At 39.9% G+C, this 139413-nt stretch overlaps 2 protein-coding genes and 1 long non-coding RNA gene across 4 annotated transcripts; 1 reads left to right on the top strand and 2 right to left on the bottom strand.

Annotated features, from left to right (window-relative positions):
- Window positions 1–39534: 39534 nt before the first annotated feature.
- LRRK2 (leucine rich repeat kinase 2) lies at window positions 39535–105435 on the top strand. Of its 2 annotated transcripts, none has more exons than XM_069883245.1 (51): window positions 39535–39713; window positions 39788–39873; window positions 44852–44958; window positions 46807–46895; window positions 48833–48967; window positions 49958–50092; window positions 53465–53596; window positions 56354–56473; window positions 57476–57597; window positions 58112–58191; window positions 58959–59065; window positions 60718–60847; window positions 62663–62787; window positions 64458–64588; window positions 66181–66325; window positions 66631–66770; window positions 68092–68220; window positions 68307–68477; window positions 68678–68933; window positions 69158–69346; window positions 69891–70012; window positions 70801–70870; window positions 71330–71550; window positions 72056–72306; window positions 73119–73267; window positions 75066–75159; window positions 77005–77191; window positions 77580–77761; window positions 78285–78514; window positions 79550–79677; window positions 80936–81154; window positions 83321–83522; window positions 84054–84142; window positions 84989–85176; window positions 86031–86185; window positions 87170–87316; window positions 87469–87660; window positions 88392–88538; window positions 88870–88970; window positions 89144–89334; window positions 90008–90168; window positions 90507–90677; window positions 93975–94075; window positions 94707–94901; window positions 95909–96102; window positions 96396–96468; window positions 97269–97453; window positions 99137–99289; window positions 100029–100237; window positions 103356–103430; window positions 104587–105435. In XM_069883245.1, exons 1-51 carry the CDS (start codon window positions 39560–39562, stop codon window positions 104706–104708), a joined length of 7587 nt encoding a protein of 2528 aa, XP_069739346.1. In that variant the 5' UTR covers window positions 39535–39559; the 3' UTR covers window positions 104709–105435. The 2 variants fall into 2 exon arrangements, with proteins under 2 accessions (XP_069739346.1, XP_069739337.1); XM_069883236.1 differs by having other exon boundaries at window positions 49958–50096; window positions 53469–53596.
- A 958-nt stretch (window positions 105436–106393) lies between these two features.
- Window positions 106394–108351, bottom strand: LOC138735331 (uncharacterized). The gene is made up of 3 exons (XR_011339710.1): window positions 108166–108351; window positions 107319–107360; window positions 106394–106646 (listed from the first exon to the last, which is right to left on the bottom strand). It is a non-coding gene; the product is annotated as an uncharacterized lncRNA (long non-coding RNA).
- Window positions 108352–115996: 7645 nt separating this feature from the next.
- On the bottom strand, window positions 115997–138864 carry ERGIC2 (ERGIC and golgi 2). Its single transcript, XM_069883222.1, has 14 exons — window positions 138773–138864; window positions 136315–136460; window positions 133374–133482; window positions 131363–131409; window positions 130261–130331; window positions 128595–128635; window positions 127785–127886; window positions 126254–126349; window positions 123754–123809; window positions 122694–122792; window positions 121397–121494; window positions 120196–120358; window positions 119271–119350; window positions 115997–118079 (listed from the first exon to the last, which is right to left on the bottom strand). The coding sequence occupies exons 2-14, from the start codon at window positions 136418–136420 to the stop codon at window positions 118014–118016; spliced, it is 1134 nt and encodes a 377-aa protein (XP_069739323.1). The 5' UTR covers window positions 136421–136460; window positions 138773–138864; the 3' UTR covers window positions 115997–118013.
- Window positions 138865–139413: the final 549 nt, after the last annotated feature.

Raw genomic sequence — 139413 nt, 5'->3', positions numbered from 1 at the left:
CTTACTTTCATAACTACGCCAGCCATTTTTCTACCAGTTCTCTATCTACTACAGAACAGATGCAATTCATGAAGAGAATAAAGGCTGGATGACACCTGTTAAGATGGAAGAAAAGACCGTAAGAGAGATGCTTGCAAGGCTGTAAATCACAGGGCTTTGAAATGTACTGTACAAGTCATATAAAAATATGCTAGAAAACATCTGCATAGGAAATGAAAGAGGAGAAAGAAAGGAAGGAAAGAAATAGAACCTAAATTTCAGTGGTCTCAATTACTTTCCTCTTGTGTGTCCAGTAAGAAATACTTTGTCATACTTGAACAGGACGCTAAATATGGGTAGTTTAATGTCTGCAATAAGAGGATGACCATAGGAATATTGACTAACTGGATCACTCAAGATAACCTGCACATCAGCAAAAGCAATTGTGTGTGATTAATCCAAGTCTGAGGAATTCCAGCTGCCACACTCTGAGCTCTAATAGTACGTTTCGTTTAGCAGATTTACAGTCTGTTGATAACACCTGAACCTAACAGCAACAACCAAAAATCAATGTGACTATTAATGATTTGAATTTGACTGGGCAGGAATAGTATTTACATAGCAATTCCAAGACACTATTGGTTGAGTCATGAAATAAAAAAATTGCCTGAAAGAAATCTGTATTTCAGAATACATTGTGTTAATGTATCATAAACACCTCATCGTTCTCTGACCAAGAAGTCCCATGCAAAATTATGAGCTTCGCTATCTGAGATCTTGTATGGTAGACCCCAACAGTGTATATACTTTGAAAATCCCTGAACCAAACTTAAACTGATAGTAAAACACCTCAAACAGAAAAGTGTAGCTTTCCTTTTAAAACGTAACTCATCATTCCACACACGACATGTGTAACATATCCACAAGTACTAGAGTCTTTCACAACAGAAGGCTGATTTTTAATTTATTTCCATTCACTTAATCAACACTCACACCTGAAAACTGATTCACCAGAAGCTTTTCAAGTGGCAGTAATCAGAAAGCTTGATAAACAGATAAAGGAAACAGATAAAGCCCTGAACAAATGGAAACAGGGGTGAGTGAATTAGATACTCAAATTTAAGAATTTTGTAATTATACCTGCTTCGAAGTGGTTGCTTTTACAATGGTCAGCATTGAACCACAGTTCTAACAGAAAGGCTGTAAAAATATTTAGAATAGCGACAGCTTCAGAAATTCAATGTCTGAGATTTATGGTTCCAATTTGAACTGTGACTGTTGATGCAGATAAGACTATTGCAAGCCAAATGACATGTTACAAAAATTATGACCGCTTCACTTTCCCAAACTGAACGATGCAAACAGTGGGATTGGTAATGATGAAAATGCTTTGTTTAGGTCATTGCCAGGGTAGTAGACTTCCTGTGCTCTGCATCAGATTAAAATTTGCTTTTTAACCCTAATAGGATAAATGAGGCTTGGCTAGTAGGTAATTTCACAACTAGCAAAGGGCAAATTCATTTAAGGAACCACAGATTAAAAATTACCACCTGGAATTCTCTTAGTTTTGTGCTGGTACAAATTACGTGGATACATAATAGGACTTGACATGTCTACTTTTGATTGAATGACATTAAAGAGCTTCTGTTACAAACTGAGAGCTTCATTACATTAATGGGACAGTAGGGAGGAAGCTGACAATATATCCTGCAATGCCCAGTATAGACAAGCTGCAGAATTAGTGTTATTCTAACCCCCTCAACACCAGAACACCCTGCATGAAAGCATGTCTGGGTGGGAGTCCCTGGAAATCTGTATGCACTGTGGTTCAACCCATTCTGCAGTGCAATTCATGTGCCAGTTCTTGCAATAAGCACCTTTGCAACAGGTCAGAAAGACTTTTGCTTTCAGTTCTCTTTTTTCCTTTTTTAAAAAAAGCTGGAAAATACAGAACTACTTTCCAAAACAGAAAATCTCTTACCCTTCCTCAGAAAAAGTAATTACAGTTGATCTGAAAATACTGTAAATCAAAACATTAAGAAGAATCTTTTCTTATTCTTAAGTTCTCCTTTCTGTGCTGGTGAAGTCAGCTTAAGAAACAAAACCACTTTCCTATCAGGCAGTCAGCTTTTCTGTCCATGATAAATTTGTTTTTTCAGAACACATAAGTTTGGAAAACAAAGGAATTTACTTTGGCATACCTGGCCCTGAACACTGCCACCAGACAACCACTTACATCTCTGAGGCAAACACTTTAAACATGCCACCCCTCAAGTAACTTACAAAGTAGATGTTTTGTCTTCTCACTGAGTTTTGTTCCAGGATTTTGTAATTCTGGCCAACTTTAGGCAGCTTTCAAAGGTTAGGAGGGACTCAATGACTCTTGAGGGGAGAAGAGATGTCATTCAAAAGTTAAGGCACAAATTCCCACTCTTTTTCTCCCTATGTAAGCAATGTTTTATCATGGCAACCTAAAATGCTTCTACATAGGTGCAGCACTTCCTCAGCAGCAAGAAAGATAACGGGGTCTGTAAACAGGTTGCCTGCTTTAGTGGCATAAGCAAGGTCCTTGCAAAGCAGAAACCATCCATGCGGTCTCTGAGACCAATTTTGTAATGAGCTGAAATATGACTAAAGACAATCATCTTCCCACACACACCTCCAGCACCAGGTACTGCATCACTTGACAGCTGGTACCCCACTCATTAGTGTGATCTGCTATTGTCCTAATGAGTCTACTGGCTTGTCAAGAGCCCAGATTCTCTGTTGTCTCAAGGATTAAATGACTGCATGCTTTTTAAAACTGCTCTCACAAGAATACAGGAAAGTAGAAAAGTGTGGCTCAAGATGAGGAATTCACAGTGAAAATGTTTGAGCAGTATATTTAATTACCTAGACATTCTCAATTTGCACCTACAAGGAGAAAAAACCACAGTCAACACTTTCAAGTAATGAAATATTTTTCAAGTTTTTTTCCTCCTTTCGGTTGATTTCAATTGCCAAAACATCCCAGTTTCCCAAAGCTGGATAGTTCTAGCACACTGTCAGTTTAAGTACCCAAAGCAACGTCAATTTTTTTGATCATAGTTCAGCTGAAAACCACCAAGATTTTAACCAGCTTTAAGCGCACAATCTTACTTCACTAAAACATGATTTTGCATCAAATCAAAAGCAATTTATGGTTTTAACATGAGAAAAGTCAGTAATAACATATACCCTAGTTTCAGAAGGAATACATGGAACTTTCCAAACTGAACTCGCTATTATGCTTCAACTATGTCACACAAAATTTTAATATACTTTTATTTAAAAAGATTATTGTAAATATTAATGCAGTGCTATTAAAAAAGTATTACAGAGCATTTATAAGTCTTCACTATAAAATTTTACTTTGCCAAGCAATTCAGAGTCTAGGAAGAATGACTAATATAAAATAAAGTTCGTTAGAAAAATTCCCTGTCATTTATTATGAAGCTTAGGCTCTAACTACAATTCATTGGCTAGTATCCTTAACGCTTGTTTTGAAAACATAGCATAAAAAGAAACTAATTATACATGCTGACGGGTAATTTTAAACAGTTCCATCATGAAAATGCACAGGTTTTTGCAGCTCTCCTAGTTGTCTTTGTCTGAGTCTAATAAAGCAAAGATGCAACTGTTTGCCCAGGCAGTGGGTTCACAAACAAGTACTCTAAAACCTGTTTACGTAATAGAGAGAGAGAAAAAAAAGAAAAAAGAAATAGTTCTTAAGGGAAAGCTTTTCAATCCTTTTTGAATTAAAATCCTAGCCCTGAAACAGTTTTGAACTTGGATAATGAGAACACTAAGGTAAGCTGTTAATTACTTTTTATATCTGTGAAAATTGCAAGATATTTTGAGACTAATTGGTACAGCTCTTCTACAGTATTTCTGCAAAAGCACTAGGAGGAGCTCTAATTGTTCCCCTAAAGAGACTAATTATTGCCTGATAGCTGTTAAAGTAAGGCTCAGTTTACTGGATTTCTTTGGTAAATGCAGATTTTTACATAAAAAGTATAAAATACATCCATACCACAGAAACATAAGGTTGTTGCTAGAGATAGAAAAGACCTCCTACAGAGCAAATTTTATTGATGTTTCTTATTACTGTGGTCTCTCTCTCTCTATGTACACAGTTTTTTTATTTATCTGCCAATATATCTGTTCACGCTGTTCATCCAATGCACGTACATTATGTGTCTACATCAGAAGTAGAATGGTGATGGCTACAGGTCAGTTGGGCTCCCAGGTCAGTAACACATGCCTGAGTGGATATATAATGATGTACATATTTTACATACTAACTTTTTTGGTTTGGAAGAGCACTATGCTGACCAGAGGTAAGAGGAACACTTTGTAGAAACCTGGTTTAAGACAGATTTTCTTTACACGTGGCTTTTAACAATGTCTTCAACTCATTAGACACAGATATTTAAGGTACCAAAAACTGCATTACGGTTACCTTAGGTTATACCTGCATGACCACAAACATCTCTGGAAAGCAGTTTCCTTCTTCCAGCCCAAACAGCACAATACAGACTACAATTACTCTATTACATCCATACTGCACTCTCAGTGCTCAATATCCATTCTAAAATCTTAGGTGCCATCCTCTCACCTGCATACTTCCTTAATACAACACATGCACTGTGTCCAGCATTTGTCTGTTCGTATCACAGAAACAGATGCTTTAAAGAGGGCTCCTACCTTGTTCAGCACTCTTTGCAATGACATCTGCACACATTGGTCTTGATACCTCTTTATCTGCTGCATTTGCTCCTTGTAGCCCTGCAAGAAAGCCTCTGACATCTCTGCCCAGTTCGTGGGCCTGGCTTTTTCTTGCAGATGGCATCACAAGAATTGCTCCACAGATCCTAGGTTTTACTCCAGGTTAAGGACCTGAGCTACCCGTTCAGGTACATGGTACTGCCATGGCAGGCCAGCTGCTGAAATGTTTCACGGACTTCAGAGCCACAACTGTGACTTGTGAGGAAAATGTACTCCCATAACTGAACTGCTAAGTGACCTGACCAGAAGCCAGGTCTGTTCATATGAAACAATCTGGGAAGTTCAAGGGCCAACAAGAAGATCATGAATCACCAGACTACAGATATTCCTCAGTTTTAGTCTTCACTTTGTCCTGCATGCAACGGGACAACAGTGTAGGAGAAGCAAGTGCTGTGCTCACGTTGCAGTGATCCATCAACAAGCAGGGATCACTGGCCTTTGCCAACCAGGGCAAACCCCAGTGGTGAGACTGGATCACTCACATCTTGGAGTTAATTGCCTTAAAACAGACACTTTCAAAAATGTTGAGAGGTTATATCTATGATGTCAACCTGAGGTGCCAACAAAAAACATTTCTGTGATGAAAAATGTGGTGAAAAGATGGGCACCCAGTGAGTTACAGGCTGAGTGTTCTCTACCAGCCTAGAAAACCCGATCATAAGGATGGTGATGCTCAAGTTCAACATCCAAAGGCCCCAGGCACTGTGGATACCTTAGCAAACTGGGAAGCATCTAGATGATATGATAGTCTACATGCATGTTAGCAAGTTAGCAGAACTCTGATCCTGAAGTGTGCCATTAGTTTCTCTCAATCAGATTGAACAGGTGGTATGCAATCTATTTTAGAAACTGATTTGCTAATAAGACAATGAAGCAGACTGATGCTAATCAATGGGGCCCTGCAGTGGATATTTATAACTCTGTAATGGAACTGCAAAAAAAATCAGTACTATTCAGGAAATAAAAAGAAACTAATATTAGGACTATGAATCATGACTTTGGTAACTGAAGGAACTTTAAAACGTATTGGGCAAATAGAGCAATAGGTTCTAGTTACATAAATTTTTACTAGCAGCAACTCTTCGGAGCTGCCATGCATTGATTTACCTTCTAGAAAGGCAGACACAAGTAACTCTGGAAACATCCTAGTAACTACAGATCATGACACTTAATATTAATCATTAACAACTTGAAACCAGAAAGTTGAAATAGATGCCTGAGGGTTACAAATCAAATTTTCTGCAGTGTCCATGCTTAGAGGCATTCCAATAGTGGCAGAAGTCACCTCCTCAGAGAGCAGCTTGAAGTGACAAAGGATTGAGAAGTCAAGGATCATTTCAATGCTCACAGCGTAACCCATGATCTCAGCAAGATTCTGTTAATTGTGTTGAGAAATTAATGCCCAGGGGCAAAGCAAACTGGAGCCCATATATTGCAGTTTGGTGCTTGAGTAGAATGTCAGCCAGGAATAATGTGCCTGAAGTCAGGACCACCTTCTGATACTTGGTTGAGAAACAAACAGCACTAAAGAAAATCCAAGTGGTGGGGCTCAGTGGTGAGTGTCTAAGACTCGGTTGCTTCAGTCATAAGAAGTCCTTCGTTCTTCATCCAGCTTTTGAACAGCATTATTAATTTTTTTACCTTGGGATTACCTTAGAAACTTAATCACTTATGTAAACTTGGAACCTGGACATCTCATCCGAGTTTGTGACAACCTTTCAATAAAGATCCTAAAAGTTTCAAACTGTATGCAATGTGGAGAGAACGTGCTTTAAACAGGCATGTTTGTTACCACTGCTGCTTTGCAGAGAACCACACATCTGGGCACTGCTCCATCTGTACACAGCTCAAGTCTCATAACTTTTAGAGAGCACTGCCAATTGCACTGTCTATAGAACAACTGGCAGAGAGAGATCAGTAAAGTCAACAGCCCATGCAGCTTGAAGAGGGCAGCCCAGTCAATAACTCTAATTCTGAAAAAAGAATCTCATCTCCAGCTATTACATTACCCATTTGGGGAATTTGCAGGTCCAACCACCTCTACGAGTGCAACTAATTGCCAGCATCAGTGCCCACCATGGCTGCATCATTCTCTGTTTATCCATTCAAAGCCCAAGATAAAAACATTTATTTTCCTCAGTCCAGCTGATGATCACCAAATGCTATGCCCACAACAGTGTAGTTTTCCTGCGTTCTACCTACCTTCATCTTGGCACTAGGTATCTCCCTTTAGTATCTAGAAAGAATCTTCACATGCTTAAGTAATTCAAATGTCTTGCTCAGTTCTCTATGTGTGTTTTCTAATCTGCTTCTTCTGTGGCTAGATAAGGCTGCAGAATGATCATGACTTCTGCTACTACTCAGCTCGAGCATCTTGATCAAGCTCAACATTCCTCCAAAAGGGGAAAAATAAAGCTGTAAATCTGCACCTTGTCTGGCATCAAGGCAACATCCTCCTCTGCTAGGAGTCCTTGAAGTAGGTGATCTGACGAACATCTACAAATTCAAGCTTAACTATATTCAGTAGACACTTTCCCAAGCTATGAGTACAGTCTTCCAATAATCCTGAAAATATCTGCCGAGGACGAGTTAGCCCTCTAAGGCAAATAAGCTCTTCTTTGCATACCCTGAAGTCAGTAGATATACTCTACAATTCTTGAGGCCTAACAATTTCAAACTTGTAAATCTAGTTTTGCAGCATTTGGGAGAACATGGCCATTCTCAGAAGTCAGGACTTAACACATGTCAGTGGGTGATGCACATTTTTGTTTTGTCTGCTGAACTGTCATCTGTGGTAGCACACAATAGAGCAGAGGAAGCAGGGAAATGGTACTTCTCTAAAGAAAGATTTCAGATGTATTGGATGCTTGTGACACTGAGAAGAAGCTGGAGAAAAGGAATTAGAATCACTTTGAGGCTTCAGACCTGTCACAGAAAACTGAATTTTAGGCAGGGGAATTTAAGAGTGGGAAAGATAACGTGAACTGTTTGTAGGCAGGTCAAAGGATAACACTCAGACCATCAGCAGTACAAAACTCTATAAAATGACAGTTTCTGTCTCCATCTGTCCAAACAGATTTCTGTGTTGAGTTTGGTTTTGGCAGGAAATAAAGATTAAAGAGCTTAGACAGGGACTCCAGTATTAAAATCTTTTCTGTAAGTCCAGAGCTGCACTTAAAGTCTGCTGATGAGCAGAAGAGAAAAGCATCTCCTGCCAAAGTGACATTCCGCTGTCCTTTGAAGCCAAAACTTGCTGCAGCTGGCAGTACAATTCACGCATACAAATCTAACTAAAAAGCCCAGTTGTATGAGTTTTCTATGTTGACTACCCATATATTCAGTAACAACCAGAAACTCTACCTGCTGAACTGCTGATGGGTTTGATACTGTTTCTCGACTTCAATAGCAGTTTCAGCATTATCATCACACTTACTCACTCCAATTACCCACTCAGGGCCGATACGACTTGTCACGTGTCAGTTATACTCAACCACTATCAATAATCTCACACTTCTTAGGCTGTGCTTCAGGGCTGCTTGTTTCTTGCTTCAGCTGCCAAGACAGACCTGCTTCTAGACTTTCATTTCATTCATTGACTGGCCCAGACATCATGGCTTCAGTTACTAAAAGCTAATTCCATACCATCATCACTGCGTCGAAACTGACATGTGGTGTGCAGTACAGCACAAAGATGGCAGCATAAATCTGTCTGAAATTCTGCAGCATCACAGCAGGTTTACAGGAGTACTACAAGAGTACAAATCACATGAAACATCATTTTAACAACAGTATAAAAGACAAAGTCTTTAAGATAGCCAACACAGCCTTGTAGATGTTCCATCCTTGCTTCTCATCAACAATTTCCTGCATCATTAAGTTCAGTTTATGTAATGCCATAATTTTTATTTATTTTTGTTACATCTTCAGGGAAAAAAAATGAAGATTTTGGGAGCATTTCACTTTTTGCATTAAGTAGCTGCTGAATTTTGACATCGACTGGATCACGACCGTAGTCAGTCCTACACACAGCAGCCACAATTCCCACATCTTTCAAACCATACTTGCTGAAAAATTACATAATTAGATTCTGTTCAGTCATTGCTAGGACTCTGGATATCTTCACATCAAGTTTTTATTTTGTACAATAGGTGAAAATAGTAAATAATTTTAAACTAGTGCCTGACCATTTATTTATATAAAACCTTTTTTTTTCTTTTTTTTTTCTTTTTCCAACTTTGGTGCCCTCCTTCACATCAGAAGCTATTTCCATTTTGCCTTGGAATCTCCATAATAATAATTGTTCTATGCTGACACTAATACAAATATTTTCTAGGTTGGGAAGGAAGAATTCTGTGAGTTAACAAAATATAGATAGAGACTGGGGTTTGCAGGTGAACAAAGCATGTGCAAGCAAAGCAGGACAGAAAAAAAAGGAACCTTTTCAAAATTCTATCTTCAGTAAGAGGTAGTGTCCACCCATCACTGCCCAAGATCTCTAGGCCCTCTAGGATCTGACTCTTAGATATGCATAAAATTAATTCCTTCTCCGGTGAGGCTGGATATACCATAGCTGCCTCCGCTAAAATTTATGTCCGAGATCTACCTGAATCATGCAATGCAGCTGCCTCAGTTTTGTATCTAACCTCATATGCTTATGAGCTGAGATAGTCTTTCACAGGCTGGATGTCAAGCAGTCCTTACTCCTTTACCTCCAGAGGAACAAGACTCTAACATTAGCAAACTACAAAGCTACCACATACCATTTATACTATTTGTGCATAGACAGGAAATTGGCCTCACTAGTAGAAATGCTGAAAGTTTTCTATAAATAACACTGATTCTTTAGGAAGCAGGGATCAGAAAGCAGCTGTAAGTGCTGAAATGCCTTTTCTGAATTCAACCACAAATACATTTCACTTTATCAGAGATGGAAGCCTCTGTATTGTGAGTACAAACATCAGCCTTTTGTACTGAAACAATTTTACACCCAATTGTACCCCAGTACATCGGTATCATTGCCATTATTGGCATTTCAGATCAAAATGGTGTTTTAGGCTTCACCAGCTATGCTCTAAATATCACCTCACCCTTTCAGAGTGTACAAGACCGGGGAGCAACAGAGTCAACAAGCAAAGGGCATAGGGTGATATGAAAGGAAGGGATCACAAAATCAACAATATGAGGCTTAGGTAGGGTCACATCCAGCATTTACAGGTAAAGCAAGGAAGTGCCTATAAGGCATCCTTGTGGAGAAATTCCCCAACCCAGTTTTTAGTAAGTCAACACGCTTGAGTGCCTCACTGAGGTGCCTCTATGCTAATGCACACAGTGAGGGGAATAAATGTGATGAGTTACAAACCAACGCGCCATTGCAGAGCTACGATCTCACTGGGATCACAGAGATGTGGTGGGATGGCTCCCATAACTTGACTGCTGCGATAGAGGAATACAGGAAGGATGGGTTGGGAAGACAAGGGAAAGGAGTTGTTGCTTACATGACAAGACAGCTGGAGAGCGTGGATTTTTGTCTGGGGATGGATGATGAACATGAGGGACCTGGCTGATGTCACTGTAAGATTGCTCTATAATCTTCGATTGACCACAGCGATTGGGAGAGATACATGAACACTAGAGGAAAGCAAACGTTATGCCTGTCTTCAAGAAGTAGGACCCAGGGAACTACAAGCCAGTTAGAATCAACCTGATACCCTGGAAGGTGAGGGAGCATCTAATCCTGCAAATCATCATCAGGGACAGTCAGCATGGATTCACCAAGGGCAAGTCATGCTTGATAAACTTTATAACTTTTTACGATGAAATGACAGGCCGGGTAGATGATGGGAGAGCAGTTGATATGGTCTACCTAGACTTTTGCGAGGCTTTTAACATTGTCTGCCACAAGATTCTCATAGAGAATCTGTTGTGGGCTGGATGAGCAGATGGGAAGGTGGATTGAAAATTGGCTGAATGGCCAGGTCAAGAGGGTGGTGATCAGTGACACAAAGACTAGCTCGAAGCCAATAACCAGCAATGTGCCCAAGGGGTCAATACGGGGTCCAGCCGTGTTAATTACCTCCATTAACGATGTAGCCGGTGGTGGTGCAGAGCGCACCCACAGGAAGTTTAGAGATGACACAAAACTGAGAGCTGTGGCTAATAAGCCCGAGGATGGTGCTGCCACCTAGAGGGACCTTGACAGGCTGGAGAAATGGGCTGAGAGGAACCTCATTAAGTTCAACAAGTGCAAAGGCCCCCATGGAGAGGAACAATCCCATGCACCAGTACATGTCAAGGGCCACCTAGCTGGAAAGCAGCTTTCAGAAAATTACCTGAAGGCAATATGTAAAGGGGAAGGAGCCAGACTTTTCTTAGCTGTACCTAGTGATAGGACTAGAGACAAAGAGCACAAACTGAAACACATATGATGTTGTTTGGACATCAGGAAACACTCTTACACTGCTAAGGTGACTGAGTATTTTCACATGCTGCCTAGAGATGTAGGAGAATCTCCCTCCTTTTGGAGATACACAAAAGTTTGGTCCTGGGCAATCAGCTCTATGTGGCCCTGCTTGAGCAGGGGATGTGGACCTGATGACCTCCAGAGGTCCCTTCCAACCTCAACCATTTTGTGATACCATATTTATCGGTTCCCACATGGCTTCCTTCTCAGCTTCACTGAGCCATCAGGGCTTTTTTACATTGTGGTGATACCTCCCATTTCCTCAGCTGCACAGACATTTCAGGACAAATTTCTCCTCAGCATTTACACAGTAAAGCCCCGAGTGTTCAATTATAGCACCACACAAGTGAGTAAAAACAGACCTGCCAGATCTGAACAGTCCAAGCTTCAGCACTTCTTTCAGGAATTATCATCTCCAGGACTTCCTGAGTCAGAAGTGATTCTTTGTATTTAATAGTCATCAATATATGTTTCTTCTATGAATTAATTCAATCATTTTTTGGAACACATGTAAACGTTTAGCACCCACAATGTCCTGTGATTAGCAGTTCCACAGCTGAGTAGCATGTTATGATGGATTATATCTCGCATTTCTTTTGAACTTATCACATGCTAGGTGGCTTTGGCACCCACTAACTCTTGCATAGAATGAGGATGGAGTTTGTGCCATTCACAACTTTATATATGCATAACACATATCAGTTTTCTCTTTGAAACCAAAGAGCCCAGATGAAGATTCAGCAACTGTTCCTCATGCAGGAATCACTCCATTCCTTGATCAGAAAAATCAGCTATCTATTACACAGACTTCTTGTTGAGATAAGAGGACCAATTATAAAATGTTCAAGATGTCAATATATCATAGATTCATACAGTAACACATCCACTTAGTGATGAACAGTTCAAGACAGAAAAGAGCACAAAGGATATTGCTGAGAGGATGATGGTAATTGCATCTAAGCCTCACAATGGAGCATGATGGCTGTGAATAAGCCTGGGAAATGCAACATTTCTGCACAAGGGAGTGAAAAGTACTCTTGTGATAGAAACAGCATCTGCAGAGAGGAACAAGTAGCATGCACAGAATTTGTTTTAACTATTCATGAGATAAATCACAGCCACAGTGTTGATGTGCAGGACCATGGAAACAAAAATTACAGCAGTGTTCAATGACTTTTCCATCCTATGTACAATAAAATATGAACATGAAAAAAGAGAATGCCTTTCTGGTTCTCCATGCAGAAAACAAAACACATTATAATCCTTTTTCATCAGCAGGTATTCCAAACAAGACCAAGAAACTGTTTCTCATTTACTTGTTTTCATAAACAAGAAGGCAAAAAACATACAGATTTTTAGGAAGACATTCAGAAAACATCCTTGCTTATAGCACAGCACCCAGACATGTGCCATTTACAAAAAAGCTGGCTACTCTGGTCGGCAGCAGTATTAACTTTGCTTAAAATTTGGCAGCCATTCAATATTTGCTTATTCTGACTCCATAAGAAAGGCTCTCCTCATAGAATTTGCATATTTCTTGGATTTTCAAACTGCTACCTTCATCAGTTTTATGCTTTCACTGTTTGCCAGAGCAATTCAAGCCTGACAAATAGCATGTTAGAATGGAATAGCAGCAGTCACTAAATCTTCCTGGTAACTATCTCCAAAACAAGTTCATATTATTCAAAGATTAATTCATCTGCAGGAAATGCGGACCTGACAGAAAATATATGGTGCATGAAGCTCTTCCAAACAAACAATGATTTTAATTTGCTAAAGATAGCTCAACAAATTATGTCAATATCAGGAAGCAATACCCACACTGATCATTTTCAGCAACGTATGTAAGCAATGTGCACACTGAGCATTTTTGCCTTAATGAACACTTTCAGGTCTAATGCAAGAAGTAGAATAGAAATTAAGTACTCAAAAAAGAACCATTCTTGAAACAAAATGTCAGGTTCACTTCAGATGTTTACAGAAGAAGTGAAAAAACAATGCAAGACTGAACAGTAAGTACAAAGCTAAATACAGTGATTATTGTGGCCCACGTATTAAGGCTGATGAATGAGGAACAATTACATCAACTTTTTTGTTCTCTCTCTCTGCACTAACAGGATAATATGGATATGATAGCATGGTACATTTAAGTTTCATCTGTGAATTTTTCAATTAGCTAATAAAAAAAGAAGGAAAAATAATAATTTTGCTATCAAAAGGAGTCTTCAGGTATTTTTTAAATTCCAAACAGAAGTAATCTGACAGAAAGAATGATAATGGCAAGTTACTGTCATCATAAATATTCCATTAAACTCTTCCTGCAGCCCTATCCTTTTAAAGACTTACATTTGAATTCTGAATTATGCTTTTTTTTTTCTTTTTGTCTATGACTGAATATACTAGGTATGTTATTTATACATAGCTTTGGACAATCTAGACTAGTTGTGCAAACAACTGGTGCTCTGCTAGCTAAATTTTGCTTATGGCAACAAAGAGATCTGTCACATTGTTTTAACCTTAACAAGTTAAGGCATATTTGTTTTCTGAGATTTCTGGCTTCACAAAAGGCAAAACATGCCCAACTAACACGGTGGCCTTTTGTGACGGAGTCACTGAATCAGTGGACAAGGGAAGAGCAACTTCTGCATCTACCTTGACTTCTGCAAGGCCTTTGACACTGTCCCATACAAAATCCTTGTCTCTAAATTGGAGGTATGGACTTCTCTATGGATCAGGAATTGGCTGGATGGCCACGTTCAGAATTGCAGTCAATAGCTCAATGTCCAAATGGAGATGAGTAAAAAGTGATATCCCACAGGGGCCTGTGTTGGGACCAGTACTGTTCAATATCTTCATTAATGACACAGAGAGCTGGACAGTCAGGTTGGGTGCACTCTTGGCAAGTCTGTAGATGACACCAACCTGAGCAGTGCAGTTGATGCGCTGGAGGGAAGAGATGCCATCCAGAAGGGGGCTTTGATTGGCTTGGGGAGTGGGCCCATGTGACCCTCATGAGGTTCAAAAAGGCCAACTGCAAGGCCCTGTACCTGGGTCGAGACAATCACTGGCATCAATACAGGTCTGGCAAAGAATGTTGAACTTCATGAGGTTTCCACAGGTCCACCTCTCATGCCTGTAAGGGTCCCTCTGGATGGTATCACTTCCCTCCAATGTGCTGACCACACCACACAGCTTGGTGTCTTCAGCAAACTTGCTGAGGGTGCCCTCTATCCCACTGTCCATGCCTCTGACAAACATGTCAAACAACACCAGTCCCAATACCAACCCCTGAGGAACACCTCTCATCACTAGATTCCACTTGGACATTGAGCTGTTGACCACAACTCTTTGAGTGCAATCATCCAGCCAACTCCTTATCCATCAAAACTGCATCTGTCCAATTTAGACATAAGCTTATCATGCGCGATAGTGTCAAATGCAGAATTCCAGGTAGATGCTGTCAGTTACTCTTCCCCCCTTATCCAGCAATGCTGTAGCCCCATTGTAGAAGGCAACCAAATCAGTCAGGCTTGATTTGCCCTTAGTGATGCCATATTGGCTGTCATCTATCACCTCTTTATTTTCCACGTGCCTCAGCAGAGTTTCCAGGAGGATCTGATCCATGAACTTGCTGGGCATAAGGTGAGACCGACCAGCTTGTAGTTCCCCAAATTTTTTTTCCTTTTTAAAAATTGGGAGCTGTATTTCCCCTTTTCCAGTCAGTGGGAACATCACCAGATGTTCTGCCGTAACTTGCCACCAGGCTAAGTGATGCAGCTGCCACACTGGAAGGATGGGATGTCATCCAGAGGGACCTGGACAAACTGCAGAAGTGGGCCTGTGTGGTTTACCTCGTGAGGTTCAACAAGACCAAGTGCAAGGTCTTACACCTGGGTCATGTACTGAATACTGAAGGCCTGAATCAGAGACAGACTTCATGAAGCAGTGAACATCTCACTGCTGCAGAAATATATCCTCTGGGCACTGAGCAGCTGATTAGGTTAGGTCTCTCTATGGGTCTGCCCATCTATCAGAAGGTCATTTCTTAACTAAAGAGCATAAAAAAGTGCATTCAGTCATGGGCTGGTCAAGCAGAGAGATTCCTGGAAGGGAGGCCATGCTCTGCATATCATACCTAGTGGTAGTGTCAAATGCTTGCCCTCAGAGCAGATCTGACAACGACTGAGTCTTGAGCTATTTTCGAGCTAGATCTGGACTGGCCTTTGAAAAGCTCAGCTTTGGGACAAAGTGAGGTGAGCTCCTTGATCCTGCAAGACAAAGTCTCCTTCATTTTGCCTAAGTGCTCACTAGCTGACCAAATAATTTCAGAATCCCTTTCCACAGGGACAAAGGTTGGAACTCACATGTGGATGACTGGACGTGATTCATCTCAGGATGGGCATAAGTGTGCATACAACGTTGCTGTAAATATCTGTAGAATTACAAATAAAAGTCATGAAGTGCTATTCAAATCTGATTACTTCAGTATTTTTGTCATCCTTTGGCCAGTGTCAGGGTAAATCACTGCCTGCAGTTTTAGATTATCACATACCTGAAAGGAAGTAAATTCCAACCAGCAAGGTTTTTATGTAGTTTGTTTGTGATCAGTCCTATAACATCAAGCTAAATTCTAAGTCACTTAAGACTTTGACAAGAAAATGGGCAAGATTTGTATGTGCCATGATCCAGATCCAGATCTATCTGTAGCCTATGTTCCACTACTAATATTCTGTCCTATATAGTTGTCAAAAAAATCCATTTAGGCCGGAACAATGAAAATGATAGCAATTACAGTTGCTTAAATTAAACTAGCTCTGTAACAGACATTTCGGAGGAGCTGGGTACATTGTAAAATGCTTCACAATCTCCCTTTATGACTCCATCCAAAGCCAAAATCTGATTAATTGTGCAGTAAAAACCTTGAACAGTCTCCAGACAAACAGAAAATAGAATGAGCCAAAATTGGTTGCATCCAAAAATCTTCCAGTGCACACATTTCAAAATAGCTCAAAGCATAATTTTTTAGCAATAAAAAGACTAAATCAAAGCATAATTGATCAAATAAGAACAAGACATATCTACAGCCTTTTCCAACCAATGTGATCAAAGGCAGAAAAGGAAAGCTATAATAGCGATGCAGCGAATTTTAACTTTATTTCAGTAGGGCAAGTAATACAGTCACATGAAGAAATATTTTTCTAATGAAATAGGAGTGAAATATTTCCAGCTAGTGAGTATTAAAATTAACTCTCTGCTTCAAAGTCTTCTGAGTCACGGCCAATCCATTGACATACTACATTCTATCCACCATTTTGTGGGAAAAGATTGGAAAAATAAAACTGCAGGAAGCTGCACAAAACAAGGCTTTCATTTGATGCATGACCAAAAAAAATGAGCAAAACTGTCTTCCCATCAACAATGATTAACTTAAAGAGAGTGCAATATGCTTGGAAAGCTCTGACAGCCTGAAAAGCAAAGCCACTCAGCAAGACTGGACCAAGAACTTGTTGCCTGGCTGCTGACCCCAAAATTTAGATGACCATCACAGAACTACCCAGAACTGAGAAGCAATACTAAAACTTTGAGGGTAATGTAAGTAGAGATTAAGACTTACTGAAGTTTGTTATCTGTTAACACAGTGTAAAAAGGGCACTTTTTCTGTTCAGTGAATTTCATCAATATTTTAATAGCTTATAGATCTTCAGCTATTTCTGCTTCACCAATACTTCAAAGACTTCTGACAATAATAATTTCTATCTATCGTCTACATTCAAAATCTTCGGTCATGTTCATTTTGTGCCAGTTTTTGTCATGAAACAAAAGAATCCAAAAGCTCATGGGCTGGACGTGAACCCTGTTGTGCAGGAATGCTGAGAGAACAGACATTAAATACAAATAATTAATGGAAGTCCAAGACTTTTAAATCTGCTACTAAGGGATGAGATTATCCAACTGTGAGGCTGGGCCTGACTTCCTTTAATAGAATGGATATATTTGAGATTCGGGATTTGTAAATGAGCCATAACTGAGGAAAGAATTTTTTTTTGCTGTGAGATGAGAGGAATATGGTGATGTGGCTGCTGTACATGGAATCCTCCCCAGCACTGTTTTTTGTTGGAACTAAAATATTCTGGGAGGGAAAAACAAAGTGTTTTCTGAGAGTATCTATGAAGGTTTATTTTACAGAAAGTACAGCTGCTGGCCTACATATTGACAACACAAACTTCTGGAATACTCTTAGAGTCCCCAAATATTAATTTCTGTCACTATACCCCAAATCATGCATCTAAATATGAACTCATTTTAACTTGTTAATAGACATGCGGGGAGAGTATTCATCAAAAGCTTGAGGCCATACATCAACAAGAATAAGTTCCACTTCACTGATGACAAAAATCTAAAAAAGAAATTAGAAGTCTTATTGTAGAGTATCTTTGTATGAACCAAATCTCACTTTTTACCATAGAGAAAGGAGGATGTCAGACCTCCTGAAAGTGTTAAATGTGAGTGCTATCATGAAGCACATGCAAGAGAACCGGGTGATCAGGCCCAGTCAACATGGGTTCACAAAAGGCAGGTCTTGCCAGACTAACCTGATCGCCTTCTATGACAAAGTGACTCGGCTGCTGGATGAGGGAAAGGCTGTGGATGTGGTCTTCCTGGACTTCAGCAAAGCCTTTGACACAGTTTCTCACAGCGTTCTGCTTGAGAAACTGTCAGCCTCTGGCCTGGACAGGCGCACACTCTCCTGGGTGGAAAACTGGTTGGATGGCCGGGCCCAGAGAGTGGTGGGAAATGGTGTGAAATCCAGCTGGAGGCCAGTGACAAGTGGGGTTCCCCAGGGCTCAGTGCTGGGTCCAGCCCTGTTTAATGTCTTCATCAATGATCTGGATGAAGGCATCGAGTGCACCCTGAGCAACTTTGCGGACGACACTAAGCTGGGTGGAAGTGTCGATCTGCTGGAGGGTCGGGAGGCTCTGCAAAGGGATCTGAACAGGCTGGACCGCTGGGCAGAGTCCAATGGCATGAGGTTTAACAAGGCCAAATGCCGGGTCCTGCACTTGGGGCACAACAACCCTATGCAGTGCTACAGACTAGGAGAAGTCTGTCTAGAAAGCTGCCTGGAGGAGAGGGACCTCAGGGTGTTGGTTGACAGCTGACTGAATATGAGCCAGCAGTGTGCCCAGGTGGCCAAGAAGGCCAATGGCATCTTGGCTTGTATCAGAAACGGTGTGACCAGCAGGTCCAGGGAGGTTATTCTCCCTCTGTACTCGGCACTGGTGAGACCGCTCCTCGAATCCTGTGTTCAGTTCTGGGCCCCTCACCACAAGAAGGATGTTGAGGCTCTGGAGAGAGTCCAGAGAAGAGCAACAAAGCTGGTGAAAGGGCTGGAGAACAGGCCTTATGAGGAGCGGCTGAGAGAGCTGGGGTTGTTTAGCCTGGAGAAGAGAAGGCTGAGGGGAGACCTCATTGCTCTCTATAACTACCTGAAAGGACGTTGTAGAGAGGAGGGTGCTGGCCTCTTCTCCCAAGTGACAGGGGATAGGACAAGAGGGAATGGCCTCAAGCTCCGCCAGGGGAGGTTTAGGCTAGACGTTAGGAAAAAATTCTTTACAGAAAGGGTCATTGGGCACTGGAACAGGCTGCCCAGGGAGGTGGTTGAGTCACCTTCCCTGGAGGTGTTTAAGGCACGGGTGGATGAGGTGCTGAGGGATATGGTTTAGTGTTTGATGGGAATGGTTGGACTCAATGATCCGGTGGGTCTCTTCCAACCTGGTTATTCTGTGATTCTGTGATTCTGTATTGAATAACTAACTGCAAACTCTCCAGGGAAATCACCATGTTTTGAATAGTAACAGAAGTCCATGAGTCTTGCATATTAGACTCTCTTACACTTGAACAGCAGGCACAAACAGCTTAAATAATACTCTTGATCAATATTTCTGACTGAAAAATGAAGTGCTGCAGTTTGTATTGTGTGGGACTACTGGCTGACTGTCCAAGAGAAAGCAGTGCAGTATTCTTCTGTACCACACGCCTTCTATAGCCAGTGGTGTTTGAGACACTGGCTGCATCAAAAGCAATGGCTGATTATTCAAGCAAGTTCAAAGAAACTTTCCAGGCAGCCTACAGATGGACTTTACCACCTAGTCTAGAAAAAAAAAAAAAAGATGAAATTCAGGCTTGCTATTTCTCTGTGGGGTGAAGAATATTTTTGCTTTCCTCCTACGCTTTAGGGGGAGAAAAGAAAAATAACTGCAAGGTACGTTGTCACTCATAGCCTTATTCACAATGAGTCAGATACATGAAATTCTCACATGAACAACTGCAAACTTTCTGAACCAGCAGCAGTGAGTGTAGCGTTCTGTACGATTGCAAGACTTGGGACGTACCACCAACTGATCTAACCATTCTAACTCAGGAAACATCAAGAAGTCCTTGTAGGCTGTGTCCATGCTATAAAATAACCCCAAGAAGCAAGCCTGGGACTAGCCAGTCTCCTCATCCACAATACCCCAATGATATGAGCAACTCAGATTAGAATGAAACCTCACAGTGATTGGGGTAAGATGATAGCAGGGACTGCTGTTTGGAGTTTGTATGGAGACAACTTTGGTAATATTGCATCAACTGACTTGCCACGGTCTGCTGCTTTCCTCTGCCAATAGACGTGAGGTTTTTGGAGCTCAGACACATCTTGACACCATACTCAAAGGCGTCCCATGTTCCACTTCCCATCTGGCTGTATAAAACACTAACCTAACAAACTGCAAAGTGGCCTTACCCATTATTTTGGGGCAGAACCTGTCTCTGCAAGTATAGTAGGGGAATACAAGAGCCCAGTGCTGCAGTCCAGACCAGCATCACATATAAGAAAATGAAAAGTGAGATACTCGCACACCAGGGAGGACAGTCAGATGCCTTTCCCTGCTATGATGAGCTGCTTCAACTGCAAGCACATGTGCCAGCACTTGGTTGCGTGTGACCACTGGTCTAAGACCAGGTTTCTACCAAAGCTCAGGACCAGGAAGGGTGACATGACATGGTCTCTATGTCATACCCTCATTTGACCATGCTTCAGCCCTCTGAATGGAATCCCACCCTCCTAGTCAGGCTTGCCACCATCTCCTGTATGCAAAGCCTCTCACTTTCCACACTGACAAACTTCCTTGTGCCTCACATTGATTTGCTGGCCATCCCCACATATCACGTGGGCCAGGACTTGTGCAGTGGCTTGGGAACACTCCTTCCTGAGGCTTCACAGTGCTCAGGCAGACAGGGCAAAGACCAACCCATATGAAGGCTTCATTTTCTTTCTTTTAAATCAAACATCTGGCTAAATTTGTTTCACCTTTAAACTCACAGCTACAAAAGGGCCACATGAGCATTCCAAATAACTGCTCTGTTCCACTGGTCTTGCAGAGCCCATGGCACATTTCCGCTTCTAGCAGGTCCTGCTGTGATTCAGCAGACAGGCCCACTACTGCTGTGGGTAACCAGCCCCTGATACGACATAGAGTGTTATTCAGTGACTGAAGTGAATGCCAAATCAAGTCTGAGACTTAATTACACTGGCAATACAGAGTAAAACAATAAGGACCTTGTACACAGCACTCTTGTTAACAGGGTTCAAGGGAAAGAAGTAAAATTGTACCCTTTCATTCCCAGAGTTGGAATATCATCCACTGATGTCGTAGGAAGCCTGCCAGAAAGCCAAGGACTGCCAGTATTGATAACACCAAGATAAATGCACATTACATCAGGCAGCTGCGCTACTGGAAGCATTGAGTATTCCACCCTTGGTGCCAAAGGCTCTGTTGTCTTCTCATGAGCTCTTTGATACAAAAACCCTCCTAGGAAAGCAGCAAAAGCATGCAGAATTTGGCCCACTTGTGATGAACATTAACCAAGATATTTGACTGACTTTCTTGTGGTTCGCGGTTTTTATCTTACTGCTAAGATAAGATCAGCCTCCCAGTGTAAAGAGACTTTCATATTACCACTACAAGCAGTATAGGAACTACATAAGTGTGCTACATTTACATACTCAGTATCAGTGACGGCACATCGAGTATCACATTTTATACTGCTCACGTAGCAATGAAGTGATTCAAGTAGATTTCTGGTAACAGCAATGTATTTTCAACACTGTAATCCGTTATGCACAGTAGCTGGAAGTGTAACATTAGGAAGATTATATACCATAATGTTTTTCAAATCAGTTTAATAATGCTCTAGCACAGTGTTTGACAGTGCCGTTATGATTTTTTTTTTAATATTTTAAATTGTTTTTATCAGCATTGTGGAAGACCCAGGACAACTATTACTGGGAGCAGCAAAAGGGATGGCAGGTATCTACCCAAGCTGGAAAAGGGAGGAGACTGATGCTGCAGCTGGAGGTGACAGCAGGGGAAGAACCTCTTGCAACATGGGCCCCCAGCACAAGTCCTGTCGTGGGGGAGGCACCACTCTGCTTCCAGCAGTCTAGTGAAGGACCTCAGGAAACAAACATGCCAAATGCAAGCTAGAGATGCTTTGGGCAGTAAGAAGATTTCTCTGAGGGATAAGAACAGAAGCTGGGAACAAAGACTGGAGAACATCCCATCATACTGATGGATTATTGGTCTAATCCAAATTACATAGTGTGCCGAGTTGGTGACTTCTAGACTTGGTGCAGCACAACTCTCATCTCCAGCAACTTTTGCAGCTTATGGAGCATTAGCTTACTTTGAAGTCAGCCCATATGATGCGTATGACAGATCGCACATTCCTTGAATATATTTATTTCATTCACTAATGAAAGAAAATTTTGCTACTGGTAAATAAGAACTCTCATATCGCTGTGTTGCTCAGATTATTTCTGAGATTAACTATATACCTCAGACTCCCCCTTATTGCCTTCTGGCACGTCCAGAAGTTGAGAAGTTGTATTCAAGGTAAAGTATTTTAGAATTTGATTGTAACCACCAAAAAAAAAAAACCACACAGAAAAAGAAAAAAAGCTAATTTATGCTTTGAAAATTATGGGCTGTGGTTAAACCTGATGCCTATTCATTCCCACTTCTCTTATGTGCTTCCTTTGATTTGTTACTGCTGATTAAAATTAAGAATTATTATTAAATCAGAATAACATGATTAAAATACTGCTTCATTCTAGCAGCCTACTGTTACACAAAACTTTCCAAAAAATAATTAATGTATTTGATACATTAGGTAATTAGTAGAAATATTCATACAGTAAAATTTATCTGGGCTAAAGCTGTTACAATGATCAAGACAGAAAATACAGATCAGCAGACATTACTGGTGACTATAGACTAGCTTGAAGCACTTAAATACTCAGTTTCCCAAGAAAATTAATGATGATAACACTATTCCTACTATCTTAGTTTAGAAAATAAAGATGCTAGGCCTTACCAATGTCACTGCTGACAAAAGGCCAATCCAATTTCAATGAATATTTTAATAAAAATACTTGGCTAATTAAGAGCATTACCAACTAGTATGCCTTGATTTTACTTTGAGATTATTCACAGGCTGAAAACTTTTTTCCAGTCTGAAAAAGTCAATAAATAGATAAACAACTATTTTAGAGAGATGTCTTCTTGGTAAATGGAATGGGAAGTTTTATACTATTTCAGTGGTAAGTTAGGACCCGCTGCATAACAGCTTAGCCATTACCTTTCAGTTACTTGGTAAGTACTAGAATGTTTGGAGAGACACAGGAAGTCTGGTTGTTTAATTGTCCATCTTTTTAGCCACTTGCAAATATGGTAAGTGCTTCTTAGAACAGTATTTATTTAAACCAATGAAATAGGCTCGTGTAAAGAAAAGGCTTTTAATTTATGAGTAGTGAAAAATTATGTATTGGACAATGATGTATTCTCTGGAAGAACTAAAACCAAATCTACTAACCTTAAAAAGATTTGTAGAAAGTGGAAAGTTTAGGGTTTATAATCATTGGCAGACCCAAAATTTATCTAGCATAAATACTGAAGCCATATGAATAACTACATCTGTAAAAGCCAAGAACCTTCTTCCTTACTAAAAACAGTGTAGATCAATTTATTAATAGATGAACAGGCAGAGAGGAAAAATTACGTCAATAGATTCTGACTTACCCTGGTGCCACATTCTTAAATTCTGCTTCAGGGATTTACCCTCATTTGCATCCCTGTCTTTATTTGTACATGTTATGAAAGTTGACGATAGATACACATTATAGCACAATTAAAGAGACACATAACAATTAAATTGGAAAAGACAGACACAGCTCTAGACAGAGGCAAAATGCATTAAACCTGGCCTTATGAATTCACTGGTGCTGTATAGTATTTGATCCACTTATTAAGAAAACACTTCAAGTAAGAAGCAAAATAATCCTAAAATGAGCAGTGTTACCCAGCTCAGACACAGTGCTGGTCTCTGGCTGCTAAGAAAAAGACATTTTTGTACACATTGAAATGTCACTGGGATGGTCTAAGCTGTAGGAAAGTAGCATAAGGAAAGGTAGTACCTTCTAGTAGACCAAACATTATGAAGTAAACCATATTAAGTAAGCTGATGGCCCACGTTTCCTATTTTATCAGGGTCCATCTATTTCAGCCACTCAAGGCACTGATTCATCCTGGCTCTTGTTTTCAAGCACTCAGTGCTATTTAATCCTCAGCTGAGTGAACATCCTTTTAAAGCCTACATCCCCTTGCAAGTCCATCTCAGCCAGGTGCTACATCCCCACATATGGGCTGCTGTCTCTGGATCAGCTGGCCCTTAACCCTCCTCCTCACAGCTCTCTACAAGATAACCTTGAAGCCAGTGCCCAGGAATTTAAGCCTTTTGTTGCAGCTTCTTAGAAACCAGCCACAAGTCCCACTTATTAATTGTTCAGTTGGGTTTCTTTCCATAAAGGTCTGATCAAGTGAAAGCTTTGCCTCTTTAACAGAAGCTGTTTAATCAGCTGGATACTGGCAGAAAACACCCTAAACATCTCCTTCCATTTCTAATTTAGATACACAAGTGCATCATCAGCTCTTCAGCAGGAAAGAGCAGGAAAATATATTTAGGCTTTGTAGTACAACAGTGATCTTATCTCTTCTGTTAACATATGGACCTAGTGGTATATGGCAAAGCAGTGCACCCCAAAGGATGCTGAGAAGGAAAAGCAGACAGGAGGAAGACAAGAATTTCAGGAAAGGTAGAGGGCAGGAACTCGAGGGACAGCCCTTCTTTTGAGCAAATCCAAGTCTTCCCTGTCCTCTCCTGAGGAGAGCATAGTTTCAAGCAGCCTTAGTTTAACCTGGGGGACAGACAGGAACAAAGGAACCCTAGACTCCGTGTTACTGTACTAGAAGTATACCCACCACTAGATGTCAGCACAATTTAAGATATTACATGTACAAATTTCTTCAAATAAAATCTCACATTAAACTTTTCTAACTATATAATTATATAGTTATATATAGTGTGTATATATATATAAAACTATAATGTATACATACATGTATAGCACTCAAGCTGACTTTAAGGAACACACCCAATGACACTTGCAGAAAAGCATACTGCCAAATAACTAGCATCTTTTTGAAAATCAAAACATCTGCTTTCGCAAAGGTATGTTTCATAGAATCATAGAGTCCTTTAGGTTGGAAAAGACCTTTAAGATCATCGAGTCCAGACATAAACCTAATTCTGCCAACTCCACCACCAAACCATGCTCCCAAGTGTTATATTCATATGTCTTCTAAACACCTCCAGGGATGGTGACTCAACCACTTCCCCAGGGCAGCCTGATTCAGTGCTTGACAACCCTTTCAAATGAAGAGTTTTTTCCTAATGTCCAATCTAAACCTCTTCTGGTAAAACTTGAGGCCATTTCCTCTGGTCTTATTGCTTGTTACCTGGGAGGAAAGACCAACACCCGCCTTACTACATCCAACTTTCAGGCAGTTGTAGAGGGTGATAAGGTGTCCTCTCAGCCTCATTTTCTCCACACCAAACAGCCTCAATTCCCTCAGCCACCCTTCCCTCATAAGACCTGTGCTCCAGCTCCTTCACCACCTTTGTTACTTTCCTCTAGACACACTCCAGCAGTTCAGTGTCTTTCTTGTAGCGAGGGGCCCAAAACTGAACAAAGTATTTGAGGTGCAGCCTCACCAAAGTACAGGGAACAATCACTTCCCTGCTTCTGATGGCTTCACCGTTTCTGATACAACACAGGATGCTATTGGCTTTCTTGGCCACCTGGGCACAATGTTGGGTCACGTTCAAGCCAACTGTCCTTTTCCACTGGGCACCTTTCCAGCCACTCTTCCCCAAGCCTGTAGCGTTGCATGGGGTTGTTGAGACTGAAGTGCAGGACCCAGTACTTGGCCTTGTTGAACCTCATACAAGTGGCATCTGTGGGCATAGAAGATTCCACTGTTGTGCTCATTCAAGGCAAGCGGCTGATGCTTTGGCATACCTGCAGTATCAGCAGCAAGCACAGAGCAAGCAGCCGATGCTCTCATGGTAGCTAGCTTGAGACCTTGGCAAGACCCATGGGATAGTAAGAAAAGAATGCACTAGACGAACAGGCAAAGAAGGAAAACATGAAGACAAGGGGCACATCGGTAGCAAGTAGTCATTGGACTTTATCTCTGTAGCTGTGGGATTTTTAGAAGTGGAAATTCACTGGGGTAGCTGCTAGCTGGGTAGAGAAACACTATACAAGGCTTTGCCTCTACCCAATAAAGTGATTTTGCTTTGACCTTGGCAGAGTCCTTGCCTCAATTGCTACAGGCACCAGTCCATCAGTCCAGCTTGTCCAGGTCCCTCTGTAGAGCCTTCCTACCCTCAAGCAGATCAACACTCCCACACAACTCGGTTTCATCTGCAAACTTACTGAGGGAGCACTCCATTCCCTCATCCAGATCACGGATAAAGACATTAAACAGAACTGGCTCCAACACTGAGCCCTGGAGAACACTACTTGTACCCAGCTGTCAACTGGATTTAACTCCATTCACCAAAACTCTTTGGGCTTGGCCATCCAGCCAGTTTTTTCACTCAGCAAAGAGTACACCCATCCAAGCTTACCAGTTTGTAGGCTGTGGAGATGTCAGCAAAGAGTACACCCATCCAAGCTTACCAGGTTGTAGGCTGTGGAGATGTAATTTATGTACAGAGAGCAGGCCCCATGGACAGTACTTCCATCTTTTTAAAATTCAAAGCCTCACGTTTAAAAGGTCAAGGTAGAATACCTGTCTGCCACGGTTTTCTGAAGCAATGAATCCATTAACATCACAAAGCTCCTGCTGGCTACGAGATAAAAGCAGATGGATCATTTATCAGCATTTTGTCCAGGAGATAATCAAATAACTGACATATCATTTCTAAACAGGCCCTGCTTGAACACTTTCTGCCATTCAGATTAACACCAACACTTTTCCAACTGCAGGGCTTAAACCACACAGAACAGGGATATAACACAGGGAAAAAAATATTTTTTTCAGAATATTATGCTTTGGTAATAAATACACTTGGCTTTTCAAAGCAGAGTTCAAAACAAAACCCCCCAAAAAAAACAAAAACAAAAAAAGGCAGTTATGAAGTCTCCTGTAATTAAATTTTCATTCCCCTCTCTAGGGGGAGTATGATGAGACAAAACTGAATGTGGAAAAATGGACCTGACTGACATTACACTTGCTCAGAAAGAACTTGCAGAGGAGAGTACCCAGGCAATATCTAACAAAGCCTCTGCAGGCTCACCTGTGATGTAATGCACTACAAATAAAATAATGGGAAAGCAGGAAGGGAAAACAAAACAAACTATCAACCAGAACTAGCAATGGTCCAGGGAAAAGAACTGTTCCAAAAGATCATGTCCCTTTCCAGCAATGCAGAAAAAAAACAACCTACAGTCTTTCCTTGCACACAGCCTCCCTCTCCTGTTAAAAAGATGAATCTTCAGTTCTGAAATATGCTTACATCACACTGCAACATACACTCCTTTCACAACTGACTCAGCCTCTCTGCGTTTCCTGATCTGCCACTCTACAAGCATCATAGAACACCCAAATCGGTGTCAACGCCAAAGCTGGGAAGGATGAAGAAATGAGAGAACTGCTACGCAACTGATGGCAAAAGCCAGTCTGAGATGGCTGATATCAAGGGCAGACTGAATTAAAACTTGAATTTGAAGGGCCAAAAGGAGGATCCGGGGAACTACAGGCCTGTCAGCCTGACCTCAGTACTAGGGAAGATTATGGAATGGATCATTTTCAGTGCCATTATGTGGCACCTGCAGGACAGCCAGGGGATCAGGCCCAGCCAGCACAGGTTCATGAAAGGCAGGTTCTGCTTGACTGACCTCATTTCCTATGACCAGGTGACATGCCTAGTGGATGAGGGAAAGTCTGTGGATGTTATTTACCTGGACTTCAGTAAAGCCTTTGACACTGTCTCCCACAGCATTCTCCTAGACATGCTTGTGGCCCATGGTTTAGACATGTGCAGTCTTCACTGGGTAAAAAACTGGCTGGATGGCAAAGCTCAGAGTAGTGGTGAACAGAGCTAAATGCAGTTGGCAGCCAGTCACAAGTGGTGTTCCTCTGGGATCAGTGTTGAAGTCAGCCTTCTTTAATATCCTTATGCATGAACTGGGTGAGGAGATCTGGTGCACCTCCAGTAAGTATGCAGATGACACGAAATTGGGAGGGAGTGTTGACATGCTTAAAGGCAGGAAGGCTCTGCCTTTGCACAAACCTTTCTCATGTTCAATTCTTCTGTTAGAATGCACCAAACAATTCACTTGTCCAAATGAACTTTCTCAGCTACTGTTCAAACACCTAGCTGTCTGTCTTTTAGAATCACATCTCACACTTTTTCAATGTTGTCCTCGGAAACTGCTGTGTGTGGATGGCCTATGTGAAAAAGCATCACAGGCATAAAGGCTGGAAGTATGCAACATGCTATAAGCAGTTCCTAATCAAAAACCCAGCAACCACTACTTCGCATCTGTGATCAGAAGCTGATAAGGAAAGTAGGGGCTGTGTTTTCAATGACAGAATGCATGCTGAAATGCATGGTGCATACCCAATTACATTTTTGCCACACAGTACTGGAAGCACAAGACTATGAAGAGGAAGAGAGGAAAGCAGATGATTAAGGGATAAGTGTCTTGTGGACTTTATTCAGTTGCTTATAAACAAAAAGTAGAGGCTTTTCTAGAGTAGAAAATATATTATCATAGTATTTAAGAAAGTGGTTGCAATTACATTTACTCCTAGTATTCATTAACTCCTACTCCTCCCTACTCAGAAGGAATAAAGACAAAGATGCCTCAGATATTTAAATGCAAATATTGAAACTGAAAGTAGAATAACTGAATTAAAAATGTATAAGATTGGAACAAAGTGTGAAAGGTGGAAGAGATATGCATGCAAAAAATATTAGGGCCTGTAATGAGAAACCTCAATATGAAAAGGCTCATGGGCATCTTATCAATGATAGATAATTTCTGATGGAGGAAAGTAAAAACAATAGAGCAGGGCTCTGCTCAGTGGTGCCCAGCGGCAGGATAAGCAGCAGTAGCACAAAGTAAAATACAGGAAATGCCATTTAAGCACAAAAAAACCCTACTGGGAGGATGGTCAATCACTGCAATAGGCTGCCCAAGAAGCCTTTAGTCCATGGAGAGACTCAAAACCCAGTTGAACATGGGCCTGAGCAACATGCTTTATGTGACCAGGCTCAGTGCAGGAAGAGTTGGATTAGTCAGTTTCCAGGAGTCCCTGCCAGCCACAGCTCTTCTGTGATTCTGAGGTTAATTACTGTTGCATGTTGACTTGGCAATGGGATAACAATGCTCAAGTCTGAAATAAGTGCATAAAATTCAAAGGAGTTTCCAGGTCCATTTTACATACAAATAAAACAATCTCAGTGACAAATCAAAAGTCACAATGCCACATTGTCTGGTTAGGTGTACGGGAATTAGTTGTCACAACTGGAAAAATACCAATACAATATCAGAGAAAATCTAGTAAAAACATACAACCTTCATAACACTCTTTTTTTTAATGTAAAAAAGGTCAGGACCAGGTTACGTAAACTTAAAAAACAGAAGTAAAAGTAACAGTTCATCTGTCACAAGAGATCAGGTCACATAGTTCTGTTGAACAAAACATGTTGATATGGGTGATTGCCTTTACTTTGCTGACTGTCCCCTAGATTCACAAAGCAAATCAAATACAAAATGAAGATTAGCAACAGACATGCAGTTTGGTTTTCCCCCTGCCCACCTCCCAGTCCTGTCTGGACAAAGGCAAAAGCAACCTGCGCTAACAAGTGCGCCCAGGAGAAGGTCCTGTATATTCCAAGACAACATGAAACAAGATGGAAATCTTGCCATCACAAGCTGGTTTCAGAAAGACATTCTGATTAGGAATTTTGCCCAGCCACTAGTCAGAGAGTAGATTTTACTGTAGATTTTACTACCATTTATTCATGAGAAAAGCAAAGCTGCCTATAATAAAATATTCTGCTAGCGATTAAGAAGCTCTGTGCCATCTAACCTAACTGCAATGACAGATGTCTAGAATTTCAGTACATTTCATTAAGAAGTCCAACTTCGATGAAGCGCCAGCTTATCATCTCTGGTCTGCTACTGCACAGAAAAGAAAATATAACATCATAGGGCAATTCAGATTGAAAGGGACATCTGTAAGTCTCCAGTCTAAGTTCCCGCTCCAAGCAATCAGCTCTGATGTTAGGCCAGGTTTGTCAGGGCTTTATCCAGTCAGGTTTTCAAAGCACCCAAAGACACAGACCTAGCAACCTCGCCAAGCAACATGCTGTACTGCTTGACTCATCTTATGGTGAAACAGTTTTTCCTTATAGCCAGTCTGAACCTTTTTAGCTTATGCCTGCTGTCCTTCATCCTCCTACCATGCACCACCAAAGAGCCTGGCTCCATCTCCACTTACGTGGAGTACTGTGTTCACTTTCAATATGGTTCAAAGCATCCTCCATTCATGCACAACATTACACCGATCCTGAGAAAACATAACGATGTTCATGATAAATTGTATAAGGCTGTGGAAATCATTACATCAAATCAGAAGACTGGCAGATCTGAAGTGATAGCCTGTGGCCAACAATAAATGCTTCAGAGAAAAGAGCAAAAAGCCTTCAGTGAGACTTCGGAAAAATTGACTTAAGATCTATCCCACAAAACACAAATCTTATTACTCCAAATGAAGCTTAACCTCTTTAGCCCTGGGAAATCTGAGGAATATCCTCTGCTCCTTTAATTCTGCTACACATTTGTGCTATAAGGCAATGAGTCCTACAGCCCCACCAGGATATTGTGAAGCAACTATTTCCTTTTCATTCATATCGCATATCTTGCCTTTCAGTGTAGGGCTAGAGTAATGGCTGTCCTTAAGCAAATGAAAACAGGTCACATGCAGAGAAATAGGAGAGTGTCCTGCGGGAGCCGTTGTGTGGCAACAGCACATGCCACACTGTTGGGAAAAGTGACAGGAAATCAGAAAGAGAATTAGGGTGATTGTGGGTCACTGTGCATAGGTACTGAGCTACACAAACTTATGCAAAGAAAACAATAGTTCAATGTTCACAATTGGGTAACAGCGAATATCATTACAGTCTTGAAGAATATATACATTTTTGCTTAGAAGATTCAAGACTTATTGCAAAAATCTTTCTATATCTTTATCTTTGCTAGAATTCATGGAGGTTTTTTTTCTCTACGCTTTGACTGCTCTGTCACAGGACTCTGCCCAAGAGTATGAATCCAATAAACATTCCATCATAGTAAGAAAATGCCTTACTGCTTTGGTAATGCAGATGCTATGTTGCTATTCATGATGCTGACACCGTCACACCCCAGACTGCACTGACTCAGTAAGCAAAACGCACAGATTATCCTAGCCACCATTTTACGTTCGATTTAGATGTTTATATTATTATTTGGGTATCAGACTGCCCTTAGGAAATACATTATCCTCTAAAGGGGAATTCGTCTCCAGTTCCTTGGGTACCTCTACCAGGTTACTGCACACCAGTTCCCCAGAATGCCTACTTGGGGCATGTTTATCAGTCCCCTGTGAAAGGAAGCAGCTCCGAGGATGAGATTATGCATGCAGGTCACAGCCCAAACAAGCACTTTGAATGCAACCACATCAGAGATGCAGCCACACTATAGCTTGCTCTGGTCTTCCAAAAGGATCATGGGTTTACTCAAGTCTCACCACACCTTCCTGACACATCATTGTGGCCAGGCACTACACATTTGCCCACAGAACTGCAAGACATTAGTGCTTGGATGAAACAGCAGACAGAAATCATCTGCAGGAACCATAACTTCATGTCCCTCTGTGTAGACAATGACCCATGTAGACTCTGGAGATTCATGATTGATGGACAAGTTAGAGTATTCTCAAAGGTGATTTCAATGTGGCTATCCTTTTTCTGGGAAAAAGTTGAACTAATTAAGGACATCAGCATTTCCTGAGCAACAAGTCAGATTGAAACCTTGTCATTTGCCTACACCCTCATAAAATAGTTTAAGTAGATTAAGATTTGGTTGTGGGTTTTGGTTTTTTTTCTTTTTTAAACACTGCATAAAATTCAAGTCACACTAAAGCATAATTGTTAAAGTAACAGAAACTACTAGGGTAATTGTTTGAAGCTCGTAAGTCTCACACCAACTATATCACAAAAACTGCAACAAAATACTCAGGCATTAAGTGGCAAAGCTCTTCAGCTACAAGTGTCCCTGGCTGTGTAGTAAAGTCTCAGAGTGCACTTATTTATTCAAGAAAAAGTACGTTTTAGATGAGACTTCTTTTTTAAGTATATACTTAAGTGTGATTTTACACTCAAATAAAAGCTGGCTTTGCTAGTCTTCGTCCAGAGTTCATCTGCTATATTTGTAGTACTACTTCCACAAGCTTTACACATCAGCTTGATGGAGGGAAAGTACTATTACATTCCACACCAGAGAGACAATTCCCATTTTAGGGAAACTGTTATATGGCCCTAGTGATATCCAAAGCAGGCTAAATAAAAATTATGTTATGTTCTCCTGGTATACCCTCTACTGATCTTCCCCTTTATGGATTCTGCAAGATGCTTCTCAAATTCATTCAGTTGTCAACTCCACCTCTCAAGACTTAAGATACACAGCTGCTATCACTGCTTTCCTATGTGAAATATAAGATCCAGGAAATCATAAGGTTTCACATTCTTGAAATGATCTTTTTTTTCCTAAAATTAAGATTACTGTCTGAATGCTACTTAGTAGAAGGAGCTTTTAGTATCGTCACAGGGAATGTGAGTGGAGCATTATTCTGAAACTACAGGGTAATTCCTGTCAAAAGGGATTTCAGGACATTGCTAGCCCAATCTCTTTCTCAAAGCAGAGTCCAATATATAATGAGAAATAGTTGCTTAGGACTATATCCTGTTGGGTCTTGAAAAGCTCTAAGGATGGAGAGGTTTTTCTGGTCTTTGAGCTGCTGCAATGAGGTGTATTGACTAGTCAGGCTACAATGAAAACCAATACACAGCGCAAAGGCTACACAATGCTCTGCATACACGGGCCCATAGCTTCTGGGAGGCTACATGACGAAGTCAAGCAGTTGTAACCATCACCACACACAGTGGAAGACAAGTTACAGCAAGTACAAATAACACTTCCTGATGCTCCTATTCCCCATAGTCCTCTCTCAGAGGAGGGGGGACTAGCAACAAGGACAGAGGCTGCCAAATCAAATATATAAGGATGGCTAAAATCGGCTATTTAACATATGTATGTGGTGCCTCTTTGTTCAACACAGGGGACAGATGCTTCACTGCTAAGTGACACAGGCTGCTCTGGCTGACGACGAAGCAGAGCAGCAAGCTCTTATAAGATACAGATAGGATGTAGCATAGCATGGCACACAGGCTGATGTCATGGCCAAAGAACAGGATCAGAGGAACACAGGACAAGCCCTGCAGAGAGACAAGACTTACCAGAAGTGGGCTGACACTTCTCGAGCCTGGGTCAGTGGCTAGTGCTCAGGACCAAATCTTTCCTGTCATGCAGATGAGGAAGAAAGAGAAACCAGAGTAGTACTTCCTCATGTTATATATGGAACATCTTAGACCTAAGCAGTCTAAAAGTACGAACCCAATGTGAACAGTTACAGTTTGGTCCATGACAGTCCATTTTACAAGAAAAATTAAGTTCAAGCTTATCTGCAAAACAAGCATCTCCACCAATCTGGTCTTTCCTGACCATTTCAGTTCTGCCTTTATCTACAAAAAGAATAGGGAAATGACTACTTGCTTCTTACAGGAAATTACCCATCCAACAAAGAAGAGACAACAAATATTTCTTGGTTTCTTCTGCTATATTTAGAAGGATTTACATCTGCAGTGGTTACACGGTTTTCAACAACTGGACAGCTGCACCTCAGGCATCCTGTTACATGGCCCCCAGTTCAAATTCCAGGTTAGCCTTTCAGCCACGCATTGCCAAGAAGAGGGGAACCTGCCTGACAAATGCCTGGATTCCACATGAACAAGCTCTCACTAGATGCATTACCAATGCACTTATTCCCATCCCTGAAGAGTCCCAGATTCCCAGAGCCAGAGGCAATCAGTCCAAAAGGCAGAGTAGGTCACCTAGTACAATGAGAGCTGTGGTGAGTCAGAGTAGAAAGAGTGGGATTCAAACCCACCAGCTGAGAAACGCAGTCCCACAGTCTGAGACAGATTTGCTGAGCGTGGCTGTGCCCAAGAACTTGACCTGATAACCCTGTCAGCTTCCAGGATGGACTCAGCCTGGCAATTCAAGAAGCTATAAAAGGGAAAAGGCCACCAAAACTTGTCTTGCTGCACATACAGTCAAAACTTCAGGAAACCTATCAGCCCCAAGAAGGTGAAAGTCATCAAGAATCTTTTGGCCCAGCCAGCCAAGCTCTTCAGACTGGTATAAAAGCAACCATGTGCACAAACACACCTGAGTGTCTTCCCCCTGAATGCTGTATCTTTTTCTCTTCTACATCAATCAGCTCAACTGATCACAGATTGCACCTGATGGGTCACTACTTTCGGTGTGAACACTATTAAATGTCAAAAAGGCCATGTAAGTGCAGCTGATCACTCCAACAATGGTCTGCAGGGGGACAGCCTGCCTCACCATGGTCTTCACCACAGGCTGCAGGGGTATCTCTGCTCTGGCACCTGCAGCACCTCCTCCAGCTCCTTCACTGACCTTGTTGCATACAGAGTTGTTTCCCTCACATATTCTCACTTCTCCCTCTGAGTGCTGTTGCTGCTGTACAGGTTTTTTTCCCTTCTTAAATATGTTATCCTAGAGGTACTACCACAGTCACTGATAGGTTCAGCCTTGGCCAGTGGCAGGTCAGTCTTGGAGCTGTCTAGTATTGGCTCTCTTGGACATAGAGGGAACTTCTAGAAGCTTTTCACAGAAGCTGCCCCCGTAATTCCATATGCTACAAAATCTTGCCACACAAATCCAATACAACTGATCATAGTGTTTTATTTACAGGACAGTCTAAGCTCACGAGTTAGTATACTTTGCTTTCCTTGTGCCTTCCATAGGGACACCTGTCATGTCCTTGTAAAAAACCAAAATATGTCATCTTGGTATTGACTACCAGCCAAAAAAAAAAACAAACCAAAACCCAAAAAACCCATCAACTGAGGAATTCTGAAATAGTAAGTAGATTTGACTGCTCAATTTCTGTATTGCATAACAGTGCCAAAACCCCATTACATACATATGTGATGAAACCAAATGTAAAGCAGAAGTGATTCCACCAAGTACATGTGGTCAGACATCAACATTCATACAGTCATTACAATAAACTAGTGAATTCTAACGATGTTCTGAACATTAACATTCTTTTTTTAAAAAGTGTGTTCAATAATAGCCTCACTCCAAGTTCCGCACAAGAAAAATACTCATCGGTGTGATCATGCTGCTATTTTTCACTGAAAATAGATGTGTCAAAATTACAACAAGCAAGGCAAAGCTCAAACATTCACATTGTTCTATATTCTCTCTGCAGGTCTTCAAGTTACATTTGATATTCCACATAGCTCCACATTACATCAATGTGCTCATAAGCCACAGCAGGAAAGAAAAAGCAGCATTGCATAAAGTAGCTGGAATCCCATTGATAATGCCACCACCAAGCAGTAAGTACCCAGTGCATTTGAACAAGTGTGTCGTAACTCCAGGAACCTCTGATGTCATGCAGTTTTCCAGTTGTGATAGACAAATGCAAAAGCTGGAGTTAGGCATCTGTTCTTAAATATTAAGGACAGAACAATTTATTAGTTTCTGCTATGTTAGTATGTCATGTTATGTCTTCATACCTATCTAGATAGTTACACATCAGAGATTAAGCATCACCTAATGTGTATTAGTAGTCCCATCTGAGCCTAAGAGGATAAACACAGAACAGCCCAAATGGGGCAGTTAGCTACCAATCTCATTAAAAACAAAAAGGGGAAATAACTCTTCTACACCCAAAGCACTCAGCCTCAAGAATGAGCCACCTGGTACATAAAGCTGGCAGATTTAATAAAAAACATGAAAAGGAAACCTCAAGAGTACGCAAGTGCTTAGAAGTGAAAGTCTTCTGGAATTTAACGAGCAACAGGGGAAGGGAAGTGACAACAAGAACCCCTTAATGCCCAACTAGGACACAATGAAAAAATTGCAGCTGAGTTCCCTTAAGAGACTGAAAAGAAATCTTTTAAAGTATAAATGAAGGTTACATTTTAGCTCTAATTTTTGTTTTCTTTTTCCACTTACCTGTCTAATACCTTGGTCCTCAGTTTTCTAAGCAGCTGACAGTTGTTTGGGACAGAGCTGACCAGAAAAGGACTAACACAGGCTCTAAAAGCAGCAAAAGATAAACTACCATAAATGCATAATCCCAAGTGGCCTCCACCCAGCATGGTTAGAAAGCACAACATATTTCAGGAGAAAAGCCTGGCTCCCAATTTTCCTTAAAGACATGCACAACTTTTTCACTTACATTCACTGAAGCTCTAATACATAACTTGCATTTGTACATTCTAATGTGAAACATTATGCAAGGAAGAGCAGAGAAGCAGTAGAGCTGCTGTGCTAAATGCAGAAAACAACCACAAATTCATTTTAAGATCAGGATTTGAAAGGCGTATTAGTATGACTTTATCAAATATCACTAGTTGTAACTCATAACTGCCATTTCTGATTTGTGTGAACTATGAAGATTGAACTTTAAAAATCTTTTGCTGAAGTATAATAATGGCTACAGATTTGCAGACACTGGAGAAAGCCAATTACTGATACAACTTGAAAGACTATAGTTGCATTCATACCATTTGCAGGATAAAAGAATCTTGTCAAAACTCCAGGAAGCCAGCAATGAGGCTTTACATCTAGAAAATATTTTTTTAAGTTTTTCTTTGTCCTTGAATTACTGCTTCTGCAGAAAGGAAAAAAATATCTTTATATATTTCAAGTGAAACACATCTCAGACTGTTCCATAAAGCTGTCTCACATTCATATATGTTCTTCTGTGCTTCAAAGAGGAATAAACTAGCTCATCATTTAACAAGTGCAGTCTTAGTTAACAGGCTATAATTGGAATGCCAAGACAATAGTTTCTTTGTGCACAAACCCCTAAGAAATAATGAATGATGTTGACAGCAACATACAATCTGACCAGCAGATCAGACAGTTTATCCAGGACCACATGGCTTCAGAGGCATTACTAAATACCGTTTTTCAAAGTTTATTTTGAGAAATAAATAAGCAACTTGCAAGTCAGCTACTGAATTCGCATTATGCACTTCTATCCACAAAACTGTGCAATCTAAGCAAAAGCTTCAAGTAAGTCCTTACTCCCACCATGATCCCCCAAAGATAAGACCTTTGTCTCACAGTCCAGTTCAGCTGAAGAGTTTACTTCCTTAATGAGTACTTTTGATTTAAGAAGTTATGTAATATATTCCACTGATACTACCTTTCTAATCAACAATTATTTTTCAAAAAAGTTATTTCTAGCCTCCCGTCCACACTTCACTACTTCAGAAGGGCATCAGATGTACCAGAGTTATTGCCAGACCTCAGGAAGATTGCATCAACCACAAATGAAGCAATGCATGCACACAGTGAGAGAACCTTCTTATCTCCAAACAGCAATCTCACACTGCAAGGCCTAGACGGAAATTTGTCTGTCAAGTAGAACAACAGGGTTTGTTTTTTTTAAACAAACCCACAGCCCTGAACCCACAAGGCCAAAGCGTTCAGGAGTGCAGAGCAGGTGCCTCACTGAGGTGAAGTTAAACACAGCCTCACCTCAGCAGCTTCAGGAGCACAGCTCTCCCTTCACCTTCCCAGACCCATCACATCATGAAAGGATGAAAACCACAAACACCACATGAGGCAAGGAGGCACCTCCCCAGCTTACGACCCAATCCCTACCAAGGGAGATACATATTAGACACACACATTGCCTACTGTCTTTTCCCTTCTCCTTCTGATATCAAAAATGGTGGCAAATGAAACCCTCTCTAAGGCTTGTTTTGGAGATTTAGAAAGCAAGAATCCTTTATTAGGCTTAAGCAAAATGAGGGAGTGATCTCTACCAATCATGCACAACAAGACAAGAGATGGTTATAGAATATATTTCCTACTCACATGCATATGGATAAATTTTCCCAGAAATCTTATGGATATTCTATTACTTTCCAAGGACTCATTTTAATGTTATCATTATCAACATGTGTGCTGTTCAGCACTGACCATACCCCATGCAAGACCTTATGATTGTCAAAGAATGAACAGTGTCTGGAAAAAAACAGTCTGAAAGAAAACATTTTGTCAGAGCAACAGTCTGTCTAACACTCAAAGAACACAATTACCTAGATGAAACTTAATTTGACTTTAGCTTAAATCAAAACCATTCCACTTCTTGTTATAAGTACTTCTTGTGTCACCTCCCTACCCAGGAGAGTGCTCTACACGTACACATACAGGCATACAAAGAAGCTGGGGAGGGACTGTTTACAAAGGCTTGCAGTGACAGGACTAGGGGCAATGGCTGTAAATCTGAGAGGGGCAGATTTAGGCTAGACATAAGGAAGAATTTCTTCACCATTGGCACAGGTTGTCCGGGGAAGTTGTGGCTGCCCCATCCCTGGAGGTGTTCAAGGCCAGGTTGGATGGGGCCTTGGGCAGCCTGGTCTGGTGGGAGATGTCCCTGCCCACGGCAGGGGATTGGAACTTGATGGGCTTTAAGGTCCCTTCCAACCCAAACTATTCTATGATTAAATATAACAAATACATAGCTTCTTTGCTTCTCCTGCCCCCTTTTCTTCCCCCTTTTTTAAATCCAGACTACTGCTTCAGTGTCTGACCCCCAGACAACAGTCACACAGACAGATTGCTAAATGCCCAGGAAAGTCAACCAAGGAGCAATACCTACAGCAGGCACAGGACTTCAGATGAGGATTTGCTGTATGAAGAGGAATCATAGAGTCACTAGGCTGGAAAGGACCCACTGGATCACCAAGTCCAACCATTCCCATCAATCACTAAACCATTCCCCTCAGCACCTCATCCACCCGTCTTTTAAACACTCCCAGGGAAGGTGACTCAACCACCTCCCTGGGCAGCCTGTTCCAGTGCCCAACGACACTTTCTGCGAAATTTTTTTTTTTCTGTCCTCCCCTGGCAGAGCTTGATGCCATTCCCTCTTGTCCTGTCCCCTGTCACTTGGGAGAAGAAGCCAGCTCCCTCCTCTCCACAACCTCCTTTCAGGTAGTTGTAAAGCGCAATAAAGCCTCCCCTCAGCCTCCTCCTCTCCAGGCTAAACACCCCCAGCTCTCTCGGCTGCTCCTCATAAGACTTGTTCTTCAATCCCCTCACCAGCTTTGTTGCTCTTCTCTGGACTCGCTCTAGAGCCTCAGAGGAGGAACAGGAAAGGGCCATGGCAGGGGAATTGGAACTGGATGAGCTCTTAGGAAGGGAGCTCTTGTGAAGGTGGGGTTAGAACTCAAACGACCGACCAGGTCAGCTCCCCCTTTTCGCGCCTCGCGCCTCAGTGCCGGCAGCCGCGCCGCGGGCCCTTTTATAGCGGGTGGGCGGAGCCAGAGCCAGAGCTGTGATTCTATTGGATATCCGCGCTGTCAATCTGCAGGCCCGGCGGGGCCGCGCGCGCCCCCTGGCGGCGATGGCGGCCGCGCGCCGGGGCGGGAGGGGCGGCGCAGCCCCGCTCCCCTGGGCCGGCGGCCGCGGCCATGGCCAGCGCCGGCGCCGAGGAGGCCGAGGCGAGGGAGGAACGGGCGCTGAACAAGCTACTCGTCCGGCTGCAGAATTTCCAGGAGAGGAAGCGGCTGGAGACGCTGGTGCAGACGCTGACCGACCTGCTGGAGCTGGCGGCGCGGCAGAGCGGTGAGGGCGGGGGGGCCCGGCCCGGCCCGGCCCCGCTCCGCCCGCGCTAACGGCGCCTCTCTCTGTGTCCGCAGCTCCGCGGCTCTTCGGCGGCAAGAATGTGCACGTGCCCCTGCTGCTGGTGCTCGACCTGTACCCGCGAGCCGCCGCCGTGCAGCAGGTAAGCGCGCCCCGACACGGGATCCCCCCCGCCCCGGCTCCCGGCCCGGGACCCGCTCGCTCCGGCCGCGCTGCCTAGGGCCGCTCCGGCCGCTGCCCCCCCGAGGGACGGGGGTTCCGGGGCCGCCGGTCCCCTCTCCAGGCGGCGAAAGAAGGTGCGATTCGTCGGGCACCGCAGCCCTGTCCCGAGATTCCGGCTCCCGGGTTTGGGGCTGGCTTGTTCCCTTCTGGTACGCGGTGGGAAGGGCTGTTGGCTGCAAAAAGAGAGCTCTGTCCGCTTGCGCTTAAAGGGACGAGTGTCCAAATGCCGCTGGTTCTGTCTCTAAGAGGAAGAGAAGGCGGGATGCGCCGCGCCCCGCAGCCCTGTCCCGGGACACCCGCTCCCGCCCGGCTCCCGGGTTTGGGGCTGGCTTCTTGTCTTCTGGGACGCTTTGGGACGGGCTGCTGGGCTGCCCAAGGCACCTCTGTCCGCTTGCAGTTAAAGGGACGAGTGTCCCACGGCTGCTGGTTCCGTCTCTAAGCGGCATAAGGGGGAGGGATGCACCGGGCACCGCAGCCCTGTCCCGGGACACCCGCTCCCGCCCGGCTCCCAGGCGGAGCTTCGGCTCGCTCTGGCCTGGGACACTTCGGGAAGGGCCGCCGGGCTGCCAAAGGCAGCTCCGTCCCCTTGCACCTAAAGGGATGAGTGTCCCAGGACTGCTGGTTCCATCTCCAAGCGGCAAAAGGAGGACACGTAGAAAACATAAATTAAGCAGTGTGAACGCAGTGTGGTACAGGCTTCTGGATTACAAATGATGCTCTCTAGTATGTTTTGATGTGTCAAAATTAAATTGTGTCATGGTTAGAAAAACATCAGAAAAGCAGAATTATGGTCACAGAATCATTGAATGTTTTGGGTTGGAAGACCTTAAAGATCATCTAGATCCAACCCCCCTGCCGTAGGCGGGGACACCTTCCACTAAATCAGGTTCCTTAAAGCCTCATTCAATCTGACTTTGGAAACCTCCAGAGAGGGACCATCCATCTGCGACTTCTCTGGGCAACCTATGTCAGTGCCTCACCACCCTCACAGTAACAAGTTTCATATCTAATCTAAATCTCCCCTCTTTCAGCTTAAAACCATTACCCCTTGTCCTGTCACTGCACTCCCTGTTAAAAAGCCCTTCCTCAGCTTTCCTGTAGGCCACCATGAAGTACTGAAAGGCTGCTATAAGATCTCCCTGGAGCTTTCTCTTCCCCAGGCTGAACAAGCACAACTCTCTCAGCATGTCCTCGTACGGGATGTGCTCCAGCCCTCTGATCATCTATGTGGCCTTCCTCTGGATTTGCTCCAATGGATACATGTCTTTCCTGAGCTGAATCATTGTATAAAATGAATTCATACCCATGTAGTCCTGTCCTAGAAAGAGAGTTGCACTAGCCCAGTTTTTCAAAGGACCAAAAAAAAAAAATAGTTAAGAGGTGGTTCTGCAATTTAAGGTTCTGCTTGGCTCCTCCTGTAACTTAACATTGGCACATTTAGATGAGGTGTGGCACTTGCACAATTTGATGTTGTACTCATGGTACAGCTGCCAGACTTGTCATAAAACAGCTCCTTCCTGGCAGGCATATATTAAATTTCTGACTATGTTATGTTTAAAAGATGTTTATGAGCTCCAGATTTCTGTGCAACTCAATAGATTTTTTTTTATTAAGCCCATTTGTATGGTTACTGTATTTTTGGCATCCTTTACTTTTTTCAGTTCAACTAGAAGGCAAAACATAAATAATATTGCAAATACCTCCTAAATAATAGTATTTTTAAGAGGCATTTTGTCTAGCAGACCTTAGCTGAGAAGTCAAAAGCATAACATTAAGATTAAAATATGAAATTGTGCTTGTAGAGTGATTAAGCTGGAACAACAGTGATCTCAAGCTTCCTTTGAAGAACAAATACTTGTGCAGAGTCTGAAGTTTTAACTTAGTTTACTCTTAGGTCATTAAGAAATACAGAAGGATGAATTAGCAGCTATTTTAAAGACAAAGCATATTACGTATATAACAATTCACAAAAGCACTGCCCAGAAATATTTCTGAAGTGATAGCATAAGACTCTCTGAAGTGCAAGGAAGATAGGGATTGTTTAATATTTATTTTAACCACATTGAAAGGCCTAACTATGATTTAACATAGACTTTTAAAATTAAACACCATACAGTGTTTCAATTAAGAAGTTTTGGAGCTCCTTTGCATTACTACATTACATTTAAGTGTGAAATTCATAGCCAGTGCAAAGCTGAAATCCTGTTCTTCATAAAATGCTGTAGGCAGCTCTTCCTTCACTTTCAGTTATGATATTTACAAACATCCACAATATGTTAGTAGAGCTCTGTCATCTTGCTCATTCACTGCAATTCGTTTACAGGCTTTGTGAATCCATAATTCCCACTTTATGACAGTGGTGAAGTGATGTAGTCCTCATTTCAGTAAAGTCTCTTTACACTACTAATGGATTTTCATTGAATGAAAGGATTTATTGACCTCTTTTGCTTTTGGCATTGTGGTAAAATTGATTCACTTAACAGAGTAAAAAAAGCAAGAGAGATATCTGAAGTGAAGAGTTTCTCTCCCTCCCCTCCTTAGTTGCTTACAAAGCATCATGTTGAGCTGCCGCTCCACTGGCTTGTAAAGGATAAACTTACTTTATTGGTTAATACCGCAGGTACCAATGGGGGTTGGACTACAGGCATAAACCCTGCAAGCTTCTTCAGAAGTAGGAAGGTACTAGGCTGAAAAGCTTATTGTGCCTTAAAGTAAAATAGATGCCTTTAAGTAAATATGGTAGATTCTGCAGTTACTGGCTGGCAATGATTTAGGCATCTTAGAGGCTGTACAGCAAAATATTTTACGCTTGAGTGAGAAGCAGTCAGCAGAGCTTTATTATGTCTCACTTAGAAGGTGTGACCTAATGTAATATAAATTCATTGTATGCTACAAATGAAAAGGGTCTGATTTAAAAATAACAGTTTCAGTGTGGCCAACAACTGTTTCTGTGTACAGGGACCTGTTTAAGTGTTTATAAGAATGGCTTTGTTTAATGTTTTTTGTTTTCCTTGTAACTTTTAGGACTTCTGTTTCCATTCTTTAAAAGATCATTACTTCCTTATGTAATTATTAAACAGATAATAACCTCTCTGTAATCTCAGATTGTGATTTCAATATTGTAAAATAGACCATATGTCATCAAGTCAGATGTGTCTTTTGGTCTTCTCTGGATCCAGAGGTCATTTATAAGAAGTGTTTAGTGGAAATATAAATTTCATCAGAAACAGTTTTAATACAAAAAGGATTTTCTAAAGTCACAAAGCAAATTTTCATCAGGTTCTAAATTCTACAAGAACAGTTAGTATGTCACGAAGTGGAACTTTTAAAATAAAATCTTTTCTAAGCAATACACAGTGTATGAATTAATGGTCACCTCTACAATGTCTGAGCCTTACAGGTTTGAAACTTGTCTCTGATTGACTGTCACTGATAAATTCTATTTTGCTTGTAATATGGGAAATTCGGTAGTTATATACCCTCATCTTAGTGAGGACTGATGGTTGCTAAGACTATTCTTTGCACCTGTGTTTAGTCAGGACTCAGTTCCACAGACCAGCTTCATCTTCCTGAATATCCGTAGTAATTGGTTTGCAGTCTCATGCTGAGAAAGCCATCTCCCTGTCCAAGCAACAGAAGAGCACAGAAAATGACTTGTGGTCAAGCTTGATCTGCAGATGTTAAGGTTGTAATTGACTTAAATCATTTGGCTCTGCAAATCTAAACTGAAACAGGCACAAACCTGCTGCAGATAGTGTGAACATAGCCCATGTAGCCAAGTATGTGAAAGGTAAAAGCAGAATTCCAGTTCCCAGGGAGCTACATCACCTTTCTCATATTCGCCAAAGCTGTCATGAAAGGTGATTAGATTCAAGCCCATGGCTGTTCCTTGTGGGTACCTCTACACTACCAGACTTGCAGTTTCATGTCTCTAGTCTTGCAGACTGCAGGGTTAGAGATCATGCACTTACCATGCAGTTAAACTCTTTGGAGGTAGCCATTTACATTCCTATTGCTGGCTGTCCTGTCTTAGTTCCTTTGCTTTACATAACTCTCCTGCTGAAAACTGATCCAGTTATGCATATAGTTTTTGAGCTATACTTAGGTTGTCTTCTGTCTTGATCCCATTCTTAAAGCACACAAACCTACTTTAGCAACTTTTGTTCTCTTTATTCGTATGGCAAAAGAAATTTTTATGCTTTGTTTTAAATCCTTCTTGTAAAATCTGCTTCATCTTGAATTTTTTGTTTGTTTGTTTGTTTTGGCATTGTTTAGAAATGTTTGAAAATCAAAGAATTTGCATAGGATAGAGCAGGTAGTTACTAAGAACAAATATATTGGTTTTAGTTCATCCTTCATTCCTTATAATCTCAAAACTTCCACTGTCTTCATTATATTTTGAAAGCACACAGTACTAAGGATTGATGTTAAGAATATGAAATATAGAGTATTGTTTAGGTATCTCCTCCCCATTTAAACCATTGGACACCTTTAAAAACATACCCTTTCTTCTTATAATTTACAATTAAATGGCAAATTCTTTTGGAAACGGCTGTTCTTCAATAAAACTGGACTACCTGTAATAGCGCAGTGGCCTTACCTGGGCTATGATAACGTACTATGGATCGCATTATCTCTCTATGAGCAACTCTTTTAACTGTGTCCTTTCTCCTCACACAGTGTGGGGGCACATTGAGTATGATGTGTTCATAATAATTAATATGTCTGTTTTACCTCACATCTTTTAACTTTTTATGTTGTTTGTCTTGTGTTAAATAATTTTCTGTTACTGATTTGGCTAGATAACTTTTCAGAACACCCATCTTCCAAAAGCCAAGAATATTAGAAGACAACATTGACATTCCAAACAGAATATCCATTCTATTTTTGTTTTACAGATGAGTTGGTCACTTCTTTGTAAATTAATAGAAATTTGTCCAAGTACTCTGCAGAACATAGCTCCTAAGGATGTTGGGAAGGACTGGGAAGTACTGGGTGTTCACCAGTAAGTATTTCATGTGCAATGAGCCTTCTGGAATGCTTGGTTATCATGGCAGCATATATATGCAATGAAATATATTTATATAAAGTTATTACATCAGCTTCTAAATGGTTGCAGATTTTGGTGGGTTTCTTCAGCCTTTGGTATGAGAGACTCATGCAAGCAGGGATCTTATTTGTGTGTGTAAATACCTGATGGAGACAGCAAAGGAGACAGAGCCAGGCCGTTCTTGGTGGCGCCCAGTGACAGATTGAGAAGAAATGGGCACAAATTGAAATACAGGAAACTCCACTTAAACATTTAAAAAAAAAAAGCAAACTTTTTTAATTATTTATTTTGTTGTGGTTGTGAAGTTGATCAAACACTGCAACAAGTTTCTTGAATTTTTTTTTTTTTGTGTGAGCCTATCCAGTTTTAATTAGCTTTTAATTACATGATCTCTTTTTTCCCCCCTTTTCAAGGTATGCTTCAGTCAGTTCAAAGTCAATGCTTATTTATTTTCTGTCATCAACATCATTCAATGTGTGGCCCACTACCTTATTTACTGTACAGGACTGATACCTTGTGTAAAAACTGTCCTCTTCATTTCCGTCTCAGCATTTCTTAGTGCTCATCAATATTGTCTAGAAAATTTTGTTTATAGAGGAAGTGTTATGGATTTGTGGTCACTATTTTACAGATGATAGTTAGAGCAAAATGTGTTAAATATAGCAACTGATTTTTGGGTGCCCAGTTTGATACGTGCACTGGATTTTTCAGACTACTTAGCATTGTGTCACAGTTCAGCCCCACCTGGCTAAATTTTGGCAGTTAAAACCATGGAGTTGAGCTTCCAAGTCACTCCCCCCGCCCACCCCACAGGGAAAGGGGAGAGAGGGAAATGAGAGGAAAAAGACTTGCAGGTTGGAAACTAAAACTACAGCTTTAATGAAATAATGATAATAAATATGTAGAAATATATGAGGTATCACCCCTACCCCTCGATGACTATACGTCACCACGGATATTGTAGAGCAGACACGAGGGAATGTGTCCATGGCTAGGATGGAGCTGGACTCAGGAACTGGGATCAGGAGCAACTAGACAGATGATGTCCTCCCTGGTCATTTGCCATGACAGAAGAGAGAGAGACCCTTGGGATCTCTTGGTTTTATACAGAGTATGACATATATGGAGTGGAATACTCTGTTGGTCAGTTTAGGTTCACCTGCCCTATTTGCCCATCCTCGAAGGTGCAGCCCCTTTTCTGCCAGCCTTCAGGATATCCTTGATTAAATATAAGCATTGGCCTTTTTGCATACCAATGCCCTGTGTTATCACTTTGGGAGAACACTGTCTCAGAAACTTGCAGTTAGCTTTCAGAGACTAAACTTGCAGCAACTGAGTTAGTCACAAAACTGATTATAATTTAGCTCAAACCACAACGCGTTGTCTGGCACTTGCTATGTTTAAAAGTCAGTTTTGGTTGAATCTGATGCAGCATTTCAGACGTTGATATCCATGAGTCTCAAACTAGCCCACGCAGAAAGTAAGGAGTGTACAGTTGGCAGTTAATGAAATGTTTCTTTTTAGTGAGTTGGCCAGCATGTATGTGCTGTATGGTGGAAACTTAGGTAGGGTAGACTTCTTCAAGATGCTGTTCAAGTTGTTTACCTGGGAAACTGCTGCTTCTCTTCCAGCAAACCCTTGATCCTTCACGGTATATTAGCTTTTGCTGCAAGCAGAATGGTGCTGTTTGCTAATTTCTGTAACTATTTTTAGTTTTAAAGTAAACATTTGAGAACATTTTTGTGTATGTTAACATTTCTTTTGTCATAACTATTTTTACCTTTTTTTCCCCTTAATTTTTAGGCAGATTCTTAAACTGCTTACAGTCCACAAAGGAAACCTAAATCTCTCAGTAATAGGACTGAAAGCATTAAATCTACTCCTTATGTCAGGTATTGTGTGTGTTCTACTTTCCTACTTTGTCTAAGCCTTTAAAAAACAGAACTGTGGTATAAAGTATATGACTGTATGTGGATCTGATTTTTCTCTCAGTTTTACTCTATAAAGTCACTTGTCATTTGAGGTTGTATACCAAGTAAGAGCACTGTTTTGCACCTTTTTTTAGCTATGTAGAAATTATTCTCCAGACTGCCAAGCTGTGAAGAACATGACTGGTTAATTTTACCAACTCGTTATTGGGATAGACACAAATTCTTGCTGTTAAGTAGTTAAGTAAAATAAGGAAGAGTTTATTTTTTCTTACCAAAGTATAAATTTGGTAATGTTCTGTCTTGCTTCTTTAGTGCTTTTGAAAGCAGCATATCACCTCTGATTTCTGTTACTCTGCTCTGCAGGGACCTAATCTTACCAGTTGTTGAGAACTTTTCTCATGGTGCTGAGATTCCTCATCTTCTGTTGAAATTAAAGAGGAACCCCAAGGGAGATGTTCTGTTCCCCAAGGGAGACATTAACTTTTATTCAAGCTTATAATATTAGCACAAATTGCTGTTAGAATAGGAATGTTTCTGTTAACTTTAACAGGCTTTGGAATCTGCCTTATTTACAGCCTAAGGATTAGACTTGACTTCAGGTAGTTAAAGGTAATCCATCTGTTCTAGCTTCTGCTGTAGCCAGTAAAGTGAGACAGGTGCTTTCAGAGGGTGGTTCATGTTATTCGTTTGTCTATTTTTTCATGTCAGTTACCCCTTGAACCTGTTTTCCTCTCCCTTTTAATTGTAGAGATGTCTGGAGGACTAGCTTAGATAGGATGCCTAACTTTATCTGTTGATAAAGTGTCTCCTTATAAGGCATTACACTGTGTGATTATTATTAATAATAATAACAGTAGTAAAATCTGGCTATTACTGAGTAACTGTGATCAGCAGCTTGTCTCTTTTGATTGTGAGGTACCATAAAGGGGGTCCTAAACTGTTGGCTGGATATTCCGTAACAGTTTATTCCTGACTGTTTTTCTAATTTCTTATTCCTGCTTTCTTATTTCTTATTCCTCTTATTCCTTACTGTTGCTCTTAAACTCTCAACTTCAGAAAAATATTTGAAATTTTGCCTTGTCAAATCTCTTAGTGTTCTTTATTTATGTATGCCTGTAAACTTGAATTGCACTATAAGCAGAGCTGTCAGGCCAGTGTGAATGCTGTATAGAAAGATCTTCTTTTAAAAAGAACCAAAATACAAAAAAAAACCCCAGCTGCAGCTGAAACTCTGGAACAGGCGTTATGAATTCTACTGTTATTGGGGTAAGCTTGAAAAATTGTCATGAATTTGAATCTTTTTGCCTACTCAAGCTGTAGGATAATTTTTTTTCAGAATTTTTTAATGTCATAAGGACAAAGGCAAGATCAGCTTTTCAGTTCAGTTTCAGGTGGAACAAATGACTGAGAGAGTGAGAACAGGGTTTTATGATACAGATGGACTGATTTCATGATTTGCTGAAATTTCAAATCCCCTTGTTTCCTCAGCCAATGTAGTCCTACCCTCTTCCATCAACTTTTTACTTCTTAATGAAACCTTTCAGCTTGCTGTGACTGAAAAAAACGTTTGTTTTTTTTTTGTGGGTTAATTTTCTACTAGTTTAGTGAGTTGATTTGGTTCATTGAGGGGTCAGACAAAGCAGTACAAGTTGGGAGCAGTAGTGGAGAGTGGAAACTGTCGTTTTGGCAGTAATGTTTTACATCAGTTGTATTGTAAAACATAATGCTACCTTCAGAGATAACTTTCTCCTGGGTCTTACAAAAACCTGAGTTTGAGCCATCAGAGTGTATTTTAAGGGCAGTGTTAAAGAATTATGGATTTTAATGTGTAAGTACAGTTCTTCAGTAAAAACATAGAGAACTAGTCAGCGCAACACTTAATCTCTTCTGTTATTCAGATGTAATTGCTTTCCTGCTCTTGGAGGAAGAGGTGGATGTTTTTTCCTTGGTATTTAATGCCATGCACACCTTCCCTAAAAATGAAGAGATCCAGCAACATGGATGTAAAGCATTACACAAACTTTTTGAGAAAGGTATTTATATCTTGTAGTTGTTGAGTTAGAAAAATGTATAGGCTGGGAGGGGACTGCAGGTATTTATTTAACTGCAGTAAATGAATTCTTGCATTCCAAATTCTGGTTTGTGTATTGTATGTGGTTTTTTGAATGGTTTAGCACAAAACAGATTTTCCAAGCAGTATCACAAATTTTCTGAATTATAGCAATGAGTATGACATTTTCAAGAAATCAAAATGTCTCTTCATTCCTGACTGTAGTTTACTGAAAAGATGGGATTCAATATTAGTCAGTAACACTGGAATAAGGATTAGTGACATTTTATTATTTGCAAAACCAGGATTGCATGTTTAAAGACTAGCTTGAACCTATTTCAGAAAATGAGTCTGCTTATGAAATTTTAAATGTGTTGTGCTTTCTCAACCTGGATCAGTTCCCTTATCTGGTTCACTGCATGGCCACGCAGTTATGTCAGTACAAATGACAGGGGGCAGGGATGGAAAAACCTTAAGCCATTATTACAATGAAGGTAAGTCATTATTAAAGCATGACTGTAGTCTTTATGGAAAGAATTCCATTATAAAAAAAAAGTTGAGAAGTGAAATAGAATCACAGGGCATGCAAAATAGCTTTCCATCAAATTGCTTTCACCATAGGTAAAGGAAAGGCTGAGCATGTATACTGTCTTGATGAGGGATATCTCAAGTTTGTTATGTGAAAAAGGCTAAAAGACTTCTTTTAAAGTACTGATTCACAGGCAAGCGTTTAAAGGTCAGAACTCAGTCACATGGAGTGTAGGCTAGAAGAAGGTCTTTATAGAGAACCTTAGGTATGATAGAAGAAGTTCTGACTGTGGAAGATGATGTGTATGGAGAGTATCTTACTTTTTGCAAAACGTGGAAAATAAATGTAAGGAAACTGATAAAAACAGTTCTCTCTTCTCATGTTGTACCAGGATATGAACTATTTCCTGAAAGCATACTGTATCTCTCTTGCTTTTCATTTTAGTTCCAGAAGAGCAGCTGACTGAATTTGTTGAAAGCAAAGATCATATGATCATACTGAAAGTATTTAAAGAGTTTCCAGAGAAAGAAGAGGTGATTCTTCCAGCACTTTATTCATTACATTCCTTAGCTGGTCCACGTAAGTGCGTTATTGGAAGTTATTTTCCGTTCCCCATAGCATGCTCACCTCAATTTGCAGTAATCTTCCAGTGACTGAAAAATTAGTGAGAACTGGTTTGGAGTTGGAGTTGCAATACAAACCATTTGTCTGTTTTCTTTGGGAAATACTGAGTAGTCATTTTTCATGGGAAAATTTCATATTCAACCAATTTGATAAAGCTGAAATCTCTCATAAAGAACAGAAAGAGACTTTCTACTGCTTGGAGTACATGGTAGTGAACATCATAATTGTAGATGTCAAAGTTCAAGATGCTGCCCTGTCTTTTTTTAATGCTTGAAATGTGAGAGATACTTATTGACTAAATAAATCTTCAGTCAGTTTGGGTAGCAAGTAAAGAACACTGCTGGCAGAGGCTGTTCCACAAGGGAAAAATTACCCACACATATCCGATGGCCTGTATCTGGGCCCTGACACCATCCACTGATCATTCAGTGTTGGCTACAATCAGGAGCATTAGTGGCACCATGCACGTCTTACCATGTCCTCAGGTGTTGTGCAATAGGACTGGAAGAAAATGTCTTCATTTTTTTTGTCTTCTGTTAACAGCAGTCCCTATTGTGTGTAAAATCAGATCCTGGGAAATATGCTTGATGATTTGTGTTGATTTGTTGACAGCAATTTGATCTTATTGACACAGCAGCAGCTCTTGTCAGCTTCCTGCTGGTAGTCACAATTGTGGCAAGCACAGAGCAGTGTCCTGCTCTCTGTGTCTTCTATGAGGTACATAATGTTGTACTCTCGTAAACATGCTTCCTTGCAAAGCATTGCTCACACATCCTCTCTGGCTTTACAGGAGCCTTGCTGACCCCATGTGTGTCACAAAACAAGAAGTAGACTGGTGTGTCCCACATTTCATCAGACTCCAAGCTATTTAATTTCTGTTTCTCAAACTTCCTTCCATCCCAGTTGGTGTTTTAAAAGTAAAGTATTCCTTGGGCCAGAAATAGTTTTACCCTAGCCCCGAAGTTATTACCATTTTCTAAGGAAGAGTATACCAGCTTTTAAACCTTTTTAAAACAGGAAATACTTATACAAAGTGTAACTAGAGAAGGGCATGGCAGAGACCTGCTCTAAAGTAGGTATTTGGTTTTGGATTAGCACTCTCATTTCTGATAGGAAAGATTGAAAATCATCAGAGAAACAGAGATAGCTCACACATGAACGTGCAGAGTTGGGCTACTTCTGCCAGTATTCATACTCTTGGTCTGTGGCATCCCACAGTGCCTGCAAGAAAATGTAGTCCTCCAAGGACACCATGGAGAAAATCATTCACTGTGAGTAGACATTCTATCTTACCCGGTAGTAAAATGTTTGTTTCCTCCTGCCCTGAAGTTCAAGTCTCTATTCCAAATGAGCTACATCAAGGATTTGTACCCCACTGTGCCTTCATTCACTAGCACATATGTAGACTTTTTTCCAGCTCATATGTCATGATGAATGGAAGGGTAAGAGTTTATTCCAATCTCAGTATTTTGATGGAAAGAGAAAATGCTTCGCTGCTGACTGTTTCCAGAGTCCGTAGATGGGTGATAGGTCACAGAATGTTAGCTGTCCATATGGTAGTTGTAGGCAGCTATCCAGGCTTCTTCTTTGTTTAATGGGGAGAAACAGGCACCTTGAGGAAATTTACCTACCCCTAAGAGAGGAATCTGTTACAGGTGGGATGAATCACCATGCAAAGTGCTTAGATCTCTTAATTGATTCTTGTTGAGAATCTAGATGCCCAAGTTCTGGTGATTAAGATTTAGTGAGATCCATTCCACCTGCTTTTCTCTAGCTAGTTGTGGGAAATGGTTTCTCCCTGCAAATGGGCCATTGCTTGGAATTATGCTCTGTCTGTAGTAAGCAATTTTAGATTCTTATACATATTTTAATATGTTTATAATTGTCATCTGTGAAATGATAACTTACTGTGAAGTAATACAATATCATTTTGTGAAACATACCTTTAAAAAATTGTTTTCAGTTGAGAATACTATAAACAAATCGTTGTCATCTGAAAGCACTGTGAAAGGTACTTACTTCACTATCAAAAGGAATGCTTCAGAAATGCTTCCCACTCAGAGTTTTTACTATCATTATTTACTCTTCAAAGGTATATATTATTTTGAAGATCTCCTGCTGCTTTAAAAAGACTGAGCATCTTTAATAATACGGTTGTATACAGGAAAGCCAAGCTGTTGGAAGAACAATTAAGAAAGTTTATAGACCTCAGCAGAGTAATGCCGACTCCTTTGGAGTCAGTGACAGGACTCCCTTTCATTCACTGGGGCCAGGACTTTCTCAAAGTTTTGGGTTTGTTTTTTTTTTTCGGATTCATATTCTGTCTCACACTCTGGTTAGATGAGATGTACTACGAGGATGTTTTCACACACTGTGCTTTAACTGCCATGATGATGGTTTGCCTTAAATTACTGCATGTGGGATCACGCTGTCCTCCATGGGAGAGGATGCATTCTGTCTTTTTAATTGTCCATGTGAATGTCCTGTTGATTTCTGTGTCTGACCTGGATAATAAGCAGTAAATAGGATTAGAGTGACCAAGCACTGGTACAGGTTGTCCAGAGGGGCTATGGAATCTCCAGCCTTGGAGATACTCAGAAGCTCTCTGGCGGTGGTCGTAGGCAACTGGCTCTAGATGGTGCTCCTTGAGCAGGGACTTGGACTTGGACTAGATGACCTCAAGCATCCCCTGCCAATTTCTGTGATTCTGGGCAGAATTTTTAGTGAATTTCAAAGCATTGCAGGAGCATTGGATGCACATTTCTGTACCCTCAGTACACAATAGGCATACGGTGGAACTGATTGAAATTAAAAGAATAACCTGCTAACTTGCCCCTTAAAGAAGAAAGAAAACTTAGGAAAAAAACATTATTAAGTCAAATAGATGATATTATTAGAAAAAAAAATTACTAATTTTTTTCTTACTTGTATGCCCCAGGAGTATTACTGAAGTGCTGTAAAATGTTTACCTGATTGCAATCATGTTGTAAACACTATTTATAAGATTGAATTAACATTTGTAAAACAATTTGTTCAGCTTTAAGAAAAATGTTACGTAAGAAAAGTGTATAGGGAGGTTTCTGTTACATGGCCTGATACAGAATGGAACAAATCCATAGATGTTAATATGGACTCTGAACTTAATGAATTATTTCCAAGTGTTGGTAGTCTTTAATGTCTTCTGTGGCGATACTAAGAAAAAAAAATGTCAGCTTCCCTCAAGTTGCAAGGCAACTAAATAAATCTACTTAAATAAAGTCGGAATTAGAATGCTATCAACATGGGGTTTTTCTTAAGAAGCAATATTTGTTTCTCTTTCTTTCTTAGCCAGCAATGTGGAAGTGCTTATGTCTGGAAATGTGCGCTGCTACAATGTTATAGTGGAAGTGATGAAAAGTTTCCTCCATAGTGAAACAGTTCAGGAAGTGAGTTGCTGTTTGTTGCATAAGCTTACTTTGGGTAAGTCTACACAGTTGTTTATGGTCAGCTTCCTCTGACTCTGTAAGAGCTGGACAGCAAGTGCTACATGCGAGAAGAGAAGTACTATTCCAGTTAATCCTAAGCATTGTGTATAGCTCCATGTCTCTATGATGCAAACATACTGAGATAACTCTGGCCACAGTCAATATGGTATCGTTTTGTGTTAAATATTAGTAACAATGTCAAAAGCTGCCATAAAAGACTATAGTGGGACAAACACAAGATGGGACATCAATAGATCCCATTCTATATGAAGTTACTTCAGAAAGGAAGAAAATTCCTTCTAGATTTCTTTTTATTGAAGTGTCAGTGCTGAATGTGTGAGAAACGATTGGTGCAACGGAATTGGAGTTACTCTCCAAGAGTCTCTGTTTCCTCCTTGCAATGTGTTTACCTTCAGAGACCTATGCTTGGAGCCCCCTGTGCTGCAGAGGTAAAAGAACTGCCGCTTCCTGGACTTCCCTTGACTTGGGCAAAAGTACTTTGGTTGTCCAGGCTTACATGGGCTAGTGTCACATCAAGAGAAATTGAAGCAGTGTCAGAAAGGGATTTGTTTTGCTTCTTGGCAACTCTGTGCTCTCTCTTGCCACTATAATAAGCCGATCAGAGCAGTTGCCAAGGGCCACATAATAGGAAGTTCAAATGGAAATAAATGTTTTTCTGCCTTATGTGTGCAAAAAGACTGTGAGTAGCTGCCCAAGCCCACACTCCATGGCTGGTTCTTCAAGGACTCAGCCAAGGTCTTTCTCGTGACCTGCCACTTCTTGCAGGTGGTGGCCCGAAGCTATTATAGATGATGGCACCAGTGGATGACTCCCTTAATCAAGTCAGTTCCATCCTTTCACCATCAGTTTCTACTTCTTCATGCAGATATTGTAGAAAATACAGATCAAACTTGAGTGCAACTCAGAGCAACTTCAATTTCCCTTTCAGAAAGCCAAATACAAATTTCAAGAAAATGTGGTAGGCATTTTGGTTGTATTTGCAGTTTTTCTGGCAAGAGGTGACATTGCCCTTGAATAGTTTCCTGTGCAAGGCCAGCTGAAGGTAGGCAGGGAAACCAAGCACTTGTGGGGCCACTGCAACTCTGTTGACGTCCCTTGATCTTGCTCTAAGCATAACCAGCCTGGTTTGTCACATGCTTGTCATGCATGTGTGCTGACCAACAAGTAATAGTGGCAGTAGAGTAGGCACAAGATCCGTTTCTTCTTTCAGCATAACAGAATCCTTTCATCTTGTTAAGGAGGCGCTTCAGGAGAGTTATGGGAAGAGGTGTCCACAGCACCACACAGTTAGATAAATGTGAAATTGCTGGGTGGTCCTGGAAATAGCCTGGAAGATTTCCATATACCCAGTGTAGCTTCCCAGATTATTCTGATGGACATTTGTCTTTCTAAACCTTTATTAACTGGCAATGGAATCGTAAAGTCAGCATCTACCAGCTTCCAAAATCATCATCATTGCTAATCTGGTAATGACTATCGTAGATTTCACTGTTGTCAGAGTTTTAACTTCCTGATACCTGTTTGGCCGGCCCCAAGTCCAACAAAATTACTCATCACATAGCGTAAGATTATTAAGTTCTGTTGGGTAAGTAACATATTTACACAAACATGCTGTTTCCATTTACATATAGCATGACCAAACTGCTACAGGGTAGGAGTTAAAATACTGTTTTCAGTTGCAATTGTATAGATGTTAGGGCCAGGGTTTTAGAATGATGACTCTGGAAAGGGCTTTCCTTAAAGTCTGTTCTTAAGCATTCTGTTAATTTGGTCTAATTGAACCAAGTCATAAAACACTGAGAGAGGTACTTATCTCTCCATGAAAAATTGAGTCCCATTAATGGGACTACAGGACTGAGGACCAGAACTAAAGGAAAGAAATTAGGTTATCTTTTCTGCTGTATGTAATTATATTTTTATATGCACAAATATGGGAAACTTCTTAATTTCAGACTTTATCTGAAGGATTTGAGAAATGTTGGTACAGATTTTGTTTGAACTTTCATGTTGTTAATGTGATTCTTGTTTTTACAAATCAAGAATTAAACAAAATTGAATATCAGTATAGAAACCATAGCTGTTAACTGTATTATATGAAGTGAGTGTTGCTAAATTATTTTATGCATGATACTTGTTTTTGCAAGAAATGGGAAAGTTATTTTCATTTGCTTGCTTTTTGCATAATTCCGTATATTCAATGTATAATATGAAATACTGTACAGCCTATGATAAAAGTTGTGCTTCAAATATATTTGTCATCAAGAGATAATTTTTTCTACTACTCTAGAATGTATGAATTCTGTATTTATTATGCTGTCCCCCGTGTGTTTAATAAGGAAAACAGAGAGCAAAACAGGGTTAAACCACTTGCTTGATAGCATAAATCAAATCATTTCAGGAATTCAAGACCAGGACTGCATTCGCTTCCTGGCAGGAAGTCTGCAAATGATACACTGACTGTATTTTTTCTGATTTTGATGACAATGTGCACTTCATTTTGCATTAAACCTCAGTCTTTTGTAAAAAACACAAAGAACCTAGATCCCAGCTCTTTCCTGTCCTTGACCTCTTCTTTCCATAAATAAAACTTTATTGTGTCATGCCCTATAATAAGAAATCCACTGTTTACTACAGACAAAGTTTGCGCATTGTGTCTTGAAAAATTTGTGTTAAATGCATGTAAAGCTCTTGGTATGAGTTTATACTCATTTTAGATCTTATTTGTTTTCAGGAAATTTTTTCAATATCCTTGTATTACACAAGGTTCCAGAGGTCATTGTGAAGGCTGTTAAAACCTATCCTGAAAATGCAAAGTTACAAGCTGCAGCTCTCAGTTGTTTAGCTCTTCTGAGTAAGTAAATCTCTTCCTAAATATGTAAATAAATTACTTCATTTATCTGTCTGCTTGTTAATTTTTTATACTGGTGATTTTCTGTAATCATTTTGAACTCCATTCCTTTGACATGAAAGCTTCAGGCAGGATAACTTTGTCACAGTTGGATTTGCTACATGCTTACAGTTTGTTGTTTTACTCTGACATGGCTATATTCGTACCCTATGCCTTACATCTTCAGAGTGTCCAGAGCTGGGAAGTTATGTTGACGGATCCTACCAAACCAACTAGTTTGTTCATAGGCAAATATTGGATAATCCCTACTTAATATGAAGTCTCCAGAGATAGTAGAACTAATTTGATACTGCGTTTGGCATGCATGACGGTATTCATTATAGTGTGGCTGTTGATAGCAACACCAGATCAATGCTTATACTTGAATTTTGAAATAAATTAAAATATTTAGCTCTTCCTTGACTGTACTCCAGGTATTATTTTGAAACAGAAGCTAGTTAGCGAGTGGCAAAAGCTAAGGATCAGATCCTTGTAGTCCTTGAGTAATTGTTCCATACAAAAGTCCATAGAATGCTATTTAAGAGTCCTCAAAATAGCAAAGTTTAGAAATCAGGCTTTAGTAAAGCCTTTGACACCATTTCCCACAACACTGTCCTGGAGAGACTGGCTGTTCGTGGCCTGGATGGGTGCACTCTTCACTGGGTAAAACACTGACTGGATGGGCAGGCCCAGAGAGTTGTGGTGAATAGATTTAAATCCAGTTGGTGGCCAGTTACAAGTGGTGTTCTCCAGGGCTCAGTGTTGGGGTGGTTCTGTTTAATATCTTTATGAATTATCTGGATTAGGGGATCGAGTGCACCCTCTCCGAATTTGCAAACAACACCAAATTGTGCAGGAGTGTCCATCTGCTCAAGGCAGGAAGGCTCTGCAGAGGGTTCTGGACAGGAAGGTTAAGACGTTTTGTTTTCACAATAAGAATTTATTGGAAATATTTTCAATTTCAAGCTGAAACAATATTCTTAAACCGAGACCTAGAGGAAAGAAAAGAAGAGGAGGAAGAAAAATTATGCTGGTTGGAAGCATGTTACAAAGCATTAGAACTACATCGAAGAAACACAGATGTGCTGGTGAGAATTTGTGGGTGATGGGGTATGCAATGACTGCATTATGCAGCATCATTTTCTCCCCTATGTTCTCAGGAAACCAGGACCTTAAGGACTGGATTAGATTTAGAATAAATCTTACTTTTCTTGCCTTTCTTATCTTTGTTCACCTCATCTGGCTTCACTTGTTCCTTTGGATCGAATGAAGGTAGATAAGATGAAATTTGTAACCTGAAACTTTGGCCATCCAATGCTTGTCATTTACATAGCTCCTCTGTATACGGCAGCAAAATACAGGCCCATCAACAGAAGAATTAATCTTATAGGTATCAAAATGCAAATCAAATAATGAGAATGTGACACGTGTTTGTAACTATTCCAGCTATAAAAAATGTGTCATTTCACACCTTATTGTATTTCTACATAGAGCACCTTGTCATGAACTGAAACACAGTCAAACTATTTAAATTTTTCATATTTTTTATATTCTAAAGGCATATTTTCTTAATCCTTTTGTCTGTTCCTGCTTTATGTTTAGGAAGCTGCATGCTGGGCTTTGAAAAATCTGTTTTTATATCAACGCAACCTTCATGAGAAGATCGGGGATGGAGATAATCAGTCAGTATTAATATCATGAACGTGGTTTTGGAACTGGAAGTAACGAAAGCCTACTATTAGGCCATTTGGGATCTCATGTTTCAATTATTTTTATTTTTATTTCTTGTTTTCTAGAATGTGATGAAATGCGTGGTTATTAACAGTACTTGGGAAAGTTTCTTTCTTTAAAAGTGTGGAAATCTTGACTCAGGCAAAATTGCTAGTGTTTTAGTAAAGGACCAGAACACAGCCTAATAGAGCTCATTTCACAAGGAATTTCTTCTTCAGTTGGGTAGGGAGGATTAAAGAATATAATTGTAGGGAAAATTGGGAAGTTGATGATATCTAGTACATAAGTCATATGGATAAGCAGTGCTTATTTTCCCAGAAATCACATGAAAGTGCATAGTAAAGAGGTACTGCCTCACCAGGGGGAATCTAGGAATGGATAAGACATAGACTTTCATTTTACTTAAACTGTTTCTCAGAGCTGTTTAAAATTTTAATAATTAAAATTATAGTAAGCCTGTTTTGTACCCCTTTTGGACCTCAAGTGACTTTGAAAGCATGGCTCAAAGTGAATTCAGTAAGATTCAGAATAGGTTAATACGCCTAGTTTGCAAAGGGCTCTCGCTCAGCCATTACTGTGAAAACATATTAGGAGCCAAGTACAATCATCTGAAAATTTAATTATATCGCTTAATACCCTCTTAGGAATCTGAACTACAGTTATGAAGTAACTGCTGTGTTATGGTCAGTGAGCAGTCATTTGTTTCTCTCTTTGAAAGGTTCCCAGTAGACAGAGCAGTGATGCTCTCCATGCTGATGCACTCCTCCTCAAAAGAAGTGTTTCAGGCAGCTGCTGCTACCTTGGCAATTTTGTCACAACAAAATGGTAAGGGAATCTAATTATCTTTACTTTCGAATTCAATAGAAAGGTACTGCTGAAATACTAAAGAATATTTAGTGTGGTGTTGTATGAATAAAATACTCCCTGTGATTCAAATATTAAGGAAGTTGAGTTTAGCAGTAAGTTTATTCTTTGCTTTGAAAAAGGTAATGTTGGCTCATACCAAAGAGAATATGTGGAAGTAGAGAGTTCTTTGCCAGTTTGTGTTGCAATTGCTGTTTTCTGGAGCAGGAGACGTGAAAAGAGTTTGTTCTCTTTGTGTACTTGTTTAAATATTTATTATGTTTGAATTTTGCCAAGAGCAGCATTTGTTGAAAATGACATGAGTAAGGATTACAGCCTGACAAATACCATTTTCTTGCTTAACAGAGGGGATTTGAGCAGTCCTGTTGACTTTTGTGCATCCAGTCATGTGTAGAAAGTGAAGCATGTGCATAACAATTATCAAGATTAGTCCTGATTGTGTCCCTAACATGGTTTCCTAATTTTTTCAGTTTGCAGACCCCCTCAAAATTTTTCAGTGGAGATGCGGACCCCTGGGTAGAGCATTTAAGCCTACTGACAGTTGGCCTACTTTTATTAGATACCTTTCCCAGAACCTTTTGAAATGCTTATGGACCTCAAGTGGTTTGTAGACTGCACTTTAAAACCACTGGCTAGATAGGAAAATAAAGAGTAGCAGTTAATTGCCATTCTCTAGGTGAGAAAGCGTTGTTTTATCACTAGATTACTGAGCCATCCAAGTACATAAAACCTAATGATGAAAAGGTTTTATAGTTACTTATGAGATAAATGTGTATATATATCAAGAAATAGTTCTCAAAGATGTGTGCACACTTATCATATATTATACCAGGTACTTTCATAACATGTTATTGACAAGTAGGCCTCTGATTCCCTTTGGAAATCTAAAACAATTTTTTATTGTGTATTCTTTTTACCCCCTCTTTTTTTTCTGCTAAATGAAAAAACTTACATCAGAAGTGATAAATTTAAAGAACCATAGTAAAACCCTCTGGCACAATGCAATATTCCTTGAATTAACCATTTGAAATGGAGGTACTGAGATGGAAATTACAAGAATTGGTGGTAGTTACCATGATAATGCAGGATGTTTTTATACTGTTCTGAGTGGTATTGGTTACAGTTATAGCTACAACACGTGCTTGAGTTTCTGACTTTTTTAAAAACGAATTAACAAAGTAAATAGAGTGAATAAATATAGTTCCATTTTTTAAGCCTTAATTTTGAATTTAGAAGTTTTTAAGAATGCTTTAAATTCTGGCTTTCCTACATGATCACAGAGTGCAATTATGAGGAAGAATTGTTTAAGAATAAACATTTTTGAAAATAACAGTAAAGCCGTGCATTCTCTATCCCTGAAGTTAACTTTGTTAGTAAAAAATAGCAGTTGCATTTAAAAGTGTTAGGCATTCAGGAATTATAATGCTTTTGTTTAAGCGATGCAAACAGAAGTCACCTTCAGCTTAAATTGTTTGCCATTATGATTTATACTTCTATAAGTGTGTTTGGTCAGAATAAAAGGGGGAAAAATGTTAGCGGTTCTGTTGATTTTGAGAACGATGCATAAAGAAAAAGAGATTTGCTTACAGGGTGCTTGCTGATTTGTGTTGTAGTAAATATTAGGAAGACACTTTTGGCTAAAGGAGTACACATGAATGTTTTGGATATAATGAAGAAACATCCACATTCACCTGAAGTGGCTGAAAGTGCCTGCAGGGTCCTGAATCGTGTTTTCGAAGGAAGGTAATGTGATTAGAAATATGTGGCCACTTCCAAAGTGAAGGTTTGTGAGATGCAGTGCTGTAATTGATAACATTTCATTATTGACTGTTTCACTGATAGTAAAACTTACCATAGGCTGGCAGTCCTGTTGAAGACGTTGAATTTTCTAAGCCTTATCAGATGCCCAGATGGATATATGTAGGAAGCTGCATGTTCTTCCCTTCATGGTTATAGAGCAGTGAGGTTTGAGTAGGTAGTGTCTCCTCCTGTGTTAGTTATGCTGAATTCCACTGAGCGCTAAGAAATTTCCCTCAATATTAACTCTGGTTATTAAAATAGCATTGTGTTAATATTACTTTTGTGATGGCAGATGCTCTAGAACATGACTGTAAAACAAATGTGACTCATAAATACCAGTATACAGGATGGGAATATTATTGCAAGTGTCTTGCCAAGTTTTTCCAGCCTTCTCTGAAACCTTTATATCTGCTAAGCTGCCTGTGAAAAAATGACAGACTCAAGATACAGTAGCAGAAGTTTTTATGGATAATTTCATTTTATAAAGAATGAAATCTCAAAGCTTCCATAAACATGTTCGCAGTACTAAAAAGTATTATAAAATGAAAGAAGAAAATAAACTTAAAAATTAATTAGTGGCCTTTGGCTACTGTTTTTTCTTGAAATGCTGATGACATTGAGATTTTTTTTTTTCTTCAATATTAGAACCTAACATGATTGATATTTTTATGTTTATTCTACAAGCATCTGGCAGTTCATTAATACTCTGACAGTTGTGGAGCACTAAATTAAGGAAGATGTGTCTTTTCACATGTCTGGACTGTAATCGAAGTGAAATACATCCATCCACCTCTCACCCTGAATGAAATACTATGCTTTCTCTTTATCACAGATCTGGACTGGATTGAAAATTACCTCTCAGTAGTCTAGACTGGAATTAGTTACATAGACTGAATTTACACAATGGCATGAAAATGTATTTGCTGTGATGAATTAAATAAACCAGAGTTTAATTTATATTTTGCAGCTCAAACCAGATTTACAGTGTTCTAAAGAGTTATCACCCAGTGTTTACTGAAGAAGCAAATAAATGTAAAACTTAGAAATGCATTCTTTTTGTTTATAAACTGGAGCTGCCTGGAGGAGAGGGACCTGGGGGTGTTGGTTGACAGCGACCGAACATGAGCCAGCAGTGTGCCCAGGTGGCCAAGAAGGCCAATGGCATCTTGGCTTGGATCAGAAACGGTGTGACCAGCAGGTCCAGGGAGGTTATTCTGCCTCTGTACTCGGCACTGGTGAGACCGCTCCTTGAATCCTGTGTTCAGTTCTGGGCCCCTCACCACAAGAAGGATGTTGAGGCTCTGGAGCGAGTCCAGAGAAGAGCAACGAAGCTGGTGAAGGGGCTGGAGAACAGGCCTTATGAGGAACGGCTGAGAGAGCTGGGGTTGTTTAGCCTGGAGAAGAAGAGGGGAGACCTCATTGCTCTCTACAACTACCTGAAAGGAGGTTTTGGAGAGAAGGGTGCTGGCCTCTTCTCCCAAGTGACAGGTGATAGCACAAGAGGAAATGGCCTCAAGCTCTGCCAGGGGAGATTTAGGCTGGACATTAGGAAAAAATTCTTCACAGAAACGGTCGTTGGGCACTTGAACAGGCTGCCCAGGGAGGTGGTTGATTCACCTTCCCTGGAGGTGTTTAAGGCACGGGTGGATGAGGTGCTGAGGGGCATGGTTTAGTGTTTGATAGGAATGATTGGACTCGATGATCTGGTGGGTCTCTTCCAACCTGGTTATTCTATGATTCTATAAACAATATTTTCAGTTTTCCTCACCTGGATATAATGACAGTAGCTGCATCAGAAGTTGTAAAAGCTATGAGGAAACATGGAAAATCACTCGCTGTACAACTGGAAGCACTTCGAGTCCTTTTACACTTCATGATGCCTGGTAAGTCATCCAAAAACATAATCAGTGTGGCATCATGCACCAAAACAGAGAACAAAATTAGGCAGCTGGGTTTTAGCCTTTCTTATCCAATGAGACAGCTTTTAATGGGACTTCAAAATTTTTTCTGGAGTTCTCTGTGTAGCAGAGAGCAGCTGTTACTCTTTAAGAATGTACAAGATGAAGAAACACTTTTAAGGTATTGCAGTAACAGATGAAAATTATCACTGCTGTTTTCCCCTTCATTTTATCAGTGAAGAGTTATCTCCATTACTTCTAAGGAATTCATGGAATGAGTGTGGAGCTATCACTGTGATTGTATATTTTCATCATACATACCCGTTAAGTGAGAGCAAACAGTGGTAGTGATATCAATATTGTTGTACTGCAAAATGAGATTGTTTTAGTAGTAGCTCTTGGAAGGAACAGAAAAATTGGACCTCTGACTCCAAAAAATAAAGACAGTGATTTAAAGATACAGAATATACCATTATGTACTATTTTCTAAAAAAAAAAAGGAGAAGCCAAACTGATCAGTTTAGAAGTTCCTTTCCAAAAAAAAACCTCTTTAAAATCTGTCTATGGTGGGAGAATTATTTTATTTGTTACTTCTATGCCTTTAATAGATTTTGGGAAAGTTTTAACTCTTCTTATCAATCTACTGCTCTATATGTTGTGTTTCCCCCCTGGTACTAAGTGTGAGAATATAGACATGGGGTGGGAGGTTCAGAACAACTTGCAAATATCTCTCAGCAGTCTTACTTGAACATTTACAAAACAAGTAACTCTGAAACTAGTACTTTGGCTAACAGACAGACTGATTGCAGATTTTCAGTTTCCAACTATTCTTTGAATTATAATCCAAATACTCTCCTTTTTTGTCAATAAACAGAAGGATTAAATCTTGATATATATATATTCTAGCATGTAGGCAAGGCACTTTTTTCCCAGTAACCTGGGAGTGAGTTTCTTCTAAAGCGTAGTCAAACAAAGGAAGCACCAGCTGGATGGTGGAACTTGCAGGTTAATTAGGTAACCAAAAGTAATTCTAGAGGAAGACAGCAAACAGAACAAATATGAATGTGTGAAGTGACTTCTAAAGGATTTCTGGGTATTTTCTGTAGTGCCACTTGACTGCTAGTGCCAATAGCGACAAGAAAGGTAAATCTGAAAGACCTTTCTCTGTTCTTTTATTTGTACTCACATTCCACTTAGGTCATCTGTGGGTAAAATTTGTGCTGTGATGTGCAGCCTGTTGAGAAAGGGCAACTAATTTACAGCTTCTCTGTAGTGTGTCCATTCCAGAAGGAAGAGGCATTCTGAAGCAGGTTTCAGTAATACCAAGGAAGTCTGTTGTTCAAAAAAGTAATGTATTGCAGTTTACTCCAGGCAAAATTCTTTGGCATGATTTGCTCTAAGCAGTGAGCAAACATATGGTGAAATAATTTCAAACAGAATGTACTTGTGTTACAATGTACAACTGGAGGGACTCCAGTCTCTGTACACTACAGAGCATTCTGAAAACATTGTAAGATGTGAAATATGCTCTCTGAGTTAGTTGTTAAAACCTGTGTGTTTGATTTCATTGTTGTATTGGGTTAATAATATTACGTTAATAGTGGGGTGAATATTAAATCTGTTCTTCTGAGCAAGACTGTTTCCCATTGTTGCAGATACAAAGAAAAACCAGAATGGTTCTTCCAGAGATGTGGGAGATGCTGCTTTTGCGCTTACAGTAAAAGTCATTAAAAGCCAGTGCCTGTTGGAAGGAACTCATTCATTGGTGCTTAATGCTTTAAACAGGGTATGGTTAAAGATTTTGTCGCTATTTTACACTTGCAATGGTGAATCATTTGTAAATTCTAGTTCCACATTGATCTTCCTATGTTTTGATAGAATTAATCTTAAATCCTGTATTTCATTTATCATTTGGGATTTCTTCTTATTTTCTGTTCTGGAATGTATTTGATAATCCTCTATGAAGTAACTCTAAATGATATTTATAAAAACAAAGCTCATTTTTTTTCAAGCATACACTTTATTTGTGATTTTTTAATGGACTAATTTATACATTAAAAGTGTCCTCATAGCTACACGTAGAACTGAGTGTTTCTTTAATACGGCTTTCATGGATATATGCTTTTGACAAAACAGTTTCTCAGTTGTCTCCATTCTTTTCACTGTTCAATTCTATAACTTTTTCCAGCCACTAGAAAACATAATTATCATAGTACCTTGAAGGGGAAGCTAAAAAGCAGAAGCCTGAAGCAGACCCCATCTAAACAAAGCTAGCACAGTGCACTTTGCGCAGAAAATTAACCTTAAATCCCAGTGACAGGAAAGGTTTAACATCATGGCATTCAGAAGAATCCCGCCTCTACAAGGTCTAAAAAATTCACGTGACCACAATCAAAATGGTTGTAGCAATTTGCAATTTTTTAGAAGTCTCTCAAAAATTTTAGGCTTGCCAAACACCTTCAGTCAAGGAAATTTGTCTCTCTTACATTTATGATAAAAGTCAAAGGAAATAATGTATCAGCAGGAGTTCTAGAGTGTTTGAAGGACGTTTCTTAACCAAAGAGACAGGATATTGGAATTAATGAATAATTTTTAATTCAGAATGTGTTAGTCTTCTGTACTTTGTGACCATCCTGACTGCTTTTTCTGACCCAGCTGGTTTGTGGTTTGGATGCTACAATATCAACCAGAAGGGCTCGAACTTAACATATTTTAATGAAAAGCTGGAGATGGAATGAGGAGGAAGAAAGGCATGACTCCACTGAACTGTTTTGCAGATTTACAAGTCACTGTGACAACTGTGTGCATTTTTGGATCGAGGCCACATCTAGGTTTCCTCTGTCTAGAACTGGGGAAGAATTCGGAAAAATAAACACAGATAACCTGTTGAATTGCTATGTATCTAAAACTTTTAAAATCTTGATGGAGTGTGGTTATAGGCGCATAGCTTCATATCGTTTTCTTTTTGTATTTTTTTCAGTTGCCACCATGTTTTTCACTTGTGCTCGTTCTCAAAGAACCACTTTTTTGTTCTTTTTAAGCATAAAGAAAATACATTTTCTCACTCTACTTGCCCTATAGCAAAACTGAGTGAGCTTCTGAAGAGATCCCACTCTCCATTAGAAAACTAGCTAGGGAATATTTTCAGAATATGGGTGGAAAATCTGGGGAGGTCATGAGCAGCTGAAACTGATGGTTGAAAAGGAAAACTTTTTGGAATTATGTATTGTTATTTGTTGTCATATCAACTGTAATTTCACAGACTTTAAGGGCTACAGTCACTTGTTCTTAAAGAAGAATTTTAAGAGCAATCAGCTCTTCTGTTGCCATTGTAAGCTAAGCAAATTTGATCTGATTTTGTATTTATTTCTCCAATAGTTTATTGGAAATCCAAGCATTCAGGAGTGTGGATTAAAATTACTGGCTTCTGTAGCTGAGTGCACTGGTGCACTAGAAATTTTAACCCAACAAGGAGCTACTGACACTGTACTTCACACTCTGCAGATGTTTCCAGATGAGCAAGGTAGGGAAGGTATTTTCTTAGTTGAATGTGAATGATGTAGTAGGAGGGGCTGATTAACCATAAAGGCTGCAACCCATCTATTACCCTCTTCAGTACTGGATGTGAGGTAGGTTGCATGGCAAGAAAAGGCTGCAGTACTGCATAGTCCTCATGTTCATCCATTTCATAGTTATGCCTCACCCTCTCATAGCTTACGCAAATAACCTTCTGGAATATTAGTAATATAGCACTACTTAGGTCATGGGTTTATTCCACTTAGAATGTCAAAATTATCAACATTATTAATCTTTCTTTTTTTCTTCTAGACATACAGTGTTTGGGTTTGAGTCTTCTGCGCTCTTTGATTACAAGAAAGAGTTTGTGTATTGCAACTATGCATGTCCTGTCAACAGTTCTGGTTTCTACTCTACGACGATTTAAAGAGATCATTGAAATCCAGATGCATGTATGTGTTATTTCTACGTATAAAGATGAAAGTGAAAGACAAAACTTTAGAAAATTATGCTTAGTTATGTTTGAAGTATAATTCCTTATTTTAATTATTTTATTTTGATTTTATTGCAATTGCAAGATTAGTATAAGCCTTTGAAATTAAACCAATATAGGTGCCGTAGAGGTGATTTTCTTGAAGGCATATATTCAATCCAGAAATGTAAGTGTAGGTTTGGGTGTTTATCTAAGACTCCAGAGATCTGCAAACTGGAACAAAATCCTCTGTCATGGTCCATCATTCAGTCAATCTATAACCACTTTATGAAGTAACCATCATAGTATTGATTGCCCTTCCTTGAAAAGTATCAGAAAATAACTTGGTTCCCAGTCCTGCCACCAGCAAAGAGCTTAGTGTAGGAGTGCTGTTTTTAAGGAGGATACTATAGAACACTGTGTCAGACTTTGGATCTAATTCTGAATCTGGAAGGAGAGTTCTTATTCTGGCTGTGAACATATGTTCAGTCCTGCTTGTGTGAAAGTTCTGTTTCCTCTGCTTCAAGTTTCCCTGTTTGTTGCCAGTTTCATTTTTCTAGCAGAATGGAGCTTGCCTATGAGATCAGCTTACCATGAGAGTTTCCATACTTCCGCTTCAGATCAATGTGGAAATACCACAAGTACAGCCTCCTTTCTTTACTGCTGTTTTCCCCCAGCTCTTCCAAGTTTAGCTTAGCAAAAAACGTAGAGAGTAAGTAATGTGGTGGAATGAGGAAGTTACTTAAAGTGATTTAGTCTCAATTAGGATTGGATAAATAGACCGTAATTTACCCATTTCACTCTTCTAGGTGAACTTAACTTGCAGAATCACGGGATACTTTTGTATTTCTTCTTAGGTTTTAAATACACCTGTTTAATTTTTCATTTAGCCTATGTATTTTTTTTCAAATTTGAGATTATATAGCAACGTGTTGGGACAGGAGATGCATTTTCGTCTCATATCCTTAGAAGGAGATTGTTTCCTCTGTACATTTTCACGAGCACATTTGTCACTGCCAGGCAGGATGTTGTCAGATATTATGATGCATAATTTTGCTTTTCAAAGTGTCAGTTAATATCTGTTCAAGTGTGAAACTAGAGCTGTATAAAGACAGAGACACCGGGTGTTTCTACCTTCTCTCCTGTTCTTCTCCAGTTTGTGAAGTATTTTATGTTGAAAAGCAAGACAGAAAAATTAAAACACACGTGTTTTGTTTGAAATTTGGTTTTGTTGCACAACCTGTTTTTAAATGACACTTTTTAACACAGTACTTATTTCAGTCTTTTCATTGTGTTCTTAGGGATTTCATGCAATCTTGTCAATTCTTGGTTTATCACCTTGTTTTGCAAAGCTGCTGGTACATGAATCATTTGACACAGTCATTTTCTACCAGATGTCTATGTGTTTCACTGACCAGCGAGATCGACAGGTATTTTCTCTCTTTTGACAGCTCCACAGCTGAAAAGAATCAGTGCTTTTTTTGTCCTAACTTTGATTGTTTGTCTTCCCATTTAGTTTCAAAGCCTGTGTTGTAAATGTTTTGCTAAAATAGCTGAAAATGATGATTTAAAAAATATGATGCTGGAAAAAGCATGTATTGAGCACAATACTATTATGGCTGAGTGTTTGCTTCTACTGGGAGCTGATATTAATAAGAAGACAAAGACAAACTCTTTGATTTATCAGGTAATATATAGAAATATATATAGTTTTATGGCTTTAAAATTAGTTCTTTTGGGATCCTTTCTCTTTTCATGTAGACATATAATTGGCAGAACACCAGAGCAATATCCAGTGCAACATAACTGTGACAGGTCTCTTTGTGCAGTCCGAACTGTTGAGTGCCTCACATACTTTTTTTTTTTCTGATTGCTCTTCTCTGTTAGGTTTGTGAGAAAGGAAATAATCCTAAATTGGTGGAATTGCTATTAGCCAGTGGTGCTCGAGAGCAGGATGTTCGGAGTGCTTTAACCATAAGTATAAAAAGAGGAGATAGCCAAATCATCAGCTTACTCTTGAAGAAGCTTAGCCTTGATGTCGCCAACAGCAGTATATGTCTTGGAGGATTTGGTATTGGGAGACTGGAACCTTCGTGGCTCATTCCTTTGTTCCCAGATAAACTTACTCCATTAAGAAAACAAAGTGAGTATATAGAGAATTTACAATACAAAATAAGTTAACACCTCTTGGTGGTACTCTATAAATGTTTTGGATCAAGACCTTCAATTAAGGATTTCTTCATAGCATTCATCTGGTTATGGAAAGACTGCCAAAAGCTGAAAATAAATCAAGTTATTTCTGTAATTTTTTTAGCTATTTTTATTTCTTGGACAGTATACTGTCTTTTCTGTTTCTTATACATACAGATGCAGGTTCTGCACTGGCAAGAATGGTGCTTAAATTCCAGATGAAGACTATTTCAGAGGATAGATCAAGAGCCTCCTCTGATCTAAATGTCTCTGAAGATGGAGTGGATAAAAACTATGATTGGACTTTCATTTCTGACCCATTAGTAGACAGTGTTTTTCCTTTGAGCGATGATGTTGATAGTGAAGGTAAAGTTGTTAAGTCATTTGTAAATTATGGTAAAATAATACAGGCTGTGCTAACAGGAGTGGTTTTACAAATTTTATAAGTATCTTTGAAAAGTGGAGCTCTAAATGGATACAGATAACCTTAGATCACGAGAGCCAGAGTGGCATTTGGTGTTTGATTCTCAATAAATGTGAGAGAGCAAATCTATCTATTGAAATACAAACTTTTTTTTTATTTATTTTAAAATGTTATTTACACTGTAGTAGCATAAAGATGTGTTATACATGTATAACAGTCCCCGCCCTCTGGAGATTTTAAATGATAAAGCATTAGTGGAATAAACTGCAGGTCATACTTGGAGCATGTCCGCTTAGTATAGTCCATGTACTCTAAAACACATTGTTCTATCGCACACACAATTAACCAGTAAAACCCTGCCAGTATTGATGCTTTTGAAATGTATCTCTCATTTATATGCCAGCATCTATATTACAGTTGAATTCTGAGCCTCATCTTTAAATACATTTTCTTACTTATTTGTCCTGTGTTATTGTTGTGTGCTAGGAAGTGAAGGTTCACTTTTTACAAAAAAGAAGTCCAATTCCATTGCTGTTGCTGACTCACATTATAGGGAAATGACATTTCAAAGAGGTTCTCCAACTTTGCCGCGACATTCCTACTCTGTGGTAAGTCAGACCCTTATTCATTGAAGGCTTCTTGTAAGTCAATCTGTGTTGCCTACAGCAAAAATGTTAATAAACAGCCATTAGGAAAGATCATGTAACCATATGGGCTCTTGTCTCACTGTTGCCATTTAATATTTCCTTCTATTGCTGTGCAATTTCTGTGCTCTGGATCACTGTACGTATGACAGATTATTTCAGCAAAAAATTATTGTCAGTAGAAAGTAAACATTCTTGTGAATTGCTCAGATTTCTGGTCTGATGTTCGAAGGCAGATACAGAAACAGTGAGCCTATTAACAGAGGCTTAGCTACCTCTCAGTGAAGCTCGTCTCCAGAGTGTCACTGTGATCAATGAAGAGAGACCTGTTCCATAAGAAAACGTAAGAGGACAAATCAGTGGATTCAAAGTCAAGTTCGTTTGAAAGGAGCTCATCTCTTTCCACTGACTTTAAAGGGAAACTGGAGAGAAGCCTCCCTAGAGAAAGTTATTTTGTTATATCCTGCTCCATTCTATCACTCTACCCTGGTGAAAGTAATTTTAAGTTGCCAAAAAATGCACTGCTTCCAGTGCGCTTTAAATCTACTGTTCCTTCCTATTGCATGGATCAGTAATTTTTATTAAGATGTGCCCTGTTCTGGTTTTTATATGAAATGTTCCATTTCTTTATGTTCCCCAAGAAGTTCTGGTAAAAAAAGAAACCACAAAAAAAGAAATTTCCTGAATTCAGATAACTTCCGATATCTGCATATGTCCATAACTCATTTTTATTCTTTTCTGGGATTTTCCAGGGACCTGGCTCAGATTATGAACCATTAACAAAGCAAAGAAGAAAATTCTTCCCTGCAGATGAATCTCCCAGTAAGTAAACTACACATTTTTAACATGTATAACAGGTTTTTCATCCTTAATGCTTTCACAAGAATAGCATGCAAAGAGTTTAGTCAGATTATATATGTTTACAAAGAGGAGGATATGTTTTGGAAATACTATAGTGGAGGACAAATAATGCATATATAGGATTTTTTTTTTTCCCCGGGCTTCACAAACACATGTAGAATTAAACAGGCAATGAAATAACATGAGTGCCCTCATTAACTTTCAAAAGCTACTTCTGTTATGCAGTGCATAAGCGTTGATTTCCTCCCTGCTGTTTTATAAATTTCTGTCTCTTAATAGAAGTCTGAATGGATTTTGGTCTTAGCCAATATCCAAACATTCACTGTCTTACCCGTCTTTAGGTGCCAAGTTGATTGATTCTATTTTTAATTACATGATAAATTAAATAATGCTATTTTTCCCATGTTTTTGTTTTAATAGAAAGCATCTCAAAATTTTCACCACATATAAGACCATCGGACAGTCTTTCTTCATTGATCTCAGAGAAAGAATATATTAAATCACTAGATCTTTCATCAAATGAGCTGGAGAACATTGATGCCCTCAGCCAGAATAGCTGCTTAACTAGTCATCTGGAACATCTTGAGAAACTGGAGCTCCACCAAAATGTTCTTACAAACATTCCAGAACAACTGTGTGAAGTAAATCTGCATAATTTTATGTAATACAAGTTGACGTTAGTTACAATAAATTGTTTATCTCTAACACCATACCCATAACAATACTACTTGCGAATATGGGTGTGTGTTCTTGCATGCTTCATACATTCACTCAGTTTCCATTCAGTGGATTTATGTTCTGCTAGAGATAAAAGTATTTTCATCTAACTGTTTCAAGTCATTTACTGCAGAGAACTGCTTTAGGATATATTACACTGACTAACATAATAACATAAATGGAGCTGAGAATTGCAGGCAATTGACATCTGTTAATTTTTATGAAACTGAGCTAATTAATTTTGAAGAATACTTTATGCTGCAATAGAAATACTATAGGTTACATTTGTATGATTGCTATTTCCTGCTGGTTTTCCTAGTGAGATAAATATAAGAAAATTAATTAATTGTATAAAATGTGACTCAATTTAAAACCTATGAATTCATATTTTTCATTGAACTGTTTTTAAAAAATATCCTTTTCTTTCAGAACTTGAAATGCTTGACTTACTTGGATTTGCACAGTAACCGATTCACTTCTTTTCCAACTTGTTTACTGAAAATGAATTGTATTGCAAATCTTGATATCTCTCGAAATGATATTGGACCTTCCTTTGCTTTGGATCCATACCTCAGATGTCTAACTCTAAAGCAACTTAACCTTTCATACAATCAGCTGGTCTGCATTCCTGAATTTCTTACAGATGTTGCTGAAAACCTGGAACAGCTGTTGCTAGAAGGGTGAGTAGCATTAGCACATGGACTGTAGTGTGATAAACATAACAGAAAATAATACATTTGTCATCCTGAGTGATGACCGTTATAGCGTGGAAACATTGTTTAGTCAGCAGTGAAACACTAATATTATCTTCCAAATGTGTAGACTGTTAGAATTTGAAGTATTGTATTACAAAGTACGTGAGAGTAGCTGTGAGCCTTGACAGAATCTAATAGCATTGCAAGTTTCAGGAACATAAAAATGTTGCAATGCAGTGTTTTTCAACTCATAATATTCATCCACAGGACTGTCTGTGTTGTCTAACATATTCAATTAGGTTTTCTGTACACAGAATACCGTTTCCACTGTTTCATATTCACCAAAGGTTTTTTGGAAGTGTGATTTGTGGAATTACGTTTATTGGTATGGATATGTTCTATGTGACAGAAGCAGAGAAAATATGTAATTTTTTGTTTACCAGCACTTTTTATCATATGTGCTAGTGAGCAAGATAATTCATACCTATATGTAATTCTTAAGAATTCTATTATTGATAGCTCTGTATACTGTAGATGCTGTCTTATTTATTTTCCATAATTTATTTTAAATAAGTTAGTGGTGTTTTTTATACAGAAGATCACATAGAATAAAGACAGTATCATAAGTAATTAAAGCAGTATTAAATATGTGAATCAAATCCTTGTATAGATAAAAGTCTTATTTTTGGTTTACCAGTGTAAGAATAGTGTTGTCAGATCAACGTTATTTCCTTTCACTTTTTAGTTAATAGTTTCTGAATAAAACATGGACTTTTTTTTCCTTCTTGTTATTATAGAAACAAAATTTCATGCTTATGTTCTGCTATATGCTTGAAAGAACTGAAAATTTTAAACATTAGTAAGAACAATATTTCATTCCTGGCTGACAATGTCTTCATGGGCTGTACAAAGCTGGAGCAGTTCAACGCCAGGATGAATGCTCTTGGTAAGTAACTGAAAAAATAGGATCCACTTTCCAGAAACCATTCCAAGTCACAAAATTCCTCAGCCACCAGCATTTGGATTCTCACAAGAATATAAAGGAGAATGCTACATATGCTGGCCCTTGTTTATACAGTTCTCTAAGTGTTGGCTTTTGATCACTGTTGGAAGCCATATAGTTCCAGTGGGCCTTGATCTGACTCAGTGTAACTAATTTTGTTCTTAAATTTGTTGTAGTGCTATAAAAATGGTTGCATGTACTTGAGATCATGCATACTGTTGGGGAAGGTTCAAGGCAACACAAGTTCTTCAAAGTTAGCTTGCAAATCTAGTACCAATACAGGTTTAATAGTATATGGAAATACATTTCATACAAGCATCATGGCTTGTATCAGAAACAGTGTGGTCAGCAGAAGCAGGGAAGTGATTGTCCCCCTGTACTTGGCACTGATGAGGCTTCACCTCAAATACTGTGTTCAGTTTTGGGCGCCTTGTAATAAGAAAGACGTTGAGCTACTAGAATGTGTCCAAAAAAGGGCAACTAAAACTGCTGAAGGGTCCGGATAACAAGTTATGCGGGAGCTGCTGAGGGAGCTGGAGTTGTTTAGTCTGGAGAACAGAAGGCTGAGGGGAGTCCGTATCATGCTCTACAACTACCTGAAAGAAGGTTGTACCAAGGCACGTGTTGATCTCTTCTCCCAAGTAACAAGTGATAGCACAAGAGGAAATGGCCTCAAGTTGTATCAGGGAAAGTTTAGACTGGACATTAGGAAAAATTTCTTCACCAAAAGGGTTTTCAGGCACTGGAACAAGCTGCCCAGGGAAGTGGTTTAGTCACCATCCCTGGAGGTATTTAAAAGACGTATGGGTGTGGTGCTTTAGTTGTGGCAGTGTTAGGTTTACATTTGGACTCAATGATCTTCAAGATCTTTTCCAACCTGAATGCTTCTATGATTCCAAGTATTACCATATTATATCCATCATTGGGTTCTGAATAAGATAGAATGTTTGATTTGCTTGCCTGAATGCAGATGTCATTTGAGATGCCCTGAAGTATCCCACATGTCCTACAGCTTGTGGTCCAGACAAGGCAAGTCTTCCATAGCTCCTATGTTGTATTTCCAAGCCATGTGCAGATAGCTGAGGTACCACAGGGCAGATCACCTTCACCAGAGCCCAGTGTTTAAGCAATTGAATTGAATTCAGAGTTCGTTTTAGTGGCTTGTGTTTTATGCAAAGGTGTCAAAATTTTAATTCGCCTGTGAAAAATACAGATTCCATAAATGAGATTTTAGTGATATTGCAGGAGTTCATAAGTTACTATCAGAATTTATTTCAGTTTTCAAGACATAAAATCTTCCATTTGTAAATTATTGTCACAGTATTTCAGAAGGTAGCTCTTATACCTGCATTAAACACAGGTGAGCCATTAAAGTAATTTTTGTAAGACTCATAACTTACTGGTGAATTATGGGAATGTTATATATACTGGCAATACTGAAAAGTGTAAATAAGATTTTTCAGTGTTTAATACTAGTATGAGTTGAAGTATAGTAGTATGTAATGTGATAAAAGCCAATACATTAACTCAGTTCTAAACTTCTTTCACTTTTGGAGTATCGTTTTAAATAGGCTTTAAAAAAAGAGATTCAGATTCTGCCTTTGGTAGCTTGTACAAAGACCTGTGTATAGAAGGTGATAGACTAACCTTTGACTTTATCTTTGCTTTTAGAATAGTCTTAAAAATAATTTAGACAGTTATGAAAAGTAATAGGATTAACCTCTTTTTTTTTCTGCTCTAGAAATAATTCCTGACTTGTCATCCAGCATAACAAGCTTAAAATTATCCCAAAATTGTTTTATTAATGTTCCAGAAGCAATTCTTCTTCTACCACAGTAAGTTATTATTTTATTTATTGAACTTAATATCGGGTTCTTGATGAAGAAAATCAGATGGCAAAATCTTTGTGAGGTAGAAAATTCTGCATGTTTAACTGATCTTCAGGAAATCCTCTCTGACAGAGTAAATTCAAAATTTAGTAGGTTTTAGGCTAATACAAATAATTCACATCTTCTTCATTATTTTGCGAAATTAGTTCCTCAGGTTCAAATGATTGTTATTGAAATGGTAATGCTTGACTGCTGAAGCTGGTAGTTCTTGCTGAGAAGACCAGAATTAATTTGTTATTTTCTTGAAACGAATGGTAAAAAGATACTGACAATCTTACCTTCTCAAGAAGTTCTGCAGACTTTTGCACAAAGCTACTGGGATTAGTTTTTCACTTCCCAAATATCACAAGATATTTATTCCTAGAGTGACACTTCCTGTATATGGAATAGTGTTAAAGAGGCATGTGACCATTATTTTCCTGTACCTTCAAAGCACTACTCATGTGAAAATCAGACTTCTGCTTTTTTAAGAGAAGTTACTGACCTTAAACAGATGACTAAAGTCAGAAGGGATGATCAGATCGGTTGTTTGGTAGATGTGGGTAGATGTGAGCACTGAAGACACCATGGGGAAAGTAGACAACAGACTTGTGAGTTCACATTAATCAAATTTACATTGACCGTGTAATTATTAACATCTTATCACACTACTTCAACATGCTAACATTTATATTCAGAGCAATAAATTCAATAGGCATGTTTAAAAAGTTGCAGCTTTTAAGTTCTACATCTCCCAGCCTAGATAAATAAATAAGGAGTTGCATGGGTTTTTTGCATGCTTCATGTTCCACAGTAACATAAATAGCATTATTTGTCTGATGATGTACAGAAATTAAATGTTGTACTTTAATTAGTTCTTAAATAAATGTGTAGTTGAACAACATAATTAACACATGTACCTGTATTGAAAACATCTATTCATAGAAAATTCTCATAACAGGGTGAGGTATCCATACTGTCTGCTGTTAGTCTCCTAAGTTACGAACAAGACAGAGAGCAGTTCTGATCAGCTAGTGAGGCTCCATAGTCTATAAATTGAACCTTGGATCCTAGAAAGCTGATAATACCAGGAATTTCCCCATCTTTTTTTAATAACTTGAAATTTATTAAAAAAGCACATGAAAATACATGTTAGTATTATGTTAGATTGCAATTAACTTTTTAAATACATTTTTTCTAGTCAGTTACACATTACACATAATAGTGTACTCCAAGGTCCCGCAGCTGGAATCCTGAGCTAAACTCTATTTTCTGTTACCTGGGTATAAATATGTATTAACTATACTGTTTATAGCTGAATTGCTCAATATTTGCACTACAGGACTGTGAATGATATTTATCTATGGCTTCTACTAATCTGAACAGAGCCATTCATGTCTGCAAATTGTGGAAAGAAGAAGGAAGTGGGCTGTAATCATTATATGTACCCTTTATTTAAAGTGACTCTTTAATCTGCTATCTGAAATATATACACGCAGTACAATGTGGGTGTTTATTTTCATGGCCAGGCAATTTCATTCACAGACAAATACACTGAAAGAGTACTATAGTGAGTCAATCATATGTATTTTCTTACATTTTTTTCTGAGGTAATGAAGACCTTAAGTCACCTTAATTACTTTTGCTCGTAGTAGTAATCCTCTATCTTCTTCTGTATACATTCCTGTCAGAAAACTGTTCTGATATCTGATCCATTTGTTTATTTATTAAAATTCAATCCAGTTCCTGTTAATCTTGGTTTTATTTTTTCCATTTGCTAACTTTTCTCTTTTTTATTTTCATGTTATTTAGTTTGCGCTCAGTAGATTTAAGCCAAAACAAGATCACAAGCCTGCCTGGACCAATGCACTGGAAATCATTAAACTTAAGGGAGCTGTTATTTAATCATAATCAAATAGAAGTCTTGGACTTAAGTGAAAAGGCATGTGCATGGTCTAGGCTAGAAAAGCTACATCTGTCCCACAACAGGTTAAAGGAGGTAAAGTCTAAGATTCTACCTAGAGAAAATGAAATTACTTTTCAATTGAATGCAATTTTTCAATGTTCCTTTGATTTTCATGTCACCTCTCATATCATTGTAAATTCTCGTAGTGAAATGTTATGAAGTGCAAGTAAATGTACTTCCTGAAATGAAAATCACCATATTCTATTAAACTTTTCTGGAATTGTCATATAATCACTTTGTATAATGAATTTATTTTGAGTTCTTTTGTCATTCCGCATTAGTGTGGGATATTAGGCCTGTTTGTTATAAACGTTGAACTACAGTGGTAAAAATAATACCTAGTTTTGTTAAATATTTAATGTTTTCGTGCTCATACATTTTTTTTACTGTTTAACTGTCCATTAAATATTCTTTTATTTAGATTCCTCCTCAGATTGGCTTCTTAGAAAACTTGACTTCTCTGGATGTAAGTCATAATCCCAATTTGAGATTCTTTCCAGATGAAATGGGAAGACTCTCCAAAATCTGGGATCTTCCTTTGGAAGGACTTCATCTTAATTTTGACTTCAAACATGTGGGATGCAAAGCCAGAGACATTATCAGGTTTGTTGCCCTGTTGTTCTTGAATATTCTTGGTTTGTTTTCTTGGGATATGCGGTAAGCATTAGGAAAACAACATATCCTTTTGAAAAGACGTGCTGTTTGTCGTATGAAATCCAGCCTGCTACTCTATAGAAGGTATCATATCATATATTGTATCATCATGCGCACATAAAATAGATTCTACTGATTTGATCCATAATAGTATTACTTACTGAATTTGGTGCTTCTGTAAACCATGTGATGAATGGCACTTACCAGTTATTTCTGTTTCTTATGTTCGTAAGTGCATCTCACAGAGCACATTCATAGGTAATCACAAAACAAAAAAAAAGGTGCATTCTGAATTAAGATTTGATTTTCAAATCAGAAATTAGAATAAACTGTTAAAATTCCAGTAATATCAAACAGATATTTGAAATTTGAAGAAAATTGTATGGGCTTAGATATTTCCTTAGTCTTGAATTCTTTTGGTGTTTTTCTTTATTACACACTTCTATGAATTCTGCAAACTTTTTTATGCCAGATTTCTTCAACAACGACTGAAGAAGGCTGTACCTTATAACAGAATGAAGCTCATGATTGTTGGAAACACTGGCAGTGGGAAAACTACCCTGCTACAACAACTAATGAAATGCAAACGAATGGAAGTGGGATCTCCAAAAGCTACAGTAGGCATTGACGTAAAAGACTGGATCATTCAAGGGAAAGGCAAACTGAAGAAAGAGCTTATATTAAATGTGTGGGATTTTGGAGGTATTTCAAGAGCTTGTTGTCCTTTACTATTGCTTTTTCTAACACATTAATGCATTACTTCTGAGAGTCAGCCTGTTAAATTTCAAATTGTGGACAGTAGAATCATGCAGACTTACACTAAAAGTCAAGGGACCACTTATAAGTCAGTGAATTCTGTAAACTGGCAGCTAATCCCTCAAATCTAATACAAGGCCTTGGGAATTTCTCATCACCAAATATGGTCGGGCCACTTGTTTCAACCATAGCAGTCTAGAACTGTCATTTTAGAATAGTGAGAAACTGTAATCACCAGAAGAATTGTTTTCTGCTCAGTTCTGTTTGTCCCTTTGTCCCTAAGGTCTCTCTAGGCTCTACAGTATCACTGCTTCATAAGGTCACAGAAAACAAAGTGCTTAGGAGAAGTCTTTGCACTTTAGGATTTTGGAAAACTTTCTAAGTTTGAGAGACTCCACTGAAATTCAGGAGTATTTCAGGCTATAGAAAAGTTACTTTTAAACATTGGTCCATGGTCATTTAAATACACTCTGTGTCGCAACGGATAAGCCGAGAACAACAGCATTCAAGATCAGTGTCCAGCTTTGGTTGTGATTTTAAGTGCTTAATCATGTGAACTTATTTTGAAGTTGCAGGAAGGATAGGAAAAAGGGAGGGAAAAAGAAAGAGAGAGAGAAAGAGAGAAAGAAAGAAAGAGAGAAAGAAGTGGGAAAGAAATTCAACATTAACATTTTAAAAGAATCATGACCTCACATGTTGTCTTTGCAGCAACCATGCTTATCCAGTTGTTAAATCTTACACTTCTTGATTTAAAATTAGCTTACGTATTTCAGCACTACACTTCAGTCGGTGAGCTAGAATGGAGTACCTACCTAAAATGCATAGTTATTACAGTTTACCAGTCAATTTAGATAATTTTCTGTAAGCATTAGTTTCTTTTGTGGATTAGTGTTCTGAGAATAAATGTTCTGCTGCCTTTTCGTGGTCTAAAGATGTTTGATAAGGCAAGTACTAAACTGTGGAATTCTTTTTTATCACTAGGACAAGAAGAGTTCTACAGTACCCATCCTCATTTTATGACCCAAAGAGCTTTATATCTTGCTGTTTATGATCTCAGCAAAGGACAAGCAGAGGTGGATGCTATGAAGCCGTGGCTTTTTAACATCAAGGTAAGCCACAGATATGTACGGAATGGAATTCCACTCTTCAGGGAGTTGCTGGTAAACAGCAAATTAACCACAAATATTTTTAGACAGGGGAAGAGGGAAAAACCTCTTCAGCAATTAAAAAGAGTACAGAGCTGAAATACACTATATATTGTACATGAAAATATTTGTAGGCATACAAAAACATTACCAGCACCATTTTGTACTTAAAATAGTAGTGATGTGCAAAAGTATAGTTTGTATACTCTGGCAATATGTTCAATTGACTGATAAAAATAAGGAAGGGGTTGTATTAAAGGGATGAAGAGTTAAAACTGCTTTTTCTTTTATGCCATTGTAAGTTCTAGGGAAATCAGAATTTGGCTAATTTAGGAGTGACTACGTTCTGACTTGAAATCATGCTGTTAAGTGCATGCTTAAGTATCCTATTGTTAATAGGGGTGATTCCAGAACCACGGTAGGGAAATTGGTCTGAGAATCTGACTATATATATATATATGTGTGTGTGTTTCTTTTCTCTGAGTGTTTTGTATTTTCATTTGATGGAATCACCCCATGGTAAGCATTACTTGTCTTTTCCATTTATGTGATGGTTAGTCGTGGCTGAGCAATGCAGTTACATAAAGACTTTATATACTTATCCTGCTTGTTAAACTTGTCTTTTTCACTCTTCTCACCTTGAGCAGTGATACAGGACAGAGGTTTACAGTCAGTTTAGGGTTGAAGATGATAATTTCCTCCTTTGCTATGCTGTACTTGCTGCAGTTTCATTGCTGCGCTGTTCTGATGACAACTAGCAGAATATCCTTTGCTTTTCCATTTTCTTGGGCATTTTTAATGAATAACACAATTGTCCCTCTATTTTACTGACAATGTTATAAATCTACGAAGTATGAAATCCAGATAGACATTGCTTTCTTTTAGATAAAGCTGGTTTTTTTAAATGTTTCTATTTTGAAATAAACTACTCTCTGTATGTTAGAAATTATGTTTCATATCTATAGGCTGGTGCATTTTTACTGCCTTATCCAGTCAAGGGTATTATATGGGATTGCTGTTTAAACATACTTGGAATAAAGACATGAAGCAGTACTTCAGATTTCAAACTTAATTAAAAGTGGTGTACTGAAAGAGGGAAAACCAGTTACTTTTTTCATTGTATTGATTGTTTTGACTAAATTGCTCACACTTTGTGTGAATATATAGCAATAACATCAATATTCACTGTTGAGTTAATCAGCTGTATGGCTCTTATTAACAGGCTCGAGCTTCAACATCCCCCGTCATTCTTGTTGGCACTCACTTAGATGTTTCTGATGAAATGCAACGTAAGGCCTGCATGACTAAAATTACTAGAGAGCTCTTGAATAAGCGAGGCTTCCCAGCAATCCAAGACTATCACTTTGTGAATGCTACAGAAGAATCCGATTCCATTATCAGACTTCGGCGAGTCATAATAAAGGAGAGTCTTCACTTCAAGGTAAGCTGCATATTGTTCATAATGTTGAAAACATCTAGTTTTAGTTAAATACGTTTTTCAACATTCATTAACACATAATTAAATACATTTTTCAACATTCATTAACACATAATTAAATACATTTTTAGTGTGATAGCAAACTCATCTTGCCTTCTATAAAATGTTACACAAAGCAAAATTAAGAGGGAAAATCACCAGGGTTTTTTTCCACCAAAAAAATCAACTTTGTAAAAATCTCAGCCAAGTTATGTTTTAAAGAACTAGGGACATAGATAGAATATTTAATTAAAAATAGGCCATCTTTTTGTTAAGAAGAAATCTGATCAAAAACTGGGTATTCTTGGATGGCAACGTGTAATTACAATAAGAAGTTTTGCAGGATTTCAAGGAACCAGGAAATAAGATTTTGTGATTGCTGAGAGCCAGCTAATTTACTGATGTCATTTTGCATAGTGTGAAACTGTTCCTAGAAAGAGGAAAAGAAGATCACTTTTACTGAATGATCCTCCAAAACTGGAGAATCTGCACTTACAGCTACCCCTGCCGTCTCCTTAGCCACAACATGAAACTCTAAGTTAGAATGACAAACATGAAGAGGCTAGCCCAGGCATGGAGCTTATGGAAAGACAGGATCGAGTCTATAGCAAAAAGAATATACATATTTTTGGTTTTTCATTTATACAACATCAATTGTGTGTAGTGTCATAATATGTTCAAGAGAAAAGGTGATGTCCTGTGCTACTAAAGGTAATGACAAAACTTCATAAATCATAGCAGAGCCCAAATTTCTTCTGAATTGCTGCTCGAAAGATTTCATAGGGCAAATGCAGTGTTTATGACCAGCTTCACACTGGTGGTGCAACAAAGGAGAGAAAGTGTGTACGCACCTCTTGTTTCTCTCTCAGAAACTACCATCTTGTACCACATTCATAACCTGCCTAAATTCTTTCTGCAGTTCAAGGAATAGCTCACCAGTGCTAAGTGGCTATAAAGTGGCCTTATCAGGTGGAATGGATTAATTCCACTTCTCATAACTCCAGTAGGCATGAATAGAGCTGGTGTCTGTGAAAGTATATGTAGCCCTATATCTCACCATACTTCTTCAACGCGCAAAGGAATTTGTGCTTTTTGAAAACATTTCACTCTTAGGTACCGGCAAGTTGTTCCTGTAACATCCACAGCTGTTGCGACTATGACTCAAACTGATGGTTAAACTTCTATACAAGTGTAAAGTAGCCTGAAGGAAAGGAGATAGTTTCCATAAATAATGTAGTCGCTTTGTGAAAAGAGTGTTACAAGGTACCTGCTTAGAAATTAGAGAAGTGAGTTAAATATTCAGACGTTGTCATCGATGAGTCTTTGAAATTACCAAGGTACTAATGACATTTTCACTAATTATATTTTTGACACAAAAATGCCACAGTGCATTAGTGTTTAACTTAATTGAGAGCAAAGTTACAAACCAAGAAGCCAGTTTGGAAATGTTAGGAAAATTGTTTCCCATTTCCTCAAAAAAATAACTAGCTCAGCACCCATGGAGAATGAAAAACCTGGTTGGCTGCTAGCTAATACCAAAGGTCAAAGGATGTCTCCAGGAAGGAACTCAGGCTCAGGAAACAGAGGAAAACTTCTGACTGTTTCCCGTAAGTGTCACTAACCTGGCTAAATTCCTGTCCTCTTGTCTGCTGACTGTCAGGAGTGGAGACTTTTAATAGTGCTACTGCCCTTTCCCCCTGAATTTTTCTATAGATGTTAGAGGTTACAAGAGGTATCCTTATTTTATTCATCTGCCTATTGTCTTGTGTTAACCTGAGATGTTTGATGTCATCTGTTCATGCAGCGAGTATTTTCCTTTTACTTCAAATCAAAGGCTTCTCTGTGAATTTCTTAGAAGATATCGGGTTATTTTATTTTTAATATGCATGTAACATGGAAACATTTTCTTCTTTGATTATTCATTTGTAGAAAAACATTCATATTACAATTCTGAAAATAAGAACTAGTTACACGTATCTTTAAGAAGCCATGTCAGTCAATAAAGGAGTGTTCTTGTTCCTTCTTGCTGCTGCTATTGAGTGGACATACCCACCCTACATCTTAGTTGTATTGTCTGCATTCTACATGACTAAATGAATACATTTAGAACTATTATTCTTAATTATACAGATCAGAGATCAACCAGTTGTTGGTCAACTAATTCCTGACAGCTACCTGGAGCTGGAGAAGAGAATTTTGCTGGAACGTAACAGTGTCCCAGTTGAATTTCCTGTGATTGATCAGAAACGCTTACTGGAACTGGTACAAGAAAGCCAGTTACAACTGGATGAAAATGAACTCCCTCATGCTATTCACTTTCTCAATGAATCAGGTAAAATTTAACATTGGTGTATGTTAGATAGCACTTTGTTCCAAATCTGTGGCAGACAGACCTGTGTGTATTTTTAGGTCTCACAAAAGGTTGCCACAAAGTCTTAAGCTGAAATAGTTATGCATAGGTAACATTAGTTAGATAATCCAGGTTGTTGTGTCATAAAGGAATTCCATATAAAGGAACACTACTGTAACAATTTATATATCTTACCCTTCCTTGCAAGCATCATAGCTTGCAGACGCAGAACAGAATAGTGGTTAGGTGGTTATGCATAACAGCTTATCTCAGTGCTGTATCAACTTCGTAAGATTAAATAATAAGCACACAGAGCTTATCTGCTTGGCAAAAAAACCAAGTCAATTTACAAATCTAAGAAAACATCTGAAAATAAAGGTAAAGCTGAGCAAACCTTTATCTCTCCTGAGATATTGACATAAATTCAATAGGTGTATTTATTATTCAAATTGCTTATGTCAATTTACATGGAGTTTGAGAAATGCATTGCTAATTACCACATTCTTTGTGCAGGTGTACTCCTTCATTTTCAAGACCCAGCACTACAGCTGAGAGATCTGTATTTTGTAGATCCTAAGTGGCTATGTAAAATCATGGCACAGGTTAGACTCTGATTACTTATTGTATCTGTGTTCATGGAACTTTCTCCCCTGTCTCAAACCACTGTAGCTTAACAGTGATTCTTCTTCACCATTTCTTTACTGTTTCTTAACCTAGAATATTCTCAGGGCCTGGAATAGTTTACCTGGCTCTTTCTGTTTCCTTTGCTTTCTAGACACCTGTGGTTCTATATTCTTACACTGTTATGTTCAATACTGTTTACAGTGCACCGGACACAAGAATAGGCAGAGACCGAAAAAACCTAGGGATGCAAAGTAATCCTGCAATATGTTGCGATAGGTTGAGGAGGAAGCTGGAACTTGGGATTAATGTAGTAAGAATGGGGGAAGAAGAGTCATTGTATGCTGGGTGCTGATGGCAGAGGAAAGAGAGATGCAGATTCACATGCTGGCATGTGAGAGTAGCACACTGGCTGCTTAAGTGAAACCGTCATTGCTCTGTTGATCTAGAAACACTTTCAAAAAAATTTATATATATTTAGATTTCTTAACCTCTGAAACTTTGCCTTTCATTCAGTGCAGGAAATGGGATGAAAAATCACTGCGCATAGGCTCTGTTCAGCAAACACTTTCACAAATTAATTTGCAGAATAAATTTCTGTATAATATGGACCAGTGAAAGCTGCTGAAGAATGGCAGCACACTGATGTCTTGGACAGATTGTGTTTTCACTGCTGTCTTGTTGCTGGAAATGTTTTGTTTCACTGCAAAATGAAGTCTAAATGAAGTAATAGGCTACCAAATATTTTTATGGGAAAAAATTGTCAGGAAAATGCAATCTAATGATGACTGTACACCTAAAATTGTTTTAATTTTCTTTTTTGAAAGATTCTGACAGTGAAAGTGGAAGGCTTTTCTAGATATCCTAAGGGAATTGTAAAGCGTTCGGATGTGGAAAAATTCCTTTTAAAGAAGAGCAAGTTTCCTAAGATCTACATGTCACAATACTTCAAGCTTCTGGAAAAGTTTCAGATTGCTTTGCCATTAGGAGAGGATCAGCTGCTGATCCCAAGCAGGTAAGCAAAGAGCTAAACCCACAAATGAGAGCCATAGATATTGATCAAAATAAAACCTTCCCATTAGTTTAACTGACCATCATGGCAATTTGGTATGTGAAAGCTCTTCTTGTAGCAGATAAAGCTTACAGCATATTAGCATGGTGGGTAAATGGAATCTATGAATGATAAAACGCTTTATGAGGGTAATATTTCTTTTACACTTACTGTGCTTTGAGACCACAGCAGGAAGATTATGATTTAGATTTACATCGCAGTTTGCCAGCATTAACAGGTATTTGTTGCAATATAAAAATAACCGTGAATTTTTATAGCCTATTTGCTTGAAAAGAGAAACAGTCAAGTTACTCAGAGACAGAATCTCCTCTAAACAGTCTAGTTATTAAACGTTGTGACAAAAAAAAAAGTATTGTGCATTTGAATGCAGTCTTTTTGCTTTATCTGAGCCAGGTTACACTGTTTCTCTGACTCAGTTAGAGATTTCCCTGATGTGTTTGACAATGCTTGTTTTGCTTAATGGAGAGACCGTTGTGTGGTTGCATTGATTAGAGTTTCTACATTCTTCAGAATCCTGGGATAAGAGGGTTGTATCTAATGTCTTACTTGCCTTATATGTGTCCACATTTACCACATTTACAGTTGATATCTAATTATTGTTAGTGAGGTTCTGTTTGGTTTAAATTACAGCAGGACTTCCCTTTAGCACATGCAAGCAGACTGAGCAAATATGCTATCCCTGATCATTTGAATCATTCATTCAATAATTAATAATACATTTTACTTAATAAATAATGTATGTCATCAATCAGTTTGGATAAAGTACATCATACTGTCTAATATTTTTATTCTTTCAGTTTATCTGATCACAGACCTGTTATAGAGCTTCCCCACTGTGAAAATTCAGAAATTATCATCAGGCTTTATGAGATGCCATACTTTCCTATGGGATTTTGGTCCAGGCTGATCAACAGGTTGCTTGAAATATCACCTTACATGCTCTCAGGAAGAGGTACTAATCTTTATTTTCAAAAGCAGCAGTAAGCATGTTTGCTTTGAATGCTGACACTTGCATGTTGGAACTCTAATGCCTAATTTTACTTCAGGTGATTTCTGGCCACTTCACAAATGTGAGAAAAAGAACAGTGGTTATTTTTATAATTAAGAAATATGCAGGAACAAATAGTGCTGTGCAAAAGAAAGTGAAGGTTGTAAGCAGCCCATTTCTCTCCTTAACATGCTAGAGATGGAGGAGATACTTTTATTTATGCAATATTGTCATTTGCTTCTATAGATAATACAGGAAAGGATGTGTGTTTTGCACAGAAAACCAAACTGCTTTTCTTCACATTCATTGATTCTCTTTCTATGAAAGTCTAAAAATTTTGCTTTTATTAGAAGGGCGGGGACTTTAGTTTTTTTCCAATAATTCTGTGCTTTGACATGACATCTGTTTGCTGAACTTTGCAATTTCATTCATCTTGGGTGTTTCAGTATGTGATTTATGAATACTGGTTACAAGTAAAGTACAAAAAATACCCATTTCTAATGATCTACAAATATGATTTATAACTGCCTGCTCTCTTGGCATTCGACTTCCTGCTGAGCATAGAGTTCCAGTCACATCTTGCTGTTTCATGAGTGTGTGAGAGGAAAATTCAAATCACTGACTTTTTTTCATATGTTACCCAAGACAATCTGTGTTTGAACCTGGATGTACCTAAACATTTCTGTAATCCCTACATGCATCACCTGCTTCATGACTTAACACCTGATTAAATATTTTGTTTATGAATATGCCTCGGTTGACATATATTCAACTTTTACTGGGCTATTCTGTTTGCAAAGTTGTAGCCTTTATTTTGTTTGTTATTTTGGTAGGCATTAACCTACAACCATAACAAAATATTTAACATACCATGAATTATTCTGAATATTTTAAAATATGACATTCATATTGGAGATCAGATTTTTAATCTAAATTTGTATGTCCTAGAGCGAGCTCTTCGTCCTAATAGAATGTATTGGAGACAAGGCATCTACTTGAATTGGTCTCCAGAAGCTTATTGTCTAGTGGAATCAGCTGAATTTGACAACAACCCAGACAGTTTTTTGAAAATTACAGCACCTTCTTGCAGAAAAGGTTAAGTATTGCTGAGCCTGTACTTTGTTCCAGTTTGTTTTCAGCTTGGCTTTTTGGATTGTTGTGCTCTGCCTTTGAAATGTAGAGTTTAGCTTTGTAATTACAAGTATGGCAGATTGAGGCTCTAATTTTCCTCTTTTGGTTTCTTAAAGGGTGCATCCTTTTGGGTCAAGTTGTGGATCACATAGATTCTCTTATGGAAGAATGGTTTCCAGGTTTGCTAGATATGGATGTGTGTGGTGAAGGGGAAACACTGTTGAAAAAATGGGCTCTGTACAGCTTTCAGGATGGTGAAGAACACCAAAAAATACTGCTTGATGACTTACTTAAAAAAGCTGAAGAAGGTATGTATTTATGCTACTCGAGGTATATAGAGGTACACCTGTATGTAGATAAATATTATACAACATCCCCTTTATAACATTTAGGTACTTCACGTTATTTACAAACGTTTCACATCCGTAAGAAACAATTACAGTATAAGTCAAAAGCAACTTGTTCTTTTTCTATGTGAGAGGTATCATTTTAAGTATAGAATATGGGGCGGATTGCAGCTGCTTTGTATAGTCACGTATAAATGGCAATAATGAAAAGAATTGTTTTGCCATGACATCAATAATGCAACTTCATTCATGGAAATTAGTCCAGTGCATGGTAAAACTGATACTCCATCTTTTGATTGGACCACATACAACAGTAATTTAAAAGGCAACATGCAGGATGACGTTCTACATACTAACAGAATTCTGTCATTTTATAGACAGTAAAATAATCTCTTGGTTAGTTTGGTGTTGTTACATAGCAGCAGTTACTATTACATTTGATACCTTGAAAACCTTGAAAATAATTAAACATGTAAGATACATTAAGTTGAATGGAAAACTTAATTAGTGTTCTGTTCCATATATATAGATATGTATGTTTGTGTGTGTGTACATACAGACATATGGATTTAATTTTAGGTACATTGATCATTTGCACTCGCAGAAATTCATGTATCTTTCAGTGCCTCTTGAATGATGATTACCCTGTTTGTTTTTTTTTTTTTTTGAATTGTCTTGTTTCTTTTTCTCAGGTGACCTTTTGGTAAATCCAGATCAACCAAGACATACCATCCCAATAGCACAGATTGCTCCTGATCTGACATTGGCTGATTTGCCTAGAAATATTATGCTGAACAACGATGACCTGGAATTTGATGAAGTGCCTGAATTTCTTTTGGGTAAGCATTATTTTTTACGTTTTTTTTTTTTTGCAGAGCTTATGTAAATAAATCTATTGAAGTAGTTCTGCAACATAGGGAAAACATTTTAGAAATTTCTTCTGTGGAAATCTATTTTTAAGGTATCCTGAATTTCAGGTTATTGAGTTTTGAATTTTCCATTAAACACATAAAAACCAGTGTCCTACCATACAATTTAGATTCCTGATCGTTAAGCTTAACACAGTAGAGAATCCACACATTTTACGATTGAACCTTTTCAGCTACTTTTTTGAGAAGTGGTAGATATCCCGTTGGTTTTAATCTTCTTTTCAATTTTGTCTTTGAAAAGGTGATGGTGGGTTTGGATCTGTGTACCGTGCATCCTATGGTGGAGAGGAGGTTGCTGTAAAGATTTTCAATAAACATACTTCTCTCAGGCTCCTAAGACAAGTAAGAAATACTGCCTTTTTTTCTATAGTGCTGCTTTCGGAATACCAACCCTAGGAAAGAGCTTAAAAAGTTAAGTGAAGTGCAAGATTTCCCTCCAAGACATTTCTGAGTTTACTTCAGAGCTGCAGAGGTTATGCTGTTTGTGGTATTTCATCTAGTTTTACAATTTACAGGAGCTTGCAGTGCTTTGTCACCTCCATCACCCCAGTTTAGTGTCTTTGCTGGCTGCTGCAATCCGTCCCCGGATGCTGGTGATGGAATTAGCCCTTAAAGGATCTCTTGATCGTTTGCTTCAACAAGACAATGCAAGTTTAACCAGAACGCTTCAGCACAGGATAGCTCTACACGTAGCTGATGGCTTAAGGTAAATGTAACTTCTACTTTTGCTGTAAAAGCAGGATGCAGCTGCACAGAGGATATACAAATGAAAGGCTAATCGTTTCTTATATTCATGCAGAGTATTCCCTGGGTCAGAAAAGTGGTTGTATTTTTAAGATTGCTTAGCTGGTATATAACACAAACTTTAGTTACCTATTTTTTTTCTGCTAACAAATGATGCACATATAAGTAGGGAAATACCAAGAGCTCTGATTAGAATTCTATGTGAAATTCTATTGATTTCTTATTAAAATATCAAATAAATTATTTAGTACATTTTTTCAGTTCTGAAAGGCCATGAATGTCCTCAGGAGCTATTAAAGCGTGACCGTAAAAGCATAAAACCTGTAAAGGAGTTCAGGAACCAATGAAGCTTAAACTTCTAAGATTCAGTTTACAAACTGCCAGAGACACCTCAGATAAGATCTGGTACTGTAGTACTGCAATGTTTTTGTGCCAGTAAATAGTATTTCCGAACAGTTCTGAAGTCAGTATCCAGTCAGGCAGTATCATGTTGGTGATGTTTGACATTTTTTAACACAATATTTAACATTTGAAAGCATGTTTTATTGTTGTGGGAATACTGCATTCAGTGTTTATTTGTGTATATGCATCCCTGCGTTATAAATGCTTCCATTGACTACTTTTTTGATTGACAGGTACCTGCATTCAGCAATGATCATCTACCGCGATTTAAAGCCTCACAATGTGTTGCTTTTTACCCTGTATCCCAATGCTGCTGTTATTGCAAAAATAGCTGACTATGGCATTGCCCAGTATTGTTGCCGTATGGGAATAAAAACCTCTGAAGGCACACCAGGTATGGAAAAATGCTTTCATTTACAGTGCATTATGTCAAAAAATAGCTAATACATTTTTTATTTAGTATGTAGGAAGTAACTCAAATCCATACTCGAGTCTAACTGACAAAAAGTAGTCCTGGTTGTATTACAGCTGATGTACTGGCCTCTTCCTTTATATGGATTGCTGATATTTTTGGAAGTCTGCCACATGCAAACTATTGCCAGCTTGGAAATAGTGTGCCATTTTAGATTTACTTCTTGTGACATTTTCATCAATGAATGTTTGCTCTTAAAAGGATAAAGATAGCTTCAGCTTTGTATGAATCAGAACTACTGATGAATTATTTATTTGCAGGATTTCGAGCACCAGAGGTTGCCAGAGGAAATGTTATTTACAATCAGCAAGCTGATATTTATTCATTTGGCTTGCTGCTTTATGACATTTTAACAGGAGGAGGTAGAATAATGGAAGGCTTGAAGTTTCCAAATGAATTTGATGAATTAGCAATACAAGGAAAGTTACCAGGTAGGTCTTGGTTTTTTAAGTTTTAACATTTATCCTGCCTCTTCCAGAAATAACAGCTCTTCATTTTACGTTGTGCCTGGCAATAATCAGAGCAAGAGAATTACTAACAGCAGTTTTTAGAAGCTTCTGTTAATTTCACATGGTTTTGAAATACTGAGAAATAGGGATCTATTCAACATCACATTGGTTATAATTTCATTGCAATTTCAAGGGATCTAGCAGGTTCGCTTTATAAAAAAGTAGAGGTTTCGTATACTAGGGACTTTATCCAGACCTAGCTAAAATGGATGTTGCTGAAAGTACCTTCTAATACCATGTATGGACTTGTTCCTTACATATTAACGTGATAAAGTATACCGTGCACTAAAATAAAATTCCACTTCTGTTCTTTGATTGTGATACTTTATGTTAGGAATACCATTACAGAGAAACTGCGTATCTCAAAATCTTAAAAAAATCCCTTGAGATTTTATTTAAAATAAAAAAAAATGTGACACTACCTTAAAAGAACAGCCACCCCTGAAAGTTTTAGATAGGAATTACCTTTTAACTTGTCAAGAGTGTGAATTCCCTGCCCAGATACATAATGTTCTTCATATTCCATCCGCTTTACAATATGTAGTTGTTGGCTACCGAAGGGAGATTAAACAGGCTATCGGGACAGACATCATGTAGTCAGGTGGGCAGGGTAACTTAGTATTTAACAACTTCTCAGTAAAGAGCTGTTGAAATTTTACAAGTATTACAAGCTTAAGGTGTGGCATTCTATTTATTGCCCTGCAATAAATATACTCATGAAACATTCTTTAAGACTGAAAAATCACTCCATCTAGAAAAGGGGCAGCAACTGTACCAGTTAATCTGGCATGGTTTCTCCATTAGGAAAGCCAGAGTTAATGCATTTTCTGCTCCCTAAGGAGAATAGACCAATTCATAGCTCAGCCAGCTTAAACCCCACTCCTGAAAGAGGCCATTCCACAGAATCACAGAATCACAGAATCACAGAATCACAGAATAACCAGGTTGGAAGAGACCCACCGGATCATCGAGTCCAACCGTTCCTATCAAACACTAAACCATATACCTCAGCACCTCATCCACCCGTGCCTTAAACACCTCCAGGGAAGGTGACTCAACCACCTCCCTGGGCAGCCTGTTCCAGTGCCTAATGACCCTTTCTGTAAAGAATTTTTTCCTAACGTCTAGCCTAAACCTCCCCTAGCGGAGCTTGAGGCCATTACCTCTTGTCCTGTCCCCTGTCACTTGGGAGAAGAGGCCAGCACCCTCCTTTCCACAACCTCCTTTCAGGTAGTTGTAGAGAGCAATGAGGTCTCCCCTCAGCCTCCTCTTCTCCAGGCTAAACAACCCCAGCTCTCTCAGCCGCTCCTCATAAGGCCTGTTCTCCAGCCCTTTCACCAGCTTTGTTGCTCTTCTCTGGACTCTCTCCAGAGCCTCAACATCCTTCTTGTGGTGAGGGGCCCAGAACTGAACACAGGATTCGAGGAGCGGTCTCACCAGTGCCGAGTACAGAGGGAGGATAACCTCCCTGGACCTGCTGGTCACACCATTTCTGATACAAGCCAAGATGCCATTGGCCTTCTTGGCCACCTGGGCACACTGCTGGCTCATATTCAGTCGGTTGTCAACCAACACCCCCAGGTCCCTCTCCTCCAGGCAGCTTTCTAGGCAGACTTCTCCTAGTCTGTAGCACTGCATAGGGTTGTTGTGCCCCAAGTGCAGGACCCGGCATTTGGCCTTGTCAAACCTCATGCCATTGGACTTAACCCAGCGGTCCAGCCTGTTCAGATCCCTTTGCAGAGCCTCCCGACCCTCCAGCAGATCGACACTTCCACCCAGCTTAGTGTCGTCCGCAAAGTTGCTCAGGGTGCACTCGATGCCTTCATCCAGATCATTGATGAAGACATTGAACAGGGCTGGACCCAGCACTGAGCCCTGGGGAACCCCACTTGTCACTGGCCTCCAGCTGGATTTCACAGCATTTCCCACCACTCTCTGGGCCCGGCCATCCAACCAGTTTTCCACCCAGGAGAGTGTGCGCCTGTCCAGGCCAGAGGCTGACAGTTTCTCAAGCAGAATGCTGTGAGAAACTGTGTCAAAGGCTTTGCTGAAGTCCAGGAAGACCACATCCACAGCCTTTCCCTCATCCAGCAGCCGGGTCACTTTGTCATAGAAGGCGATCAGGTTAGTTTGGCAAGACCTGCCTTTTGTGAACCCATGTTGACTGGGCCTGATCACCCAGTTCTCTTGCATGTGCTTCATGAGAGCACTCAAGATCACCTGCTCCATGACTTTCCCTGGCACTGAGGTCAGACTGACAGGCCTGTAGTTTCCTGGGTCCTCCCTGCGGCCCTTTTTGTAGATGGGCACAACATCCAAGAACTAACAACCAAGTATCTCCTGAGTGCAGTTGTCCATTTGGCTGATTTCTGTACCATGAACCCTTTGAAATAATCAGAAGTATTATTTTGTGGAGGTAGTACAGTTCCACCTATGCGCATGCTCGTTATTTACATTATTCCACCAAAAAAAGGGGCTGGCTGAGCCAGCCACTGAGTAAACAGTGCCTATCATTCGCTGAAAAGGATTTGTTCATTTGCAGGTAATTATCATTAATGTTACCTCTGTCTAATGTAAGACTGGAATATCTCGTGTGGATTAAAATGAACTAAAAGGAAAAGCAATAAAGGCACCATTATTCGTGAGTGATTTGTTCTTAGAGAGGTCAGCACCTATAGTCATGAGATACCTATTCAGAGCACTCAGTGGGAATGAAAACTTCCATATCTTGTAAATACTATATGGAATTGTTTGTCTAAACTGCTCTACATTTTATTGGAAGCACATCTGTATTCCATATACTCTGCCCAAACACAGAAGAATAAATGTGGGAAAAAATGTTCACATGGATCAAAAAGACTACAGACTGAAATGACATGCCTGTCAACAGTCAGCATTAATCAAAACACAACTCACATCTATCTGTGATTCAGTCCCAGGTACAAGGACGTTAAAGAACAAGTTAAAGCAAAATCCATTTGCTTTAACTGCTTTTAATGAAAAGGAGTCTAGCGCTAGCATTTCATTCTTTTGCACTTAATGGCAGATGAGCAATTCCAAGCTGTTCATGCTGGCATTTTATCTAAGAGAATGATGTTTCTTAAAGCAGCTTGCTAGGAAGTTAGATGAATTCTTAAAATAAGAAGAAAGTTATCCAGAACTCTCCTTTCTGAACTATGGTAAAGGCTGGTTAAGAAGTCATCTAATTTTACATTTTAGACCCCATCAAAGAATATGGATGTGCCCCCTGGCCTGAAGTTGAAAATTTAATCAAAAACTGTTTGAAGGAAAACCCTCAGGAACGACCGACATCCTCCCAGGTACTACTTAATGTATCTATTTGTATTTTTGTGATAGATGATGCCACAAAGTTGTTATGCTTTCTAGAAAGGAATAGGACATTGAAGTTACTAAGAGGCCTGGTGTTTTTTCTGTTCTTTTCTGGAACTGAAACAGTCATGAAATATTGCCTGCTTTTACCACCCTGGATAAGCTGCTCTATTCAAATCTACCAACCATTTATTTTAGCCTGTTTTTTTTCACTGTGTTGCTGTATAGTGGTTATAGACTTTGTGCTTTTTATTAAAGCTATGCGCAAAGGGCTTCATTATATAATACCAGTGCAATTACCCTACCCTGTTCCATGCATGTGAGAGGACAAACACTAGAGTAGATCTGAATCCGACTGTCTGTTACCACAGATTGCATTGCTCTTTGAAATGGGTGAAACTTTCAAACATGCCTTAAAACCATTGACTTCCTGAAATTTTAGCAGAAAAATATAAAATTGCTCAGTACACCAGGATTGCCCATTAACAGTGGTAATGCAAATGAGCTGACCTGCTGAGATACTATGTCCATATGCCATAAAATATTGTTATCCATTGCTTGTTATTTATTGCTGTACAATCTGTTGTTATTACCATGTGTATGCTGTGGCTTTCTTTGTAGGTTTATGAGATCCTGAATTCTGCAGAGCTTATTTGTTTGATGAGGTATGTTTCGATACCCAGCACGTCCACAGCAGAATGCATGGTAGCTGCCAATCAAAGCTGCAAGAAGGCAGGAGTCTGGATAGGCAGTGGGAACACGGAAAAAGCGCAGCTTTCATTTGTTAACCTGAATACAGATGGACATACCTGTGAGGTATGAGGGAAAGTCGCAGTTTATTCTAGTTCTTTTTGGCACCCAGATGTATTTCAGAAGAAATAATTGCATTTTAACAGCAGGATATTACTTCTAGAAAGCTAAAATTTGAGAGAACAGTGATTGCTCATAAGTGGGTCATCGTTGTATCTATGAAATGAAGCAGAAACGCGGTTGCTTTTTCCTCTCTTCTTGTCATCCAGCCTGAACTTTCTCATAATACTGTCTTTCCACTATCGGCTTCCTTTCTTCCACTCAGATGGCAGCTTTTTTTAGCACTGAGTCTAGAAAAAGGAGTAATAGTTGTACAGCCCCTCGTATCCCTACCTTCCCTAGTAATCTAGCAAGTCTCTTAATGATTTCTCTCTTCCCATGGATGCCACCTCGTCATGGCACTTTGAGTGATAACTTCTAGCCCTTTTAATATGATTTTTGTACATCTCAGTCCTGTGCCATCAGAAAAGGGAAAAGGTTCTATGCAGTTTTGATGTGCTGTGATGAATATGCATGCCAGAACTGAGTGTGACTCACCATCAAAGTTGTTTAAGTGATATTTCTGTGTGCCATATATTGACCATGATACATTTGAATTGGTAGCTTTGGTATCAATTATATGGCTTATTTCTCTAAAACTAAGAGGAGAAAAAGAAATATTAGGCCAGTACTTTTATTGTTAGCAATTAAATTGAACGTATATTGCAGTGTAGTTACATTTACTTAATTCTCTGATGGCTTTGAAACCTTCATTAGAATAGGAAGAGTATTTTTTTCCAGCATTCATCTGAGAGATTTTTCTGTGTACTGTTTGAGGGATCCTTCCCGGCACTTTGAAGATAGATGACACAACTGAAGATGTATTCTGCTAATAGGGAATTTTCTTTAAGGTGAGGCCTTGGGTCTGTCCAGGGTCCAAGAAGATTGAACTTTATTTTTATTACCAGCAATTTACTAGCATTTACCCTTACTGAAATTGTAACCAGGTTGTTTTTCTTTTTTTTCTGACTCAGGATATTGCAGATAGTAAAATTTTAAGTTTGGCCTTAGTGACCCTTTCTACTGAGAAAGAAAACTGGATTGTAGCTGGAACCCAGTCTGGTTCTCTGTGGGCAATTAACACAGAAGATGAAACAAGAAGACACCGACTGCAGAAAATGCCAGATTCCATCACTTGTTTATACTGTAATTCTCTTTCAAAGCAAAGGTATAAATTAATTTTATATACTTTGGGTTACAGTTTGAAAGTATAACTAAAGAGACATGTTCAGAAAAATGACATCTGTACACTAATGCAGTTTTCTTCATACAACTGCTTATTTTGCTTGTATTTTCACTGAATTTTGCACCCAATGTAGCTTGAGACTATGTTCCTGACCACAGGTGGTTGTATTTGCTTTTACAGTTCCGTGAAACTTTTCAAATACTAGAGGCTACTTGTTTGATTTCTTATTACTTGAATAAGGCATTTCTAAAATTCCTTATTTCATTTTATTTCAGCAAACAGAAGAACTTCTTCTTGGTAGGCACAGCTGATGGCAAACTGGCAGTTTTTGAAGACAGAGCAGTAAAGGTAGACTTGTTCTTTGTTGTCTGTTCTACAAAGTAGTATAGATAATACATAAACAGCTGCCAACAATAGCTTTATTTCAGGCAGCTTATTTTTTAATTGCTTCTCAAACAAAAAATAATTTTCTACTGCAGTTTTAGAGGAACTGGACATGGTTTACAATATTTTTTTTAACAGTAGAGTTAAGGGGAGAACTTATTACTCATTATAGGACGTTTAAAGGCCTGGCAAACTGACTAGGGAGTGATATTAATGGTTGTTATTAAATATATTCTAACATTTTTAATCTCTGTTAATTGCTGTTACAGCTCCTTTTTCTTTTCGTTCATGCTACATTTTCATAGACTAGATGTCTTCAAATAGACAATATTGTTTAGATTTTCTGTAGATCAGAGTTCTACTCACAGAACAGATAAAGAAATGCTGGGAGCTGTTTGTCAGCTGTTTCCTGAGGGTTAGCTCCTGACCGCAATTTAGAGCAGTTACAGAGTTACAGTGCATTGCAGAAGTAGAATATCGTCCAGTATGGGGTGTCTCCAAGATAAGGATGTGACTTTCCACTCTGTTCTTAAACCAGCACGAGGGGTTACCGAAAGTATCAATCCCAGCTATTTTCTGTGGGACAGCCTTAATGTGATTATGGTGCTTTTCAGTCTCTAGCATCCTAGAGAGATACCAGAGATAGTAGTTCAAAAAATCTGGCTGTGTAAATTTAATTCAGCAGGCTGTGTGGCCTTGTTTTAACAGTTTTTGAGTGTCTGTATACTCCTTGGTTCTAATGGAGAGTGTATATTTTCTTGCAGTGTAAGGGTGCTACACCTTTGAAGATACTAACTATAGGAAATGTTAGTACACCACTGATGTGCTTAAGTGAATCCTCATACTTATCTGAAAAAAATATAATGTGGGGAGGCTGTGGAACAAAGATCATTGCCTTAACTAGTGATTTCTCTGTTCAAAAGCTCATTGAAACGAAGACAAGTCAACTGTAAGTGTTTGTAATAAATTATGTTACTTGCCTCCTTTGTTGTTTTCAGTGAATATTTCTGTCAGTACTTGGATGTAAATAAGATCAGTGAGCAGTATTTAAAATATTCATTGCTGCTTTTAAAAAGGGATGTGCATTTTTACTGTATAAAGCATTTATGAAGTCAGTATCTATTCAGAAAATGTATAAATGCAACCGATTTCTCCCCTGGCTGCATTTGTCTGGGACCTGTTTACTTTATTTAGAATTACACACACATACTTAGCATAGTATTTGTCCTTACCTGTTTGTCAGTTTATGTGTGCTTATCTTTGCCCTATATAGTTAAGTCATGTATGATTGCTGACTTCTAATTGTTTAGAAATTAAAGACTGAATTTTTTGGAGTGTTTGATATAATTCTCACATGGGGAAGTCCTGCTCTGAAGTTAAAGGGGATTTTTCCTGAGCAGGTAAAACAGTGTTTGATTTTATACTAGTAGAGAACATTATTCTGGGAAGTTAAATTGCTTTGGAAAATAATGTGTTAATATAAGTTTCAGTAAAATGCAGTTTAATGGCAAGATACAAAATACATCACAGGAATAATTTGAGCTTTGTGAAAGCAAAACGTATATGCCTTTGAAAATAAAGTTGCCTAAACCCACTAATATTAGGTAATGTAGCGGTGCTACTGAGTGTCTGCTCTCAGGAACCTGTGATTTTAAGCTGTTCTTCAAGATAAATTGGAGGGTCAATGAAATAATCTAATACTGTTAAATTGTACAGCAGGTATTATTTTGGTACGTGCAGGCATAGATCCATCATGAGAGACAAATTCCTCTGTAGAGAAAAACAGTGGAAAAGGCTGTCAGCTGAAATGAAAAGAGCAGAGCAAGGTGAACTAAATCTCACGGCTTAGTCATCTTTGTGTTGAGTGACCCTTTATGGCCTTGTGGGACTTGTAAGAACTATCAGGTGTCTCTAGATATTGCCAAAGTGGCAGGAGAAAGGTGGATTTGGCCCTTGTTGTGATGTAAGTCTTACGAGGAGCAGCTGAGGGAACTGGGGTTCCTTGAGAAGAGGAGGCTGAGGGCAGACCTTACTGCTCTCTACAACTACCTGAAAGGAGGTTGTGGAGAGGAAGGAGCTGGCCTCTTCTCTCAAGTGACAGGGGACAGGACAAGAGGGAACGGCCTTAAGCTCCTCCAGGGGAGTTTCAGGCTGGACATCAGAAAAAATTCTTCACAGAAAGGGTCATTGGGCACTGGAACAGGCTGCCCAGGGAGGGGGCTGAATCACCATCCCTGGAGGTATTTAAAAGACAGGTGAATGAGGTGCTGAGGGACATGGTTTAGTGTTTGATAGGAATGGTGGGACTTAATGATCCTGGAGGTCTTTTCCAACCTAGTGATCCTGTATGTAAGCATATATGAATTGAACAGATAGATGGGAAAGATTTAGTAATAGGTTTGGGGCATTAATACACCTCCAGGGATATCATCAGCATAACTCTGCTACTGTGAGAATTTTGTCAAACTGTAGGAAGATGATAGCAAACCCTTTCAGTTGTAACCTAGCCCAGTTTGGTTTTATGGCTGAATTATTCTGTAAGTGTTAAAGGGAAGCTAACCGCACTCATAACAGTCAAGTTTTTTTACTTGATCTTTTCTATGTATCTGACTAGAGTTCTTATCTTTTCTAGATTCTGTCATAACGCATACAGTGATGCAAACATTATTTCAATAGCAATAGACAAATCCATCTACTTGGCAAAGAAGAACAGCCATTTTGTGGAAATCTGGGACAAGAAGGCAGAAAAACTTTCTGAACTAATTGACTGTGCACATTTTCTTAAGTAAGTGTTTTATTTCAGATTGATGGCCTGATGCATAGAAGGCTGAATATCAGATTGTCTCCTCTAGCTTAACCTGCTGGAGGTAATGAATTTGTCCAGTTCTTTGCTCTAATGTGGAATTCTTTTCCTCTCTTTTGGCCCAGAACTTAAGAGTATCCCTTGCAGTATCTCAGTTTTTTAAGACTCTTGCTATACTTCACAATTTGTCTATGATTTCAAGAAGATTCATTTAACTGTACTGAAGAAAAAAAGTCTTTCACTGTCCTTCAGATGCTAATGCTTTTGCTTCCAGTTACTTCCTTCAGCCCCTGAAAAACAATATCGTCTCTCTTCTGGTGTACAGATTCAGTAGGAGTCACTGATGGTGATTCTCCTTTGCATTTAAGTTGTTCCTATCCCTCATTGTGCCATGTCCATTTCATTTTCATTATAAGATAAGGAGCAACTCTAGGGGTGCTTCTCCAGACTAGCAGGGATGTTATTCTCTCGCAGACTGGGAATGAACAGAGAAGTATACCTGCCTCCTATTTAACGGCCTTTTGAAGCAGACCATCTGGGTCTCAGAAGTCCAATAGTTTTCATTCCAGTTTGTTTGAAGTCAATCATCTAATTAGCGTGAGTTTTTTGTGGCTTGTTTTTATTAATGACTCTTTAAAAGGCTGGTATTGAAAGAGTCATTTTAGCAGTTGTGGAATAGTGTGCTATGAGATTTTAATACAACTTCTCTTCATACTTTTAGAGACAAAGAAGAAAAGCTAAGTAAAGAATCAAGACATAAACTGGTTTATTCTGGAAGAGTGAAGACAATTTGCCTGCAGAAAAATACCGCGCTGTGGATAGGGACAGGAGGAGGACATATCTTGCTGCTTGATTTGTCAACACGTCGTCCTGTACGAGTTATAGACAACTTCTGTGATTCTGTTAGAGTCATGATAACAGCTCAGCTGGGTAAGTAAAACTATCAAATGATGAATACTTTGAAAGCAGTGCCAAGTTTAGGATTGCTGTCTCCTGTCTGGCATGGTGTTCCAGGAGCAGATGAGCGTTTTTCATGTTTTGTTCATTCATTCTGTTCCACTGCTGTCATCTTAATTCAGTGTCAGACACTCCAGTGTTATCTGAATACCAGCAGGCTGTCATACCTGTGCCCACACTGGTCAGCACATGAACACACTCCGCCTTCACTGCATCCTTGTGCCCTGCTTCAGCACAGCTCTCACCATCTTCTGTCCAATATTCTTCATCTTGATCTGTATCCACCTGCATTCTTTCTTCATCTTAAGTTTTATGCTTCTGGCTTCTCTCTCAGTGGAGCTTGTTAAGTTTTAATAGTTTTTCCTTAGTTGCTTATTGCTTAGTTTTCTTCTGCTGTCCTTGTTCAGGAATGGTTCTTTTAGGGTTGGGTCACAGGCAGATCACAGCAAAGCCAGGAAAATGGTAAACACTTGGACCCACGGTGCAGACCTAGAGTCATAGAATCATAGAATGGTTTGGGTTGGAAGGGACCTTAAAGATCATCTAATTCCAACCCCCCTGCCATGGGCAGGGACACCTCCCACTAGATCAGGCTGCTCAAGGCCCCATCCAGCCTGACCTTGAACACCTCCTTGGATGGGGCAGCCACAGCTTCCCTGGGCAACCTGTGCCAGGGTCTAACCACCCTCACTGTGAAGAATTTCTTCCTAATGTCTAGTCTAATCATCCTCTCACCAGTTTATAGCCATTGCCCCTCGTCCTCTCACTACGTGACTTTGTAAAAAGTCCCTGCTCAGCTTTCTTGTAGCCCCCTCTAGGTACTGGAAGGCTGTTATAAGGCCTCCCCAGAGCTTTCTCTTCTCCAGGCTAAACAGCCCCAACTCTCTCAGCCTGTGATGTACGTATGTGCTGTTCCTGTCACCAAGTGCTGACAGGGTTGTATGAGTCAAAAAGACTCCACCTTCCTCTGGCTTTGCCTTTGCCTGAGACAGCAAGTTTGTACAGTCCATTCAGTCCTCAGCTGTTACAAGTGCCAGCTAAGGAGTCCAGATTCACTAGCACAGCATTTCCAGTGTTTCTAGTCCCTATAGCTACAATGTTTGTACTGTAAAGGAATGTTTTATTTTTAGCATTTTGTAACGAATAGTTACTATTAAACAAAAATTTCTGCCTGGCTTATTACAGTCACTGATAGGGAAAGTATATTATGTAGATAATACAGCGTGATTTAAAAAGCTTTGAGTCTCATATTCTTTGTTCCTTGTCACCTCAACAATTTTAATCTGAATTTTATTTATAGAAAAGTAAATAATTCAGGAGAAAGAGTTCAGCTGTGCTTGCACAAACCTCAAGAATGGCAAGGAAGATTGATATGTACTTTTTTGATGTGTACTTTTTTCTTTTGATCACTTGTGCCCAGCAATTATTTATAAGGATCAGGTTTTTTCCTAAATTCAAAAACTTTGCATTTACTGGAATTTTCACAGAATCAGTGAAAATGGCACTGAGGCTGCTGAGCAGTTCTTGAATAGTAACACATTGCTTGTGTGAAATGAAAGAAGAGAGAGGGAAAAACTTTTCTATTAAGTAGTTTCATTTAAGATTAAAATATACATTGTCAATCAGATGTAAATATTTCAAGGAAAATAGATTGCCAGACTTTGAGACATCAATTTTAGCTTTAGTTCATCTGTGAATATGGAAGTATATTATCTTTGTCTAATTCTCTTACCTGACGTGTTGATGTATGATAGACAAGAGACTTACAGAGAATGATTTCTATGTAAATCAATAGTTCATTTCCTAAGTGAAAACTTAGACTCTATTATAGTAAGAAATGACCCTAGTCTGAATAAGAAACATTATACTTAAGTTCCAGTCACTTTTCTTGGGAGTATGGATAGGACTGGTTGCAGAAAAAATTAAGGTGATGACATATCTGAGTATGGAAGATGTGTGTGGTTCCCACCAGCCCTCATCTACCATAAGCAGATTTATATCAATATCAAAGGAGTATATACTGCACATTTCCACAGAGCAGGAAAAATCTCTCCCTACCTCGCAGAAGTCCTGGGGGACCCACTGGAAACGTTTGATTATTCAAAGGGAATGTATCAGGAGGGACACACTGCAGTGTGGTCACACAAAACTTCCAAGGTAGTTTCTTTCAGGGTAAGCCATATTCCAGTCTATTTATACACCAGAAACTGAACCCCTCCTCACCTTTTCCCTGGAAGAGTGTGTAAAATGTCATGTATGAAGGGGTGTGGGGAGGTGTGGGGCACAGTGCTACAGCTGAGGTGTCTGCCCCTGTTCCTTCCCTGGCGGGATCCGTTGCCCAGGTACGAGGCTGGGTCCTGTGTCCTCTCCTTGCACACAGCCAGGGGCTCCCTGCCCTCCTGCTGCCAGCAGGACAGGGAGCTGCCCGTGCCAGGAAAACATGTAACAGCTTTCATCTATCTTGCATTCATAAATGTGTCTTGTTGGGAAAAAGCAGGAAGTTGATGCTGAAACACTGGCACATTGATCTTGTCCCTCTGTGATCCAACTGCTCCTGTTTTCCTAGTCTTTTTTTGCGTCATTCAGTAGGCACCTTCCAATGATCTGTGCCCATTTCTACTTCCCTGCCCACCTATGTGCCATCATTAGTTAGGAACACTTGTTATTAGTTGGTATCATATCTGGCTGTTTTGTTTTTTCATAACCAAATTGATTACTGGCACCTCCTGCTCTGCCGCACCCTGGGACTTCATTTGCAGCCTGACCCTTTGCTGTGACATCTGTTTCCTGTGACTCTGCTACTTCTGCTTGTGGTATATAATAGCGTTCTTTGTTCTTAGGCTTGTTTGACAGGCTGGCTGGCTGATCCAGTGCTTATCCCTTTGAACCCTGATAAACCCCTACATTAAATGGCGACATGAATTATATTGTTTTCACGTCTGGGTTTTTCACGGTTTATGATTTTGAATATAAGATCCATTTGACTGAACTCTGCTTTCTGTCCTCTTAGCAGCATGATGTCATCTACTCTTTCTATCCTTAAATTACAAAGTTCTAGTTAAAAATTTGACATATTATTTTTATGAAAAAGGGACTCTCAAGAATGCCGTGCTGGTTTTGGGATATCGCTATAAAAGTGACACTGAAGACAACAAATATCACAAAGGTACGTGAACTGTGTTCTGTTAATTTGTATTTTTAGTGGATTTAACGCTGTTATGCTTAATTCTAACCACTGAGAGCAGAAAGTTGATGATCATCATCTGGTATCATTTTATTGAAACATCATTATTAAGTTCTGTTGTCTTTTGCATGTCTGAGCTTCATACAAACCAAGATCCAAAAATGGATCAGAGGAAGCCACTATTTGAAGTATACAGCATAATTTGCTGGAAGACTGTATTTGGAGAGTAAATGTCATGGTCTAATTGAGAATGTATCAAATAGATTTCCAGAAGGATCTGGGGTTTGCCAGGAATCCTTAGTGTTTTAATGAATGATGTGGTTGAAGGAATAGTTAATATGCTTTTCAGATTTTCAGACAATTTTCAGCTAAAACAAAGCCACAAGCACACGGGAGGGCAGGATTAGAATTCAGAATTACCTTGACAAATAGAAAACTGGTCCAGAATATTATACTTCAATATTCCCTAATTTGTACCATAATAACACCTATTGCCTTTTTAGCCTTTTTCCTGTATTTAAGAATGCCATTAATTAAACAGAGAGGAGTCAGAAGCTCTGAGAAAACTTGGGGCCTTAGTTTGTGAGCCCCTACTCATGCAACTGTTCTCAATTATCCTTGTTCCACTAAAATCAATGTGAATTCTCCATGAATGAAGAGTTGTTTGCAAGAAGGAAGACTGAAGAAGTGGCTTTCTTTCCAGTACACTCACTGACTTATGAAATTAGTTTTCATTTTTAGTTTACAGTGAATAGGGTCTGAGTCTTGCAATCATTTGGCTCAGGAAAACAGAGATGAAATTTTGTGCAGGCACCTCAGTACTAGCATTATCTGTAGCTCAGGTGAGTACCTAATGGCCTACAAGCAACAGAAATGGTTTTTTAAGTGCTTTTAAATGGTATACTCTAAGTTGAGGAAATGGAATCCAAATTGTTATGCAAATAAAAACAGCTCATGACCCATAACTGTATTACCCCACTTATAAGGTGTAATATAACTTGTCTTCCAGGCCCCAAGCATCATTCTTTATTGAGGCAATTTACAAGTAACTAAAAAATAAGCAGATAAGCACAATACTTCTAATTAAGCAATAATTCTTTGTTGTATTTTGCTATTTTTTTAATATTTTTTTTTCCAGAATTACAATCCTGTGTGTCCGTGTGGGACATCAACCTGCCCCATGAAGTGCAAAACCTGAAAAAGCATATAGAAATGAGGCAGGAATTAGCAGAAAAAATGAAGAGCTTTTCTTTGGACTGAAAAGTCACCCTGCAAGTGCCATTCTCTTCTTTACTCTTCCATCCTAACGTATTGTGCAATATTTATAGCTTCTTGTTGCTGTTATTTTCAGCTGAAAATGAAGAAAAAAACTATTCTGCTAGTTACAAGAAAACTAACTGCTATTAGAGAAGCAGTTAGTGTCCATAAGATACTAAGAAAAAAGGAGGATAAGGTATTTGTAATATTTGAAAGGACAGAAAGCTATTGACAGTTTTTGAATCTAAAGTGTCACCATGCATCTGTTTGCTTGAGACATTCTGCTGTCAGCAACTATGGCTCAACTTCAGGATAACATTGTTCATCCAGTTTCTGATCCCAGTTAAACTGGGAACAAGACAGGTGACTTTAAATAGTTCCTATTTATTACATTACCTCTACTGAGTTGACACTGTAATAAGGAGCAAAATTTAAGCCTCTGTGTTCATTGTGGTCTGCACGTACAAGTTTGCTCTGATGATTCATGTTTTAGTAATAAGTCAGAGCTCATGACCCTGAATATATGAAAGAGAGCATTATATTTTATATAATAGCAGTGTTGAAAGGAACATATGACGACTACATTACTCCTTGAAAACAACAGGCAAAATAGCCTTTATTTCTTCCATGAATAATTGATATTTGTTCATTATAATCAGAAAAAAAAAGTTGTGCTATAATAATAAAATAGCTCAGAATTCAAAATTTAAATACACCGTCAGACTACTGCGAGTGGTGTTGTCTTGCAGTGCTTCAGGCTGCCTTCTTCTAGCAGATGGTCACGTGGGTAGGAACATTACCATTCACATCTCTGTTGTACAACTTACTTTGAAAAGCAAAGAGAAAAACACAGAGTGAAAGCTCCAATCTAAATGCTGCTACAATTTTTGTACCACAAAGAAAGGAGCGTGCTGCTGTAGCCAGACTGCTAGTTGATAGTCCAACCCATTGGTTTGCTTATCTCAATCTAAAAAGAAAAGGGGACTTTGATTTTTGTATTTTATAACATGAGCAGTTTCCACTTATTCTTGTTTCAATTTATACTATTATTTCAGGCTAAGCAGGGTAACCTTAAGGAGTATAAGAATTGGCTGCCTCTTACATACAACTACCAGAATCTGTTGCCGCACATCTTCATTCAAGAGATGCCTTTCACTTCTCTCTGGCTATAGGTCCAGGCTGCTTCTCACAGCCTGCACTGACCTGCTCCAGTAAGTGCCTTAGTTCTGTCCAGCAGAAGACAGACGTCATTTTCTTTTTTCGATACCAAAAGAATCTGTCTGGTGTTCCTGAAGTCTTAGGGAGTGGATGGATTATCCAGAGCCTTTCCTGAGTTTATATCTCTGGAGCTGAACAAGGCTGAGCAACCAAAAGTTCTCAGTTGCATTCTTATAGCTTTGGAGAAATTATTTACTAGGACGACAGCATTTATTGTGTCCCACTGTATCATTGCTCTCTTTTCTGCCATTTTTTGAGTGCAAGCTCAGGATTCCTTTCGAATACGCACCCCAGTTTTTATGTATTCTTGTATTCTGCATACTGAGAATAATTTGCTATTTATATGGAATTTTATAACTCAGAAAATATATAATATGTTATAATGAATATTTTTTAAACAATAGAATGTATGTATTGTGGTTACATTTATTTATAAGTCATTTTGAGATGTAAACCTTAAACCTTTTTATTAAAACCATGCTTTGTTAATAACGTAGTCCTAACTGCTGAATTTCTAAGGAGGAGCTTTTGCGTGGAGTTTCTGTGGAGCTTAATCCCTTACATTAGGATGCTACAAGATGCCAGTTCTGTGGGTTGTGTTGAGACAACTGCATTTCCACTCTGCTCCTATGGCACATCTTGAGCACTTTTCCCCAGTTTGGTGTCATCTTAGTCTTCCTTGCAGCATTTCCTGCAGTCCTTAGTCATCTCTTCTCAGATTCTCTGGAAAAGAATGATCCATATGCTGACTCTGTCCCATGTGGTAGGTATTACAGGGATAGCAAAGAATGAGAGCGACAACAGCAACCAGATGGAAGAGATGGGTCTTTAGAAACCTGAATTATCACTAGTGAGAAGATAAAATTCTGCAACCGTTGTAACCCACTGTGGTTATTTAGCAATACAGTGTTCATTGATTCATATGGAGCACAGAGATCCAGCTGCACCCTCCCCTAGTGAGATGTCCCTGCCCATGGCAGGGGGATTAGAGCTAGATAATCTTCAAGGTCCCTTTCAACCCAAACTATTCTGATTCTATGACAGGACATCCCTCCTTATCCATCTCTTTCCACAGTGTGGGAAAACTGTGGGGGAAGGTGATTGCAGAATTGTTTGTCCAGAAGCTGGTAGGCAGTGTGTGCAGGTTTAGCTTAGGAACACACAGGGACTGGCAACCGCTTCCCAGCTGGGACCTGCCACCAAGAGAAAGAACAGCACTTCTGCGTGGCAACCATTTAAACCTGCACTGTAAGGGAAGCTCTTCACAGAAATGTCTACTGACACACTACAAAGAAAGAGAAAAAAGAAAAGATTTGTGACTTTGTGTTCCCTCTAGGTTTAGTGGAGCTGTTTGGAAACCAGTAGGATGCGATCCCATAGGAATATAAGCTTTACCAGTTGTGATGCTTCCTGTATGCTTAGGGTAACATCCAGCACCTGAAAAGAAAAAGATGACCCTTACTTCAAAGAAGAGCCTGTTTGCCTATGGGAAGCGAGCAGTACAGTTCAGCTGTGCTTTAACACCTGAGCTAGAACTTGTGGTTAACCCCTCCTGCCTCAGAACTGTGCAGCCAAAGGATACCAGGACAAGGAGGCAGATTATGCAGAGTGAGCTGGATGCTTGGCTAGGTATTGATTCAGGGGTTTTTTTAAGTAGCTTTCTCCTGTGTTACTGCTTGGCTTCTGCTTGCTTGCTCTGACATAGAGCTGGTTCATCTACACATTAATTTTAACCCTATTTCTTTTACAAGCAGCTCCTGGTCAATCTCTCTGTAAACAAGATACGTGGCCTGTTTTCTGTATTATGTCCTGGCATTCCTCTTGGTCTAAAACCTCATACTCTTGCATCCCTTATTATTACTTCATGTACCACTTTGGGGCAAAACTAGGATGTGTAATAGAGGAGAGAGAACATTCTCTTATATAAAACCTTCTTCAAAGCCTTTGAATGAGTAAACATTTCATTTAGAGGCTGGCCAGTGCCTCTTTTTGTTAACTTTTCCCACTCTATTTCTATCGTTGTTATAAAGATACAGGCCTACCTAACAAGTTTAGTAGTTTATAAATACAGAGTGGCATAATCACATGACATCTGAGAATCACACTTACTGTATTTTAAAATTCATGATTTTAAGAGGAAAAAAACAACAACCCTCAAGCTGTATTATTGCTCTGTTAGCAAAGGGAAGTGCAGGTTAGCAAGAATTTAGAAGCAAATGCAATTGAAGTTTCCAGCATTCACCTTCAAAACTGTTCTTGGCTGTATTTGTGAGCGGTGCAGGTGTAGCTGTAGAGACCTCAGTAAGACTCCTGGGTGCTTACACCAGGTCCTGTTCAATTAAGTAACAAAATTACAAGAATGATCAAAATGTGAAAACCTCTTTTTCCCTGCAGTGACCTTATGCTGACATCATTGATTTGCACTGAGCAGCAATTACATTACAATCACAGTTTGAAAAAAACCCAACCACCCCCAATAATTTTTTAAAACCGGCCTAATATAATTCTGCTAAAATCAAAATGAACATAAAAGCAAGTTGAGGCCTTTTGGTTTTGTTGTTTGTTTTTTTTTTTTTTCTTCTATGTTTCTTTGCTTTTCTTGTGGCCTGCGAAGGCAGCAGGGATACTCCTAGGCTCCTTAAGTCCTGCTGTCAGTCCCTACAAAGGCTGTCACTAATTAGTGAGAAACAACTTAAAAATCCATGTTTCATCTCTACTGTATGTAGTTATTTACTTCACTTCTACCACAGCCCATTAGTGTCACTGAACTGAAAAGCTAAAGTGGATACAAAAAGGGAAAGAAACTAAAATTTTCTTCTGCAGCAATTCCAGTGCTCTCCCACACCATTTATTGATCTGCCTTTTGTGGTGCTTTCCCATGCCTGTTGGCTGCAGGGAGCTTTGACCCTACTCCCATCCAGCTGGGAAGCACAGAAACCATTTTGCAGTCAAGGGCAGGAGGGAAGGAAAAGGAAAAGAAACTGGCAGTGTGACAGTGCTCAAGAGCCAGGGCCAGGGACACCGTGTTGGTGTGGCTTCTGAGAGCCCATCAATCCCAGCCCTGCAGGGCAGTTCCAGTGGGGAGAAAAACGTGACTGTGCAGTGCCTGGAGATCTCACAGAGACATTCTGGAGACCTTCCTTCTGAAGGACAGAAAGGAGGGCAGGCGAGCAGAGCTGCTCAGCAAGCATCCTCTCCAGAGCCCTGCTCTGCCCTCCCAGCACCATCAGGGTGGTGAGTGCCAGGGTTGCAAGGTTTGAGTGATGAAGCTGGTGAGGGGGCTGGAGAACAAGCCTTATGAGGAGCGGCTGAGAGAGCTGGGGTTGTTTAGCCTGGAGAAGAGGAGGCTGAGGGGAGACCTCATTGCTCTCTATAACTACCTGAAAGGAGGTTGTGGAGAGGAGGGTGCTGGCCTCTTCTCCCAAGTGACAGGGGACAGGACAAGAGGGAATGGCCTCAAGCTCTGCCAGGGGAGGTTCAGGCTGGACATCAGGAAAAAATTTTTTTATGGAAAGGGTCATTGGGCACTGGAACAGGCTGCCCAGGGAGGTGGTTGAGTCACCTTCCCTGGAGACAGGTGGACGAGGTGCTGAGGGGCATGGTTTAGTGTTTGATAGGAATGGTTGGACTTGATGATCCAGTGTGTTGTTTCCAACCTGGTGATTCTATGACTCTTGCTTTTCCTGTGCTGTCACCACCGGCCCCATGAGCATCCCAGCCCAGAGCCCCACTTGAGGGCTGCAGCAGCTCCTACTCAGCCTTCCTCAGCAGGAAAGAAATGGGAAAAGCAAAGCAAAGCTCAACCACCTTCATCTGTTCAGCAAGCTGCTGAAAGGCATCCGCTGCCTCTTCCCCCCTAGAGCCCCACTCAGCCCCTCCCAAAGCTCAACATCCACACAGCAGCTGTGAGGACACTGGTGGCAGCAGCCACTCCGGCAGCGCTAGGCTCCCTCGGGTCAGTGCTGGTGACTCCGTGCACCAGGCACAGCCCTGGGGAATGGTGTCCCTCTTACCAAATAAAAAGCATCATGGCAAAGGCTTTGGTTCAGCACCAAGCAGCAAAGCAGATGGCGCTGGTGCAGTGGGAGGTGGGCACTGAACAGCTGAAGAATCCAGCCAGGGAGGAAGGCTCAGGGAGCTGTGCCTGCCAGAGCTGGCGAGGGGCAGAGGGAGGGAGCCCAGGGTGCCACGTCCCAGGGAGGCTCCACAGAGAGAACCAGGGCACAACTGCTGAGGGGCAGCCTGAGGCCGGGCTCGCTCTTCACACCATCTCTTCTGCCTAAGCCTGCTCGCAGTCTGCAACAAGGAAAAGAACATCTTGTGACAAGCTCCCCTTTTAAAGCCTTTCTCGAGGGAAGGGTGACCCATAACAACCCACGGGCCTTGGGGTCCCACCCAGGCACAGGGTCAGCCCTACACACGGGCAGAAGCGCGATGACTTGGCTCAGAAGGTCGCACACCTCCAGCATCGCCTCCTCTGCCTCTGCTCCAAGCTTTAGCAGCTCCCACAGAGCCCAACCCACACGGGACCATAAGCCAAGAGGACACAGTGCGGCGGGACGAGCCTTTAAACTAGAGAGATGAAATCATACAGCAGGAACAGAAGCACCATTTGCACTGCAAATACATTAACTTTAGTCCATTGATCCTCAGTTCTGCCTTTTTTTACCTTGATGTCTCAGCAGTTACATGGGAAACATCTGTTCTCTGTGAGGCAGCCAGGCCCATCTGCTCCTGCCGGCTTCTGCAGTGTGGGCTCAGCCAGCTGAGCTGAGGCAGAGTCTCAGGAGCATTGCCTTCCCACCGTTACCATCAGAGGCCACAATAAATAATTATTTTAAAAAGCTGCAGAGCTGTGAGCCCTCAGAAGAGCAGCAGCAACATTTGCAGCTTGCAGAGTCTGGGGTGGTTTGTTGCAATAAAGGTGCTGGCAATGCAACAGCAGCTCCCCTCTGGGGCTCCTGCTCTCGCAGGACGCTCTCCTCCCTCGCGCCCACTCACCAAGTCCGCAGCAGCCTGGAGAAGGCAAATAACTGTTCGGTTCTTCTTGGAAAAGGTCACTCAGGGCTGAGGGACACCAAGCCCAGCCACCCACTCTGGTGTGACTGTGTTTCTGGGGACTTGGCAAGACACAGAGCAGCCAAAACCAGCTGCTTCTGGAGCATCTGTCCCCTCGGCGCCTTCCTCCCAGGGAGGTGTGTGATGCTCCGAAATGAGCCCCTCCTGCCCACAGCTGCCTGGCGCCTGCCCTTCCAGCCTTCATCAGGGCCAGGAGCAACAGCTCCGCACAGCCCAGCCAGGAAGATGCCACCAAACCCCACTGGGTTCGGGTCAGACCTCACACAAACATATGGGGAAGCCAGTTTTATCCACTAGCGATTTTCTTGCAATATCGTAAGCATTTCCTGATGAACACACACAAAATTCCATTTGCTATTTTGAAGCCCGCTGCTCTGAAACTTGGTACTCTGCCGAGTGGGAAAATTGCTGGGCTGATGCCTTGGGGCTTGACTAAGTGGGTGCTGACCCCAGGGTGCTCCATTTGCACCCATGGTTCATCTTCCAGGACTAAAGGAGGCTACCTCAGATGTTGGAATAAGCCACCAGGGCTCAGATGTGCTCCTCAGCCCCCCTCTTCGTGGGGAAACCATCCAGGCAATGGGGCCGACCCCTTCCCTGCCCCCGCCAGGCTCTGTGGGTGCTGCTACTGGGGGACCAAAAGGTCGCCCGCCGCCCCTGCAGTGATGCCGGCCACGTAAAGGAAGGTATTTCCCCTCTCCACATGTTTCCCCAGAGTGCTACGGCAACAACTCCTGCATTAATCTAACATTGTCAGGTTTAGGCAAAACTCAAAGGATGCTGTTAAATTGCATGCACAGAAGTTTAATGAGTTTCCTGCTACTCAGAAATTTGACATTTGAGAAGTAAATTTCTAGTCTTTACTAAGTCTCCCACTAGAGCCCACGCTCTGGGATGAAGCAGAGCAACAGCATCTCCTAATGGGCAGAGAGCCCGAGGCTGGGGCAGCCTGACCCTGCTGGCAGCTGCGCCTGCTTTAAAGGCCACAGTTGTTCATACTCACTTTTAATGACGACCTACCAGGCAGGTAATTAAACTTTGGTAAACAGTAATTCTCAAATATCATCCATGCGTCAAAACTCTCTTCCCCTTCTTTTTCTCCTCCAAAATAACAGCACACGCTGAGCCTTCTGCAACCAGAACATGGCAACACACGCTCCCACTTTGTTATTTGTAATTACAGGAAAGCTTGCAAGGAGACAAAAACCCCAAAGCATTCCCTTCCCTGGTTTTACAGTTATTACAGCTAAAGGACACAAACACCTGGGCTCTGCAGGGGTGCAGGAGCACAGCAAGTCCTGGGCAACCAGCCCTGCTAGAAGAGTCTGGAGCTGGAAATAAAATAATCGCCAGAGACACATGGGACAGCGTGGCCCTGCCCCTGGAAGCTTCTTGTCATACCCCTGCTGGGAGCTCTGCGAGACACGTCACTCTCTGGCACAACTGGTGACTGTGTGGCAGAGGTGGCCAAGCGGGTACAGGGGAAGCTGCTGCTGAGGGATGCTGGTGGCCTCGGCCCTGGAGAGGAGCGGGGATAGTCCTTCCTGGGGGAGATGGGAAAGCCACTAGCTTGCCCAAATTCAGGCCTGGAGGTGAGGGATCACAGACAGGGAAGCTCATCACCAGCTATTTTTAGTTCTGCTCCACCACACCTATCCATGTTTCTCCAGTTAAGGGCTTTATCCTGGACAAGCTTTGATTTTTAGTTTAAAAGCCCTTTGGGCTTAGACCATTTTGGCTTTGTCTGGTGTTGCTCCCCTTCGACACAGGCATCTCCAAGACCTCAGGGAAACAAAGCACAAAACTGCTGTCGATACGCAGTTGCCCCATCATTGCTGAAAAACAAATTCCCACGTCAAAAGTTTCACCCTGAGACCCACCATTCTCTCTGCAGAAGGCAGAGACCTGGGCGAAGCAGCCTGGCTGTGCTCCGCTCACCCAGAGCCTGCCCAGCATCTGCAATCGCCTGGGCCTTAACCCTGTCTGGCTCTCTGATTTTCACACCTCAAGTTGCTGGTCCTGGGACTCTGAACATTTTTATATAGTTACACAAAACAAACAAGAAAACAAGTCACAATGATATTTTGCTTGAATTTTGGTGCATCAAAGCCAAGGAAAGGCTCACATTCTCAGAGCATGCCTTCATCTCTCCTCTGTAGAAATCACACTGCACCACCCAGCTTTAAAGGCTCCTGCTTTAATGAATCTATGGGCCAGCCCTCTGAAAACTCTTCTGGTAGACAGTGAAAGATGACACTGCCGTGCTGTCATTGTGCAGCAACCAGAAATGCTTCAGAAAAGACACTAAGCCGTGGCAGAAGGAAAAGATGAAGCACTTTGAATCATTTTAACTCAACCAGCTGAAAGGCATGTCAGCGCTTTAGCGAGGTGTGCAAGGGCAGAAGGTGCAGACCTACAATGCCAAACCCTTGCTGGGGCACCAAAGGCAGCAGGCAGAGGCCCTTAAGAAGGCATTAACCACTATACATTAATTATATATGCAGGCAAGGACATTTTCTCTAAACAGGCCACTGCCATTATTTTTTTTTTCTACGAACACTCAGTTAATGCAAATAAGCATCTTCACAAGAAGCAAGCTTTGCAACTAAGCACCACTCCAAGCAAGCAACGTGCATATTAGATGCACCCTCCAATACCATCACCTTCTGAAGTGCCTTTTAAAGACAGAGGCATTTGCAAGTATCCCCAAATAGGCTGTTCTCATTTCCCACTCTCCCAGAAAAAGACTGTGATGCTTGGTTACCTTTGAAGAAACAGGATTTTCTTGCATTGCAAAAACAGCGTGGAGTTTTAGCACCATCAGTGCCACCAGAGACGTGATCAAGGTGATCGAATCCCTCCTACTTCAATGTTACTACATCAATAACAGGTTGTACCAGACACCCTTAGTACTGGAGCTTCTCACAGAGAATTACATAGCAAAATTACAAAGCAAAATGTGCCTCCCTGTCCTTGGTTTTGTCTGTACAGTTAATCACAGCTGCATTTATACCAAATACATATCTGCCTCTGACTGTTCCTAAGCAACTACACCAACTGTCTAGGGCTCAGTTTGTCAAAACAGTCCCTGAGAACCACAAGAGAACGTCAGGCAGGGCAAGGCAGAGGAGGGAGAGTCCTTGTCCAGCTCCACACAGGACAAGCTCCACCAGTACAACCCCCTGGATGACCCTATGGACACAAACAGGCATCCAGGACAGAGCCAGCAGCCACAGAGAAAGGCTGGACACTGCACCCACAGTGTAGGTCCCCCTGTGGTGCTTTTGAGATAGGAAAAGCTGGACTTCCTTTCAAATTGTTAACCTGTTTCTAAGATGAGAATTTCAGGGGAGTGAAGAGCAGCTAGAGTTTGCTTTTCAAAGAGTCTGCTATGTCGATTAATCCAGTCCCTCTCTTAGAGCAGATATGCACATTTCTTCCTCACCCCCCTCGCTTCCTCCCCAGCTAGAGCCTCAAAACATTTGCTGGAAAAATCAAGAAGGAAGAATAAAAAGCCCAAATTAGGGAGATTTCCATTCATAAACCCACTTCACTCTCTTCTATCCTGCAACAGGCACTCATACACTCACCAGAGAAGGGGGTGAGGAAGATGGATTACAGGTGGCACGAGGACATTAGCCCTGCCATGCCGTACGATCTGTCACAGCCTGACTTGCAGGGCCTCCCCCATCAAGCCACTCACCTACGGTGCCACCACACATTTCACACGACTCAAAGACCCAGCACAGCACTTAGCTATGAGACAGCATTACGACACATTACATGAATTTACTCCTTATGTGAAGCGATCAATTTCCCTTCTCCAAGAATTCTCTCACAGCTCTGGGTTTTGATCACATACTCAGTTTTCACTCTGCTCTTATTTTTTGCTGCCTCCTTCACAGAAGAGGCTGCTGCCCTGCACGGCCTCCCCTGCACACTGCAACATCCCGTCCCACCTTCTGCTGTACCGCAAAGCAGCCGAATGCCCTTATTGATCTCCTGCAGGTGCCGGGGCTGGCTAAACCTTCACTGTTTCCTCTCTACATAGAAATACTTTGTAAAATACATCCAGAGCGCCATAGTGAAGTGCATCACCTTAACTCAGAGTTTTCACACTGACTTCTTGTCAACACTGGGAGATTTTGGCTTGCAGGCAGCAGGGCCGAAGGGACTCTGTCTGGTTAAAAAATTCAGGTAGGCCCTAGAAACAGAGTAACTTGAGAAATATCCGCTTCCATCCCCTCCCCACCTCCTGGGGCCAGGAATGGATTTCTGTGGCACGGTAGTAGAGTCCAAGGGCGAGCCACCCCTCGCACAGCACGCTGTGTCTCCGAGGCAGTGAAGGCGCGAGCACTCCTGCTAACACAGCCTACGCCCTGTGAGAGCACAGCAGCAGCAGCACAACATCCAAACCACGCCAGCTGGAAGTGGGGAAGGCTTCTTGCCCAGAAAGATCGCTGAGGGAAACAGGGGAGCCAGAGTAGTCTGCACATGGCACACTATGAACACACCTCGCAAAGGTTAAAAATTTCTATATTCTCCCCAACACCATGTAGGAGTCAAAGACAAAAATACATCATTTTGACCATGTTTCCTGATGCAGAAAATATTTTTCATCTACTGTCCTCCTTTCAAGGTTTCTAATTCCCCTGGGGCACCCATTCCTTTAATTTTTTCATATTATACTTGTGTTTTGTCCATAACATAAACAAACATGACCAAAAAAAGTCACTGCAATAAAGGACTATTTTCTCTGCAACACCCTTTCACATGCTAGTTAAGCTAATGATGAGTAGTGGTGGTACAAGCTGTAAAACCCAAACCCTCTGTGGAAAGGAAACAGCACAGCAACACAGATTCAGCTGATCCCAGATGGCCCCACAATGCAGCATCTCACATCTGGAAGTCGATACCAAATTATCTTCCATTAGCAACCAGCCACCACACAAGTTTTGCTCTAGATCAAACACCACAACCACGCCACACAAGGATTTAAGACATACCAAGCTGCTTGGCTCTTTTATGTGAGAATAGAAAATAACATTTAAGTTCTGGTACAGAAAGTCAACCAGGATCAGCATCTCCCACCAGCACAATTCATTCCAGGCAGGTAAGAAGACAAGTTTTAGGACAAAATCCAAAGCAGAACCAGTCCAAGCAAAGAAGAAACCTCAGAGGGAAATGCCAAAGAGAAATGGGAACCAAAAATTTACAGCTTTTAATTTTCTTGCCCTTTGAGGACAAGAAAATTTACAGCTTTTAATTTTCTTGCCCTTTGAGGACAAGAGTCTCTCCAGTTGCTGCAGTTTTAATCAGTGTTAAAAAAAAAAACATAAAAGAAACCCCCAAACCTGGCTGCCAACCCCATGGACGAGGCTTCCTTGAACTCCTGTCCTTCTCAACTGTTGAGCTGAACAAAGGCCTTTCCTCATTTCTCTATTTTCTATTTGCTATTTCATATAATATCTCAGTTCAGGAAGTCTTCACTTTGCGTAGCGCATCAGCTGCATTATTTGCACTGTGCTCATCACTGAAATCCACATGTCCTGGTGAGTACATTAACAGAGGTCAGCAAAATCTGACAACGCCACAGAGATTTTTATTTTTCCATAATTAGCCCTCTTGATTAGACTATTCATTCCACGGTGAGTAAGGCCAGGGTCAGCATCATCTCCTAATATGTTATTAAATCATGTTTTTTACCCTGGTGGAGTAACTTTCCAACCACAGGTGTACACCAGTGGTTCAGCAGTAAGAGGATGTTTAATTTCTCAAAGCACCATCTGCATTAATAACATTCATTCTCAGTAGCATATTTACAATATAAAAACCAATATTGCTCTCCATTTATTTTACAAAAACCTTCATGAACAATAAGGATTAATTCTGCAGATCCTTTCTCATCATGTGTCTGCAGCAAAATGATTCAGGTTCCCTGAAGTCACCTACTACCAACTCCACCATTCCCTGCCTGGGCCAGCAGACCTCCCAACTGCTCTAAATGCCACATTTCCACAGTATTTAGCTGAACCAAACCAAGGCAGATTTTTGCTCTTTCCCCTCCCCATCTCCAGGATTTACATATGATGGCTTATGTACTAGCAGCAGGGGTACAACAGAGGTTCCACCAAAGATATTTCTTTACCAAGAAAGCAGCATACAAAGAATATGTCCTCATATTCTGCTAGGGAGCCTTGCCTTTTATCAGAACTATAGTCAAATGCCTTATTTAAAAGACTTCTTATTCCAAGTAAAAAAAACCACATGCACACTGGAGCTCATTCTGAGAGTCCTTGGACACTACCACATCAACACCAGAAGTGATTCTCACTGTTGGCAAAGCAGCCATGAGGAAACAGAGGAATTCACCTGCTCTCTACTACATTTCTTCCACTAAGAAATGGTGGGATTACAGAAAGGCAGCAGCTATGAGCTTGGGCTCTACCTTACTCCCTCTCTAATCTCCCTCTTCAGGGTTTTCTAGGATTGCTCCCCACCTGCAAGAACAGCATCATAGCCCCCAGCCCCACCATTACAGAAGGACAAGAAAACCCGAACCCCAGTTAGTGCACCTACGAGAAACCCCAGTGCCAGAACCACCCCCTTTGCCTGCTGCCCGGCGCTTCCACACATCCCACTGGTACTCCTTTCTCCTTGCAGTCTGCCAGCTTTCCCAGGCACAGAACCAAGATCACTAAGATGCTTCAGCAGTCAACGGCAGTCATCACAAAGACGTTCAGCTCAACCATGAATACTGTACTTGCAGCAACGTTCCTTTAATCTCCAGAAGACAGTCCAACTCGCTGGTCTCACAACCTGCTATGATTCCATGTGCACTTAGAAAGACAAAAAATTACACCAATTGCTCTGTAGGTTTGTTGGGTTTTTTTTGTAAAGGCTTCATTTTTTTGCTGCCCATCAGCACTGTCTCAGCATACTGCACAATGTTTTCTTTATTATAAAAAATGTCTTCTGTATCAGGCAGGAAAGAAGAAAGTTCTCAGGAAGCTAATGCGTACTGTTGTCTGTAATTAGAGGTAAGTGGTTGCTTGTGTGGTCATCAGGAAGTGGGACCTAGTCAAATAAAACCAAACTGATATAAATGGCTTGTCCAGAAACAGAATCTCCCCTTCCTCCCCCAAAACACACACCTCTAAATTTCTTGTGTGCCTTTTGCCTGGTCTCCCAAACAAAAACTATGCAAATATGCTTGCCTTTCCTCCTCTCCCCCTGCTCACATAACCTTGCCAGGTAGCAAACTTCAAATTTGAGAGAAAGGCAGAAGCCTTAAAGGGTTCCTACAGGCTTAAATGGGAAAAAGAAGAGTAAAATAAAATCCAATAGTTGCTACAGGAGCAGTCCTACTGATGTCCAGTGAAGGGAAAGGCAAAGACTGCTCAGCTCTCTCACAGGGCTAATCAGTAGCAACACCAAACCCGTGCAGCACACAGTGCCTCTTCTTTGGTCACAGGCCAAGCAGAAGAATACGTGAGTGAGACTGACAAGGCCTGGGAAAACACGTAATTTTTTCTAGCAATATGAAAATAAAAAGAATACAGTAAAGGTGACAGAGGTAATGTAGCAGAGAAATCTCTTTAAGAGACTCTGTTTCATTAATTCAGCTACTGGGAAAACACCTGGATTCCTTAGGTGTTAGGTTTTCCAACTATTCTTAAAAGTTGCTGTCCAGAGGAGGACCACAAAGTTGGTGAAGGGCTTAGATAAGAAGTCGTATGAGGAACAGTTAAAGTCACTTGCTCTGTTCAGCCTAGAGGAGACTCAAGGGGGACCTCATTGCAGTTTACTGCTTCCTCACAAGGGAAGGAGGAGCAGGCGCTGATCTCTTCTCTCTGGTCACCAATGACAGGACCCATGGGAATGGCAGGAAGATGTGCCAGGGGAGGTTTAGGTTGGATATTAGGAAAAGGTTCTTCACCCAGAATGTGGTGGAGCACTGGAACAGGCTCCTCAGGGAAGCAGTCACAGTGCCAAGCCTAACAGTATTTAAGAAGCATTTGAACAATGCCCTCAGACACATGGTGTGAATGACGGGGTTGTCCTGTGCAGGGACAGGAGTTGGACTCTATTATCCTTGTGGATCCCTTTCAACTCAGGTCATTCTATGATTCTATGATTCTATGATCTCTGCTCATATGCGTGTCATGGGGAGAGTTTCTTGCAAGCATCTCAAATTCTGCTGTCCTTATCACCCATTCTCAGGTAGCTGTACCACATATTTAATACTTAAGAGAAAATTCTTCTTACCGATGTGGATTTGTTAGAGCCCCGTCTGAAACGGCAAAAAATAATTTCTGCTACAAATCTTCCAAGCCCATGTAAAATTCCTGCAATGTCAAACAAGATTTAAATTGTCACAAGGAGTTAAACTGTAGTATATACAAAAGTATTAGAACAAAACCCTACACGATGCTTCAACAGGTACGTAAAGCACTCTAGAAATAAACACAAAGAAGGAAACATCAAGGCCAAGAGGAATTCTAACACTCTGAAATGCATCAATAAAAGCAAAATCAAAGCTATCCAAGCAAATATAATTCCCTCTGCCTAGCTTTCATGGTGAAAATACATTCTGTGGGACAGAAACATCTACAGGTATCTCTCAAATATCTGAAAGAGAGCTCTTAGTTCAAGGTCTCTTTACTATGCTCTCTTTAAGTGAAAGCCAAGAAAATAAATACCTTGTAATCAAGATACGCTATCATGTCTTAAGTAATAAATTAATTTTGTCTTTTTAATTCAGTTTATTTCTCTGAAGGAGCAAATCGTGTAGTACCCTGACAACATACACAAGGAAAATCCTGCCAATTACTTCACATTAAATTCTATCCCAACTTTTGGCACTCATTTAGCACTGAACCCCAACTACAGGAAATACACAGGATATCAGAAGTCTCTGTGTGTGTATCTCTAGCTCTCTCTGTTGTTGCCCTTTCCCAGGTAAATAAACCATGCCATTGTTATCAAAAAGGAAACAAAGGGTCCTCAGAACAGCAAAAACCGCATACGGGGACACCAAAAATTAGTAGCTGTCATTACAGAACTCAATACACACAAATTTGTGTTATAATCCTGCTAGAAGGCCAGGACTACCCGTAATTTATCCATAACAATCACCATGACAAAAAAAAAAATTCTGGTAGAACTTAAGAGGGAAAGCACTGAGAGTTACCTGTAGTTGAAAAAATTCCCCCAATAATGCCACAGAGCCTCACTAAGAACTGCCAAAACGGCATGTGTTCTTCTGTCACCGTCACCATAAGTGAACTGATATCATATTTCATGAATATTCCTGATACCCCATGACTGCCAGCTGCATGGTTAATTACTCTTTCCTGAAAGAACAGAGAGAAACACAAGTTAGTCACTTCTTACTAGTCATGAGGAAAACAATCTTATTAAGATTGTGATGACATAGAGCCACATAATCTGAGTCAGCAATCAACAGAAGGCCAGGGAACATCAAGATTACTTTGGTCAGTACTTTCTAAATGTCAAACACCATTAAATAACAATTTACTGTCCTGGTAACTTTGCTGCATATCAATGTCCAGAATCAGGCTCTGATACTATCCTCTTAAGATTTGCCTCTCACCTTATCTGTCATTTTTTATTAAACTTTTCACAAAACATTTTCTTCTTTGGCTTTTGAATAAAAGATCAAAACAGAGTTCAGGGTCTGGAAATGAGACACGGAACTGGTATGCATAAGGCCTTTTTCTTATTTACAGCAGTCTAAAATTAGCACCTTATGATCTGCCCATGTACTATGCTGCAATAACTACTTTCTTTATAGATTTAGAACCTCTCTAGTCTGGAGAATAATTAAAGTTGGTAGTTCAACAAAGGCTAAACAAGACAGCTGAGAGACAGAGATGCTTTCTGTGTGATTAATTTTTCATGCAAAGCATCTTTGTTTCCATTTCTAACACTCCACAATCAAGTTCAGAACATTCAAGCGAGCTGCATTTTTTGGTTTGCTTCCCACACAGAATAAAAAGCAAAAGGTGCATTAAATATTTGTAAAGCTACACACAAGATTACAGACCTAAAATTTCACCACAACTACCATCAGCATCCAGTGAAATGGAAATTACTAAACAGCTATCATTAATTCTAATATCAAACTCCAGATCTACAGATGCAAAACACTAACGCAAGACGTTAGCATGTGTCACCAAGACCATAACCATCAGTTTTACCTTATATACAGATAAATCTAGTGCACCAGAATATTCTACGAAGACTCTCTTTACACTAGAGGAGTTTTCAAAACCACAGCACAACTAAGTCTCCATTTTCACATTTGAGCTTTTGTTAAGAACAATCACTGTTAAGATATTTCTCTGCATGGTTCTCGTGCTTCTACTTACCCTTTCTGTCACTGAAAATTGATGAGTTTCTGCTGAAATTTTATACGTATGGAGTTTGGTTGGCACAACTGTGATAAAATATTGGAACATCTGGTTGTCTAGAAGAAAACAAATCTCATCGTTGAATTAAGTACAGAGTCAAAGACCATCTGAGACATTCACAAATAAATCAAACAAATATTATTTGAAATTGTGAATCAGCTAAGCCATTTACACTAGGAATATTCTTCAAGGAGTCCCAGCACTGCCAAGACTACTGCAGCACCATCTGCATGAACAAAGTTACTCCCCATGGGCAAGGCTTATGCCACATGTGTACTCAACACAAATACACATTTTATCCATGCTATGAAGAGATTCATTAAGGTCAGGCCACTACAAACTTAAAACAAAATGAAAGTCACAGATAGTGTTTTCCAGGGCACTAGAACTGAACAAATTTCACACAGACACACATATAAAAATATATTTAATAAAATTATATTAAATATATTTTTAGCCACTGAATTGTCCACACAATGCTGGAAGCCCTTCTAAACTGGTTATCTTTTTTCTCTTGATTAGACAGATTTCTAGAGAATTCTTCTAAAGCAAGGGGCACGCTTATGCATTTATGATTGCTCTGTCTTCGTGCAATTCACTAAATAAACACTGATAGACAGAGACAATTTATTTCAACCACTCTAAGTCATTCTGGCTGAGACTGCCAAAAGACAGACTGACTTTGAGAAAACTGCAGCTTCAGAAGGTTCTGGGGATTGATCTCATGGGGAATGCAAGTCAGAGGATTTGTCCTCGGTAGCTCTGTCAAGTAGGTTACTATACTCCTTTATTTATCTGTGAGGAAACAAAGCAATACGCAAACTGTTCCTCTAAAAGCCTCACAAAATATCCCATTGCAGTGACAAACAGGAACAGAATCCAAGACTCTCAGTGCTAGTTTATTTAAACCAAACCCGACTTCTTTTTCCCCTGTTATATCAACATTCAGATCTATGAGTCTCCACTGTAGCACATACTGCTGCAGAACTCTATGCAATTTGTTCAGACATATGTGTAGACACAACATAAATGTGGAAGAAACTGCAAATCAACTTCTACAAAGCAGAAAAGAACAGCAATTCTGATATTAAAAAGAAACTGCCCATTTAAGATGCCATGTATTATAGATAACTCACCAATGCATTGCTCACTACCAAATTCAGCAGGACATGCTATTTGTAAATCACAACATTCAAACATGATAACATTAGAAATCTAATTATTGGAAAAATATAGAAAACAACACAACACTTACGATCTGATGCTATTTTTTCCGTTCCATCCAAAGGATTAATAATTCCTGGAATAAGCTCTCCAAATGACAAATGATCTATTCTATGAGAGAAGTTATACGCTGAAAGACAATACAGAGGAATGAAAAACATTTTTAAACTATGAGATTCTGTACTCTTCTCAGAGGAAGAGATGTAGCCATTTCTCACATTAGAAAACACAGTAATTAGAATATTTCAGACACTGGTGTGCATTTCATTGGATTTGTGCCTGCAACTGTATCAATACATCTATGTACACGTTTCAAACAAAACTCAGATTCAAAATATTTAACAAAAAATTCAACTTCTCTAGAGAAGAACTTCTAGACCAAATTATAACTCCATGTGAATCAACCCTGGAACTGAAGAGAACTGAAATTTCGTGACAGGCAATTTCTAACTGGCCAAACACTGAAGTTATTCTACAGCTCAGGTTCTTGTACACAATGGTATTAAAAAGAATAAAACATCATAAATGAAATGTACAGAAGAAGCATAAGGCTACAGCATTGCCTGATATTGCAAAGGTATTTAAGCTCTGTTATATTATACACTTCTGTTGATGTGAATCCATGGGAGGACAATCGGAGGTTTAACCAACACCAATTTCATTCTTAACAGTAAGTCACCCTTGCCTCACGTTAAGCGTGACAGCAAAACATATTTATTATCCAGACTCATAACCTAAAAATGTATTTTCTAAGGACAAAGCTCAGAAATTTTTAACCCTATAAAAAACAGACTGCAGGAAACAAGCAGTTTGGACAGAAATTTCATATGGTATCTGAACTGTAACAAAGTACATCCGAGACTGCTTATTATCAATACTGTACAAGCAACCTAAAGATAATACTAATAGCATTAAACATATAAGTAAGCCACAACTGAGTTGCAACACTGCAAAGAATATTCTTTACTTTCTTCTCTAATGCAGTTGCCCAGCTAAGACATCTTTACAACAGCAACCTATGTTAACACGTGAATACAGAGACAGCAGCATGAATGAAATTCAATCGTATGGAGATGATACAAAGAACTTACACTCATGGCTTACAAGGGCTGCCAAGTGTGCATGGCCTCGAGGATGTGGTATTGCCCTAAAGAAAGCAAGATGTGTGTTATGAAAAACTTGTTTAATGAATTCACACAAAATACACTTTTCCTAAAAAGGACTACGTAGAAAAATTACCTCTCCCCCTCTATTTCAATAACTACTTCACATATATATATATAAAAAATGTGCATAAATATGTTTAATTATATAATATACATATGTTTAAATAGATACGTTTTAAAAGAGACATGTTTAAATATGTAAATAATATATAAGCATTTTACAAACTTACAAACATATAAAGATTGTTGGTATCTACAGACAGCCTGAATGACAAGGTACAGGAACACCAGACTCATGAAAACCCTCTTACACAAAATTAATGTCTTGCCTTTTGAGAAATGGCAAACCAAGTCACTAGGCTACCAGAAAAGCCCTATCACACAAAAAGGTGCAGAACTGCTTAAGTGATTAATGAAAACATTAGCTTACTTGTTCTATGACTAAGCAAGTTAACTATGCTCTGTATTTGCTGCCTGACTAAGCAAGTTAACTTCAGGCCTGGACACTTGTTTGTAGACCTGCAAAGAAAGTACAATGCAGAAGCTGGTAACAGTGCAAAAAGCGGAGAGAAAAGTACAACTCTGCCTAGAAAGTAAAACAGCCTCTCAGCCACACTTCATCCCTGCCTGTCCAGCCAATAACACAGGAAGCTTTCCCTATTTATCTCAAGTCAAAATATTACCCAATGCACGTAAGTTTTGGACAAAAAGAAGGTGGAGAAAGACAACGAAATTAGTCAAGATAGGACTACAACAAATAACCAGACAAGAAGGTACAAAGCCATAAAACCAAACCCTACAAGGATAGAAGGAGCAACTTAGCAGAAGTTCAAATCTAATGATGAGCAAAAGGACACAAAGGGAAGCAAAAGGTCATTCAGGGTTGCAGAATTTAGAGATGGGAAGAGAGAAGTGATGGCAGTACAGACGAAAGGCTGAAATGATCCCAGAAAAGGGCTTAAGAAGTTGGACATCCAGAAGCAAATCAGAGAACTGGCACAAGATCAGAACGCAGTGACATTTGGAGAATACCCACACAAACAGCAACTGGAATCACATGTGGATAAATTAGAGAGTACAGACTGCACACTATGATCTCTGGTGACAGGGGTGGCAGGAAGACAAGTGAGGACAGCAGAGCTGGAGAGCACAGAGAAAAGTGAAGACAAGCTTGTACACAGTCTATATAAGCTAATACCATTGCCAAAGCATATCAGAAAGCCTCACCTCAAATCAAGATGAACTGGCATTTAGCTGCCTAACTATGGTTCTATAACTGCATTATTTCAGCACTGAGAATGGCACACACCTACAGTCCATCTATGTTACTGAACTGTTGTTAAAGAAAATAAAGATATATAATGAATATAACGATGTAAAACTTGGATATTATTGTTAGTGGATTGTGATAAATACAGTATTGTGTTAAGAGTATAATCAGAACCAGTGTTGGGAAAGTAATCCCTAATGCAGTTATAAAAATACTGCTCAAGTTATGCATAGCCTTGAATACTCTTAAATTATGCACAGCCTATTCTATGGCTGTTTTAAAGCCCCGTACAGCTAAATCAACAGGTTGCACAAGAAATGTCACACCTAGAACAGGTATTGGATTGATAATGATAACTAATAATTAAAAGCCTAAATTACTTTGATGACAGGTATAGATTAAATACAGGTATGGTTTAGTTGAACTGCTTGAGGTTTTCTTTAAAGTTTTAATGAATAAATAGAAGTGTCTCAAGAAAGAAGATAAGTGATTTTTATGATCGGTGGAGAAACATGAAGCATCATTTCTGAGGGAGAACCAAAATGAGATAGCAGAGATGAATTACCAGGGTGGACTTTAAAGAAGAATAATGAAAAACAGAGAACTGAGAGCCCATGGCAAAACACCAAGAACTTTTCAAAGAAGGAATACCTATTGTCTAATGTATGTAAGTATCTGATGATTTTGTGTGGGCCTTTGCCACTCACTGAGGTGATGGCCCAACTCTGAGTTGTTAATAAAGCAAGCCTAGAGTCACCTATAGTCTAGTGAAAATCCTCTAGCAACTGTGTACTAACAGAAAATGAGAAGTTTGGAAAGGCCCAAAGAATAGAAGCAAGCACAAGCAGTTCACTCACACTTAAGAGAGGGCCTATTTCCCAGAGATTTCATTCTAAGACATGGAATTCATAATCACTACACTGCATGCAGCACTGTACTGCATTGCTTTAGTAACTTCCAAAGAATTCTTTCTTTCAACTATGCAAGAAAAGATACCACATGGAAAATAACACCACATCAGTGTATGGAAAGGTTAATAAAAAAACAGTCATTAACTCAAAAATGTAAAAGCATATACATACACATGCATGCACTACATATAATGTAGAAGTTCATTCTTTTTTTTTTTATTTTCAGGAATCGAACAGAACATACTTGCCCACAGTTATGTGAAAGTTCCCTGCCACTTTATTGACATAGAGATGACCATGAATTCTGCATGCATCTGGAGACTTTAATGAATTATCTTCCCTGTTTAAACAACAACATTAAGAGTACTTGAGAATATTCACTAAAAGAAATAATAGCAGTACAGTTAGATTTCTTTTCCCAACCACAAAGATATGGCATTATTGTGTACAGCTCCTCATCATATTCTTATGGAATTATAGCAGAAATAGTGGAAGGGAAGAAACCTAATAAAGGTCAATCTGATGAAACCAATAAGCTTTTGTTTGTACTTGCATTCAAAGATCTGGCCTATAAAGCTAACATGATATCTGAGTATGTGAAGAGAAAACTTAAGAACGTAAGTATCTTGTTGCCCTGGAGTGTTCTTTTTCTCAGTTACTTCTAGCTAAATGGTTTGTTGTAGCATTGGAACCTTCCCAACAATCAGAACAAAATACCTTAGTCACATTAACAACAATGTAGCAAGAACATCTTGCAACATTTTTTTTATGAAACCTTCCTCTTCCCACACTTGTTGGGAAGTCCAAAATTCAGAACATATAAACACATCTCAAGCATAAATACCATCTCAAATACTGCACTTGCAAGCGTCACAGGGGCACAGAAGGGCTTAATGAATCTGAGAACATCAACTAAGAGTTTGAGCCCTCTTCAGCCTTGCCTTAGGAAGAAAGGATGTATGTGCTCCTCAAACGTGGAGATTATACAGCATTTTGGTGTTTGTTTTGTTTATATTAAGGTTTTGCTTATGTATTGCTTGGGGTGGAGGGTGTTGGTTTGGGGTTTTTTTTAATTTGTTTTTAAGAGAAAAGGAATTACAGCTTCCATGTAGAAAGCATTTCCCCCTGGGTGTGCGAGGAGGAAATCACATAGCATCTAGATTCAAGCAGATGCAGCCTTCTATGCATTAGCCTCTCAGCACTTTTTTTCAGTAGTTAGAATAAAGTGTAAACAGCAAGGTTTCTCCACATCATTTTAACAGTGCTGTCTTAGACCAGGGCATTTACTAACAAGACACATTTTTATTTAAAGGTTGATTCTTTTACAACCATGACTTATTAAGCACAGCTAATAGCAAAACTTTTTTAAAAGTTGCTGGACAGAACAAGAATTTCATTTTAAAAATGGCTCTTGTTTAGTATTGTTTTGGCGTTACTAATTCATATTAAGGAGAAAGCATCAGATAAAATGGACTACAAAAAGGTCTGTGTAGATTTATGTATGTGTTCGTAGTATGCATACGTATATACCTATAAACACACACACAAACCTGGGAACCTTCTCCAGGTTGAAAACCCCAAAGGTTTTCATAAAACAACAGTTGTCCAAAGGAAGTATTGAGTATACTATTTTACAATGCAATAAAAAGCACTAAGGCTTTATTTTCTTACAACCCAATCTTCTGTGGGGAAAAGAAACCCAAACCTCAATAAATGTGAAGTCTAATTAAATGGGGGCTGGGGGAACGACTGCACAAAATCTCATTTTTTCTTACCGTGGCGGCTGTGCTGTTGAACCACTTTTAAAAGCACTTTTGAATATCACGTCTTGAAGAGAGTGTTCTTCCTGCAGCCTACTCTGAATTACCTGCAGCATCCTAAAGATTACACAGATAAGTGTGAAATCATGCAACTGTAAACCAAAAAATTACTTCACAATTAATTATCAGCTTCACTTGCAGGTTATCAATTGAATAGTTAACAAGGTTCACATCAGTATTAAAGTAAAACTTTGAGAACGGTATTTTATACAGAGCTTAAAGCTCTGGTGTTCACAGCAGTGTGCTACCAAAATACCAGAACTGGCAAGACTCCCAAACAAGCTTCATGTTCTATTACAAGACTATCTGTAAAGTGACCACAAACATAACAAAGCTACTCCAGTTTAAATTATAAACAGCATGTCAGTTCAGTTATATGAATGACTAAAACTCATTTGCTTTCACAAGACTGTGCCAAGTTGTTACTACAGTTTTCAGCTTTGGCATTTAGATATCAAGCTCTCTGTGTTATGCACCTGAACATCTAATTAAGACTTGTGCTACCGAGCACTCATTTGGAAATGTAAACTGAGTGAGTCCATACATGTCAGTTTGCAACTCCATTACCCAATTTCACAAATAAGTCCAAAGCCATTTTTTTTCCATAACAGAGATCTCAAGTCACGAGAAAAGCGAAGTAAATTAATATCTTTTCACAGGTTTGCACTCTAGATCCCAGACATAGTTCTGTTACGTGACTGCTGTTCCTCTAAGTCACTTGCAGTACAAATAATACAAACCACAGGCATGCATCTCGGTGTTTACCTTTGCCATTCTTTTTGTTGTGGGCTGAGATCGAATACTACCTGAAATAAAAACAACACATCTAACAAAACATGCAGGAAGCATTGAAGTCCCATCCATGAAATCCAGAAGAGAACTGGGGTGTGGGAGGGAGTGAGGAGTTATAATCAACTTCACACATGCTGGAGTTTATGAAAGGAGTTTGCACTTTAAATAATACAATGTTCAAGTATGACAATTCTCTCCCTTCCTCCCAGAATTACTCCATTGTTTGCATTTATAGCTTTCATATCTTTTCCTAAAGCTCACCTAAGTGGAGTCAGCAGTCTCTGCCCTTCCAGCCTTGACTAATGTGGACTAGAAGCAGTGAGTGGCAATCTGATTTTAAGTGATATAACTGACATGCACGGTTTTAATGCAAGCAGCAATGAAACAAGCAGATGAGCAACCTTTGAAAGGCAAGGGTCCAGGTGTAGATTGTTTTTCTCTAAGGTAATCCCACATTGAGTGCTTCTTTAAAACAAGCTACCAGACCTGCTATACTTCAATCAGCACAAGAAAATCACCAGTAACATCCAAATTCAAACCTATATATTGTTAACACTGAGGTACTCAAGACAGTAAATTCGACAGCAATCAATGCCAGCCTCCAGTCAAGTGGAACTTCCCCACTCAGCCAGGACTACTGGAAGATGATAGAAAAGGGCACGTCTGCCAACTCCCTCAATACCCTCACATAGATCCCATCTGGCTCCATAGACTTGTTGAGTGTCTAATTGGCCAAGTAAGTCTCTAACAACCTCCTCCTGGATCAAGGGAGATTTGTTGTGCTCCACTGGCTCATGGGGATGTACACACAGGGAACAACTTTCCTTACTATTAAAGACTGAGAGAGGAAATGCTCCAAGCAGAATAAACAAAAATAAGCTCCTTCCCAAGAACATCCTTTCATTCAGCCGTATCCTCCTGCTCACACATGAGTAGGAAAAAATTGTTATAATTTGGAATATGGTTCAGTTTTCAGATAATGTAACAATTACAGAAGTTACATTCTCTACTGGGCTTTCAGTAAGTGATAAATTACATCCATACAGCATAATTACTTCAAAATTCATTGTATTATGCAAGCAAAACCACTTTAAGAGCACAGGCTTAGGCAGTTCAAGAGCCTTCAATTCATAACACAGAAATTAAAGGAATAATAACCAAATTTATGATTTTCGATGCCACTCCAGATTAAAAGACTATCATGGTGACTCCCTTTTAGAATCATACTATGCTTCCAATTAAAAAGCATTTACATCAATTCTCTTTTCATAAGAGCTCTGATAGTTTTCCATCAAATACTGCTTGTATTTATGTCTAGAATTTGCACGTGGAAAAATAACTAATTGCAGAAATCACTAGCTTGTTAAGAAGCACCGCTGTGGAAGATTGCTGTATTCAAATCTACATTTATTTGCAGAGAGTGGACGTGCAGAAATCCCAGTGCTGGCCTTTTTCCCTAGCAGATTCCTGGGGCAGACGCTGCAGACCTCACTCAAGGATCAGTCAATACTTGGGGAGGTTCCATGTAGCCCCGGCTGTGGAAAATAAAAACACACAAGCAAGCAAACCAGCCCCAGCAGTGCTTTGCACCAAGTAAAGAGCACTTCTCTCTTAAATAAAAAGGTAAGAATCAACTTACTGGTTCATATATCAGCCCATCTGCAGAGGCGACCATTGTTTCTGCTAAATCCAGAACATCAGCCCCCACATCTATTTGAAACAGGGATGAAAATATTAAGCCATGCAGATGATCATAAACAGACAGAGAAAAAGTTCAAGTTGAAATGAAGTTTCACAGCTCAGTGGTAAACTTTTAGTACAAATTACTGTTCCTTCAGTCTATCCAACCTTCAACAGGAACTGATGCACAGTGACCAGAAACAAACTCTTCAGATCACTGAGAAAATGTTGCAGATCTAACACCTACAGACATGTTGTATGAACCACATACACAAGCTTTCTCATATCTGTTATGCAAAAGAACTTCTTCCTGTTTCATAAGCACTGAATCCGAACCAAGACCAGGCAAATCGGAGGATAAAGTTTTGTTTAGTTCTCAAATAAAAAAAAAATGATCAGAATTTTCAAATATTTTTATGCTAATTGGAAAACATTCAAAAAATATTAAAATAAATTTTTAGAGTAAGAATGGAAGACTCGCGTTTGTCTCACAAGTATTAGTTCACAAACTGGACAGTACTGATGGATCCAATTAATGCAAGGTTTAACCTAGCCACAAAAGTGAGTCTTGAAGACTTGCTTGCATTCCTGGTAGAAGTAATATTGCCCCTCCTCAGTCCAGGACAACCAAAACCACATCCAGGTATTCATCAGGAAGATGAAATTACCTGATGGGTCCAGGATTGTTAAACAGGAGACCAGGTTAACTAAGTTCATAAACAAACAAAAGTTGTGATGAATTCCTGCTGCTGAGTTGTGTCTCACACTGAGCTTTTTTAATATTCCAGCTAAAGAGAGACTGGAACAACAGATCCTTTTCTTAGCTGAGAGACAAACCAAAGTTCTACAAGATGTGAATGAGATGGCATAAATACTTTTCTTTGCATCTCCTACAGATTTTTTCAGTGAGTCATATGCCATCAAGATTACTCCATACCACTAAGATCAGAAGAAATATCACTGTTAGAGTACTTTGAACAATATGCAACTATATTGCAAGCAAATGCATACTCTGAAGAGCTCTTAAAGTGTTTCCAAACTTTCAATAATAGAATACTTACATTGACACCTCATGGCAACTGTAATATCAATATTGATTCTTAATTTACTGGAAAGAAAAAAAAAAAGGCAAAAAGCTAATAAGCAACATTGAGTACAAGTATCAAAAGATATATTACTAGATTCTCAGATTACCTGCAGGAACACAAATAACAAAATTTACACCAGTAAAGATAAACTTAAGCTGTTTAAAATTCAGATAAATAAAACCAGACTTTTAGTTATTAAAGCACTGATGACCACTCATACCTTAAGAGAGAAATGCATCAGATCTCCCTGTTGTATTTTACTATGGAATTCCTAACAGATTTTTTTTTAAATATTACTGGCCCAAGAATTTGTCAGACTCATGAAGAATATATAGTTCTCAACACTGCACGTTTCTTTTTTCCACACAAGTACAACAGTGCAACAAATTTCACAGAATGCAGTGCATAAGGACAATGTAGGAGTTACAAATCTAAAACCGAGTACTGTATTTGAGCACCTTCCTCTTGTTTTGTCCTTAAGACAGTCCATTCTATTTCCAATCCTAATCAGAATTTCTCAGGACAGTGATATCAGGATCAGGCTGAGAAGCTGCTAAAACCAGTTCCCAGAAAATGCTACCATGTCATAAAGACCATTGGTTTAGCTAGCACTGCTTCTGAAAAAAACCCCTTTGTCAAAAACATTCCTATATTATAATAGCAAAATGTCTTGTATGTTAAGATCCTTATCCTGAATGTTTATGTAATGAGGGGTGGTAAAACACATCTCCTCATCAGGGGGGAAAAAAACCAAAACAACACCCAAAAAAACTCCATCACACCAGAAGTCTCATTATGTGGCATTCCCAGATATTCTGGGCATCTCCTATTATTTTTCATGCTAGTTTCACAAAAGTCATTTAAACTATAATGAACAAATTCCTTCACTATTGCCATATGGTCCTACCACCTCCAGGGAATTCTTTCTGAGAACTTGGCTGACCACAAACAGATCACAGAAACAAGGGATTCAACGTTGGCTCAGCTGGGGATAAGACAGGATCAGAAGAAAAGCAGTTAAAGTGATAACCAATCACACACTGAGCGACCAGCCCAAAACCAAATTGGAAAATCTGCGGCAGGACGTCTCCACAGGCCCATAATACTCTCTTAAACAGCAGATTACTCCTCCCATGCGATAGCTTTACTGAGGAAATAACGTACTTCAGCAAAGACCTAAATGTGAAAATCCCATATGCCTGAACGGATTTATTCTAAATTCACTTTTCAATTAATCTCCCTTAAGTTTCTCATATTTTTTATTTTTTCATTACAGAAACCTTTGGTATTTCTGATGTACAAGACATCCAATTAATTGATGTAATTTTAGCTTGTTACCACAGCAACTAGTCAAACAGCTTTTAAAGTTATTCCAGTTTCAGACGCCTGTTATTTAGAGGTGTTCGGTGCACAAAATCTCCATTAGCTTCACATGGACTCATGGGTGCCTGACTACCTAAGGAAGTAAGGTGAGCATAGTCCAGACAAGCACATGAAGCCAATATCTTCAGCCATAACCAGAGACAATATCAGCAGCAATCTCTAGATAACAGAAAGTTCTGAGTGCTTAACACTCACCTCCAGCAGCACAAAACAATCATAAAATGGCATGAGTTGGAAGTGACCTTAAAGACCATCCAGTTCCAACCCCTCCGGCCACAGACAGGAACCCTTTCCACTAGAATAAGTATCTGCAAATCTGGCAGTTTACATAGCTGATGTGGAGTTACACATTACAACATCCTCCAAATTGTTAGTAAATAATTCCTCCAGGATTCCATCAACAAACCTACACCTGTTGACTGCTTCATTATAGAAATTTCAACTTCTCTTCTTCACAGATTCCAGAAAAGAAAAAAAACAAGTCAACCAACAGAATAAAATCAAGCCCTTTCAGTATTTCATATTTAATTTCAATCACACAAACATTTTAAATCTGCAGACAACTTAAATTTTAAAACAAGTTATAATGAATAAAAATTACCTAGTAAAATCCTTGTCTACTTCATATTCATATTTCATCCATGTGTCCTGATACACCGTGAACTCCATTATAGTAAGGAAAGCTATCGTTGTAAATGCTATCAGAGAAACTGAGTGGTCAAAAGGAAAAAAAAAAATTAGATTGTGAGAAATATTATTCAGAAATATAAGCAGAACAAAATTCTAACATTATAGAACCTGAGCATTACAGTACAACACTGGCATCTTTGATTTCTAAATCCATAAGCTGCTCTTAGAAATGTTTTCATATCTGTAGTATTTGCCTTTATATAGGAGAAGATAAGAACAAGTCTTGCCTTTACATCAAGAAGGAACTTTTCACATTATGTACAGTCAAATACTAGAATGATAGAGAAGCTGTGAAATCCCTATATAGAAGACTTAAAAACAGGTTAGAACCTCCTCCGCATATAAAACAAAAAGCCCACAAATCACTGTCAGGGACAGTCTAGGCAAACTCAAACCTAAACTCAAGCATGAAAGGAGAAGGCGTACCTTGAAATCCCTTCAAACTTCCAGTTGTCTACAACCTGAATTTTTATAACAAGTGTTTTTGTATCTAGTTTTAGAGATAAGAAGCTAGTAGACAAGAGAAATAATACCCATAACATGCACTGTCCAGTTAGGAAAAGGTGCCCTGAATATATTACTTGTGTACAGATGTACAGTCAGGACTCCTACCCACAATATTTCAAACAACATTCCCTCTGGTGATAAGAAACACGTGGTTATCCATTCTACCAGCAGCAAAGTAGGCAAAGAACTGATCTGAAATTATTTTTAGGAAGAAAACTAATTGGTGCATTCAAATGGCATATGTGCCCCCAAAGCAGCCTATTCATCACACTTGCAAAGTTGCACAATAAAAGAAAAAACATCCTGCTGCACACAGTCAGAAACAGTAACAGAGGCACCTGCTGTGCCCCTTTCATTAAATCGGGGCTTTCCTTAAGTTGAAAAAACCCTTTGGTTAGGGATCACATGAATGATTTGTGCAGCTTATTGACAGTATATGTTTTCCATCTGCACTCTGTAGAGCACTTCCAAGGAGTGTGTGAAGGGCATCTTGAGCAAAACCAGCCCATAGTTGGCAGTATTCAATTCACTACGCAGCGGTCCACAGCCCCAGAGGCGGCAGTAGGGACATACAGGCATTGTCCTACAGGATCTGAAGAGAAACCAATGGCTACAGCATTGACTGTTGCATTATCAACAAGTTTTCAAGTTCTAGCTTTCAGATGAAACTACATAACAAACATATACACGAAAACCTTCACCTCAATGCATACTGTGAAGGCAAATGCACTCATCAGTTAACTATTTTCTGCCTATCAATCTCCTTTTGGAGCCTAGTAGGCCAGAGTCAGCCCAGCTACGCAACAGCAAAGCTGTAGCCATACAGTCTCCCCAGACACTAGGAAACAATCAGAGCCACAGCTGCTTTCTGGGTAATTCTGAGCAAAGGTATTTGTGGGTCTGAACACAAATTTAGTCTTGTAGAACCTTCAAAGAGAGATCCTCTTTTCTGAAGGCTCTCCCAGCCCCAGAGCTGAGCCTCAGTCCATTTGAGAGACTGGTACTTCTTTTGCAATGGGTTTTAAGGCACTGGAAGTCTGAGAACGGTATCTCCTTGGTATGTTTTGCATCCTTATGACACCAGAAAGTAAGTTTGGAACCTTAATTCTGAATAAAACTGGAATACTACATTAAAATTTCATAATAGCATATAATGAGATAATCCTGTATTGTCATTTATAAGGTTACTGGGATAAACCACAGAATGCTAAAGCAACTTCTGGTGTTGAGAAATTCTTAAGGCATCCTTCACCAAAGTGAAGTTCTCATGACAGATGGTGCTATACTACAAAAAAGGAATTTTTAAGCATTTATTGTCTTTCTAAGAATTACAACATAAAAATAACTCACTTGCTTTCTCAGGAACTGGGACTAACACTAACAAAGAGTTATTTAATCAGCTCTCTTTATATGCAATAATCCTTTAATAATTAACATGACCATTCAGGAAACTTAGCAACAGATCCTTGTGATACTTACCTCTACACAAGTGGTGTAATGACTTCAAAGGCTTATCTGCAGATTGCCAATGCTTCTTGTACATTTTATTCAACTGACCTTCAGACAACCACACACGAGAGAGATTTTTCTCTTCCATTTCAAACTAACTGCTAGCAGTTTCCTATACAAGTGCAAACTATTCCAATAGTCCCATAGACAAAGTCACCATTTCCAGACCAGGCTATCTGTAACCCAACTTACAGGCAGCATTTTCTGTTCAGATACATATAGAAAGGTCCTTCTTACAGCTACAGCTTTTTGAGAGACGCTGAAGTGATTAATAAGGACAGTTCAAGCACGTGCCCTGGAGTAGCATGTTTAGTTCTTCAAAGGGCTTTCCTTAAACTTAAAATCAGCTACACCTTCAAGCCAAAAAGGTTTAGAAAGCTGCTCTTCATCCTAATGCTTAACTTAGCCAGCTCTTACACAACTCTGGAAAATGTTTTTCCTCTTTCATGAAAGCACAGCATACAATCTGCATTTCAGCTAATGCTGACACAGTCTCACCCAGAAACCTGACAAAGAGGGCAAGGTTTAGTGAGACAACAAATGACAGAGTTTTACTAGCAGCACACTTCCAGTTTTAATTGGTTAGAAGGTTTTACAGTGAAAGTTTGAGTCTTACCAGCTTCACACAAAAGTCTCCCCTGAAATAACCAATAAATGCATCTATTCAGATGAGATACTATGTCTTTACCTGAAGGAGATGTGCTCTGTCAGTCCACAAAAGAAATCACTTTTGGTAAGTTTCAAATTAACACAGATGCTCGTTTTCCTCCTACTGAAGTTTCTATTCCCAGAGCACGCTAGACTGAGCTAACAGCCAGCACCTCAATAAAGCCTACCTGTGCCTCCACTCGCTGTAGTCTCCACATAGCTTTCAGGAACCTTTGGAAAGGCATCCAATTCTTTCATCAAATTCAAGGTCTTCTTCCGATTCAGTCGCCTCATCTTCAGCGCACTCCTCCACTTCCTCCTTCATATATTCCCTCTAATTTGAGAATAAATTGTTGTGATTAGAAGGCATAAGCCACGCTGCTCAAACCGACTGGCTATAATTACAATGCAATAATTAGGCAATCAAAATCTAAGAAATACCTCTTCAAGAATCACACGCTAGACAAATGGATGTTCACTATTCCTGCAAGAAAACTGTTAAAATTGGCCTGGATGCTGCTGCTTACGTTCCAGCTACACCCAGCACTTTCACTATTTAATTACTATGATTAATTTCTTTCTCAATTAAATTCTTGTTGGCATTGGACATATTGATTTTTAAATTAAAAAAACAAATCCATTCCTGAAGCAAGCTTGCTAAACAGACCTGACAAAGCATGGAAGTCACTGGCTTAGCACAGAATGTCTAATAGCTTGCATAAACTCAGGAAGATGTCAAACTGCTCTGAGGTCCTATATTCAGCCAATACAGGCACATACTATATGCTAGAGGGAAAAAAGTGCATTTCACATTTTTACAGCTGTAGAATTTTACAGTCATAATAAAATCAGTGTTTTTTTCCTCTATGAAAATGCTCCCTGAGGCATATTAAGTACAAAATCATAGCTCCATCCAGCAGAATCCTTTTTACCTATGCCACAATCTCTGTTCCACTTGGAGCTGTTGATAGTTAAGCAGCAGAACGCTGAGAGAAGCGGCCTGCCCAGGAGATACTGTCTCAAACTGTTTCCAACTCACGCAGATACGCTCACAACCCAGCCCACCAACGCGTGTTTTTTAACAAGCTGGCACTGCTGCTTCCTTCCGACGAAATGCTGCACTTTGCCCAGAATTTCTGAAGCTATGAAAATCATCGTGCACGTACTATATCCCAAGTACACATCATATTATCACCCCCTAATTAAAGACACTAAGGCAGGCAAGCTAACCTACACTGCCATAACTTTCTATAAAAATCTGTTAATTCATCTCCCCTGTTTCAAGAGCACATAAAGACTCCAGCATGTACTACTGAAATTACTCAAGAGCTGTTCCCTGCTCTGCCCCTCCCTGGTGCTGGGCAGGCTTCTTACTGTGCAATAACGAAGGAATAAGCTTTACTGGAAATGGAAGTTCACAGATGAAGAATCATGATCTATGCCTGCAATTTCCACACACAAATTCGCTTCAGGCCTCAGCGAGGAGATACAGGCCCTGTGCTCGGTGGGAGCATCGGTCAGGTCAGCCTGCAGAGACCAACAAAATGATACTCTATGTGCTGCAGAGGAGTCAAAGAAACCACAGGCAAAGTGGGCAGAACAGAATTTCACTTATACAGTATCAAAAAAAAAAAAAAAAAAGAAGAAGAATCAGAGAAGCAAGGTCCTGTCCTTACTACACCACCTGAATGGGTTTTAAAAAATTATCTCAACTACATTCAGAGGTGCACAAGGAAAGTTTGGAGATAGATAAGGCGAAGCAGCTGCTCGGGAACAACGACCCAGAGCGATAACATTCACCAGCACAGAGGAAAAACTGAAGTCAGCTTAGCACGTTTTGTCTTCCCTGCTGTCACACGCATAGGAGCAGACCCTGAAGAGCTGCGGGACAAACCTAGAGAACGTGAGAGCACTTTACCATGAAACTTTCTCAATCGCCCTGCAGCAGCGAGCATGCGGGTGTCTGTGATCTAGCCAGGAGCCGCCAATTTGCGCCTTTAATCCCGCACGAACAGACTCACTTTCCGACACAAACGGAGCCAGAAGCGGCCCCTGTCCCCGCCCGCCCCTCAGCCGCTCCAAGCGGGGTTCGGAATCCCCCGCTGCCAAACCGGCACGTTACCAACGTGCCCACGGCTGAACGAGGCGCCGCCAGCTCCACAGAACCACCAAGTTGGAAAAGACTCACCGGATCATCGAGTCCAACCATTCCTATCAACAACTAAACCACGTCCCTCAGCACCTTGTCTACCTGTCTTTTAAAAACCTCCAGGGAAGGTGACTCAACCACCTCCCTGGGCAGCCTGTTCCAGTGCCCAATGACCCCTTCCGGGAAAAATTTTTTCCTAATGTCCAGCCTGAACCTCCCCTGGCGGAGCTTGAGGCCATTCCCTCTTGTCCTGTCCCCTGTCACCTGGGAGAAGAGGCCAGCACCCTCCTCTCTACAACCTCCTTTCAGGCTGCTGTAAAGAGCAATAAGGTCTCCCCTCAGCCTCCCCTTCTACAGGCTACAAGGGGGAGGAGCGGAGACGCGGCGCCCGCTGCCAGAGCCCGGGGACCTGCGGCGTCCCCTCCGCCGGGGGAGGCCCGGGAGGCGCCGCCCCAGCCCCGGGCGGTCCCAGGCCCCCGCCCCCCGTCCCGCCGTACCTCCTCTGGCCGTCGCGCAGCGGCTCGGGGCGCGGAGCCGCGATGCCCAGCCGGGCGCCCGCCGCGCCGAGCATGGCCCCTCCCGCCCCGCAGACCCCGCGGCCGCCGCCGCCCGCGCGCATGCGCCGAACCCCCCGGGCATGCGCCGACATATACACAGCCCGGGCATGCGCGGGCCCTGAGCGCCTCTGCGGGGGTAGGCCCGGGGCAGCGCCTCACCGCGAGGTATTTCCTACTTGTGAGAAACACTTATTCACTGGTAAAGTATGGAAAAGGACAAAGTCTTCGAAGCAAAGGCAGCGATGTTTCCATTTTACAATTCAGCTCTGAATTGGATGCCCTTCTGAAAAAGGCACACCTGTTCTGGGTGGGAAACTGGTTGGACGTCTGGGCCCAAAGAATTCTAGTAAATGGAGTTAATTCCAGCTGGAGGCCAGTGACAAGTGGGGTTCCCCAGGGCTCAGTGCTGGGTCCAGCCCTGTTCAATGTCTTTATCAATGACATGGATGAAGGCATCGAGTGCACCCTTAGCAAGTTTGCGGACGACACTAAGCTGGGTGGACGTGTTGATCTGCTGGAGGGCAGGGAGGCTCTGCAAAGGGATCTGAACAGGCTGGACCGCTGGGCTGAGACCAACAGCA

This window comes from Phaenicophaeus curvirostris, chromosome 1, assembly GCF_032191515.1.
Source record: "Phaenicophaeus curvirostris isolate KB17595 chromosome 1, BPBGC_Pcur_1.0, whole genome shotgun sequence".
Lineage (NCBI taxonomy): Eukaryota > Metazoa > Chordata > Aves > Cuculiformes > Cuculidae > Phaenicophaeus > Phaenicophaeus curvirostris.
This window is presented reverse-complemented; position numbering and strand designations above follow the sequence as displayed.

Excerpts from the sequence above, each read along its gene's own strand:
- LRRK2 (XM_069883245.1), top strand. The coding sequence starts at position 39,560 with ATGGCCAGCGCCGGCGCCGAGGAGGCCGAGGCGAGGGAGGAACGGGCG. Across the intron at positions 85,177-86,030 it reads CAGCTGCTGATCCCAAGCAG|TTTATCTGATCACAGACCTG; the intron begins GTAAGCAAAGAG and ends TTATTCTTTCAG. Across the intron at positions 90,169-90,506 it reads AACCTCTGAAGGCACACCAG|GATTTCGAGCACCAGAGGTT; the intron begins GTATGGAAAAAT and ends ATTTATTTGCAG.
- ERGIC2 (XM_069883222.1), bottom strand. The coding sequence starts at position 136,420 with ATGAGGCGACTGAATCGGAAGAAGACCTTGAATTTGATGAAAGAATTG. Across the intron at positions 131,410-133,373 it reads GTAGACAAGGATTTTACTAG|TAAATTAAGAATCAATATTG; the intron begins GTAATTTTTATT and ends TTTTCTTTCCAG. Across the intron at positions 128,636-130,260 it reads ATGGGCTGATATATGAACCA|GTAGTATTCGATCTCAGCCC; the intron begins GTAAGTTGATTC and ends TTTTTATTTCAG.